Here is a 125069-nt window from a genome sequence, read left to right as displayed (position 1 = left end):
CCTGCTCCTCCTCTTCCTCCTCAGGATATTCAGTAATGTCTGCAGCTGTGCTGAGCATAAAGCTCTTCTGGAATAAAAACATTTCTCCTACTGATTTAAGTAGTGCTGTAAAAATAAAAAAAACAGACCCACAAACATGCAGATTCTGTCCTTCATCTTCTACCTATCATTATGGCCTCATCTGTTATCTCTCTGAGGACAAAATAATTTCTAAGTCATATTTTTCTCTCCACTTCTTACTTGTAAACCATCCTCTCAACTTTTTAGGAGCTGGAAATGCCATGTCTATATTTACATCAACTGGATGATATATGTGAACACATGACCCTTATTACAGCAGCTTGCTACAGTGGAATTCATTGCAATACTACTGATGCTCATGCTCCTCATAAATCACAGAAAAGCAACAGTATTAATACTCCTTTGTCTTAGAAGTCATCATATTTAGGAGCTATTTGAATTAAATATTTTTTTGTTATAATCAAATAGAATGTGCCAACAAAATGTCGCCAGTTCTAGCACAGAAGAAAGTAACTGATCATAGAAAGCAATGCGGGGAAGTGTCCTCTGATCAATTATCAGATGTCCCAGAAGAATTAATTGTAATTCCATGCCCTTCCCACATTAGGGCTTCTGCCTCCTGTACATCATTCTCTTTCCTTACCCCTCCAAGACCATAAGCCTGGAACTGCGTCAGCCCTTCCCACAAGAGCAAAAGTTTTCTGTGATTCTTCCTAATTTTTCTTCGCAATTCATTTAACAAGACTTCCAGCACTCTCACTTAACTTTCAATTAAACTCCTTCTAGGGTAGAGTTGACAAAGAGGTACACATATCAGTGAATATCTAACAGACCAACACTAATCTAAATGCATGTTCTCTTGTTTTCTTTCAACTTGTTTTCACTCTTGCTCAGCTCAGTTTGTTTCTACAACTTCTGCTGGGACTCTCCAGCTGCTCTTAAAGCCGAGTTCCCACAGGGATCCAGATCACTGCAAACATAACTTAGTTTTGATATGACAATTACATGATATTTTGAGGATACTGATAGGTTAGAAACAGGGATCAACAAAGGGACTGAAAAGAAATGAGGCCTCTGTCAGATCAGACCCAGATTAACACAATTATTTTCACATGATTTTCTGGGATTGGACTGGCTTACATTTTCCATGCGATCCCCGGTGGATATGAACACATCCCAAAACCACCATCACAAATGTGACCGACTGATGAACTGCCAAAAAAGCCAAGGCCTGAAAAGGCATAAGAATACAGCTGAGTCATGGGCATCAACATAAGGAATCCATTAATCCTGAAATAAAGACAGGAATAATTGTACTGTAACTACAACAATCTCAATATATAAGCAAAGCAGGGTTTGTAGTGAAAGGCTTCTCTTTTTTTTTCCTTAAAAAAACCCGCAATCAACTAATGAAGTTAGGAAATACAGGTAAGATTCTGGATACACCTGACAAAATTTAATTAAGAGTTTATTTTGCCTGAAACTCTTGCCAAATGAAATGACTGGTCAGTTGGTACCTAACTGAAGCAACGAAGTATCAGACAAAAAATAATGTTCTCTCTTTCCAGCTAGATTAGCTAACCACAACATTAGGTTCCACGTGTTGCTCTGAGATTAAGAAAAATAGTGGTGGAGCTGTATCTCTTTATTTACTCATCAGGAATGTAATGAGTCCTGTTTGCCTAAATGCACTAGAAATAAAAACAGGGAAATGGAACATTTTGTACTTTCCCTTTTGGTTTTTTTTTTTTTTGCAGCTCCAAGTCCTTCTCTGAAAACAAAGGGAAGACCAGCAGAACCTGGTGATGACACAAACCCCATGTCACCGTTGCCTGATCACACACTGAAGCGCCAACACAGACATTAATACCATTTCAGTACAGCTGTGACACCACAATTTAAAGGTGCCTGTTAATCCACTTGTGGAATTATCCCAGACAGTGTACATGGAGGTGAGAATTACCTGCAAAAGGAGGCTTAATAATGTATACGGTATGAAAAAAGAGATTTTTACTGGCACTTCTGAAAATCCTGTTTCACCCTTCAGCATAAATGACATCACTAAAACTCTGACACCGAGCCTCTCGCAATACTAGAAATCAACCCAAACTCATTTCCTATCTGAGTACCTTAATCTCCAAGAAAGAAAACCTATTGTGTCTTGAACCAGCCTTTCAAAATTATGTTCCCCCCAAAAAACTCCCTATTTCATCTTCAACTGGTCTTTCAAAGTATGTTCTTCTAAATTAACATTTAATTATGTATAAAAAAGTGCTGTAAGGAAAAGCCATACACAGATTTTCAAATTTTTTTTTCTGCACAGGTAAGAGAGCAAATTTATGACAACCCCAGTTTTCATGTATGACAAAAGTAAGTGAAACCCACAGAGGCTGGTAAAAATCCAGCATATTTTGTCAGATGCTGCTAGGTAAAATTACTTTGACCAGAAGGAAAGGAAACATGGTGCAGTATCCATTTCTATTCGAAGCTTGTATAACTAATGCTAAAGAAACTTTAACAACCATCTAACAGTCATTCAATTATAACAAACGCTCCAAATGAAAATAATTGCAACTGAATTCCAGTAACTGCAGTTTGGGAACTCATCACTTACACTTTGCAACCCCACATCACCTCTGACGTTCCAAAACCTTAATTCATAAGAGAAATGAAACAATACAACTTTACCAAAATATCCATAACACATAATAAATGTAGCAGCAAATCACGGCTACCCATATTTTCAAGTTGTGTACGTACCTAATTGTCTTCGCATGACTTAATTGAGTACTGGCATGTTAAGAGAACCATGATAAAAATGTTGAGCTTCTGTTATTTTTTATTTACTACTTTATACTTTATAAATATATATATACACACACACACACATATATTTTTCACCTCAGGTAGCTAGGCAATATTAACTGGGACTTACAGCTGTACTGGCTGTGAAATGATGGAAGTGTCAACAAATCTCCTCCATATCATGGATATCAAAGTAAGGATATACCCAATAATGTAGTCTTAAATGTTTCGCTCGATCAAATTATAAATTGTTGAAGTTATGGGGATCTCAGTACTTTTCTATAAAACCGATCTCATCATGTTGACTCTAACCCTAAAAACTTCTTCTCTAGGTTTTAAATATCTGCAGACAGGTACCTTTTTTTCCTAAAACCACAGAGTTTCTTTATCAAGCTTATAGTCGGCTCCACTAAAGACAGCACTGAAGCTCTCGCTATGAGACACGTAATATATATTTCATTCTGTATATTACCTTGAATAAACTCCACGAAATCTCAGAGCCTCAAGTTGCCTTTTCCACAAAGTAGAGAGTTCTCATAGCAGAGAACCTTGAATACCGCATCAACACAATGTCAGCGCTCCCACTTCACACTTGTCTAAATAACTCTAGAAACTTTTACGAAAATTATATGTGCTCCTAGAGCAACGAAAAAGCATTATTTTATTGACTGGAATAATTTAATGAAGTGTGGCTGTGATAAGAAACAATTACTAGCCTCTACAATGCAGAAAGATTGAATGAAACTGCCTCTATTGTGATAATACAGAAATCAGAAAGAAATTCTAGCATAAAAATACTAAAGTTGCAAAATAATTGGACCAAGTGAGGAAAACATTCAAGCACATGTCTAAACCTGCTCCTTTTCAGATGTTGTACATTATTTTCCTTAAGAGACTCAAACTCTTGCTTAAGCGCTATCCTCAATTGGGATCAATGCATATTATACCATATTTATTCTTTTGGGATAACAGAATTACTTTGGGATTCAAGTAATATTGTAAGACAAAAGTATCAAAGTTCCCTGGCCTTTAGGATAGTTTCTGAATAAAAGATCCCCCCTGAACTCTGAGCGTCAGGACCACTACAAGTTTCAAAGGAAACCTCCTTTAGCTCTGAGAAGGAGTTGCAAATAACCATTTCCAGTACTCTGAATCTGGAACCAAAAACCACAAATACCATTAAAACAATTTCTCTCATTCATTTTGATGTTTTACATATATTTAATCAATTTGAGATTCGACTAAATTCTTTGATTTCTAGCCAATCCCTTGGCAAAATTCCCACTTGGTACTATCTATTCGGTGCAGAACTGGCAAATTACTTACAACTGCACAAATTAGATCTCAAAACTTCTTGGAGGAGATACACCATCGGTAGCAGATAATACTGCACAATTTTAAACTACTGTCACCTAAGCTACATTTGACAAGAAAGAAAATATACTCAGCATTTGCCTAGAATTATTTTTTTATTGCTATGCAATAATATCTAATGCCTTCCAGATGCATTCAGGACAATTTGTTCACTTCCCTCGGTAATCAAAATGTGTTTTGACTAGTAAGTCCCTATTTAGTTTTTTCTGTAATCTTTTTTCTTAATGGGAGTATTTTCCAGATGTTGCATTCGTCTAGTCATCTGGGAGCTCTTCCAGCTCATGTGGAAAGTTTGCTGTCATGAGCTGTCATTGGCAGTTCTGGTTAACCAGCTGTCTAATTAGTTAACCCCAGCGTAGTTACAAAGCAATATATAAGGCATCTGAAACATCGCGGAGAGCAGACATACTCCTCGTTAGGTAAGTGTAATACCTACCTCTACTCTGAGCATTTCGATCCAAGTGCTCTTCTTCCAAAGGAAAATGATGACCTGGAACAGAAAAACCAGGCAAATTTTCCTTTTGAAAGATTTACTTTTATCCTACATTCCCATTTGACATATTTACAACACTAATATTTCAATGATAGATTTCCGGTTACAAAATTAAGTTGCTTAATAACTAATGTTTTGACAGTATTTCTTTTTACTTTACATTTGTATTTATCAGTAGAATAACCTTAGAAACTGTTGCACTGAAGTGCATCCATGTTAAAAAGCAGAAGACTGTCTGTAGCTTTCAAATAACAGAATTCTGAAAAATACTGCTTCCTTATTTGTTGATAATTTTCCTGGTATTACTACAAAATTTAACAGACTAATAACCAAGACAGAGTTTATGGCATAATTCTAAATTAGCAATTTGTCCTTGAATAATTTCAGATTATTTTTATGTTATTAAACAAGTATTACGTATAAAGATATGCTCTGCATTTTTTAAAAATTATGAACTGATTAATTCAATTGCATGCAGTGATGTGAGATTATTTCTTTTTAGGGATGATGTCGTACCTGAAAGTAATGACCATACGGAACATACTCTGCCTGTCCCTGGTGATCCTTTCACTGTCCTTGGTTCAAGAAGTGTCTTCCGAAGGTACTGTAACACACAAAGTAGAAGGGAGGGTGTCTAGGATATCTGACAAACACTAAGAATGCTTCAAACGCATTTCCATAAAAATACTCAGTTCTAGCACTTTGTGCTTATTCAGACAGGCATTTATTTTCATAAATATATTCTGGTACAGCATGGCCCTCTTTTTTTGAGGAATAACATAAATATGAGTATCACACAAAATGCATATGAACCTAACTTCTTTTTCTGTAAGCATGTTCTACAAGATCCTGTTTCCCAGGGACTGACACATTTAGCCCAAGTGATTTGCAGTACGGTTCAAGGAAGAATCCAAAATTACAATATCCACCTAATTAGGTTAGAAACACTTAAATACAGTAGGCTCAGTGAAAGGAACGTCTATACCGTACTAAGTGCTTTGCCTTTATTAAAGGCACTGTTATTACTACCACCGAGGCAAATTTTGGCAATCATTCATCTAATAGTACAGATTTTTACGTAGTCTCAAACCTCTGTAATTCATTTCTAACTGAAGTTGCACCGTTATGAAGAAGCAAAAGAACTTGCAAGTCCTGTACTGTCACACTTCTCAAGTAGCTATCAAGTTGTTAGAGCGACAACATTACTTGCTGGTAGAAAATAATGTATTACTACTTGATAGTATAAGACATGGAATTTGCATATTTGAACAGCTCACCAGGGCCCAGCAGATGCAATTTGCCCGGCAACTAGAACCAGTTAGGTATTTTCCTTAGAAGTAACTTCATAACTTACAAGTCATAAACTTAAATAAATGAATGAGAAGGCATTACTTTGTGGACTTTTCTATATTTTCTTCCCATAAGGGAAGAAGGGTGCAATACATTGGGCACATAGCCATAGACAAGATGCCTAGCTTCTATTTTCAGCTCCTCTACTAAGAGCCCATTAACTCAAGTCAGTTGAATCCTCCATTAATTCTTTAGTCCCACTTCATTATTTGCAAAGAAGTGGTAACAAACATTATATTGAAATGCTGAAAATCACAATGTATGTAATTATTTGTTATCCCATAGTCTTCCTTCATACACACACACATATGAAGTGTGTGCTGTTAGAAATTGTCTTTGGTGTTGTGTTATATGTTATTTCTTGTTATTTTCTTGTTGGTCCTCAGTGTTTCAGCTGATTATCTTAACTGTGTTTTAGCTTGCTGATTGTTCAGCTTCTTTGTTTGTATCCAGGGGCGCTTCACTTGTGGTCCTGCATGTTTCATTTCCAGAAGAAGCTGTTAGCATGTTACGTTAGTTAAGGATTTTGTGTAGGAAGGGGAGTTGTTCCAGGGCAAATATCTGATCTGGCAGCAGAAGGTAACAAACCGCTGCCAACTCAAATGCGTGCAGGTTTAAAGCAGAGCTCCTGCTGTCATGCTTAACACCTGTATCCTGCACCATTTATTATGATCTAGCATTTTCCAACACTACAGCAGTCTAGCGGTAAAGCCATTGTGGGATAAGCTTTTATGTTACTCTGCTAATAAGTAATTTCCTAATAACAAACAGAAAGTACCTTACAGAAGATCGCAGGACTAGATCCCAACTGTTCCTAGCCTCAGAGTTGATACCAAATTCTTCTTTGACCTCGGGGAAGAAAATAATGTAGAGGGCAGGCAGATTTTGAAAACTGCCAATAAAAATGGCTCTGGGGGCCTGTATTTATTATGACAGCGCTCACCAGTTTGCAAGCTAAATTGGTTTTATTTGGTTACTATGTAGAACATTACAAAACGTAAAATGAGTCTGTCAGGTAGTGCAGGTGCTCACCTATCATCATACACAGGCTGAATTAAGTCTGCAAAACAATATCGTGCCTGGCTGATATACTGCTTATGATAAATCTGCATGGGCTAGTTTGGATGCCAGAGCTGGTGAGGTCGTATTACTGAACCAGTCCTCAGGGTTCATTAATCTCCAGGAGGAACAGGATAAATTAGTCTCCAACCTGAGTACGCTGCTGCAAACCATTCAGGAGGGGCTGCACCAGGTCCACAGGTTCTGCAATACCAAACGAACAAATAGCATTCTGTAGGAAAAACAAAATAATAATAAATCTCACCACTTTGCCATTCAGCGTTTCCTTACGCACCATTCGGGTTTGGCCACGTTTACACCAGTGTTGTGTGATTTTTAGATTTATCAAGCTGTACAGGGAGATGTGGGGAAGGGTATTCTAGAGAGCGTGACTGCCAGTGTGATTTTAACTGCCAACACTACATGGAGTGCTGCCCTGACTTCAGGAAAGTCTGCACGGTGGGTAAGTTCCCAAACAAACCCACCCAGTTCCTCTCGCCAAAACTTCCCTTCCCGTTCGCTCCAGCTCCCTCCCACACCAGCGTCTCTCCTCTGAACGCTTAAATGTCTCGTTTAGTTCACTGCGTCCTTGTTCTCCTCTCATACGTGTGTTGTTCTCCCCCTCAAAAACTCAGTGATAACCTCTTGCAATTCAGAGAAAATTGTGTATCCAAAGGTTATCACCGAGAAAAGGATTTTGCTTTTCAGAAGAGCAGGGCAAGAGGGGGGAAACAGTTTGCCTACTGCTTCTTTTCTTCTCCTTAGTGCATTTGTGCTGTATCTGTTTGTCTCTTATACAGAAAAAAAATCAGTAAAAGTAAATCCAGGGTTTTCCAGGAAGAAATTCTGGGACGTTCCAACTCAAATTTAAGAAGTGTGGAGGATGTAGGGTCTAATCCAAAGTCAGAGGGTTAACAGAAATTAACTCTGGATCAGAACCACGTCCAGACTTTGATGGAAAAGATGGTTGGATGAGTATTATTTTATACGCAAAACTATATAGTGTAAATAAATATAGGCATTGCAAACTGGTTTACTGAGAGTTAAATACATCTTTTCTTATGAATCACTCAAGTCAAAAATATCAGTGATTTAGGTAACTGCAGTTTCTTACACTACACTGTAGTTCTAGAAAGATTACAGGTGTAAAACGAGCCTTCTTAGACCCAGCAACAGGGGCCGAGTGTTGCTCAAAACAGACACAGCACTCCCTAAAACTCTAATTCTGCCGCTCTGACACACACAGGATACACTCACCCTCCAGTCCGCCCCATCCTGAGCTTGATTTGCAAGAGTACATCAACATTTTTCATAACTGAAAGAACATACTGAGGCTTTTTAATTACATAGGCTATTTATTTATTGTGGGCTAGATTCTAAAGTTATTCTGGCATCTATGTAACATCTTAAGGAAGAGTTTAAGGCTAGAGGAAGTTTTCCCTGTTCTACCCTAAATCACTGAATTTGAGCAAGCACAGCAGACACCATCCTTAAAGGACGCAAGCTGTCTAGGGACTGTTACTCACTGCATCATTAATTTTGACAAAATTAGAAAAACGACAGACATTGTTCATCAATAAAGACTGCTCTAACGTTATAAAATAAAACCAATTCTCACTCATGCCCGTGGGATGAAGCCACTGGCATCAGCAGAGTCGCTCCACAACTACACTGGTCAAAAGGTGTTCAGAACCTGCCAATACAGTAATCCTAATTTTGCTAGATAGTGATTTAACTGTAAAATATGATTTTATGGCCCATGTGCCACAAAGACAATAACTTCAGTAGAGACTTATCTACAGAAAAGATACAGGACAAGAATAACAGATTATATGGTAAATTCTGGAAATACAAAGTGATAGTTAATTGTTAACTCAATTGTGTGAGATGATAAGAATCCTCAAAAAATATCAATTTCAGGTCTAACGTCATCATTTCAATTTAACAGTCAACCAAGTACCTATTAAAGGTACTACTGAAGGTTAATAGATATTATATTGCAATGTAATGTAAATGTTTAGGGTCAAATTTTGTCCTTGAAAAATACAGCAACCATGTTTTGCTGAAATCTGTAATAGTTGTGCACACACTTTCCAAAACAACATGGTCATTATTTAATATGAAACAGAAGTACTATAGTGACTGAAGCTATCAGAAGTTAACCAATAATGAATTATTAAAAGCATGTGGTTACTAATCATGTCAAAACATGATATACACTCCTTTAGTACTAATAATTTAAGAACTGTGTTAAATAGACTGGGATAACATTTCAAAAATAGTCACTTTGTGTAACTTCGTTAACTCATTCATGCAATTAAGTTTAGTATTTGCCCAGAGACACCAGGTACACTTGGCCATGACCTCTTCAGGAAGTTATTTTTCAGAAATGTTTTTGCAGACACACCACTCTTGATGCAACGTGGCACCCTGATGAACACCTTTTTGAAAACCCAAGCCAGAATTTCACTATTACACTATTCTGAGGATAATTGCTATTTGATTAGGGAAATGGAAACCTTCTATGATGGGACCTAGCTAAAGTGAACTCGAAGGGCACGCTACAAGTTCTAAATTCTCTCAATATACTGCAATTGCAAACTGCAATTGCAAACTGCAGTTGTGGTCGTATGGCCCGATCCAAAACTCCCAATTACGCAAACAAGGTCTGGATCAAAGCAGAACAACCACCTGATGTTATGGAAGTGACTTCACTGTAGAAAGGTCCCAGCATTAAATGAGAGCTCGCCAAAAATACTAACTCTGTTTTTCTGCCTTATGCAGCACTCTCCTGCAGAGGACGTTGCTTTGAAGCCTTTGAAAGAGGAAGAGAATGCGACTGCGACGTAGAATGTGAAAGATACGGCAAATGTTGCCCAGATTACGCAAAACACTGTAAAGAGGGTAAGAGATTTCTTTATCGCTATATTTTTCCTAGATGTATTCAAATAGAGATGCTTTGCATCATCATGAAACATTAACAGTGCAGGCTTCTTAGGACACCAGAAGTTAGCTACTGGACAAAAACCAAACCAAACCACACACACACACAAAACAAACACACACACAAAACCAACTAACAAAACCTAATTTCAAAAATAAACTGGCCATTTTCTCAAGCATGAACACTTCACAGATAAATAAAGGTAGATATACTCGAAGCCATCACCAAGACACAAATTCTGAGGGTAAAATTTTATTTTGCACTATCCTCTTTTAGCATTAGCCATACGCTATTTTACTGTCAGAACCATCACCCAGAATAATACCTATAAGATCAGGTTTTTCATGTGCATTTATTTCCACTCGTGCTATTTAAATTACACCAATATTAGAATTCAAGGACAGAATGTTGGGGGTAATGAATGACACATTGCGCTAATAAGTCCAGTTCATCTACAAAAAGGTAGTAATAAAAGAAGGTCCAACTCCCTTAAATTCACCTGCAACCCACTCGAAAGTGGAGAATACCTGCTCCCAGCACTGGGATAGCACTGCTTGAACCTCCAAAACCATTTGCTCTGGGTTACTGCAATCATTGGCAGCATATAGAAAGATCTCCTAGATCCTTGCCCCCTCAAACCCAAAATCAGCCTATCTCACACAGAAACCCATCCTCTGGGGCAAGAGGGAGGAACCAGAGGATCTGCCTGGTTAGGAGCAGTTACACATCCACACTGCAGCAAGAGGTATTTTAAGAAAATGCACATTTAACGTTTAGGCTGCAAATTCAGTTCAGGGAAGGATCTTTCTGACCCACAGTCACTGTGGTTTATTGTGTCCTTCACTGCAGAACTTGATGGGTTTTTGTTAATTGAGCACTGAAGGAACAGTTTCACCTTCGTGTAGGTTTAACAACACTAGCAATTGAATACTAGTCTAGGAAACACCAACAGAATATGTTTAATTCCATCACGTCCTTAAACTTTCTGCTACTTACGGGCCTAAATTCATTTCTGTGAGAGCACTTGGCAAATATGGCTTGGCATCGGGATGCTGCATTCACAGACCAGACAACCTCCAAGGCAGCCTGTTTTCAAAGTGCGCAGTTTAACAAACAAGACAAGCTTTGGATTATCACTTGGTTCACATTACCAACCGCTCCCGCTCCCCAGGCACTGGTATAGCAGCTTGGTTTGGCTACTCAATTGCATAGTGATTCATACTGCCGTCGATTCTGCATTGAGCATTTTTTAACTAGATGTCTAGAAGAAGATAAATGTCTTGGAAGCGTCTAGAGGTTAATTTGCTGCCTTTGAGGTTGCTTTACACCTCCCACTTTATGCTGAGTTTAACATACAAGAATGCTCACAAAAGATGGTTAGCTGTTTCACTTTTTCTTCAGTTCAAATGCAATGAAAAGTTAACCAACTGCTGAAAATCTTAAAGTTTCTTCTAGTATTTTAGTTACTTAGCTTTGCTATTATTTTTTCGTAAAAACAAACAAACAAATGCAAAATGAAACAAAACCCACTTGAGTATTTTTGCTATGTGTAGGTAACTGAGAAACCTGTCAAACCTTTCGGAACAATGCAATAACTTAAGGCCATGCAGCGAACTTTCATTTTGCTGTTTCTGCATCTTCTGAACACTTACAGCAGCACCAAGTTCACAACGTGTGTCTCTCCTATCCTCCAGAAGCCCTTATATCCCCAGAATACTCACACAGAGTTAAGGACTGGTCAAACGCTTCCCCCTGCCACTACTGACTCCTCTGAAAGCTGGTTCAGGTCCCAAAGTGGTTTTTCTTCAATAATTACAATTTCTCTTCCTTTCTCAACAAAACCCTCAGGATATAGTCCACCACTCCACGTTATTTGCCTTGAGTGCCAGCTTGCTATGAAAGCAAATCCTTCAATACCACAGTCATCCTCTTACAGAAAAATACCACTCCTTGTGTGAAAGGCTGGTTACACGTACCTATGGCAGTTGCCAGCTCCTTCAGGTGGATCAAAAAGATCCTGCAGGTACCCTGAGCTCTGTCACGCTTTTTTCACAACTAACAAGATCCTTCTACAAGGCTACGTCAGTGGGAAGAGAGGGACTCACTTACGGTTGTACAATTTGACCCAACAAATTGACCCAAGTAAAAAATACATAATCTGGCTCTTACCAGATAGAAGTGAAATCCCATGCAAACTTCAGAGTTGGAAAATGTGAACACAAACCTCCGGTTTCTCCCAAAACTCAATCTACTAGAAGTTAGCTTAACACATTGTGTTGTTTCTTTGGTCCATGCCTGTTTTATAGCTTCCGTCTCTTCCAAGGAAACAGCAGCTTTTAAGACGTCTTTCTGAAATGCTCACTTATGTGCAGAGTTATCAGATGTCTGAAGAACGATAAGGTAACTAAATCTTCAGGGGATTATCAAAGTAAATGCTTGGCTAGCTTGGTAGCTCTCAGAGATCCACTCTAGTAAATTAGCCCCAAGATATCTGTAGTCAAAAACAAACTGCCAAAAAAACCCGCAAACAAACAAAAAACACACAGACAAATTTTCAGAATGTAGAGCTCCAGTCAGAATTCATCTTTTTCCCACCTCAAAATTCACATTAGCAAAGAACGCCTCACCTCAAACTTGCAGGAAAAACATTTCTCACATCTGTGATGAAAACGCTTAGAGATCCAATGAGGTTTTTCTTTATCTTTTTTCCCCTGAAAATGCTTTAAAGAATCCTACAGATAGGAAGAACCTTAGATTTGTATGGAAGATGGTCACTGACATTTTCTAACCACTTTCTTCTTATGCAGTTCACACCAAGCACCTATAACATTAACAGATTATTTTATTTCTTTTAGCACATGCAAAAAAGCCATCACCTACAACTCCTCCGCCAACACCAAAAAGGCCACCCAAAAACGAGGAGAAGCAGCCAGAGGAAGTCACGCAGCCCCATGAAGTGATGGAAGGTAGGAAAGCACAGGGACAAGACAGGATGGGTGTTACCTGAAGGAACATTAAAGACCATTTTCCTGCTCTGGAAATAGCAAGTTGATGCGAGACATTACCAAGCTTGGAACCGCTCGGTTTATAAACTAATTACCTCACCTAGACCTCAGGACACCAAGAGTTCACTTCACACAGACGTTGAAGTGTGGTGATGTCTCCTGCATCTCTATTGGATTTGATCACACGTCTTCCAAAAATAAGTTACAGGCCACGGTCAGTTTTGGAGCAAGTCCAGGGCTGGAACAGGAAGGGTATTGTGTTTTGGGACAGTGATGAATTGGCAGGACCAGGACAGCAAAGTCTCCTAGCAGGTTTCTCTAGCTTTAATCAAGCCAGGCCTCATGCAGCTTCAAAAAACACAGATAATTTATTTTTTCTAAATGGAAAATACGTTGCTTTCCTGTGTTCTTTGATATTCTGTTCCAGCATTTTACGTGATAACTTGGGTGGTCAGTTTGAACAAGTTTACAAGTATGAAATGAGACTAGAAGTAAATTTTGGCCAATATTTTATACTTTACATTTTTTATTTTTTCTTTAAAATTTGGAGTACTTACCTGTCTTCTGTGGCAACTTTCTATTACAAAAATCAATATAGTAGGTCAAATGAAATAAAATTAAGGAAATTCAAATAACCATTAACAGGATCCCACTTGGCTTACGGTATTTTGGACACACAGGGTGGGAGGAAAACCTGTTCTGGTACGTTCTGTTCATACTGCACCATTTCTACAACACATTTACCCGGGGATTATTTCTCACGCTGCAGTATTAGAAATTCTTCCTGTCTGCTGGGAAAGACACTGCATCAGAGCTGTGACCGCCAGCAACAGCTCGGATCTTTTTAGATTTTTATATTTCTTCAAAAGCTGAACAACATGGCCCCAAATCACATGATGCTGCACTTGGTTTGTTCAGATTTTCAAGAAATAAATGCCAACTCAGTTGTAATGGTAGGCAGCAACACAGCAGGAGTAATAGAAATAAACCCTCTGTGAAAGAAGAGCTAAACGGTAAAACACCAGAGATAACACTCAGTGAGAGATTAAAATGCAGAAAGACTTACTGTTATTTTTTTCTGAATAAAGCTATACTAACGATTGTCCTTCAGTCAGTGTAACTACATATACAAGTAAAGAAAGTCTTAAAGCTGTAAATCACAAAGAGGAAAAACACCCAAGATATAAAGGAACAGTAGGAGATGCAGTCAGGTGTCTGTACTCTGAAAGTTTGATTTCCTTCTATTTCCCTAACTCCACTTTAAAGCCAAATAAGGGCAATTTTACACAGAAAGTTCTTAGAGCAAAGGCTATAAAAAACAACTATTGCTACTCAAAAGATAAGCAACTATTTCTAACTAGTATAATAAACCAATATGCAACAGGTGCCTGCACTGCAATTCCAATATCTTAATTTAACATCTATGTATTCTCATAGATACCGACAGTGAACTGGAAAACACAGTGACCAGTCCTGCTCCAACGACAAAACAACCTGATACAACCACAACAATGGAACCAACTACACCAAGTCCCAAACCCAGTCTACTACCTACTACAAGTACAACCACAGAAGAAACAACTACCACAGAGACCACTACAGCTCAGAAAGAGACCCCTGGGACAACAGAGGCACCAACCACCACGGCAGAGTCTCCCACCACCCCCAAACCTGAAGAGACAACCCCAGAGGCACCAACCACCAAGGCAGAGTCTCCCACCACCCCCAAACCAGAAGAGACAACCCCAGAGGCACCAACCACCAAGGCAGAGTCTCCCACCACCCCCAAACCAGAAGAGACAACCCCAGAGGCACCAACGACCGTGGCAGAGTCTCCCACCACCCCCAAACCTGAAGACACAACCCCAGAGGCACCAACGACCGTGGCTGAGTCTCCCACCACCCCTAAACCTGATGAGACGACTCCTGAACCTACGGAGGCACCAACAACCAAAGCCGAGTCTCCCACCACCCCCAAACCTGAAGACACAACCCCTGCAGCTACAGAGGCACCAATGACTGAAGAAGACTACCCAACCACTGATAAGGTTGAAGATATGACCCCTGAGGCCACAGAGGAACTAATGACTGAAGCAGATCCTCCTACCACTGCCAAAGCAGAAGACACAACCCCTGAAGTGACAGAGGCACCAACAACCCACACAGACGCTCCTACCACCCCTAAACCTGAAGACATAACCCCAGCAGCCACAGAGGCACCAACAACCAAAGCTGACTCTCCTACCACCCCCAAACCAGAAGACACAACCCCTGAATCCACAGAGGCACCAATGACCGAGGCAGACGCTCCCAACACACCAAAACTTGAAGAGACAACCCCTGAAGCAACAGAGGAACCAACGACCACAGCCGCCTCTCCCACCACCCCCAAACCTGAAGACACAACCCCAGAGGAACCGACAACCAAAGCTGAGTCTCCCACCACCCCCAAACCTGAAGAGACAACCCCAGAGGAACCAACAACTACAGCTGCCTCTCCCAGCACCCCCAAACCTGAAGACACAACCCCTGCAGCCACAGAAGCACCAATGACTGAAGAAGACTACCCAACCATTGACAAGGTTGAAAATATGACCCCTGAGGCCACAGAGGAACCAATGACCGAGGCAGACGCTCCCAACACACCAAAACTTGAAGACACAACCCCTGAAGCAACAGAGGAACCAACGACCACAGCTGCCTCTCCCACCACCCCCAAGCCTGAAGAGACAACCCCAGAGGAACCGACAACCAAAGCTGAGTCTCCCACCACCCCCAAACCCGATGAGACAACTCCTGAAGCTACAGAGGCACCAACAACCAAAGCTGAGTCTCCCACCACCCCCAAACCTGAAGACACAACCCCAGAGGCACCAACGACCAAGGCAGAGTCTCCCACCACCCCCAAACCCGAAGACACAACCCCGGAGGCACCAACGACCAAGGCAGAGTCTCCCACCACCCCCAAACCCGAAGACACAACCCCGGAGGCACCAACGACCAAGGCAGAGTCTCCCACCACCCCCAAACCCGAAGACACAACCCCAGAGGCACCAACAACCACGGCAGAGTCTCCCACCACCCCCAAACCCGAAGACACAACCCCAGAGGAACTAATGACTAAGGCAGAGTCTCCCACCACCCCCAAACCTGAAGACACAACCCCAGAGGCACCAACGACTAAGGCAGAGTCTCCCACCACCCCTAAACCCGATGAGACAACTCCTGAAGCTACAGAGGCACCAACAACCAAAGCTGACTCTCCGACCACCCCCAAACCTGAAGACACAACCCCAGAAGCACCAACAACCAAAGCTGAGTCTCCCACCACCCCCAAACCTGAGGACACAACCCCAGAAGCACCAACAACCAAGGCAGAGTCTCCCACCACCCCCAAACCCGAAGAGACAACCCCAGAGGCACCAACGACCATGGCAGAGTCTCCCACCACCCCCAAACCCGAAGACACAACCCCAGAGGCACCAACAACCAAAGCTGACTCTCTGACCGCCCCCAAACCTGAAGACACAACCCCAGAGGCACGAACAACCGTGGCAGAGTCTCCCACCACCCCTAAACCTGAAGACACAACCCCAGAAGCACCAACAACCAAAGCTGAGTCTCCCACCACCCCCAAACCTGATGAGACAACCCCAGAGGCACCAACAACCAAGGCAGAGTCTCCCACCACCCCCAAACCTGATGAGACAACCCCAGAGGCACCAACAACCAAGGCAGAGTCTCCCACCACCCCCAAACCTCAAGACACAACCCCAGAGGCATCAACGACCAAGGCAGAGTCTCCCACCACCCCTAAGGTCAAGGTTACCAGCCCTGCAGCTGCCACCATAGCCATACAGAAAACTTCACCTACCAAAGCGACAACTACTGCCCCTGCATCAGTCACGACTGCTAAAAAAGCCACCACCACTCCAACGAGTGAGGCAGTCACGACAACTAGCAAGGAAACACCCACACCTGGACCAGACAGCACAGTTTCTGAAACAACAACGGAGAAGAAAATCCCAACTCCTGCACCCAAAGTAGCAACCAGCACAACTGCAAAGGCTAAGAGCGTTACTACTCCTGCAACCAAAGCGCCAGCAACTAAAACAGAAACAACCACGGTGAACAAAGAGATAACAACACCCAAGAAAGACAAAACTACTGTGCTTAAAGACATTATAACAAGCAGGATAGACACAACTACTGTAACGATGGTGGTAACAGCTAAACCAGATGATAATCCAAACACAACTCCGACCGCCAAGACCACAGCAGCTGAATCAGAAGCAACAACCATGGACAAAAAGACTGCAGCAACTCCCATGCCCGAGCCCACCGTATTGAGCACAACTGCCAAAACAGATGCAACTCCTAAACCCGGAGAGGTCGTGACAACAACTAAAAAGGGCACAACTATGGGAACTAAGCAGCCAGTAACAGCAGCAGCTGCAGGGAGCACAGGCACTACTAATGTTGGAAAGACAACAGCTGGTAAAAACGAGGTAACAATCAAAGAAACCAGCATCACACCCGAAAAAGAAATGCAAGATGCCACTGAAAAGTCGCCTAGTATTGAGAAGGGAGAGGAAACTACACCTACTAAAGAGACCGCTACAAGAGAGAAAAAAGACACAATAGAAGAAATGTTTATTGTTTCTAAAGGGACGTCCAAGCCAGCTATACATTTCCAGGAGGTTACTGACACCAGAGATGAGGCTCGTCCAGCAGAACCCGAAACCTTGCCAGCGGAAGAGGAGCCTGAGACGAACAAGAAGCCTTCAATACAAACTGCGGACTTGCCAGTTTTCACTGGAGAAACACAAGGTAATTGCATCCCAGCAGGTACAAAAGAACCAATAACTCCACCAGAGCTTAACCTGCCGTTTCGCGGTCACACGCAAAAATATCACACGAGACAGACAAGAAGCCTTTTCCTTGTATTCTCTTTCCTCTGTGCTTTTTGCCGCAACATTTTTTCATATGCTGGGTTTATTTTTTGGGTTTTTTTGTTTATTTGTTTTTTAATCAGATATTGCCTCCTGGTTCTTGGGCATTTTATTCAATTATATATTGACAGATATCTAGACCAAAAAAAAAAAAAAAAAAGGAAAATACTTGGATTTTTGTCCAAAACAGATTCAACATTTCTTTGTATTTAACAGAAAGTAAATATAATTTTTTTTAAGAAGGGGGAGGGCAAACCCATTAGAGAAGGTCCGAAAAACACCAAGTAAACATCCCGGAGCATTAAGAAATTAAATGAAGGACACAGCATATGATGCATTTATAGGTCTTTTTCTGAATCACGGGTACTACGGTAAACGATAAACAAAGATATCCATACCTGGTCAGGTAAATGGCTGGTCTTGCACTCCTGGGACCAAAACACGAGAGCCAAAGATCACAGAATCACAGAATGTTAGGGATTGGGAGGGACCTCAAAAGATCATCTAGTCCAATCCCCCTGCCAGAGCAGGGGGATGTCTTTTAAAGGAGTAATTAAAGCTTTCTCGTGAGAAGCGCCGGGCAGCGCACCTGAAGGACAGGCCCGTGTGGCGGCCCCGGCGCTCCTGAGGTAACGCGCGCTCTGCCCGGTGTGTTCCGCAGCCATGAGGGACGAGAAGGACCTGTGCAGCGGGAAGCCGGCGGACGGCATGGTGGCCCTGCCCAACGGCACCCTGGCCGTCTTCCGAGGTAAGGCAGCCTCCCCCCCGGCCGCCGCCGCAACCCCCCGAGGCCGCGCGAAGCCCCGGCCTCGCCTCAGCGCTGCCCGCGGGGCGCGAACCGCCTTCCCGCCTCAGCTGAGGGCAGGAGCGCGGGCGGCCCCTCGCCCCCAGCGCCATCCCCGCCGCTCCCCCGGCCTCTCACCGCCGCTCCTCCCGCACAACAGGTCACTACTACTGGCTGCTGAACGGCCGGAGCCCGCCGACCACCAACCCGCGGCGGATCCGCGACGGCTGGGGCATCCCGTCCCCCATCGACGCCGTGTTCTCCAGGTGCAACTGCGACGGCAAGACCTTCTTCATCAAGGTGGGCGGCCCTCTCTCCCGCCCAAAAAGGGACAGGTGGTGAAACGCAGCCCCGCACAAAAGGAGCCTCGTGTTGCACATTTTATAGAAAAAAAAAAAAAGGAATTTTTCAACGGCGTGCTGGGTTTAAAATTCTGTGGGTGAAGTTGTGTCTCTTCCCCAGACGTCTGCCTTGGGGTGGCGCTTTTGGGAAAAACCTCAATTCTGTAGTTTTTTCTCCTGATAGGAGACAAAGCATTGACAGAATAACTGGTAATTGAGTAATATTTACATATGAGCCACACTTAGAAAACCCAGCTCTTTGAAATATGAATGTTTTATCATGTCTTCCCCTTGCACAAACATGGCCTGAATTTGTTCTTAAATACCTTTATTTCCCTTCCTGAAAGAAGATGATAACGAAATGCACCCTCCTCATTAAAAACATTATACAGTTATTTCCCAATTTAATAATTCAGTCCTGTATTTCCAGCAGCTTTTTCTATCAGTGGAAATTTAAGAGATTTCAAAAGCAAACTGCTTTGTTCAGTAACCACTGCTAGCAGTTCATTTCCAAGATAACTCTATCCCTACTCCAAAATACCTACTGCAAATATTTTATGAAGTTGTAGTATTTATTTTTCCTGGTTTTAATGGATGCAGGAGTGGTGCCAGTCAGTTTTACAATGTAGTTATCAAAATGCTAGTGTTGCCTTTATTTTTAACGTCTATGTTGAAGCTTAATTACCAAGAATGAATTTCTTCTAAAGCTCATTTTTTCCTTAAATCACCAGGGTCCACTTTACTGGCGTTTCACCAACGGTGTTATGGACAAAGGGTATCCCAAACCTCTTGCCAACGGCTTTGCAGGGCTAAGCGGGAAAATCGTAGCAACCCTCCCCGTGGCAAGATACCAGAACAGACCGGAATCTGTTTATTTTATCAAAAAAGGTATGTCTCGTATTTTGGAAGTTCACAAATGATCAAAAGGCAAATTGCCTTAGGAATAAAACACCATTTCTCTCTTGCCTGAAAAACTAATTTCTTTCAAAACCAGAAACATAAGTGGTGTCAGAATGTGCAAATGGTGAAAAAGCAGCCTGAAGCTTTAAAATTTTGTATTGGCACTTACGGATCTTGAAGTGCATTTTAAAATAGACAGGACCACAAGGGACAGAATCCAGCGTTACAGCGGACAAACATTAAAATAACTTTTATCTGATGCTAAAACTCTTTTACTCTCACGTAAAGAAGGAAAGGCTTTAACCTTACTAGTTCGTAACTATGTACGGCAATCTCCCAATCTCTTATTTCGTATTTTAAATTAATGCAATTTCCTTATCTTGCTACACTAACTGTGATGACCCTGCACAGGAGGTGTCACTACATCTAGAAGCAAATGTTGGATTTAGACAGCAAGGCTTTTTTAATCTCAAAATATAGGAACAGATATAAAAAGCTGAAGGCTGCCAGAGCTGTAGCAAAATGATGCTACTGATTTTCTGCATGTCATAGGGGGGTAGTGACGACATTTTTATATCTGATCTACCTGGTGTTTTTTGTTTTGGTTTGGTTTTGGGTGTGTGGTTGTTTTGAAACACAGAGTAAGTTTGTTTGTGTGGGTTTGTGTTTGCTTGTTTTTAACCAAATGAAACAAATGTCTCTTTTAGATGGCAACATGCAACAGTACGTGTACAAACAGGAGCCAGCCAAGAAGTGCCAGCGAAGGGCGCGGGTTACCATACGATACCCAGCTTTCGTCCCAAGGCTCATCATAAGGAGGCGCTTCCAACGCGCAGTGAGAACTCCAACCGTTATTCGGACTGTCAGAATCAACCCGTATCCAGCTGGTAACTTCCGTTTATTAAGTTTCTTTTATACAACCGTTTTAATCTTAGTAGCTTCTGAAACACAACATTGTTCCATATTTTTTAAACATAGTACTTTTAAATTTTTTAATCCAGTTGATGGCGCTTGCTGTTGATAATACAAGCAGCAAATAACAGCTCATGGCAGACACACTGCGACACCTCCTAACTTCAGTGTTCTTTTGCTTGCAGGAGTTTTGCGTAAGGAAATCAAAGTGACTGCCTACTGGAGAGGGCTCCCCAAAGTAATTCATTCAACAATAGCACTACCCAACTACAATAAGCCAGACGGCTACGATTATTATGCCTTCTCCTACAGTAAGTGACAGCTAATGCAAGGTTCTAGAGACCTCAAAAGCTCAGGGGATGGGGAAGAAAGACACCCACGGATCTCTCAGCTTTCCGAAGCGTGGGGTTCTCGCTTGTGGTTCTGCAAGACTAATTTTAAGCATTACTAAAAAGTCCTGAGAATCAAAAAACATTGCCTGCAATGGAGAGATGTTTCTATTAAAAAAAATTAAGTTACAGGACAACTAGCAGCAACAAGGTACAATGATTCAAACTAGCCAGTTGCGGAATGCGTTGCCATGAGAGTTCAGGCTTATAAAGTGACACAAAACCTGACACTTAAATGCAGAATTATATTAATGATAGATTGAAATCCTTGGACCACTAACACATCGATAGTTTTTTCACCGGGTTCCATGGAACGATGTTTCTGACAAAACAAAAAAAGGGAGGGACGTGAGCCACTTTGCTGCACAGGAAAAAGTAATCTATGATTCCAGATTAGGTAGGTCCTTTCCCTCTAGCCAGGATCACGTAAAAGCATTCCTCAGAATTTTCTGGATTATTCAGAAAAAAACAAAAAGCTCTAGGAACTAGATGTATCCAAATACAGGATACTAAAGTAAGTCTCTGCCAGTGTGACCTAGTTCCTGACCTTAGCACAGGCCAATTCACACTTGGGGACCAGAGTTCCCACTTTTGTAGCCAGTTCAGGATTGTTTGTTTGATTTCCAGACTCTTAAGACTATTTCTGTGTTCTAGCAGTAGAAGAGTATTCTTCCCTACTCCCTGTTCTTGGAACATATTTAATTATTAGCAGTACTGTAAAACCTAGCTAAACATGGAAAAGGACACTTAAAGTCAAGGACAAAAATTCATTGTTCTATCCTCTCAACTCCATACATGTACATGGAATTTGAAGTCTGTTATTCATGCCTAAATGAAACTAAAAGGAAGGCTTTAACTTCAAGATTCTTTCCATGTACTAGATGTAGCTTCTGGAATTTAATTCTGACCTGTCTTCATTTCAGATCGGTACTACAGTTTGGATGTTGGCAGAAGAATAGCAAGACCCGTTACCGCTCTCACAGGAAAGACTGTAACCAAAGACTGGTACAACTGTCCTAGCAAGTGATGCGCAGCAGAGGACTTTGAAAAAAGATGCCATTTGAATGTTGACATTTTGTCTAATTTTATTAATAAAGACATCGAAATGTGTGCACACAACTCTAAGTATAAAACGCTGCTTTAAGCTCTGGCTTCATGACACTAAAGCAACCACAGGCAAACTGGCACTTTTGTATACACAGCTGTAATTACTTTACAGATCATTAATTAATGTTGCCTCTGTTCAGGCCTCCTCTGCCTCCCATTGCATGAGTTACACCTGTGTTGGGAAGAAAAAAAACAAAAAACAAACAACAACAAATGCATTAATATAAATCCTTTTCCCCTTTTAACCAACCATTGGTACATGTGATACTTCATTTTTCTGTTGGGAATTGCTCCTTTCTGGTAACATTTGAGCTGCCCTCCCTCCCCTTTTGTTATTAAACAAACAGTGATAAGACTACAAAGAACATTGATCCCAGGTCTGCCTCCTCACTTTTTTTTTTCTTTGTAATACCAGACACCTGTATTTCAGTGGTAGTACCAAGTCTTGTACAATGCTAAAATAATGCCAATACAATTCATCTAAGGATTTTTCTTAATTCAAAAATTGCAAACAATAGTTTATTGTTGTGGTTTAACTCCATATCAAATTCCAAAAATCTGTAATACTTCCATAAACTTTTTTTTTTTAAATTGACATAAGACATGGTGATGTAATATCTAGAAACTTTAATGTACCAAATGGGAAACTGATACATACTGTTAAAAACCAAAGATTTCTAAACGTGTGTCCTACCATTATTTTTTAAAATCTTCTTTTAAAACTTTACAAAATTCAAGATCTACGGCCATTTACTTTCTGTCCACTGCTAAGAACCAAGTGCCACATAAGAAGAAAGTTTGCCTAAACAACGCTCAGACTAACACACTAAACCGTAACTACAGAGCTCTTAGGGTAGCACATTGGAAGTTAGGGCAGGGACGCTGTATTACTCAATGTCTTAACAAGCAAACGTAGCCATATAAAGTAGTACTTCATATATGGGACCCACAGGAAGAAAAAGTACTAAAAACTTGTTTGAAAAAGGCCGAATTTGAGGAACCATGAACACTTACCCCTCTGCCTGTTGAACTGGCGACCCCGAACACCAGTTCTCAACGTCGGTGGCTGAAGTCGGACACGGCGAAACGGCTTCGGCTGATTGCTGCTTGTGTCTGAAGAAGTGGAAATGCAGGAAAGAACGTCTGTGTCCAGTACCGTTTCTCAATGTTTACATGATTTGATATGCATTGTGCTCTCAAATTTACTTCAAAATTATGAAAGTGCATCCTTATTTCATTGACATCTTCTCTGACGTAAATAAAAGCCTTAAAACAAGTCGGTTTGGGACTTCTTTCATCACTCACATTAGCTGGTAAATTGGTAACTCAACTGTGATTTACCTACTGTTTGAATGAAAAAATATTTTAAAATCTGACATCAAACATAACAGTGGATAGAATCACCGAAGTATTAGGTTGGTGCAAAAGTAATTGCGGTATTTGCATTGTTGAAATTTGCCGTTTGGTATTGGAATACATTAATAAAGAAGTGTGGTTATGTTATGCATCATTTTAATGCGCTTTTCAATCTATCAATAACTTTTGCCCCTCTAAGCATTATTCTTACTATAGCCTACTCTAGTTACTGCAGTCCAGGTAGAAATTCTTTGCCATTAAGAATGTTGGCATCAAAATGTGATGTTGCTCTAAGAGTTCTGTCTTATTTTGTATATCTTGGCTATCAGCAGTGCATGATGCTGGTCCAAAAGTATGAAATAATTGCTTCCAGCAATTAACTCCTACCTGCAGATGAACTAGAAGGAGGATCTTGACTAGTCGAAGGAAGATCTGACTCATCAGATGCCTGAACAGATTCTTCTTCTTGCTGGCTATCAATTTCTAGGCCCGCTTCTGAAGTAATTCTGCAAGAGGAGGAGGAAAAACATCTAAATATATTTGCATCGTTTCAAAAAGCTGAGGGAAAAAAGCATCACCTTGAAGCAGACAGATTCCCGTGCAAATGTCTTTCCCCAGAAATTTTCCCTGGTTTTATTCTGTTTTCTTGTGCTCCCCCTGCCTAAATCATGAGAGATTTATCTGGCTTGTAAAAAAATAGCAATGTAATTTCCTTGATGTGCAGTCCACTCCGGATGCACATTGAACACACTAATTGTCTTTCAGAGAAGGCCACAGAAGCTATTTAATAGCAATAACTAAACAAACCTAACATGATGGTGGTGTGTATGTTTAGACAGGGGAAGAATGAAACGGATGGACCACAGTAATTGGTTATGCCTAAAGACCACTCCTGGGTGCAACACCTACATTATTCAGACTGTGTCTTCAAAAGACAAAAAAGAAAAAGCATTATAGGGCTGGAAAAAATAAATTAAACATTCAATTTAGTTTAAATGTAGCTCACTTTTTGGTACACTTTTTATTTACCTTGATTAGTATATAAAAACTGTTAGAAGATGATAATTAAAAGTAAAACTGTTCCCTGCTAACAACTGACTTGCTCTCCCACCAAGCTAAAAGCCTGGTCCCAACTATGGATTGCTCTGCGAATCACTTAGTTCCTCTATAGATACACTTCTCATTCACTAAAGATTAGATATTTTGTAAGAAACAAATATGCGACCGTAACATCAGAATCTCCATCCTACGCTCTAACTACTCGCAGGCAGACTTGCAGTCCAAGCTGGTGCTGCATCAGGAAAACCGTGTGGTGTATTTAACTTGCAGCGGGAACATTTCGTTTTCTTATGCCCAAACCTCCCGCAATCAGTAGATTAAAGCGTAGGTAAATCATGAACTACACATCTTTTGTTGTTATGTACCCAATAAAAGTCAAAAGCAAAATACAGTATGAAATGATAACACGTCTCCTTTTAGATTTGTAATGTATTTGATCATAATAAAAATATAGCAATTAATATTAAAAATTGCACTTGCAAAGTAGAAGACAATATCATTGTCTACGAAATTCTTAAAAACTGCTTATTCCTTCCCTTGTGCTCCATCTTTTGTACTTTCACTGCCCGAACTGAATGACTTCATTGCAGATGCTTTGTAGCAAGGAGTGATTTTCTCTACTAACAAACAGGAATGCTTTAGCCTTTATTCTACAAACGCTAGTCCTTCCAAGTGGGGCCTTTACCATCAGTGTTTGACTACTACAGAGCCCTCTGCATCCTGAAAAAATAAAGAAATAATGATTTCTGGTGAATTTTTAGCTATGCTAAATCAGAAGAAGAAATGCTTTGGGTTTAGAAGAAAAGGTCAGATTGTACTACCTCCCAAAATTACTAAATCCTCTTCGTCTTTCCTACCAGAACAGGTTACACTTGAAAATGAATCACAGGCACGCTCAGATGAAAACGAATCATTAAAACTATCATGACGCCAAGTCTTAGTGAACCAAACGAGTCACGGTTTACCCTTCGGACTCTGCCTCTGCAAAAACTTCGTCCCCATCGTCGCCCGCTCCAGGCTCCGTGGTGGTGGACAGGCTGCCGGTTGATGTGGTCACCATGGGGACAGACTGAGAAGCGTGCTCTGATGCATCGGCTGATGCGCTCTCGGTAAAAACTGTCACTGTACATGAAAGGTAGTTTAATAAACATCGAGTTAGTTTGAATTTCCTGCAGAAAACCTTTGGAAATCTCAAGCACGTCGGGGAAAGGGCTACTGAATACTCCCGACGTAGCGATAAGTGCTATAACAATAATTTAACTATTTTCTGGAAAAGTCAAGGTTTCCAGCCTTTACTTCAGCCTGAAAATTTCTTGGCACTTACCTGGTGCTGCTACTTGTAACGGTGTTGTGGGAACGCTGCGACCACCCGATTCTTCCTCATGGGCGAGGAATAGTGGGGTTTCATACATTCCTAAACCTGCAACGCAAAGTTTTAGTGACAAATAAAATAGCCAGCTAAAAACCAGATTAACTGTCTTCTCTCTGTATGCTTGATGAAGTCCAGTGATTTGTACTTAAATATGGAGACAGTTATTTTAAGTTGTTTTGACTTACTGCCAGAACTAATTACAATTTACTGAAAGGTAAAACCTTGACGAAAATATATTTGTTTTACTTTCATCCTTTTCTTATGCCCTTGTTTTGCTGTGAACTTTCTTCTTTTCTTGTGAGCATACCCATTCTGTGCTGACGGGGATACAGGGGAAAATGACTGATTTAAGATAACAACAAAACCAATATAGACCAACTGCCTGGCCATCTCTTAGCAAGTAAGGATACGTCTCGAAGATTTCTTTGTATTTGCTGTTATCCTCTGTTATTTTACTACAGGAAAGCTACGATCGCAGTAAAATTAAAGTTGAAATCCATTCCTTCAATATTTAATTTCTCCTTAAATAAAGTTTCTTGTGTCCAGCAGGCAATTCGTGCTGCATAAAATTTCTGTTTCTCTGGTTCACAAGCCTGTTGTTTCTACCCAGAGAAGGTTTCCACTTTAAAAATCATATTACAAACAGAAGTGCAGCAGCTTGGAGGAAACACCCTTTTCCTTTCTGTTAGTCTCTCTCTGCTGACAATTATTTACGAGTCGCAGGTTTCCACACTTCAACAAGTACCCGAAGTAGAACTGCATTTTATTGACTGCATTATTCGTTTTTCACTCTCGCAACCATGGAAAAGAAAGCAGAGAACTGGTTTACCTCCTTGCGATGCAAGCTGACCGAGATCAGAGTGACTTGAGCTGGTTTGTGGCATATCTTCAGGGGGTCCAAATCTGAATCTAGGAACTCCAGCTACCTGGGGGGAACTATCAAAATAAAAATGTAAGGAATTCTGCAATTTTTCTGGTGATCTGGGGAGGTGTGAGGGAGCCAGAAAGACAGCTGACCAAAACAAGAGAATAAATTATGCATGAGACAAAATGAATTAACACTAACCATAAAATCAGCCAAACTACTGCTAATTAAATACCAGTTAGTTTCTCAAACTGATCTGGACTGCATCTGAAGTCAGTAAAACAATCCTGAAGACAATATTCTTTACTTAGTCATCCTACAAATTCTCACAATTTTAAGTGGATTGCTGAACCACTCCAAATCAAAGAGGTAATTTTTCCTATTTTATTGGTAATACTAGGGGGCAGGGAGTGGGGGGCAAAGAACAGGAAAGGAAATTAAATAGAAGAACCTATTTTTCTTGCTTAATCTCTTCTTAAGTCAGTACATTACAATACATTGGAGATTATTTGCCTCCTGATTTGCTGACGAGTTTCAGGACACACAGTTCAAATAACCATTACTTTTTCGTAGATACAGTCATCTATCGTAACACTTAGCACATTTTAGCATGTCACTCCAATCACAAGTTCATTTAATTTGAATTTATTTTCATTCCACTGCAAAATGGAAAGAAATAGATGTCTTGTTCTTTTCTTTACATCTACTTACTGAATGGCTTCTGCAAACCCATCTGTACGATGTGGAACTACAAGAGTCGGTGTGCTTGGAACTGTTCTGTCCTCATCATCGAAGAAGTGCTGCTGCTGGAAAAAAAGAGGCTGATATGAGAGCCTACAGTGTTATTTCCAGTTTCTAGCAAGCTAACTTAAAGGCTGGTTTGCTTTTTTCCACATTGTCCAGCAAAACAAAGATTTAGCCCTAACAAAACTCTTGTCTAGTTTCAGACATTTAAATCCGAGCTTGTTTCATAGACTGCCCTTACGGGTGATGAAAAACACCAAATCAAACCAAAACAAAACCCACATATTTGCAGTTCACCCATCTTTCAAAGGATTTTTAGACATCTACTCCACGAGACCATCCTACCATCTAAGCGTGACATCGTCCTGTTGACTACAAAGCAATCTTAGGGTGACGCGTTCATAAACAGATCCGAATCATCTGTCTTTATCTGGATGGCTGTAATGTACTGAGCATACGGGATTTTTCACAGTGTGAATCAAATCGTCTGTTCCCTATAGATTTGTGTCCTTTGTTCCTGCATTGCCTGCAAAGCCAGAAACCTCAGCTCCCTCTTCCCTCGCCCTCCACGAGGCATTCTCTTCAGCTCCCTGTCTTTCTCCCAGACCTTTCAAACCTTTCTCTCCAAAGTGCCCATAAGGTCCCTGCCACGTGCCCAGTTACTGTCTGGGCAAAAAGCAGCAGGTACTGAGGCCAGTTCCAATGAGAAGTTGAGTGGGAGGTACACGCGAGCCAAGCAGAATCAAAAATCCTGAGCTGATACCTTTGATCTCAGAAAAGATACTTTCTCTTTAGTCAGTCTCTCTCTCCTCCCTCACTGAAAATTCGTTCTGAAAAACAGAGCTGAAGTTGAATAAAGGGTTCAAAACTAGCTCAAAGAGAAAGATAGAAAGCATAAATGAACCTTGCTCCTTAAGGATGAGGTTGGAAACATTTAATTCATTTTTCCAGTAATGTATCCACTTCGAAAGACTGATTCTAAAAACAAGTAATTAAAACCACCCTGAACAAAATGAAATTCAATCTCTTTTGAAGAGGTTTAGCTTCCTGGGACTCTTCTAATCTTTGCCTTTCATTAATACAGAAATTAACAGGACTAAGACATTATCCGCAAGGCTACAGAAACCCCAAAAACCAAGGCTACAGAAACCCCAAAAAACAAAACAGACCCCAAGAGTTATGAATGTTCCCTCAATGCAGGTTTTTAGCAGCAGACGTTCACGTCCTTACCATCCCACCTATACCAGGAGTCAGCTGAAGTCCACGTCCCACTGACTGTCTCCGAGTCATCTGGATTCTCTTTACAATAAAGAAAAAAAGCAGCAGTGTGAATGCTTTCCTGGAATTCTAATAACATACAATTGTTCAATCAGAACGAAAGGTAGTGGCTGAATAAGTGTAACTACGACATGTCAGTGTACAACACTGCTCAGTACATCATCGTAACTTCTTAAAGAACAGACTGTGGCTGCTCCACACCTCGTGTCTGCTGCCTGGTCTAAACATGAAAGAGAATCATGTAGGTTTAAATTTCGGGTAAGTGACATTACTATTTTACTCAACTTTCTCCCAAGGACAGACAACTTGACCACTGAAATATTGTGGTCCCAAGCCTCAGAAACAATTAATGGTAAGGCATAAATTTCAGTCAGGATATTTTTGCAAAATTCCAAGTGTGATGTTTAGTTCACAAAATCTATAGGTCTATGTTAAAGCGTAATCACGGGTCAGGCACTGATTGTGAAAGGTTTAGGTTAGAAAACGAGCAGTAACATTCCTGTGCCCAGTCTACACTGGGGCAGGGACCAACAAAAACCCCTGCAAATCTGTCCAAGTTACAATCTGTTCAAGAACAGCTTTTATAATGGAAACATCCACAGTCACTGACTGAAACAACACTGGTATAAGAACTTCAAGATACAAATCCATCACGAGCGCTTGACTGTTGTCAATGTTCCCTGTCCAGCCATAATCTGCGAGATGAGACAGCTTAAGTCCGTTTGCTCAGATACCACTTTTAGAATCATTCTGGTTGGAAGAGACCCTCAAGATCATCAAGTCTAACCATTTCAGGATGCTAAATAGACGTCATCTATTTTTACAATACGCAGACTACTTAGGTTTTTACTTAGAAGAAATCACACGGTAATTTTTTTAAAGTTTCAGAAGTTCTCAACTGCTAGAGATAGTTTATACCTGCACTGGGGGACCCAGTTCTTGAGGAGGAGCATGAATGGTGAGTCGTGGGGGCAGGGGATGCGGGGGTCTGCGTGGTGACTGGGGGGGCCGCGGGGCCTGTCTCTCCGAGGCGGACGATGGCTGCTGTTCTCTTGGGCTTTCGTGAGGAAAGGTGGACTCCGCAGCGCTTGTACTCCCTTCTCCTAAAACATACAGAAGTGTGTGCTCCCCAAAGTGAGCTGAAAACAGGAAGGCAAGTCTTCAAATTCTGCTTCCATGTTAACACAGATGTTTCTACCCTTGCAAGAGTGGTGACAGCTGAGTGGTGTTCTTTAAAAGCACTTAAAGGAGCACTTGCGCCAGCTCCATCAACACCAGCACTGAAAAAAAACCCACTGATTGTTTAAGTGCTGATTTAGAAAGAGGAGATTAATCTATTGAGCCATCAACAGCAGTTTCCACAGCAACCAGAGCTTCCATGGTTTTAAAAGGAATGTAGAATATATCCAGAAAAAAAAAAAATTCAAACCAATCTACGTTTCAGGTTAAAATCACCTTCAGCATTTTGCCTTATATTCTTACTTTTAAGTGCATATTTTAACACAGGCAAAACAGCTTCTACATTTTCCCCTCTTACAGACACAGACTTCGAAGAAACATGGAATAACCATACCGCTGTTTTGGGAATCCGCTGCCCTCTGGTTGCTTTCGCCTCCTCCCATGCTTTCCTCAGTTTCTGTTCCAGGATCTGTGCCATCAGCACCCTAAAAAAACCCCATAGAGACATAATACAATTAGCACTGAACAACTGATATCCTGTAAAGAGATCACAAAAGCAGGAAAAAATATTCAGGTAATAGGCAAAGCCAAAGACATCAAAATCTTAAAATATTTCTGTAAATATCTACAAAATCATGTAAATGCATACAACTGTATGAAATTTCAGAAGTTTTGCATACCTGTACATACACAAACGTGAACAATGTAGCCATGATTGCTTAATAATAACAATGAAATATCCAGCTATTGAAGAAACGGCCTTACTAGCTTTGCAACTACACTATTTGTTGCTTGCCCCTGTACTTTGCATTTTCATTCTACCTTCTTAAACATTCAAAGTTGAGTCCTCTTGTGAAAACACAGGAATTACTGTCACCTACTTGCAGCCTCAGTTTTCTGGGATGAATTCATACTAAGATTTTCCCTTTCAAGTACTGCAGTCTGTCCAGACACATTACAACACTGATTTATTTCAAGAAATTTAACAGGCTATAAAAAAAGGTAGAAATATCACCTCAGCATCATCTGCTTCATATCCATCATTGCCATCAGCGCTACCAGTTCCTTCATTACTGTCATCGCCTTCGTCTCCCATCCCTGTGTCTTCATCATCATCCTCGTCGTCTTCTTCCTCATCCTCATAGTCCTAAAACCATCAAAAAACCAGCAGGTGATGGGCTCGGCCGTGTCCTGCAGCGGGGGCACTGCTGGGACAGCTGGAACAGGCTGTGTCCACACACTGGAAGTCCAAACTACAAAAATCCAGATTATTTATACAGTTAAAAAAAAAAAAAATTAGTCCTACACAGCGAGCTTTACATTGGACCAAAGATAAAATCATAAATGAAGTAATTCATAAATAAAGTAATTCCATGCTATACGTACTTCCTGCTCGCCTTCATTTTCTTCGTCATCATCATCTTCGTCATCACTGTCAATCACGATGACATCATCTCTCTTGGACTGACCATCCTGAGATGATGAAGTATTTTGTTGATCTGACTGGAGAGGTCCAAGATCTATCGGGATAGACTGAGAAGTTTCTTCACTGTCTTCCATGGGAGTGTACTCTCCCTGGGTAACACCCTGGAAAAGAGAAAGGTGAATTTCCAGAGGAACCAAAATCAAACGCGGCATGTACAATTTTAAACTGTTCATCAAGAAAGCGTACGTCATATTTCTGAGATCTCTTAGATCTCAACTTCAGACAAATGGAGGCCTTGCTCTACACCACAAATATTTTATCCTTCCCTACCAAATCTGATTTGGGATAGAATCATAGAACGTCCTGAGCTGGAAGGGATGCACAAGGACGACCGAGTTCAACTCCAATAGGTGCCATCACTAGGGATACTGAATCACATAGGATGCATTTGAATGCACATCCGTGAAAATCCGCTCTCTGAATGTTTAGCCGTCTACTTTGGACAACCAAGGAGCTATCATCAACACCTGCAACCATCTCTCCTCTACACAGGAACCCTGAGTTGCTGCTTTAGAGTTTATTTAGCCTGGAGAAACAGCAACACAATGCACATGATCGCCAGTCACAAAGTGAGCAAACAATTCTCCTTCCATTCCGCACGTACATATAGTCAAAACATGCAAACCAAATCTGACAAGTATGACTAGAAGTGTCCAGAAAAAAACCAAATGCATAAGAGAGAGTCCCCTACAATCTCTTAAAAAAAAAAAAAAAAAAAAAATCAAGACTCCACCACATCCCTTTTGTAGCATTCAAGACTTTTGGTTTAGGTACGATAACTAGGTTAGTATTTTCTGAACAACATGTTATTTTAAAGTTGCACATGGTTGTCTAGCAGCAGAATTCAAATTATCACATTGAGTACTAGAGCTGTTTAATTAAAGAAGGTTTAAAGATACCTGTGGAATAGAAAGCACACAGCTGGGATTTAATGAGGAGATAAATGTTTGTCATGCCTTTTAAACATGATGGATAAGAGGGGAAAAATGACCGACTAAGGACTCAGTACCCGCCACTGCCTAAAGAAAATAGATTCCACAGCTCAACACGAGGTTTTGCCAAATTACAGTTATATTCGGCTTCCCTAACACAGCTACAATGGGCATTTTACAGAACCAGAACAAAACCAACTTATTTTCTTTGTTTATCACATCGTGACCCATCTAACACTAAGCTTGCTCGAGGATTTGTCAAATCCTTCTGTAAAACAAAGGCCAGAAAACAAAGAGAAGCACTCCAAAGGAGTAAATGAAGAACTGAAAACTCAAATTCCATTTTAAGATTGTGACTTATTTAACCTCTCCATCTCAGTTTCACTACATAAAACTGGGGTTAAGGACACTAGGATTTCTAAAACACCACATCAAATTGAAATTCAAAATTGCAAAGCTTCATTAACATCCCGAATTTTACTTACATAGCTATGTGTAGAGTGCCATAAAAATCGAATATGTATCCTTGAACACAGCAAGTCTGAACTTAAAATGGTTATAAGTGATTTCCACTTGAAAAGTGCCAGATATGATTTGATATTTCATTTCTAAAAATATTGAGAGTGAAATAAAGAGACAGCTATTTCTGCTGAAAAAATTTTTTCTTTTCAAACACGCTTACTTCTCCAATTGAGTCTTGTGAGTCTTGATTGTATGTTTGAGCTTCTACCTCACCATCAGTGCTCTCTTCTGCTGTCACTTCCTCCTGAAAGAACATTTATTTTTCTTGTTTAGCACACATCATTAGCCCTAAAATTAAGATGTTTGAGATTTTTTTAACTTCTTTTTTTAATTATCTTTTCCCACAAAGATGACAGGCATCATTTTGTTCCCCTTCCGCTATTATTCCTTGGCTCTGCTTTTATCTGGCACCCCAGATTTCTCTGTCTTGGAGAAATACAGTTTCCCCATTCCAGTCCACTGCACCTCAGTGCTCTAAATCTTTTCAGGACCAAAAAAGAACCCCCAAGGTTTCCCATTCCACCTGCATCCTCTCAGCTAATTAAGGGATAACATTCTTACACCATCTTGCCCTTTTATGCTGCGCAATATCCCCCTCGTACAGAGTTAACAGACAGATTAGTTAGTAGCATTTTACGTTGTCACAAACCTCAGGTCCAACTCTCTGTACGCTTCTCAGTTTCTTCGGAAGAGGCACATCCACCGTTTCCTCTGAAATTTGGTCCGAGTTTTCCACAGTGTTATCTTCCTCTTCCTCTCGTGGACGTTTAGACAGTGAAGAACTTGGGGTAGCTGAAACTTAAAAGAGCCTTTCTGTTATTTTCAAATGTACAAACCAGAAAATCAGAAGGTTTGGTATTTTATTCCAGAATATCACCTCTTTTTCTGCATTGGATGATAACAAGTAGTATCAGAATGACTCACTTTGTGCTGTTTCCTAGGCCATGGAACCATCAGCCCCTTTGGTTACAAGTCTTACACTCTTGGACCTATATTCATGACCTGACCGAACCCAAATGTAATTAAAATTTAAAATTAAATTAAAATATCTTTTCAGCATTTTTGATTCTGACAAGTTCACCTACAAGTTAAACAGAGTATCAGCTAGAAAACAAAAAAACGCATTTTAGAAAAGTGTATTTTGGGGAATAAATGTTCTACACTATGCAGGACAAACAGATGTGCAACAGTGTATCACACTAAGTAGCTTTCGTGTTCATCTCTGTATTTTGTATTCCGGCTTAAGTAGCTTACTCATGACTCCTAAAATGAACCTTGCTCCAACAGTACCATGGAAACAGAGGCAGCAAGGTTTAATGTATTAAACCCCAACGCTGCTCTGAATGAATAACACGAGTTTGTATTTTCTGCTTCCAGGAATGCAGTAACTATTTCTGAAGGTTTGAGAAAGGAGCCTAACCTCAGAAGTTTGTAAAACTTGCAATAAACTGAGGTGGGAGAAAAAAAAGGGTAAATTCTTTTGCTGGAGTTAGGCTTGGCTTGAGAAGGGTTCAAATGGAGCTACTTAAAAGGAACTATTTGAAAAGGCAGGCCTATAAAATAAAACCAACCTGTGCCAAAGACGGCTGTTGAAGTGGAGGGCCTCTCTATCTGCGAGCTCTGTACAACCTCCACGATGGCAGGGGACGGCTCCTGCGCAGCGGGCTCGATCTGAGGGTGGCTTTGCTGGGTGGGCTGCACAAACGCCGTTGCTTGAGTCTGCTGCTGAACAGTCAGGATGGGCTGAGACAGAGACGTCTGAACGTTGGGGCTGGTGGAACGCACCGACCCACTGGTGCTCCCGAAGACTGGAACGTGCTCCACAGGTCCCTCTGACTGCATGGCTGAAAGGCAAACGGGAGCACATTCAACTGTCGTCATGCTAATTACTACAGTTCACATTCTCCATTTCAGAATGTCCTAAATAAGCAGATTCAGTGTTCTGCAGATAGAGTTAACATTGCTTACAATCTTCAGTTGAGGAATCATAAACTTTGATGCAACAGAAGCAGTCATAAAAGCGCAATACTGAAAGCAATGCAGAGACGATAAAATGATTTGAGGTACTTTCAAACCAATAATTACTGAGATTTCAAGGCATAGCTTTGATGATTTCATTCCAATGAGGACAGGCTGAGAGAATTGGGAGTGTTCAGCCTGGAGAAGAGAAGCTCTGGGGAGACCTGAGTGTGGCCTTTCTGGACTTAAAAGGGGCTGATAAGATAGATGGGGACAGACTTATGAGCAGCGCCTGTTGTGACAGGACAAGGGGTGATGGTTTTAAACTAAAGGAGGGAGATTCAGGCCGGACATGAGGAAGGAATTGTTGGCCCTGAGGGTGGTGAGAGCCTGGCCCAGGTTGGCCAGAGAGGCGGTGGATGAACCATCCCTGGAGACATCCCAGGCCAGGCTGGACGGGGCTCTGAGCAACCTGAGCTGCTGCAGATGTCCCTGCTCATGGCAGGGGGGGTACTGGGGGAGCTTTAAGGGCCCTTCCAACCCAAACCATTCTATGATTACTTGTAGATCCTTATATGGTACTAAAATGCTCACCTTCCTGAGTCTCCACCTGTGTTGTGGGCATAACTGTGGCTGTCGGAGTAGTGGTAGGATTAGTGACAGTAGCAGGGGTCACCATTGGGCGGATACTGGCTCTTGGAGTAGATTTATTCCCAGCTATCGCAGCAGCAGTCACTTTGCTTGGAGTTGACACAACAGGAGTTGGTTTAATATTTGCCGTTGGTGGATCTGAAGTGCTAGCACTGAAAAACAGGATCTTGGTTTCACCATGGTAGCGCAGAAAGCAGGTTTTAAAAATACCAAATGTAAATAGCACAGCCAGAAACAGTCATTTTTAAAGGTTTAAAATTTAAAAGCCTGACAGAGGCATAATGGATTGTCTTCCAAATTTTTTTTTATATTTAAAAAAGGAAAAAGACAGACCCACTATGCTATCAGTAGCATTTTGTCCCGCTTAGAGATTTGGCAGGTTTCCTCAAAGGTAATCAACTAGAAATCTGTAAGCAGATCAAAAGGAGCAGCATGTAGCCCACACTATTAGCTGTGCTGGGTCTTTATTACAGTGAGTAAATACATCTTACATTAAAACTAACTGACTAATTCAATACAGAGCGACATCATCTTTTGGTTGAGACAACCATCAGCCAAAATTTCAGGAATATTTTTGAAAGCCTTCCTTTCAAAAGGATGCTAGCATAAAAACTGAAAGGGAGTTTGTCACCTGAACTCAGTAATACAGTAATATTTCCCATTTTAGAGCTTAGTCATTTGACTATTTTATCTGTTGTTAGAGTTACCTTCTATTTAGCCCATTTCTCATGTTTGAGATTCTTGCATAAGGAATATTCCCCCCCCAAAACCAAAAAGGTTACAGGTAACAATCAAAACCATACAACTGAACAGCAACTAAAAAGAAGACAAAACCAAAAAACACCAGTCACATAAACTCTGCAAAAACCCCAAACCCTTCAACTCACATTCCTCTTTCACCTGAAGCTGGAGTAGACTTGAGAGATATTTGCCTCTGCTGTTCTGGGACCTATGAAATAAGAAACAGAAGTATCGTGCCATGTAAATACAAAAAAGAGCAAATAATTTGGTAAAATACTTCAGCAGACAGATCTCTTTGCTAGTTGTTGTTTGGTTTTTGTTTTTGTTTTTTTTAACAGATTTGCTACCATATCTAGTCGGACTCCGGGAATACTGCAAATTCTCAAAAAAAAAAAAAAAAAAATCATACCAGCAACAGCAAGTATGTAAACCAATTCAGTAATTTCTCAGGTATTTTCTGAAGCTACGGAGAGAATAGCAGCTAAAACCCATTATACTGAATGCATAGATAAAAATATAAAAGTAGACAGCAGAGCGCAAAGAGCTCATGGGGTAACTTGCACTGAATGATCTGTGTGCTTCTTAGCACTGGGAATTCTGGCTATGGCAGAAAATAAGTTTAAAATTAAGCTCTGAGTCCTGCCTAAAGCTAACTATATTTTCAAAACGAAGGGAGTAGCAATTTGTTGGGCTCATTGAGATATATATATATATATTTTATTTTATTTTTTTTAAAGCGTAGGAGTCCTATGACAAGAATTTCCATCTGCTATTTAGGATGTTTAGAGAAAAGAGCTTCACGTAAAGCAGTCCTGAGCATTAAGTACTGTATACACAAAACCAAACCAAGCTAGAGAAGGGTACTGACAGCTGTTCTCGGTCAGCCATGAGACACGCAAGCCCTTTCTTTCCTCTCACACAGCTGGCTAAAAGGATTTTGTACCTTGTTGGTAGACTCCGGTGGCTCATCCCGCTGTTCGTGGTGTCGCTCCTGCTGCTCTCTAAGCTCTCTTTCCAGACGGCAGATTCGACCTTCGTACTGGGATTTCAGTGCACTCATCCGCACCTCCAGTTCAGTCTTCTGCTCTTCTAATGAGCTGCTCTTTTGCTTCCACTCTTCATTTTCTTTTGTTAGCTGTTCTTTCGTACCTAATTGAAAAGGAAAGAATTCAGTCTCGCCACTGTAAAGCTGCCTGCTAAGTCCCTGCATGCTGTTTTAATAGGTTAATGATGTATTTTGACATCTTAAAAACGTTAAACTAGCAAAGGAGCTCTCAGAGGTAATTTTAACTTTCACCTGCCATTTTTCTATTTAAAAAAATAAATTAAAAATATAAAAATACATAATAAAGATATATAAAGAAAAAACTAAAGAAGTAGTCGCAAAAGAAACAAGATGTTTTCATCAAGGTCTGGTACCATCATTCATCTCAACATCAATTAAAAGTAGAGGAGGGAGTTATGTTTTGCACTTGTACACTTAGGGAAGGCAAGACAGAAGGGGAAAATTACCTGTGTCATCTCTAATCAACAGAAGGATAAAAAATGGGAGTTATCACGTTGGCTGGCTAAAACGGAGTAAAACTTTTTTTACCTCCAGTGCACAGCTAGTCATATACTTCATCTCCTGAAGGAATTAAAATTTAAGTTTTAGAACAATTCCTGTAACATCTAATCTAGAAAAGAAGTTTAAGTAAAATATAAAGTAGGCCGTGTTTTCCCAAGCATCCTATCTAAATGCTTTTACACAGAAATAATAAAAAAGCCAAACAGAAGACACATTAAGGCCAGAAATAAAGTAATATAATACCAGCTAACTGGGCAATTTTCTGCTTAGCCGCAAGCAAGGTCTTCCTCGTTTTCTCCTCCTTCTCAGTGATCTGTTGCCTGAGCTGTTCTTCCTGTGTAGTTTTCTCTTGCAGATCTTGATGAAAACGAGAAAGTTCTGATTGTAGTTGTGTGATCTGCTCCTGAAGATTTCTAACTTCGGTTTCCTTTTCTGATATAGTCTGGAAAAGAGAGATTGCAACTGTTGGCCACAACCAGCTACTTTAAACAAGCCCCAAGGACCCAGTATTAGCTGGCCACTTTATTAATATTATAAGTCTTTTAATTAACAATAGGGGAGACCAGTCCTCTCCAAACGCAAGTTGAGAGAAGAGCATTCTCTTTCCCACTTTATTCCAAGAAACGATGTGACACACTAGGCACAGGATTTAAACAAGGTTTAAGGTCCCTCTTTCCCAACAAGGTAGAGGCACAAATAGGTCATTTCACATATTTCTGTGCATACACATGCACGCACGCAGAAAAACACCCTCCCATTCCTCACAGTTACGTATTTAAGTACTCTGAAACTGTTCAGTGTTCTTACCGCGTTCATTCTGTTCTTACCTTTTGTAAACTTTCAACCTGAGCCTCCAAAGCCTTTGTCTTCACTTCAGCTTGACCAAGAGTGTCTTTCAGCTCTTGTACTTCCTGGGCAGAAACTTGTTGTTCTTCTTGTTCTACAAGAGGCTGAGTTGATGCTTCCGCAACCATCTGAAAGATGTCAAGTGGTATCAGGCTAAAGGGTTCCATCTGATGAGATCAGCGTTACTTTCACAAGTTGCTTTTGCATGCAAACCGATGGTTTAAAAAGTTCAGGAATTCTAATCTTAAGTTTTGTTAAGAATACTGCAAAATCTTAAGTGATATGCAGCTCATGTTTTCAGCTAACAGTAGAATAAACGATGTCATTTTCTGCTTTTCTCTTCACAGATAAGTATTCATAGATTATTATACTAAAGGAATGTGAAGATCATTAGCTAGATTATGCATTATTCTAGTTGAAAACACACTTCTAAAATAGAATTTCTTTGCAAACAAAGAAAAAGTGTATCTACCTTATCATGTTGTGCTTTCAGCTCCTCATATTGAGTCTTGTACCTGCGCCCAATTTTCTTGACCTGTGTTATAGTTTTCACTTTTTCTTGTATGTCAGCCACTTTAGCATCCAGTTCTTTCTGCAAAGTATCCTTTTCCGTTCTTATTTTAGTTACTTCATCCTTCAGGCTCTGAACAAGATTCTGGCTTGTAGTCAAGGATGCATTAGTTCTAAATAACAGAGAGATTAGGGGAAAATGCAAATGAGATGTTTGAAATAGTCAATATGTTTCGATATTGCTCATTGATGTAATAGCACAGGCATTATCTGTAGTGAATTATGTTTTCTAGGATTTTACAATACAAATGAGTATTTGTAGAATAAAAATCATTCTACAATGCATTAGTTTAGAAGAAGTTCAGCTAAAAGACAGCTTCCAAAACAACTCTCACTTCGTTTTACCTGCTTATTATCACACTACAGCAAGGATACCAAAAGTTTCATAGTTACATGGAGATAGTTAAGAAATTACACTTTCAGATGCATCTGTATTTAAAATATTTTGCTTTGCACAAAACTTTTGAATAATTGACTTATGCCACACCTGGCTATTTCTGCTTTAAGCCTGCCCGTTTCTTCACTCATTTGTTGTATGCGCTTGGTGTTTGCTTCCCTCTCCGCAAGCAGCTTCCGATACTCTTCGAGATCAGTATCCTTCTGTTGGCTCAATAAATGCTGAAAGGTTGAGAAAATAGTGTGCATTTTCATAGGATGATTATACAACTATATCCAGATAAATCTCTTTGAATTAGGGCTACTGCTTTTGCATTTTGATTTGGAACGCCTATGAATTAGAACAGCCTGTTTTGAAGCTGCATAAACAATGCTTTAAAATTAAAATACATTTCTTAGCTTGTTGTTGTTTTTAAGAAAATTTAGAACTTTTTTTTTGGTCTTTGTTTTGGGTTTTTTGTTTGTTTGGGGCTTTTCTGTGGGTTTTGTGTTTGAGTTTTGTTGTTGTTTGGATTTTTTGTTGGTTTGTGTTTGGTTTTTTGTTTTTCCACAACATCTTCGAAAACACGCATTCCTCACCTGAGTCCGGGCTTTCCAGCGTTTAACATCTTCTTCCAACAGCTTTTTCTCCGCCTGCAACATCCCACTTTTCTCACTCAGTTCAGCATTAGACTCTTGCAGAGGTAGGATGTCTGCCTCAAGCTTGCGTACCTGGCAAAACACAACCGGGAACTAAACTCTCTGGATCTTATGAGACCGAAGGAAATGGAATACAGTAGGTCATGAAAAGTAAGAACAGTAAGAGGGACAGAGAGAGCAAAACCAACAACCCTCAAGAAGTCATGATGTATTATTAGGTTCTTTTCCAACTCTCTGCCTTTCAGTGGCGAGCTGGGGGCAGGGAGAAGGAAGAGAGGATCAAGCGCAGGGGATGATCCTCCAGAGAAACAAAAAATACAGGCACAACTTCACAATCTCAGATTCTCACTTTGTACTTTGGTACAGGAAACAGATTATTAGTTACGTATTAGAAGCTAAGCAACACTGCAATGGATCCCATGAAAATAACTGGTGTGTAGAAATGGGAGGAGGCAGTATTGCCCTTTTAAACTCCTAATAAAGCTGTGGCCTGCTTTATAGGTATACCTGTGCCATTTTTCATTTACCTGCTCATAATATCCTTGTTACTGAACTTTAAAATGTTGTAGGTGGACCAATGTCTTCTATAATTCTAAATTGAAAGTTTCCTCATTTGTGTATAACGTAAAGGAATAAGCACAGTCTAAATCACGTATTTATTGTAATTAGCAATGGTATATCCAGACAATAACTCATCAGTTTGAATATCTGAAAAAATTACGTGAGCCTCAGTACCAACCTTTGCTTGAATTTGTTGTAGCTCTTGTTCGAGTCTCTCCTTCTCTTCTCTTAGCATCTTGTTGGTTTCTATCAGTACGTTCATGGTCTCAGTTTTTTTCATTAATTCTTCGTGCTGCGCAATGGTTTTTGCTGTTACCTTTTCAAAAGATTTAACACAGTCATTTGTTTTGCTTGCACATGCGTATATACTTATCTGGATCTGGCATAACACCCCTTGCAAACCTATCATGCATTCACTATCTCACATGTACATTCGAAGCAAGTAAATATCATTTAAGAAACGGGGAATAAAAAAAAAAAAGAGAGAGAGAAATTATCTTTATTTTCCCTACTTATGTGATTTTAGAATTGCCACACTGCTTCATAGGACTCAGAACAATATCCTCTGTTTGGCTAAACAGTAACCAGTTTAAAATCTCCCAGTTCTTCCGAAACTTGATTTTTGGGCACAGGCAGCAAAGACAGAGTAGAACCTAGAGAACAGGCCTCTCTCACTCAAATCATAAGCGATAATATCCAACCGTACCTGCACTTTCTCCCTCTCAGCATTGAGACTGTCCTGCAGTTCCTGGAGTTCCCTCTCCAGGTGCTCAACTCTCTGCCGGTACCGCAAACTCTCCACCTGGGCCACTTCAAATCTAGTTTCTGCAATCTCCTTTTCTCGACGTATAAATCTGCAGCGAGACAATGAACAATACATCTTGTCCACGGAAATGCAAGACAAAGCTTTTTAAGTTGAAGCACCTTATATCTGAAGGTCTAGTGAGTATACAAATTGGTTCAGAAAGATCAAAAAGAGACTCCTAGATAAGAATTATTGAAAGTCTACACAAACTCTTAAGAATCACAATGAGAAATAAATCACCTCTATGAAATTTCCTTGCCAATCACATTTGCTAAAATCTGATTTAGCTTCCTGTGTTAACTGACTCACAGCTTTTTTCCTAGGGGTAGAAAGAAATCTCCAATAGTTTCTGATGTAGCACGACCACCTCCTACCTAGCAAAAAAACACCTACATTTTATACATCACCCTTTAAAGTAATACAGAACTATTTAATTTGCAACTAATTTATAACCACTAGGAGAAGGAGCCCAGAGTTAAGTTTACCTAAGAATTTCCAAGATTTGCTCCTGGGATTTGCCCTCCTCGTTGAGAGAAACATTCACTGCAGTGGGCACGGCTTCTTTCATCGAAGTCACCATCTTGTCACTCAGGCTTTCCAGCTGTTCATGTAATAATCGATTTTGTTTTTCCAAATCTTCACAGCGGGATGCAAGTTTGGAAGCTTCATCCTACAATGAAATTGTTCAACGGCTGTGAATTCTGTGTCAGAATTGCCACTAACTGAAAAAAACCCACTGAAACCATAAAACAAATCATACCTTGATCATTCTCTCTCTTTCTTCCCACGAGGCTTTGCACTCTAATAATTCAGACTCGGCTTTCTGAGCGGCATCCTCCAGCTGCTGCCTCACCGCTGCGTTCTTGGCAACTTGCTCTTTAATAGCCTGTAATGCTTCAACATCAGCAGCATGAAGCATTAGCTCCCGTTCGTATTTATTTTGCGCTTCAGAAGCCATCTTTGCCTGCAGAAAAACATAAAAAATAGATTCTGTTCCCTTTAATGTTATACGTTTGATATGTACAAATTGATTCTCAAATTCTAGGCAAAGTCAGAGACCACTAATCAAAAACCACTGGCCAATACCTGTGTCATTCTCATGTACAAAAAAAAAAATGGACAAGCTTACAACAGTTCCCTTAAGGAAATTTTTATCTTTACGAAAAATTAGAATTTTATATCATTTTCCCTGAGCAGCTAGCAGGAGGATATACTCTCTATATAGTTACTCTACGAGTAAACCTCTTGGTGTAGATTCTGCACTGATAACAGGCAGGTGTCTAAGAACATTCCCTGGTTACTTCTACACGTGAATGAGCAAAGATATTTACTGCATGAGGTCAAAAAGCTACAGACTAGGGTCAGTATTTGCTGGAAAAGATGGAAATGCCTGTCAACTAAATTTTGAGTTGGATTAAACAGCAGCTAAAAGTTTTTCAACATTCTTTATATCAAATCAGTGTTGCTAGAATTCTCACCTGCAGAAAAGTAGACTCCCATTTAAAAAAAACCCACGTTGGTAACAAGATAATCTTTTCATGTGCTGCTAAATATAATATTTCCCCCAGTTTTAAAAGATGGCAATTATGTTTTGGATTAGAAAGATATTTTCCCCACTGTCTTGTTGTGAGAGTTCAGGTTTCTTTTTCACTCCCCATCAGGAGATTGAGGTAGTAAATCATTAAAAACAGTTAATTACATACCTCAATCAATTTTTTTTTTTCCATATGAGACAGACTTTAGAAACTGCATCTTCTGTTTTCTTAAACATGACACAAACTGTGCGTGCAGCACAGCTTTGTATGCAAAGTCAGTTTAATTGATATTACCACAATGTTTGATTGGGTAGAACAATGAAGCATTGAATAAGCAGCTGTTCAATAAAGTGCTTTTAAAGCACTTTTCTTGCCTCCACAAGTCTCTAATTAGCAGCATTATCTTTAACAGAAGTTTTGTGTTCAATTGAAAACCAATTAATAAGTAACATTACATTTACCACCTCTGGCTAAAATAGACAAATACCACAAACACACCTGTTCCTGGCAGTCACGTCTGGCTTGCTGTTCATTATTTAGAGCGGTGCTGGCTCTCTGCAGAGCTTCCTGAACTTCTGATTGCATGGTGGACAGACTCTTCTTCAGTTCTGATAGCTACAGTGATGGGGGAAATAACGAAAATAAAAGAAAACAAAATCAAAAACTAAGGCTAAATCACAAAGTATTTTACAGAGTATTGAACACAGCAAGGCTTTGAATAATGTAGAACTGAAGTATGGTTATTTTTTAATTTTTTAAATACTAATTTTAATCTAAACAGAAATACTTTCAAGATTTCTTCTTCTTAATATACGAAGCTCCTTCCTGGTAAAAATAGACGACTGCTCTTTCAGAGTTGGGCCTGCAGTAATTCTAGTTGCAGTCATCTTGTTTCTTTCAAACCCAGTTAAGAGCCCCAGTATAAACCAGACAAATAAGGGCTCAGACCACCCTATTTTAAAAGACGTGCATGCTACAAATTTGGGTTTGGCCCATGTTCCAAAAAGGGTTTTCTGAGACCTTTCTCAAAGGCTTTTATCCATGTTTTTCTGCAAACAGTGCTCAAAGTTCAGGAAGATACTGACAGCTTTAAATACACAATCACCTTAAGAAAGTCACAACGCACTAATCTTGTTTGGAAACCTCTCACAAATTTAGTTAGCCTTCTGTACATCCTAAAAGATTTAGGTTTTGGATACTACCAAACAAACTGAAGTTTAGGGGATTATGTAAAAGCACATTCTTGTGGACTCTCTGCAAGGGAGTTTAAGGGAGCGGATGTTCAGTGCATACCTGCTGTTCCATATTCTCCACAGCTTTACGCTTCTCCTCTTGCAGTTCTTGCTTTTCTTTCTCTGACTCCATCAACTTCTTTTCTAGCTGGGCTTGATACTCTGAAGACTCCTTCAGACGAGCTTCAACTGTTGCACGAACTTCCTCTGTCACCTTCATTAAAATCCATCACAAGAGATCAATTTGCTTTCCTTTAAATACGGTATTCTGATGTGAAAGCAGTATTTTTTTAAACAATTTAAAGCCAGAATAGGTGTTGTCAGCATCTCATTTAGAACATCACTGAAAATTTGGAGAAGCACAAATAGCACTGACATTTTTTTCTTTTTTTTTCCCCCCTTCAAAGCTGCAATACCTCAAAAGGTACACCTAAGAAAAGTTTTACGTGACTGCACTCAAATGTGCAGTAGCCATTTATTGCACACCAGAACATGCAATATTGTGAAAGCTGATGAAGTCACGGTGAAGTTTTTACAGTAACAGAACACATGCAGAGAACTTGGATACTAGACAAACAGCATCTACTGATGCTGTGACTTCAGTAGAAAATGAGAATTCTGTTTTCCCAGTCTAACTGATTTCGATATGCTGAATTGTCTGGAAGAACAGGCTTCATTTCTCATTAATGTGGTGGAGTGTGTGACAGATGAGAAGGTCGTTCTTAAGCTTTTCCCATGAACCCCACAAACAGAATGTTCTTTTGCATCGCTGAAGACCTCACTGATGCAGAAGGTGTGAATTTAACTGCTTTTGATTAAGGGCTAATTCGTATTTTTAACCATTGATCACAGGGTTATAAGTAAGAGTTTTTACAAGTCAATTCCCCTCTTTTAAAAGAAGACAGTGGCAGAATACAGCATAGAGTCAAATTTACAATTCCACATTTTAAAAATATGCTGCAAAAAGGTTTAATATTTCCATGATTAAAAGTGGTTTTTATTGAAACCGTCTTAAACTTAAATGAGGTCTTACAACATTATATTCTAAGGCCTTCTAAACTAACTCGAGGTTTTTTGTAATTCCCTCCCATAATCCTACAGACTGTACTGTATACAAAAAGTCTCACCATCTTTCGTTTTGTTGCTGGTTTTGCTCTACTAAACAATGATAACTACTTACTTGTTTTTCCTTATTAAGGGATTCCTCTAGACTCAGAACCATGGCCCTGTACTGTTCCACATTACTAGAACTAGTCTTGAGTCTCTCTCTCAGGTCGTTAACTTGTTCATCAGCTTGTCTTAGTCGACTTACAAGATCATCCACATCTTCATTTGTATTAGGCTGACCTATAATATTAGAACGCATTCATCAACCAATGAAGTTTAATTCAGTTTTTTTAAACCGCTGTTCTGTTGAAAACTGACGTATTTTTAGGATAGTAACATGGAAAACAAAATCACCCTCACAAAGCTTCCCTAAATAAAATTGTCAGCCCTAACCAAAACAGTGGCTTACGATAAACATTGTTGACTCAGAAAAAAAAAGGCTACTTAAAAATAAGTGACCTAATAGACTTAAGTTCTTTCAAATACAACCAAAAAATGGATCCCATTGACAAAGACTGCTCATACATTAATTTTATTTTAACAAATCATCCTGGCTATCATTTGTTTGAATATGTGAAGAGGTTTATTATTTAGTGTATTGTCCTCCTAATTCTAAATTATTATGAATGTTACCATTCTGCAGACAGCAATGTTTAACATAAAGAGAAATTCAATATAGACAGATATCTTACCCTTCCCTGGAGCCCTCACTGATGACTGAGACGCAAGCTGAGCCTCCGTGTTGTTAAGCTGCTGTTTCAACATCGTAGTTTCTTTCTGGGCATTCTTTAAAAGTTCCTTTGTGTTAATGTGACGGTTCGTCTCAGTCTCAAGTTGCCTCTTAAGATCCAGGATATGAACCTGAAAACACAAGGTTCTTAAACTTGTAATTATTCACAAATGGCACAAAGACCAGGCATGTTTATAAATTTCACATATGAAAAACCACAGACTGCAAGCGGGCAGAAACCATGCAACTGTGGCTTTATCATCACTAAACCAAGTTTAGTATATTTATAATTATACTCACCTCTTGATTTTTGGTAAGGGAATGTCTTTGTTCCACCTCATTTTCTAGTTTCTTCTTCAGCTGAGATATCTCACGCTCTAGCTTTTCAATCTGATTAGTGAGTCTTTGTTTTGTTTCTGTCTCGGACCTCTCCAGTATTCCCTGATAAAAGAGCGTAATGCACTATGCTTACAATATACTTTAAAGAATTTTCTTCTTAATTACTGCAGCACTTTATACAAAGTTGTCACAACACTTCTCCCATCCACAAAAGAACTACTGCAGGGAGCAAGCAATAAAAGGTAGATACAGGAAACTATGAAAAGTAGCACTTAGAATGTGTGACTTAAGTTTTGAACGATTTTTTAATAATAGTGATACAATAAGTATTATTAGAACAAAATCTATTATCCATGCAATCTAATTCCAGGGATTTAAAAAAAAAAAAAAAAACAAAACAAAAAACAAACAGAAGATCTACTACAGAAATAGAATTCAGTCACATGATAAAATGCGCAATCGTAAGTATTCATACTCTAAGAGACGATATACCTTATAATAGAAGACATAAAAGCAAATATACCTTAAAACAACTGGAAAATAAACTACCAAGGCAGGCACTGGCAAATTTTGCTATCATAAAAATTAACATACAGATTTTTTCCTTTTACTCTGTTTCATGAGTTTCGTTGCCATTTCATTGCGAAAACCCTTCTTATCAACTCAAAACTCTCAGGACTTTCCCAGGTAAATAACAGAGTATCATAATTTACGACAGGAATAACAAACTTGCTTCAGCAAGTTGAGTATTTTATGTTCAGCGTCAATTTGTAGCAAAAAAAATAATCCACCTTAAGATCCAATCCCATTACTGTTTCATTCCATTTCAATGGGTATTTATTGAAAACTCTGAAAGACAGATCAAACTCGAACGTAAGAATAACACCACATACCTGAATAGTTCGCAAATTAGTAAGCAGCAAGTTCTGTCCTCTTTGCTCAACTAACAAAGACTCACGTTGCTGAGTCAAACGCACATCTGACATCTTCAAAATATCTTTTTCTTTTTTTAAGTTTTCTGCTCTCACCTTTAAAACAGCAAATAACAACAAAAGCTTCGTTATCAATCCCAAATCTGCCCATTAATATTATTTTTATGATCGGTTAATATGAATTTCAAAAAAGAGCTTTTAAGATTATAGATTGCAAATTAAAATGTATGCAAATTAAGTCACGAACAGTAAGAACATAATTGTTTGACAAATCACATTCTGTTTTCTCTCTAAACTGAAACACCTTTGGAACATTGTTCCATCTTCACTCAGTGCTTGAGATATTTTGTGGAATGTTGCAAAGGTACGCACCAAATGTATACGCACACGAGCTTTTACAAATTTAATAGTGATGTGCTGAAAAAGCCACACATTCAAGTTCCGACAGCTTTCAAAATAATCCTAAGAAACACTTGAGCTAATGCGGAATATCAAGCAGTATAATACGCTGAATCACTAACCTCTGCCACTGCCAGTTTTTCATTAGCTCCCCTCAGGTCTTGAGTCATAGTGTTAATTATCTGCTCTTGCTTCTGAGTCGTTGCTGTGAGTTTCTGGGTTCTTTCATGCAGAGATGTTATTTCTCGCCGATAGCCTTCAACATTATCCTGCAGCATTTCATAACTTCACAAGGAACAAAGCAAAGGATATGTTTGCCACATTAAATTGTTTAATTGCAAGAGGTGTATGTACACAGCTATATGTTTCCTGTTCTTGTGCGTCAGTTTTCACATATGTGGCTCGCTCAGCTACAAGGTATATTGTTGATTCCACCATCACTATTTCCTTTGTGTTCTTTAATAGAATAGATAATATCAATGTTTAACTGGCAACTCTTCCTGAGCAAATGAGATTCTCCTGACAGAGAACACATCCATTAGGCAATGAAATTAAATAGCTGATTTACCGTTTGGAGGCAAACTCCAGCTGTGTGGATATCTTCGCGTTTTGTGACCTCAAGTCTGTGACTTGCTCCTGAAGCTTTTCGTTTTGTTCATTCAGCAACTTGTCATTCTCTGCCTTTTCTTTTTTATAGTTCTCGAACACTTCCTGCAACTACATCCAAGAACACACATTACAGTGCTTACAAAAGTAAAAAGAAATAACGAGAGCTTTCTACAGTGCTTATTGAAAAACATACCTGCTTAAGCGCAGCCTTAGCCTCCACAGCCTCCACTGACTCGGCCATTGACACCGGAGCAGGAGTTGACATGGCTTGAGGTAAACTTGGGCGCTTTGGAGTAGACAGAAGAGAAATCTCCTCTGGTGGTAATGTACCTGAAGCTAAAAAGTGATACAAGGATTTTAAATGCAACCCATGAATGAATGCTTGCCAAAGCAAATCATATAACCACACTGAAACATGGCTAAAACCAATACGGTATTGCTGGGAAAGTCTTGGGCTTTCCTGAGCAACTCATTTTTTATACCTACAATATGCTACCAGAACACAAAGTCACCACTACATGTCAGTCATTATGTAGCAAATTATTACACTGTAAAAATAAAATCATGTGTCTAAATCCAAATTCATGGGTTTTCCAGTAAGGGTAAAAACTGAATAGCAGGTTAAGAGAACTTACTAGTACCATTACAGCGCCATTACTGAAAACTCGTCACAAAGGACAATTTTGTATTTTTTCAGTGGTGCAGAAATGTGAAGCTCACCTTGCAAAGGGATGATGGCTCCTGTGGTCTGTGCCAACAAGATGCGGAACATATCACGCTGACGAACTATAGACTCAACAAGCTGCAGCTGATGATGACGCGACTCACGCAGTTTTTCCAGCTCGTTGTGAGCTTCCTCGAGTTGACTCTGAAGCTCAGAAATTCTGAAACCGCCAACAGTTGTTTTCAGTAAGAAACAGCAAGGCAAACCAAGATGACACAACCCAGTAGCATGAGCAGAGAATCAGGCTGAGAACTTTTAATACAGAATTACTTATCTGTGGGCTTTACAGCTAGTAAATTAGATATGCACACATTCAATTTTTTGTTCCACTAACAGGAATGAAAACTTATCTTTCTTTTTTAAACAAACAGCTCTGTTTTGTGAAATTGCATTCACTAAAATTTATTTTTACTTTGGATTTTGATGACAGGGCCTATTGCAAGATGTATAGCTATAAAACCATTTAAATCTAACCCTGAAGACAATGTTGCTTAATAACAATTCACCTTCATGAATTACGTAGCTGCTCAGGAGCACACACACACAAATGCATATATATGCACACAATTACTACCAATCAGAAGCAAAAAAACCTGAAAAGTGTTTGAATAAATCCCTGTTACTACTTAGTAGAAACAGTTTACTAGAAGGAACAGATCGCTCACTTAGATGATGTTGTTTCTTGCTCCTCTTTTTCTCTAGCCTCTCCCAGCTCCCGAAGAGCCACCAAGAGACGCTGATTCTGCTGCTGAAGTTCTTCGATATTTCTGTAAGAGACCAGGTGTTGAGATATCACCTCAGAAGAGCTACTGATGTCAGCGGAGCTCACTTCTTCATCACGAATCACATGGTTGCCCCTGGCTTCTTCCAGTTCCATTAAAAGCACACGAATCTGAAAGAGAACATTCTAGTGTAAGACTTGCAAACAGACTCAAAATTTTGCTCTGAAAAACAGTATAATAGAAATAAAGTCCTTGGAAATTAAGTATTTTTCCCTACAATATACAAACTACTATAATCAATACATCCTTGTAGGATAATTACATTACAGAAAAAACCAGTTCGACAAAAGGAAACGACATCAATGTCACAAGTAGATAGTCCATGTTCAGTTCTGCAAACAGATCACAGGACACTTAGAACAAAGAAGTTACGACTTTTCCTTGCCAGATGTTAAACAATATTACCCTAAAGCAGCATCACTTCTTTCAGCTAAACTTATTCCAATTTTATAAGCAGAAATGTAAATACCATGTTGTCTTGAGGAGAAGCTTTTAACATCACTAAGGCTCTTATGAGAACTAAAGTCTACATGACTGTCGCTGAACACAGCTTCCAAATGAACTTCAGAAATACAGCACCATACTAATAAATAAATTGCAAATAGCACATTTAACCATAGCAACGTTTGTTCTACCTGCTGTGAAAGATCTTTTACTTGTATTTCCAGCCTTTGGTTCTCTCTCTCAAGCAGAGAGGCGTGTTTATTGGCTTTATCGGCATCCTCCTGCAATCGCTGGATCTCCTGCAAGCACACAAACATTAACAAGCATGGCAATTCAGCCACATTTCTTTCCAGACAATGTCATGCAGAGACATGTCTTGTGAATCAAGCTGCATTTTTCTACTTTAAAATTACACTCCAAAGGTTAAACTCCACATATTTACGAATCAAAACCCATGCTCTTTCATGCTTTGTTAGTGTATGTATTAAAATTAATGGGAAGTGAGCATCTTTGTTTACAAAGCATTTTTCTCTCTCAAAGATTAAGTCACCACATTTAAGCCTTCACTATAAAAAATTCTGAAAAAATGTTTTGTCTGTAAAATGATTTGTACTGTCCAATAAATCACAAGCTAGAAAGTTCAACAGGTATTTTCCCAGAAGAAAAATTGACTAAAAGATCAATTTTATACATTTACCAACATCCATTAGCATTAAGGAATTAAAAATCCATTTTTTCCATAATTTTACATGCTCTTTTATACTGACCTTCATAGCTTGTTCAAGCTTTGCAGACAGACTAGCAACAGCTTTTTGGGAACGCTCAAATTCTTCACGCTGACGTTTCAAAATCGGCGCTTTGGCTTCTACTTCCTGCACTATTTCGTCCAAATATTTATTGATTCTCTTATTCTCCAGCTTTTCCAAAAGCAACTGATCTTGAGTTTCTACATATGCATTGTACAGCTGCAACAAAATATTTTTGGGGTTTTTTTTTGTTTTTGATACAGCTGGACAGACCTCTTAAAAAAGAACCACTGGTAATTACACAATTCATAACTTATGGCAGTATAATTTCATACAACTCTAAACTAGTTGATTCAGAGAAACAAGTTGGACTTTCTAAACAATGTGTTTTTAGGACTCATACCAAGACAAAGCAGTTATCCCTACTAATTTTAATATTGCAAACTTTCATAGAGCAACTGTGTGCAATAAAATAATTCTATGTAAAAGGGACAAACCTTAAGCAAGCTTAAGACAACAGGAACATCAAAATTAGTGTCACAAAAGAAAGCAGGAAGCACAGAAATAATTTAATGGCTGGACAGAATGACCAATCACAAACAAAATGAAAATAAAAAATGCATAAATAGAAGTGTAAAAAAACCACCCTAGAATATGTATGACATATGATTAATTTTTTCTGCAAGTATAGGCCAAATGCAAAGCAAAAGAGACGAAAAAATTATGTAAATAAGCAAAAAAAAGCTCCTGCCAAAAACACATACAGAAAATAAGTTTAGCTGTACAAAAAAAAAAAAAATTAGAAAAATATCTTAAAGCCCATACAAATGTTTTGATCTACTAAAGTAAAACTGTAAAGTACATTTGAAAAAAAATCTCAATAACTCAGCTAGCAACGTCTCCCTCAAATGCATTAAAAGATTTCATCGACTCCAGTCAGGCGTTATACCAAATCCCAAACTGTGAATGAAGTCTGCACCCTTATATTATTAGCGTTATCTCTGTTGGTATTTCGAGAACCTTGAAATGGAAGAGTTAAGAGAACTTACCTCAGTGAGCTTCATCCCAGGCTTGACGACTTTGGCTACGGCCGCCGCGGTGGGGGACATGGCTGCCAGCTCCTCCTCGGACAGGATGGCTCCTGCAGACATAATCCCACCAACCACCATTAAAAGCTGCAATAATTCCCATCATAAATATTCTTTATTAACATTAAGAATGTCTACATACACCTTTATGCTTTATAATACACATACAAGTGCAAGTGACTGGTATTATACACAATATTCCCTCTCATACATTATCAACGTCTCCGACCAAGATAATCTGAAATGCTGAAAAGCTTTTGCTATTAAACTCTTAAAAGCTACATCATTTCTGAACATAAGTTTTGTTCTAGGTATTTCAACTGCTTACATCAGATTTCTTAGCAAACTGCTGGAGGTTTGCAGTGGCAGAGCACTGTTTACGTTCTTTAAATTAACATAGAGGCATAGCAAATATACCTCAGACACAGCAAATATACTTCATGCCCCTCTGTTCCTTCCTACTCTGCTCTCTCTTTCCATCAGAAATTACTTATGTGTAGTAAACAAACTATTATTTTCCAAAAAAAAAGATATAACTAGAACCGTGAATACTGAGCAAGATTTAATGTTGAGTAGAAATTTAAGGACAGAGGTTTGTTTTCTGCTGCCCTTTTTTCTTTTAAGAGGAAAACAAGAACAGTTTATCCTCTCCACTCCCCTCTCCAGAAAACCACTAAAAACATGATGATTTAGCCTCAAGGAAATGTTTCCTCTCCCCTTTCTTTGAAAAAAATAAGTCAGATTAACAAAAAAACTTCAAAAATCATTTTCACAGAAATGTATTTTCTGGTGGAGGAAAAATATATTTTCATATATATACACACATGAAAAAGCTTCTACAATTCGTTATTAGAAATGATCAAAGATGAATTAAGATTAAAGCACTTCCTACAAAAATTCAGCATAGTATTTTCACACAAGATGATAGAAAGCCTGAGACTGTCTGTATTTGAGTTCCCAGTGTTATCCCTACCTTTGCGCTTTGTAGCAGACAGTAAATCATTGGCATTCTCCAGCTCCTTCTCCAGTTTACTGATCTTCTCTCTCAGTTCTTTTTCCATTCCAGCTTTTGCCTCTTCCACCTCAGCCAAATGCTCCTGGGTTGCTTTATTAGCTGAAATTCAATCAGATAAGCAGTTTGCTGTGTTGTGGTTTTCTTTATTTTTATTTCAAAAGGTCAAAATTTGCACATGCACCTTAAATTTCATTTTAGCTTTATACACTCTGCAGCTCATGCAGGTAGGAAGACAGAAGCATGAACTGCTGCCTATCAACTTGACTAAGAAAAGGGCTAAAATATGACATGTTTATCAGTGAAAAGGAATCTAAAACAAGAAACTAAAATGAAGACATATCTTGCAGAATTAGATCCTCGCATCAAAATCCAAAGTAAAGTTCCAGGTATATTTGAAAACAGTTCCCTCCCACACGCCCTCCGAGTACATTCAACTAGTCAGGTAAAATTTTTTCTTACAAAACAACCATCCCCAAAAGCCTAACAAAGCTCCTTTCGTAAATGTTTAATACGTATTTTTCAGTGCACCCAGGTAGTTCTGTTCCAGTCACCGTTTCTCACTCCCGACTCACCTTCGCCCGCTTCCTTCAGCAGCTTGTGCAGCTCCTCCACTGCTCCCGTCAGCTCGTTGCTCTTTGCCTCCGAGTCATCAGCAGCACTCTAAAGAAAAGCATTTTATTTCACCTTTTAGTGCGCAGCAATAAGGACTATATTTTTATACAGAGCTCAAACTGACCCCAAGTTATGAACACTTCGTTTTTTGAGTAAAATGCTAAAAGAGTCACCTAAACTGGACAATTCTCTCTTCTCTGGGATTAAGTCTCATTTTGATGCAAACTGCCCATCCGAGAGTAAGAAGTGTCAGACATCGACTCGATATGACAAATCCAAGTAAAATGTAGCTGCTTTATAGCTGGTGCTGGCTTTGTTCCTTCTCTTCACTAAAGAAAATCTGGAGGAATTTTGAGTACTCAATTGTGATCATTCTGAAAAATTCAGTATTTTTAGGGAATCTTACATAAACGATTTAGGTTTATTTGGTTTCAGTTAGCGATCTCTCAAGTGCAAGGCTGTACAACACTTCAGCAATTCTGCAAGTCCATTAGAGATAACGGAAATGAAGTTGAGTCCACTTCTGCTGATCAGCAAAATCTCAGAATAGGCTCCCACGGGAGGGCGTTCAATTTTGATACTTTTACTATCGAGTCAGACAAATATATCAGCAGTTACAAGTACGTCAAGCAGAAGACAAACTTTTAAGCCCCTTCAAATCAATGATTCTATGATAAAAGCATAAGTGAATAGGGATTTTAAAATAATAATTAAAAAAACAATCAAACCAAAACCAAATTAAAAGGTAAATGGTAATGCATTATGCTCCAGAAAAATTGTTGACTTGGTGCTCAATGAAGGGACATCTGTTCACATCTAATCAAAGTATTAATGCAGAACACACAATTAAGCAGGGTAGAAGGATCGCATGGGTATCTATGCGAGAAAACTCATGAAACGGAACTCATAACCCGTGAATCTAGCGTGCGTAAACTAAACAGCAATCACTTGTCCTCGTTAGCTGACTTTGTCTTAGTCAATAAGCTATGGGATATTTTTCGTTCTTTGAGCTAACAAAAAAATTACTTGTTTAGATGGTGCTTATTTGACACAACAAGTGACATTCAGCTGTGCCTTGATCAGATCACTAACACTTGCAGTGTTATTTGAAACAAATTTCTACTAACCAATCTCAGAAAAATCTCTTGCACAGTCATATTTTCCATAGAAACCTTCACCTCCCAATACGACATTGTAAGACATAACTATATTCACACAACTTGAAGCCTCAAAACAGTGCACATAAAAAAAAAAATCACTATTTTACGCTATTTTAACTCCAGTTTTGCTTAATCTACAAAATGATCCAAGCAATATAAGGTTGCAAATGCTGCCTAAGACAGCAAAGAAAACAATGTTTTGGATGTTTCGCAAGGTTTTGCAATGGAAGTTAGTCTGGCACACATCAATATTTTGTGGGGGAAAAAAAAAACCAACAACATAACTGGCCTGCACTACATTTAATGCTAAGATTCAGCCCAAGTAATACTAATATACACTTGGAATCAATAAACTCACCTTATACAAATTGGATAATTTTATGTGGGCATTCAGTTCATTGTGGAATCTTTCCTCCATACTAGCTTGCTGTTCCTTTGCCTAGTAAATTAAAGAAGAGACAGGGTGGGGGAGCATTCCATTGTTTCTATTTCACACATTTAGTCTTTCATTTTGTAGAAGCAAATGTAATGCAATTTCACAAAGACTTCAAGCCTTCTCACCTCCTTCAGTTTATTCAAAAGGTCTTCCACATGCTTCTGAAGATTTTCATTTGACTGTTTCAAGCTGTTTACCTGTTCCTCCATTCTGGAAACCTGTTTAAAGAATAAATGAGACCACCACATATAAAATCTGCCTTTTCAGTCCAGTTTACTTTGGAAAACACCCATCTCGTTTTTGGGGGGTTTTTTTGTTTGGTTGGGGTTTTTTTGTTTGGTTGGTTTTTTGTTTTGGTTTTGTTTGTTTGTGGGGTTTTTTGTTACTTTAAACAATGCCTGTAAGTTCTAGAAAGAGCATAAATGGTTGTTCCTGTGCATTTAACTAAATGAAAAAGCAAGAGTCCCCTAATTGCTCCAATTACGCATAACCAAATAAACCCCCAAGCTGCAGTGGAGCCAAGTGCCTCAGAAAACCTGACCAGTTGTCACAGGTGTTGAAGAAGCTGCTCAGGTACCCAAACAGATGCTCAATAAAGCTGAGTGCGTTCAAAATATGGCCACTGATCCTGCCATGTATTTTGTTGCAGGAAAACAAAAATATCACCATCCCACTCTGCAAAGAATGTTAAGTCAGGTCCTTCTGCCCCTTCCTCTTATTAAGAACTGTATTCCCATACATTTTAATAGCATTATACAGCTTCTTATCAGTGACTCTAAAATTTCTAGTTTTTATTTAAATATTTGACTTTTCTATTCTAAATAATGTTAACTACATATCCTTTAGGAAACACAAGTTAAAAGAAAGAACATCTCCTTATTAATTGCAAAACATACTTTTTCAAACGCAGTTATTAAGGCACTCTGGTTTGTTTAATACGGTTAATCAGGAGGTATAGTTTACAAGAAATAGCAAAAGCACTCAGTAATTACACTACCTCCTCCTTCTTGTTCTCCAGGTTACATTTAAGCTCCAAGATTTCATTGCCTTTCTCCCTGGCAGTGTGCAGAAGTTCATCTGTTTTGGCTTTCAACTCGGCATTCAGCCACGTGTTTTGATTCTGTAGAAGTTCTTTTTCTTGCTCCAACCTCTTCTCACGGTACTAAAAAAGAAAATTGTGCAGTGTAATTGTACTGGTTCCAAAGAAAATAAAAAAGCTAATCAAAGGACAATGATTAGAGTAGGAATTGTAAAAATGTACTCTAATTTGTTAAATAGCACCAAATGACAGGCTGTGTTCCTTATTGTGCTGGTAACTTACCAGTCTCAAACTACAAGAACCTCTTGAAACTTGAGTTAGTTTCCTCAAAGTTTACATTAGGTGGGAACATTAACTACATTAATATCTAGTTAAAATAAATAAATTAAGGTATCAAAGTTTTCCTCCCCTTCTTTCTCCTTTCCTCTCTTCCAGCTCTTTATGGAGTTTATTCTGCCCAGAGAAATGGTGCAGGTTCAGAAATAATTATTTTTCTCCTTTCTACCTGCCTTCATGGACCTGGAGTCCTTCCTAGTGGGCAGAGGCAGCCACCAATGAGGCTTGGACACGCTTGCTCAACATGATGTCCCCTTGCCTTCTATAAATGTATGTCTTAGTTTCAGCCACAACCACCAATTCCGTAATAATTTGTTATAAATGACAGGGGTAGAGTTGACCTACTTTCAAAGTCACTAATGACAAAACTATTGTTATGTCACACACAAACAACTACTAATTAGAACATTAATACATACTATGCATATAAAATACTGCTCACCTTCATGGAAACATCTGATGTCTGAAGTTCATCCAGCTGCAACTGAAGTTTCACCTTTTCCGTGTTTGCTTCTGTAAGCTTTTCATTTAAGCGTTTAACATCCTCTGGAGGAGGGAAATCAGCATTAAAAAAGGCTAATTGTACACCAGGTTTAATTCCTCAGTTTAACTACGTTGTAAAGAATGAGAACAGGCAAGATATCATGTATGTAATTGTATATTGTGCAATAAGATACATGTATAATGTATGCTTTTGTATCTACAAAACCAAGCATCAAACCGCTGTGTTCTTCTGCAAGTAGCCTGTAATTTCCTGCCTTGTTTCCTCTTCTCTAAATACTGTTTCCTGCAAATCCACTACTTGGTGCTGCCTATACAAGCTGGATACTCCATACCCGTTCGAATGTTCAAGTGTGCCTTTTATTTAGCAATATCAAGTGAAGTATTTTGTTATTAAGTTCGCGGTTATACCGTTTAAGTGTTCAACTTCTTGAGATCGCCTTTCGCTTGTTCGAACCAAATCTCTCTTTTCAGCTTCCAGTTCTTCTTTTTCTCTACTTAACTGGCTCTGGAAAAAATTGCACAGGTAAATGAAAGAGGTAACAGTAACGAAGGAATTAACATATGCAAAAAATCAATAACAAAATCAAATAAGAGTCAATAGTCTTGGATCATTTCCAGGCTATAGTCCTGCCTCTGCCTTCTAAGGTGTCAGGGCGACCACTTCAGTCAGACCCAGGGAAGCCCCTCAGGGGAAATCATCAGATCCGTCTTCTCATTGTGAACAAATCCATCCAGTAATAATGTCTTCACTTCCTGCTCCAAAATTAGGGTTCTGCTGGATCAGTCAGCTGAAGTGACTCATCCACGTGAGCCTAAGGCAAGGAAAACTGTGCTGGAGTCTGGGAAAAGATGGGGGAAAAACCACAGCTCTTCTTTACACCTTTGTCCAATTGTGGAGGTTCAGCTTTAAAGTCACTTCACAACAGGTTTCAGCTAGAATGAAACAACCTACCCAAACCTAAATAAAGTATCTGCTCTGGCGTATGTTCACCTGTAATTCAGTTTGCTGCAATGTCAGGATTGAATGAAAAAACTCACACAATTTTCCTGCACAGTAAATATGTCCATCAGTACATATTTGTACTGATACTTCATACAGTTCAGCTTGGAAATTTATTGCTGCAATGAGACAGGTCAACCAAAGTCTTTCAACTTATCCTGAAGTTCTCTCAGTACCTGGATGGCCGCATTACGGTCCTGGGCAGCTTCAAGTTCTTTATTTTTCTCATTCAGTGACTTCAACTGTTCATCTGTTGGAGAAGAAATAGTAGTGAGGGATCCCCACTATAACCTAACGACAGAATTCACCCTCCAAATGTGAAAGCAAAACATCTCTCCACTTGCAGAAACAACAAGTGTAATTGATAGATAGATTTTCAACCCCTGTTTAAAACTTAAAGCATTTCAGCATAACATTGGACTAAAGAACGTATATCCTGGCCAATCTTGTGAATGTGCAGTTATACTTACGAAGTTTTTTAAGCTCCTCGCGGAGAGTTTGACATTCTTGTGTCTCATTTACAAGTCTCTCCTGACTTTGAGCAAGCCGCTTTTCTACTTCGAAGTACTGTTGTTCTGCAAAATAACAATGTTCTCTCAATTTCACTTAATAAACATTTCTTATTTCTCACCTTTATCAAGGATCCTTATAAATGGACATCTTTATTAACAGTATTCACAAAAAAAACCCCCACAACTAAAAATAATGAGACCACAGTAGTATTTAAAGAAAAAAGTCTTTCTGAATGCAAAAAGATGCATTTCCACATTGAATTGACATTGTTTAAAATACTTTGTTCACATGGAAAGTGATATGGTTCCAGGAGGGACCCATAAATTGACAGGGTAATTAACTTTAATAGTTCTTTAATGTTTTTGATGTAGTCAGGGAATGTTGTATCAGCACAATTATGCAGTGTGGTCTCATCAACTTAACACTTCTTTGGCCTGCAGCGTATTTCTATACACATAACATAAAATATACATAACTCTAGGTATCAACTTGATTTAGAAAAATTTTAATGAATGCTTATTCAAGTGAACTCTTGTGCACTATGCTGCATATCCCATAGCACCGAAAAACATAATTAGATCTAAATCTTGGTCATCAGAGATAGTAACTGTGTCATAGAGCTTCACTGTAAAACACTTGGTAAAAGCAAAATTAATCTCACTCTCAGGCATAATGGACTTCTAAGGAAGTATTGAGGGATTTTTATTTATCTTAAGCTTCCAATCACATCTTACAACGCCAAATAGCGCTGCCTCTCCAGCCACACATGAGCAGAAGGGACCTAAACCTGCTAAAATCTGTGGGTTACCTCAACTTACACGACACTTTATGAACTCACTTTAGCAAGATTTCTATTGTGAAAGAGACAAAAAAGTTGAAGGAAAAGTGGCAGTAAAACTTACACTGGAAGTATGTCACCTAACCCATAAATTAACTGATATTTACAACTCTGCCCAGTGCCTACGTGCATCTGCACTCTTCTCCCATTTCTACCCCAGTTCGCTACCAGTATTATTTTTCTGTGATCGAGTGACAAACGAATATAAAAACGTTGATTCTATCAAGCGCGTTTTACAGAAAGGTTACAGTCTTCAATATGGACCAGAAGAAGCATAAACCTGAGGCTACTTGAGAGCTGGGTAAACGAATCACTATTTCTCTTCCACGACAAGGATCAAAGCAGACCGAAAGCATATCAGTGCTTGTTAAAAACCGGGCGAAAAGTTGTTCTTTAAGCCCGTTTGGAATGCAGTTTTAACCCCGAACGGTCGTTTGCAAACGAAAAATGAAGAAAGAAATGAAAGTTTTAAAATGAGACTTCTTTTACGAAGGGAAAGTGAGAGGAAATCCCTGTCGGGTCTCAGCTGCAGGGCCCCCCCCGGCCAAAGGCCCCTCCCCAGGCGGAGGACACACAAACAACCCCCCTCACAGCCCCCAGGTCGGCCCCAAAACCTTTCCGAGGACACGCAGGCCCCGCCGGGCCCAGCACCGCCTCCCTCAGCGCCCCGCGGCGGGCCCACCGCCCCGCGCTCACCGCTGTCCACCTTGAAGCGCTCATGCCTGGCTCGGAGCCCGTCGATCTCGGTCTGCTGGTCGGCCAGGAAGCGCTCCAGCTTGCCCTGCACCGGCTTGGGCAGCTTGGCGAGCTCGGCCCGCTCCAGCACCTGCTGCAGCACGGCCGCCATCTTGGGCAGCCTCACCCCGCCCCCCCCCCGCGCCGGCGACTCGCCACACGGCGCATGCGCCGGGCGGGCCGGGCCCCGCGGCATCACGGGAAGTGTAGTTTGCAATGAGGAACTCTGCCCTCCCCTCAAGCATTTCCGTTTCCGGTAAGGCGATTCTATCCGCCATGTTGAGTGAGGCGAGAGTGGCTGGTTGGAGGGATGGAGCCGCTGAAATGCACACAGGAGTCCCGAAGGCTTCCTCTCGAAGCTCGCCGCGATCCGCTCTCCCTTCCAAGCCATCCTGCGCGCCCGGAAGATGCAAGAAGAGGCGTTACCCCTTCCGCCACTCAAAGCATGGCGGCTCTGGCGCCGAGCTTTTCCATCAGCGCGCACTTTTCCCGCGCTCGGGGCCGGGTCGGCGCGCGTCATCGCGCTGCGCCGGGCCGCGAGCGGCGCGGGGTGGTGACGTCGCCGTTGGCCGGCTGAGCGCGGGGCTGAGGTGGCGGTGCCGCGTTCGGGACCCGGCGGCGGCCGCGGCCTCAGGCGAGTGCGGGGAGCGCTGCGGGGAACGGGCGGGAGCGGAGGAGCTGTCGGTGCTGTCGGTGCTGAGCGGGGTGCGGGACACCCGTCCTTCTCCCGCCGTCCTCCTCGCCGCGGCTCCGCCAGCCCCGGCCGGCACACACCCCTGCGGGGGCTCCAAATGCGCGTTCCCTCCTCACCGTGTGCTCTTTGCCTGCGGCGCTGCCAGAGTTAATTCCTGTGCAAGTCCTCGTTTTCCACAGAGGTCTGCGTGGATCTCTATGTCCGTGGCAGGCCCTGGGCCCACACGGCAGCTGGTGGGCGCTGTGAAGGCCCTTGGGATAGTCCACGCATGCCGTGCTCCCAATGCCTGAGGAACCGGAATGAAAACCGGGCACGGCATGTTTAAGTACAAGTCTCCCCAAGAGGAATGTGAATGCAAAGATGCGCCCTTTACATACTGGCCTCTGATGGAACATGATGCAGCAAGAAATTGTTGCTTGGAGAGATGTTTTTCCTGGCGTTTGCGTGCGTGACTTGCCATATTTCAGTGGCAGGTATTTAAAATAGTTTTCTTTCTAATAAGGGTCACATGCTCCATCCTCTAGTATGGAAAGTTACATTTTTCATTTAAAAGAACAGACTTGCAGATCATAAAGCAACTAACCTTTGAAAGATAAAGTATTAATCTCTCAAGATCTTTCTTTCAGGTAACCAGTGTAGTATATAGACTTTCCTTGACTTTATACGTTATTTCTTTTGTAGGTTGAAACTGCAATACTTAGTCTTAAACCTGCAGCAATGGGTAGAACGTACTTGGTTGAGGAAGCTATTGGGCAGTATCTTTCAGACCTCACCACAAAATTAAAGCCGTATGTCACTGGCCTGTTAATAGGGCAGGTAAGTGTGAAATGTTTTAAGTCTAATTTATTGCTTCACGATAACATGGGAAAACCTCCTTGGCCTTAATCATCTTAAATCGTTCTGTGGAAGACAGGACACACAGAAAATAAAATCCTAAAGATAAAAGTGATCACTAAACGAGACTTTAAGGCAAAGGCAAATTCATGAGGGAATTATTTTTGTAACAGGTTACTACAGAGCTTAACGATACCTACTGTAAAGCAGACCTTACAGTTGCTGTGTTACACAGTATATTCTCAGATGCCAACTTCGTGGTATATTTGCTTATGTTGATGCTTTTGAAAGTGTTCCCCGCAAAGAGACTACGTGATCCGGGCTGTTCGAACACCTCCAAAGGAAGAGCAGGAGGATAACGTCAGTCCCGCAAAGCTGGCGTCCCTTGATGAAGAGTGGATAACGACACACGCCAGTCAGGTACCGCAGGGCAAGTTAATGGAGGCAATGGGACAAACAGAAAGGAAATAAGACTTACAAAATCTCATCACTTGTTTAATCTGAAGCATTTTTCTCAAAGTAAAAGAACCTTCCTAGCCACGGTAGGCACAGATGTTTTAAACCAAGATATCTCCGTTGGTTTCAAAGTTTTACGATGACTTCATAGGACTGAAGTGAGAAAATTTGCAAGGTCCTGTGTTCCTACATTTCAGAGGGACCTATAAGTGAAAAACAGTCTTAATTATTTCACTTCTGCTCTTAATGCGTACTTGTCTCATTAGAAATTTTTGATATATCAAGTTATGTCGTTGCTAGATCTCTGACTCCTATTAATACATGTTCATTTCTATTTTTAAGGTTTCTAGAATGCTTCCTGGGGGCTTATTCGTTCTTGGTGTGTTTATTATTGCAACTCCAGAACTGTCAAAAGATAGTCAAAATGCTCTGCGCAAGGTAAGTGTCCTTCTTGGTGGAAAAAACAGGAATATCTTTAGGTGTGTAGCTGAGTAATTTTCTGTTATTGTCTTCAGTATATATGGTTGTTTTCTTGCTTTATTTCTAAAAGCACAAATGTGCTGCTCTGATGTATGATTTTGAGCCTGAAACCTCTGAAAATCACTGTCCTGTGGGACTATACCACAGCTTGTATTTGCTAACTTTCTGTTCCTTGTGGTATTTGTTACTGCAACGGCAAATCTTGCTGGATTTACTGGAAGTGGACATTCTAGCTTAAGGAAACATTGTCAAAGGTTATATTAAGCTAAATCCTTGTGGCACAGTTGTTAGTAGTGTTAGCATGTCAGGTTTTTTTGTCTGAGTTGTTCGGAGTAGAGATGTTTACAATAGTGAAATATCTGTAGTTCTGATTCCTTTAAAATGAATATATTATATAGAACTAGGAGTATTTACCTTGGGCGTGTGGGGTTATGTTTAAAAACTGCATAGAACATGCTACAGTCCAATAGACTTAAAATACATTTTTGTTACTGTATTGGGGCATCTAGTGCCACATTTAGTTTCTGTTCTGTAGATGTAAGTTTATTTTATCATTTTTGTAAGGTAAGCATGATCAGCAATTTAAACATGAGTAGGTTTTGAAGTGTAAGGTCCAAGATTCAATTTTTACAGTGCAGTGTAACCACATCTCAGTTGTGATTACTGCGTCTAGTAGCCAACAAAAAAGGTGAGCTGTGTCCAGGTGATAAGTCATTCCTGAATTAAAATTCGTTTTTGTTTTTGAATTAGTAGCTATTTTGCACAGGTGTCCTTCTGGATCCTCAACTGATGGGCATAGAGTTGTAATATTTCTGTAGGGAGAAAAGCATATGGGTTGAATATGTGAATGTGTGTTGCTTGGTTAAGTTTAAAAAGGAATCTGAATTAGGATTTCACAAGCCGCTTTCGCTTTGGAGTAGTTGCCTACAAATCTTTGTTGAATATTCTTTTAACATTTTGGTGATGTGGAAGGTGTATTCCCTGTTTATGCTTAACTATGAAATCGCTCGGACTTAGAACTTTAGTGCAAGACTGTTTTCCAGAAATTAAAATGCATTCTTTTTGTGGAAAAATCCATAATACTTTTTTCATCCTTAGCTAATCTTCTCAGTGGAGAAGTCCTTGACGAAAAGAAGGCTCTGGAAACCCTCTGAGGAGGAGGTCTCGGACAGAGCAGCTCTTCAAATTTGTTCAGCTACTAAAAAGTATCCTTTATGATCAAGGTTTATTGATTGAGAGCATGTTTTCTGTAGTTATTTCTGAATAAATGATAAATTATGGGGGGAAAGTTGTTTGAGTTCAGTTAGGCATAGATCAGTTAAGTCAAAATGGAGGAGTTTTCTGATTAGAGTATTGACCCTCTTATCCTTGCAAAATTTTCATCATTTGTTTTCTGTTAGGTTCGTGTGTGGCGGCATCAAATGATGCCTTCCCCAGTCAGTTTTGATTTGCATAAATTGATGAAAAACATCTAAAATACCATATAGCTTCTTGAGCTTGCTGTTACCGTTGATACTGATATGGAGGTGAAGAAGTAGCAGGCGTGTGGGACCGGTACTAGTGTTGCAGGAGAATGCCGGGTCTGTCGATAATGAAATAACACACAGAGAAGAAAGCAAGGCTTTGCCTCAGAGAGGTGAGAGAGAGGATAAACCGCAAATCGGTGCATTGGTAGTTCTCCCTGTCAATACCTATTGATCTTAGTATATTTGGAAGAGCTGGGACAGCATCGCTATGATAGTTGGAGTTTACAGGCAAATGTTTTTCTACTTTTTTACACTAATGAAAGGTGAGAACTTTCTTCAGAGCATAAATTAGCTCAACAAAGAAGTAAAGGACAAAGTTAATTGCAAATTGCTCTTCTTTGTTTTTGTTTGTTTGTTTGTTTGCTTTTCACTGGATCTTTTCTTTAAGTAGCAAAGAGTAGTTTGCCGAACCTATGATGTACAAGACCCAAAGGTGAGCTCGTCATCCTGTGTGTCGTATACAGCTTTTAATGCTTAACAAGCAATGTTAAAAAAAAAAAACCCTCTATGCAGTGTTTTGTTTTATATTTATATTTTATATTTATGCTTTCTTGCTTCTTTCTGTTCTCAGAGTTCAGCCAAACCAGCAGATTGGAAATACCAGAGCGCTCTGTCTGCATCCTGGTTGACTTTGGGCTGCACAGTAAACGTCAATATTCACATTCCACTTCTTGCCACTTCACCCAACCACGACTTGGAGAAGAACACCAAGGTAACTCGCTGGCTGTGCCAGTGGCGCAGGGGGTCCCCACACCCCTCCTTCTGCTCTGAATTAAATGACAGAGAAAGATTTTAATAATGTGAGTCGAGGAGTAGGACTAATCAGCAGAGAGTGCTTGGCAGTTATTCCTCTTTTAAATGCCATTTGAAGTTACTATGAAACATTCATAGTATAAAAAGTGGAGATAGATTTTTCTTCTGCTGTGTTTAGTGTCAGCAGTTTCCTTTGCTCAAAACTATTTTTGCAATTGTCGTGGTTATTCCAACCAAAGTCTCTTCTGCTTCACCTAGTGAAATGTTACATCCAATTAGGATGGGGTAAAGGGTGCTTTTGATATTAATTGACTTTTAAAAATCAAATCCCTAGGGTAGCACTTAAATATTTTGAAATACTTGTATCCTAATGGATATATTCTGAACATGTTTGCTGTAAGATTTAGCTTCAGAAAAAACATATAAACAGATTTTTCAGAGACTTTAAAACTCTCTCAGAGTAGCCGTTGAAACAGGAAATAATTTTCAGCATGATACTGTCTGACTCTTAGCGAAATTCTCTTTCCTCTTTCTTATGAGATTTTTGTGTTTTCACTTTTTTTTTTAAAGAACGGATTAAATAGATGGTCCAAACAAATCGAAGACAGTGTTTTTCTGATCAACGGGCAAGTTAAAGATGATGATACAGAGCTACTGGAAGGGCAGGTGAGTGCCAAACAAGAAGGAATTGAACTCTAATAGATGTGTGGTGAGAACCTTCGGTGTGATAACGCCGGAGACGTCTTCTGTACAGCGTTTATTGATCTAATGGGCCCGTTTAGGTAACTAATACGCAGGGCTGCTCGTGTTCCCATCCGCATTGCTGCAAGTTGCCTCTTCTTCCTCCGGCAATGCAAACACAATAATTATATGGGAAGTCTGACTAAAAATTTTTCTATGCACTGTCTTGTCATTAAAGAACATGAGTAAGGTGTGAATGTAGGTGATGAGATTTTTAAGACCTACATGTGTCTATATTTTTAACAAAGGGTGGAAACACATTGTTTGGCTGATGCATCCATCTCGCCTTTTAGTTTTGTAATTATATTCTCACGGCTGTTTTCTATGGGCCATTTTCTCTCTTAAAAGCTATAAACTAGGGCACATTTTACACTGTAGTGAGGAGACGTTGAATCAGGGAGATTTTTTTCCTGTTTCATGACACACAATTTTTTCCTCCCCTCAGAAAAAGTCAAAAGGAAATATTCAATCCAGCACTCAGTTTTCTGATGTCAAAGTTCTGACACAGCTGGTAAGTATCTAGTGGTTTGTAAAGTATAACCTCTCTGTTATCTTATAAAATATAATGAAAAATAAAAAAACATTCTGAATTATTGTCTAGAAATCCAGCTTACTTTGTCCTAAGACTTTTTATTCCCTCACGGATTCTGACTGTGAAATTGTGGCCAGATCTACATATTCTGTGTCTTTGGAAATTCTCGTGCTGTGATAACCGCATTGTCTCAGAATTGCATAGTACAGCTGCAAGGAAAATTTTAAAAACTGGTTGTAGAAATGAAATCCCACAAACTAATTCATTTGGTAGGAGGATACCTGTGCGTACCTGCATACACTGATTTCAAGGTGACTTTGCATTGTTGGGAAGTTCAGAGTCACCCCCATGCTTCAGCTTGCCACAGCTAGCTGTGGACATGCACTCGAACGCTTTGTCAGCAGCTCAGTCGCTCGTTTTGGATTCAGGTCCAGACCCTGTGAGCTAAATCCTAATCTGGAGCTGCTGGGTCTGTGTCAGGAGTTTCCTCTCTACCAGAGGTTATACTGGCTTGAGCCCTGAAGTAGGTGCCCCAGTCAAGGTCCTAAAGTCCAGATGTGTCCAGATGTTGTGTCGTTGGCTTCTTGCGTAGCACAGGCCACCTCATTTTGTCAGGTAGTTCCTGGTTTCTCTAAAGTTACATTCAGCAAAACTTAGAAATGCATAAAATGCCATTTTAAAGACTTGATGAGTATCTCAGCTTTTGTCGTTACATTAGTCCAATGGTTAATTGCCTCAGAGAAAGGAAAGCTTTTTATTTTGGTAGTAGTTTATGCAGTTCTTGTGGAAGTTAAGCCGCCTCGTGTTTCCAGGTGGTGTCTTAGAGTCCTTCACACAACAGACTCATTGTTTGGGTAATTATGGTGAGTATTTCTAGGCAACAGTTTAATACAGTTCTAAATGTCGCCGCATTTATAATTTAGTTCTGACTGATGGGATGAATCTCAGGATATGGTAGGTTATGCTGGCTGCATAGTAAACATACAAACTTTGTTTAAAAAAAAAATCTTAAAAGGATTTCTAGACTGCAAGACTAATATTAGCCACAAGCCACTTGCCTGGAAAGTTTTAGAAGTCTTACACACACAAATATTTAAATCACAAGAAATGAAATGTCCGCAAAAGTAAATACATTTTCCGTAATGGAAAGAAATTTTCAGTCTTAACTAACAAACCTGAAAAAAAAAAAAACAGAGTTATAAATCATGAGAGAAAACAGGTTCTAAGTAAACATTTTAAGATATGCTATCAATTTCCTAGTTCTGTTTTTTGTTACTCATGCTGCAAGTGCCTTGGTAACAAGATAAAACCGAAACCTGTTTATTTTTCAGTCCCAGGGTTCAAGTCGTAGATCAACAGCTACGGTCCAGGTCTGTGGTGGTTCCATAAATCTCAAAGGTGCTGTGAAATGCAGAGCCTACGTCCATAACAACAAGCCAAAAGTTAAAGAAGCCATTCAGGTAGTGAAAAGGTCGTTAGTTCATCACAAACATTTTTCTGAAATACATGAAATTTGTCAAACTGTTTTTTCTTTGCCCCAGTCTAAACTGGGGTCAAAATAAATGTTCATGCCCTTGAACACGGGGATTGTTTTAGAAACAAACTGTGCGCGTGTGTGGTGGATTCAGTTCCTTTTTCACTTCTAGAAGGTATGTCTCCTGTTGCTAAAGCTGTTCTCTGGTGAATCTTTGCACAAATTGTCGAAGTGATTAGCTTCGGAGAATTTTCTTAAGAAAAGGTTACAGGCTATATTTTTGTATGTGTAGAGGGAAAATACAGATTTAGTTGTTCAGTGGTTTTTCTTTCCCCTTATTGAGTTAATGCCTTGTGATTATTTTTTTTGACAGCTTCTAAACTTTACTATTAAGAACAGTTCTAACAATACTAACATTTTCCTCAGCTTTTCATTTTTGTTGGTTTTGATTTTAATTCTTTTACAGTTAGTTTCTCTTTACTGGATTTTTTAACTTTATCTTCAGAGTTTTTACTTTGTGGGAAAAACTATTTCAACGTGGGTTAAACCTCTGAGGGACTTCTTTTGTTGTTTCTTTCTAGTCAAAAGCTTTGCAAATGACTTTTCCATTACTGATGGTTTTGCTTTGTCCTTGCAGGCTTTGAAGAGAGACATAATAAACACATTGAGTGATCGGTGTGAAATACTGTTTGAAGATCTGATTATAAATGAAGGATCTCACCAAAAAAGTAGGAATTAAAATAAATAAATAGATAACAGCTTACATTTGGAGTGAATTTTGGTTCTTGTAGAAGATTCTGCTAGTGTAGGGAAGTTAGAGGAGAATAAAAAGCAAATGACACAATTTCTGTTTGGCAGCCTTGAGTTTCTCTTAAAATCCAGAGAATTTTTGTCAAGTCCAGATATGTGCTTTGGCATCGCAGCTTTCATACCAAATTTGTATTCAGTTCTCCTGACCACAAAATGCAATTTCAGCTTCTTTCTCACTGATCAGAAATCTTGCCATTTTTAAAACTACTGTAGTTGAAACTCCTGTCACTAATCTAACTCTAACCTGCACGTTTAATTTTTTTTAAATCACCGTATGATGTATCTCTGAAGTTAGTTCAGTAGTTCATCTCAATTAAATATGGCATTGTGTGTGGTGATTATGATGTGAAGTATCCTGATTTTTTTTTTTTTTTTGACTGACTATACAAATATATCATTTGTGTTGTCTCTGCTCCAAGAGTTATTTCTCTTCATCAAATACTGTTTTACATGTTTTGTCTCTTTTAAAGAAGTACGTCTTATTTCAGCACGGTGAATAACTGTGGGATTGCATTAGCTTGACTTCAACAGAGCACTGTGTAGTGGCCAGAACACCATGCAAATTGATCTAATGAAAATAAAACTTCTTATCGTGATTATAGTAAAACCTAAGGGGGTACATGATGAGAACAAATCTTCCAGCTCATACTGGGTGATTATTTAAACTTTTTTGAGTTGGTGCAATAGTATCAAGTTATCTACATGTTGTTGTGTTGTTTGGAGTTTTTTAAACCAATCGAAATATCAGTTTGAAGATCTTAGATAAAGGAAAGCCTTTTAAAAGGTACTCTATTTGGTAGTGATTTTAGAAAAAATAGAAAAGAAATGGAAATGGGTGGATTCATGTTCAGAATTACCATTTGCTTCAGGAGAATGTGGTTCGTTTTGGTGTCAGCCAACTTTATCCAACCTGCACGATTTAAACTTTTCAATCACATGCAGTTTTCAGTTTCCTCTTTAGGTGGCACCCGTACTTTGTGGCTTTACGGCATAAAGTGGCCAAGTGTTTGCAATCCTCTGCGGTGTTGAAATCGTGCACTGTTCTGTGTACGCTCTTATCTGCAGTCTCTCCCGGTGTTTTTTGCTAGTCATTCTGAACAAGAAAAAAGGGCTGTTTAGCGTTTTATGGGCTGTTTTGGAGGTCTCTTGGGTATTGCTGGAGAGACTATTGTAAGAATATAAATCAGTATAATAGTAGCCAAAACTTGCATAAAACAGTAACAACTAAACCTGAAAACCAAGATTTTTACGTGGAAACCTTGAGCAGTTCCTTTGCAATAGCTTTATCTTATTATTAAAGAATCTTACCGTAACTGGCAAGGCTTTTCTTTGGATGATGATTTTTCCCCCTTTTCCTTTAGATTTTATGAGGCAATATCACGTCTTACCTCAAAGACTGTTTGTCCCCGTGGCTGGATCCAGCGTGATGCTCAGTGATTATAAGTTTGGTGATGAGGCCGCTGGAGAAATTCAGGAACGTTTTGTTGAGCTGTTGGATCAAGCCGTGCAGGCTGAAGATATCCATGTCGCAGAGGAGATGAGCGCAGGTAAATACAGGCTCTGAGAGCCACGGGTCACAAAAGTGGTGACCGATGGCACAGGCCACTTTTATCCAGATATGGATATGCTTCAAGTTGGCTTCCTTCATATCAAGCTCTAAGGGTTTATATCAATCTAATTACAGTTTAAATATATTCATGAAAAGTGGTGCAGGTTCTTGGCGGGTTTGTATTTGACTTGTAACAGATTTTTTTTCTCTTCTCTCAAATATTTTGCTCTTTCTGTGCAAGTGTGGTTGCAGCTCGTGAGCTACAGTTCAGTTGAACAAAGTTTACATACATTACTCTGCACATGAATTAAGGATGACCCTATATCGGTGAATAAACTGTAAAAAAACCAGAAAGCTTTATATTCGGATTACTTTTTCAGTAGTTCAACTTCACTGTTTTAAGAGCTGAGTAGTTCTGACACTGCTTATTCTAAGTCAAAATCAGAAGTTGACAGCTGTACTCAAATCTACAATTTTTTCACTGAATATTAAAAAACACGTATATAGTCTAATGCATCTTTCAGGAAGTTTTCATACTAGAACCTGAGTCTTTCAAAAATACCGAGTACCTTTCCTTGTTCGGAGTGCTTTAATTTACGTATCAAATGCAGTGCCCAAGCCTGAAGCTTTGTGATTCACTTGGAAAGAAAACTGTGAGTGCTTTTATTTTCTACTGAATGTCTTAGAAGTTTATGATCTGATTATAAGACTGTTATGTTCCCTTTAATACAGATACTTTGCTGTAATGTAGTTACTGACTTTCTCAATATTTTTGGTTTAAATTGTTTCCTTTTGTGTCTTTTATTTTTTTCCCCGTGTGGCTTTGATTTCAATGTAGGGGTCAAATCTGTAGTTGAAATTCATCTAATAATGCTTCCTATGATCTTACAGAAGAGATTTCTTCCCTTTTGTCTTCCATCAATGTGAATATGAGCTACAGGTTACAGTTTTATAATTTAAAATTTAAAAAAAAAAATTCTCAGATAAGAGAGACTTTTTCATGTTGGTATTTTGGGACAAAAAAATGGAAAACGTAGCCATGAGTTTGGTGCGTAGGGTGAACTGTGACTACTGATATTCTGCTTGACCTACTTGTTTACTTGGAGGGTTTTTTGGGTTTCTTCATTTCAGAGGTAACCACAAATTCTTAAATCTTTCTAAATTATTTAGTTTTCCTGGGTTTTAACTAAACCTGTTAGCGGTGAATCTGACTCGTTATCTCGAAGTAACAGATGTACACAGCTCAAGACCATCACGAAAAACAGGAAAGCAAATAAAAATCTCTCTTGCGTTATAAGCGTAATTTTAGTAGTCTTTAAGCTAATTATTGCTTATTCCCATGAACCCCATAAAGTTTGTCTGTATAATGGGTTCTGTTCATAGCGATGGTGGTAATAACGCTATCAGCACAATGCTGTTCAATTCTGGGAATTATCGTTACCATATTAATAACTCGTGGCTTATTAAAATCTTAAGTTCTTTATACACTTTCATTAATGCCAGGGAGGCAGTTTTAGAAATTAGACCTGTTAACTGTGTAAGAAAAGTATTCTGCATTGTGAGAAAAAGCATTGATTTTGCAATTTGATTTTTATTGGTACTTTGGTGTGAAGTGTCTAAGCGCTGCTGTAACCGTGGTTTTGTGACACAATGAGAGTTTGAGGTCTCCCCTGTGTAAAAGCTTTTTCAACGCTTTGTTCCAATTTGGGTAGCATTTGTTGTTTCTCAAAGCTTAGCGCTATCTCTATTAATAATAGTCAGTATTCAGTAGTGGTATAAAAATTTGTTTGTAGTGAATTTTGTTCGTATCAAAATTCCTGTGGTCTTAGGCACCAGCCTTGAATTGACTGGGAATGCCCATCATAGTGAAGCTGCTGATAAAAAGGGTTGTTTACAATTCAAGAACATGAGCAGGCTTTTCAAATAATCTCTTTTTTGTTTTTCCTGTTGCTTTTTCAAATATGCAGTTGAGAAGAAGATTATCTAATCAGTATAACCAAAAGATTTATTTTTAAGGAGCTTTTAGTTAAAACATATGAAATAAAGGTGTTTTGGGAAGGTCAGGTTTATGTGCTTACTTAGTATAGCCCCTGCTGCCACCTCCTACGGTTTTACTCTCCTGATTCTTTGTACAACTCTCCAGCGAGTTCTATCAGGTCATGCTTTAAAATCGTTACATGGAAAATAGAAAGTAAAAACTGCGCTATTTATGATTGAAAGATATAAGGAGCTCTGACGCTGCACTTTCAAGGTATTAGTGCTTTAATCAAGCAATTGAAAGCTCTGCATTTATGATTGGCTTTGCTAAATCCCTGCTCCTCCTCGGTGCAGGGGGTGGCGTGTTAAATACCCTGAGTAGATAAACTTAAATAGGACCTCAGGAGTGGTAATCGCTTCCCCATCTTTGTTAGCAAATGGAAGAATTAATGAATTAAGGATTCGTATAATTGGTACTAGAAAGCCTCTGCTTTTGAAAACTCTCTATGTGATTTATACCGCAGCCGCTTCAAATGCAAGTCTTCCTTAATGACAGAAATGCCTTTGGTACCTAAGTAGCTCAAGAGTGTTTCTTTTTTCTTTTTTCCTCTGTTTTGTTTTTTCCCTTCCAGAGCAAGCAAGCATTGCTGCCTTCATGTGCAGCTTCAAAAGCCACCTCTAGAAAAGTGCAGCGGTTCTTATGAAGGCGCCAAGAAACACAAAGTTAGAGGGCACAAACTATCCTACCTGCTCATGAAAACTAAAGCAGAAAGACACCTGCTGTGTCTAGACTTCAAAGGTGACCCAAGAAATGGGGTCAGCTTCTCTAAAATAGATATGTTATTTTAGGGAGTTGAAAGCTCTGTTAAGTAGTTTGAAGAGAATGTGGTGCTCTTACTGTGCTAGTTAATGTACTTACTTGGAAAGCTGTCTTGCAACAATTAATAATTCATTTATTCCAGTTGAAGATTTCTGTTCATATTTTAGACAGATGAGGATGTGTTTTCCTTCGCATAGAAAAAATAATGATGAAACTGCGGTCTCATTGAAGACCAGTGGGCTTCAGGAATATGTGATCGTTTCTCTTCGAAAATAGCACCCCTTGCATTGAAATGTTGTGCCCTTATTTTTATTTTTATATGCAGATTGCAGAGAGATCTCAAAGCGGTGTTTACGCTTAATGGATGCGTATGTGTGCATGTGCATATCTATAGGTCTTGCTATCCTGTTAAGGTTCATACTGAGCAGTTATTAATTGCTCTGCCATAGTACATCCTGTACAAAGTCAGTGGGTTCAGGGATAAAAATGGCTAAAGACAGGTCCTAAATGTCCAGTTAGAGTGCTTTTGTGTAGCAATATCTTGTGCAAGTTTGACTGGAGAAGATTTTAAAAACAAGCACGCACATGACTCCTGTGACAGAAACAACCTTTACAATCACCCATCTAGATTATACATTTCCCCCATAGCTAATGCTATGATAGAGAAAGTACTTTTCCATGAATCAGTTTCGTATGAATCACACAACGGATGTGCCGTATTACTCAGCTATATAATTTGTAATTTATACGTGATTGGCAACCCCCCTCTGGAGATGGGAGATGTGTTTTTATTTAGATCAGTATTCCATGTACTGCTAAAACTTGATAGCTGATACTGCTGTGGGGTTTTCTTCTTCATCTTCTGAACAAGAAGAATCTGTTAGTCTTTATTTCTCATCTCACCATGCCCGTTCTGTTCTTTCCGAAGACATCCAGATCTCACTGCCACAGTGTGCTTTCTCTTACTGTTTGCTGGTCCAGAAGATACTCTGGACTGGAAACAGAGTCAAGCGCTCTCCCATCCTGGCCGCACAGTCTAAGGATTTAATAATCGTTCCGAAGGGGCACGTGTCCTCTGTGTCTGCTCTGAAAATGTATTTTGAAGGAATTTCTGTGCTTTGAAATAAAGCATTTATGGCTGTTAGGTAGGGAAATGATGCTGGGCTCACTCTTTTAGTGGCAATGGATTTGTGTGTAACCTGAACTCCAGACAAGTGGCTTTAAAGGGAAAACTTTGATCTTGGAAGGTGGTTAATGGTTCGTTTTGGTGATTCCCTCTCAGAGCACTCAAATTCTCCTCAAGTTCCATAAAGGTGGTTGGATATGTTATTCTGGAAGGAGGGTGTGGAAAATGAGCTTTGGAAGAGGAACTCATTCACAAGTGTATTTTTTCGCTTTGTTTTTACCCTTCCAGCCATATGGAATAGATTGGTGCTATACTGTTGCTACTGTACTATTTCTACTATGATAAACTGTATTTTTTCTACCATAAACTTCTTATAAAGTCAAGGTTAAGTTCTTGGCCTTTTGCATTAATTCAACTGTAAAACACAACCGTTAGCTTTTCACCTAGTATTTACTTCTTCGCTTGATTTCCATGCAGTTGATATTTGTCCCATTGTTGACAACACGGATGACACACAACAGAAACAAGTGACAAAAGCAACGTTGCTGTTGAAACTTCAACAAAATATGGGTACGTTACTTCCCTGGTTTTGTTATGGCAGTCCAGAAACTTTAATGGACCCTTTCAGTACTGTTAGATTCCACAGAATTATTAATAAGATGGTGAGATTAATGCAATGTTTTACTGAAATGAGTCCTCATTTCAGTGTTGTAGGGGCAGGGTGTTTCTGGGGAAGGAAGAACCACAACCCGCTGTGGGAACAAAACCAGTATTTGCATTCATTCTGCTTACAAGTGCATGCAAAAGGCTCATGTAGCTTTACTGCTTTTTTGGAGACTCACCGCTTTTATAATTCTGTACTTGAAAAATAACACGATTGCATGGCTTTGTCAAGTAGGCACCCATAAATTGGCTGGTGACTCAGGAATCTCCTCCCAAAGCTGACAAATACACGTGGGCTTGGGTGCTAATTGTCGGCCTCAATAATTCAGGGAACACCAGCCACAGAACTCTTCTTTCAGCTACAGCTTCTCCATGATATTCTGCATCCAGCTCTCGTATATCTGTCTGTGCTTTGCACAGCTCACTTTGCTGTGAGCTTTGACTGTCTCTTCATATTAAAATAGTTATATTTTATTCAACAAAGCAGTAACTTTGGTTTTCTATTAATTCTTAGAAGTAGAACATGGTAACTGGCAGATTAGAGTACTGGCAGTAAATATGTGTTTGCTGAGGATGTAAAAATGTTTTCACTTGAATCATCACTGAGGTGTTTGGGGTTTTTTTATGTCGTCTTAACTGCATCAGTAACAAACATGTAAATCAATAGAAAAATGGCTGTTATGCTACAAAAAGACTTACGGAGTAGATGTGGTGCCACACAGAAAAGAAAAAACTTAAAAGCTTAATTTTTTTTTTTTTTCATAGTCTGATTCCTAGAACTAAGCAGTAGTGCAGAGTCAGTGCATTATTTCATAGGCCAGGACATGGCCAAGGCACTGCAGAAGTGTGCAGTCACCTGGATTTCTGGAAGGGTCCTGCTCTGATAAGAAATGCCACGTGGAGCTTTTAGAATTTCGTTGTTTGACTCCACAGCTTTAAATTTATGCTTAGCAGTGGTAGATGGTTGTTGAGGTGGCTCTTACTGTTTCTTCTGCTTGTCGTTCACCTCGTCCCTGCCCTCCACACCCTGGCTGCTGCTAATTGCGCCCGTGCCACTCACCCAGTGAATTGCCTTTGTTATTTTAGGTGTGGTCATCGCCGCTGCTGTTGCAGTCTTGGCATCGATCTTCTCTTTCAATTACTTCAGTGATTGAACTCAAGCAGCCGGAGCTTCATGGAAGTATTGGCCAGTTATGAGACAGAATCATCTGGGTTTAATATCTTAGTAATTAAGAACTGTTGCCTAAATGTCACCAGTTAGATGTGCAATATAAATTGTAATGATAGGTTCAGGTACCTTGTTCCAGCATGCACTTAATGTATCAAGTAGAATCATGCAGTTACAATATCATGTATTGTAGAAACTGAATCAAGTTTACAAGAAAATAACCCTGTCACTCTGTATAAATGAATTATAGTATTATTTTCTAGAAAGATCCCTTAAACAAATGTAGAACCTTCATTGTCTTCCAACTTGCTGTTTTAATGCAAAAGGCTGCTACTGGTATTTTTCAGGCTATTGATAAGACTGGCATAGTCACCTGGTAAGAGAATTCTTGCTTTAAGGATTCCTTTGCTAAGAGAAATCTCATCTCAGTCAAGTTAATTGGGGAAAAATTAGATTTATTGAAGGCAACATTTCACCATATGCATTGGTTTAGGTAATGTTGGTTAACTAGCACAGTAGGTATACAAATAGTCTTTAGTAGTTCAAAGACTAGACCAATCCAGCATATAAATACCTTAGTTCAAGACCTGGAGAATTCAGAAATCAATAAAATACGTAGAAATTTTGAGATGTGTGTATGCTGCTGTTAACTCAGAGGCCTTCTCGGTCCAGCTCTGACTCCTGTCATCATTCTCTTGGAATATTAACTACGTCAGCAACAGCTACATCTATGCAGTCCTTGTGGATTATCTTGTAGATCAATGCCAGCTGTCAAAACTGGTTGCTAATCAGGATTTTTAGACTATAAACAGATAACTTTCCCCTTAGGGCTCAACAAAGACCGATAAGGCATGATAGAGCCCAACAGGGCCCGACAGAGCCTGACAGGCCTTGAGAAAGGCTGACAAGGCGTGATACAGCCTGACACAGCCTGACAAAACCCAAGAGGGCCTGACAGAGCATGACAAAGCCTGACAATCGCTGACAGGGCCCAACAGAACCCACCAGAGCCTGACAGGGCCCAACAGAGCCCAACAAAGCCTGACAGAGCTCGGCAAAACCCAGCAGAGCCCGACAGAGCCTGATAGGGCCCAACAGAGCCTGAGAGAGCTCGATAAAGCCCAACAGGGCTCAACAAGTCCTGATAGAGCCCAAAAAACCCCAGCAGTGCCTGACAGAGCGCGACAACGCCCAAGAGCACCTGACAGAGCCCAACAAAGCCCGACAGGGACTGACCAAACCCGACAGAGTCCAACAAATCCTGACAGAGACCGATAGGACTCGACAAAGCCCGACAGAGGCCGACAGGGTTTGACAAAGACTGGCAAGACATGATAGAGCCCAACAAAGCCTGACAAAGCCCGACGCGGCCTGGTGGAAGGCGACAGAGCATGACATGGCCCCACAGGGCCTGACAGAGCCCAGCAAAGTTCAACAGAGCCCGACAAGGCACGACAGTCGCTGACAGGGCCCAACAGAGCCCAACAGGTCTCAACAGAACCCAACAGGGCCCAACAAAGCCTGACAGAGCCCAACAGAGCTTGACAGGATTCAACAAAGACTGACAAGGCATGATGGAGCCTGACAAAGCCTGACAGAGCCCAACAGGCCCAGACAAAGCCCAGCAGGGCCTGACACAGCCCAAGGAAGTTTGACAGGGCCCAAGAGAGCCCAATAAATCCTGACAGAGCCCAACAAAGCCCCACAGGGCTCGACAAAGACCGACAAAGAGCCATCAGAGCCAGACAGAGCGTGACAGAGCCCAACAAGGCCTGATAGGGACCAACAGAATCCAACAGAGCCTGACAGAGCCTGACAAAGCCCTGCAGGGACCGAAAAAGCCTGACAGAGCCCGAGAGAGCTCAATAGAGCCTGACAGGCCTCGACAAAGACTGACAAGGCATGATGGAGCCTGACAGAACCCGACAAGGCACGAGAAGGTCCGACAAAGCCTGACAGTCGCTGACAGGGCCTGACAGAGCCTGGCAACGCCCGACAATGCCCAACAGGTCTCAACAGAAGCCAAGAGGGCCTGACAGAGCCCGATAGGACTCAACAAAGCCCGACAGAGCCTGACAGGGCTCAGCAAAGATTGATGAGGCGTGTTAGAGCCCGACAAAGCCTGACAGGGACCGTCAAGGCCCGATAAAGCCTGACAGAGCCCGACAAGGCTCAGCGAAGCCTTACAAGGTCTGAAAGAGCCCTACAGAGCCTGAAAGGGCCCAACAGAGCCCGTCAGAGTCCAAAAGAACCCGAGAAAACTCGACAGGGCCCAACAGCGCTTTCTCCTGGGTACATTAGGCAATAATGTTACTGTTTGCTTGCCATGAGGAGAGTGGAAGGAGGGAGGAATTCTGATAAGTTTAATAGGGATAATTTGTATATGAAATGTGATGTTTACTTGGATCTGAACTACAACAGAATTCCTTATTATAGGGCATTTTAGTTCCACTGCAGATTTCTTTTTTGTATAAAGGCACTAGAATATTAAGAACGAATATAAGCACTTCAGCTCTAAAGCATAATCGAGGTTGTACTAGCATACTTTTAATAAAAGGCAACTATGAGAAAGATGTCTTAAATACTATTGCCTCATCTGTGTAGTCTGTTTGGAAAAAAGATGTGCTTTTAGTATGGTACCTGTATTTTGGAGCACAATGTTGATCTCCTGAGTCAGAATTGCTCGAGCAGGGCGGCCCAGAGGGCAGGGGGTGTTGGAACAGAGGCTCTGCTTCCAGGGGAGTCCTTCAGCTGCCGTGTGTGCCCTCGATGCACGTTATCCTGGGCAAATGTGTGGAATCCATGGGTGTTCTGTAATGTGCTTCCAAATACGGTTGGTTTAAAAATTGCTCTTCTAAAGTCTCTATTAGAAGGTGGAGCAAGGGAGTAATGAGAAGAAAGAAGTTTGTCTTTTTGTCTCTTTTTGTCTCTTTTTGTCTCTTTTTGTCTCTTTTTGTCTCTTTTTGTCTCTTTTTGTCTCTTTTTGTCTCTTTTTGTCTCTATCTTCTTTTTTTTTTCCGGAGGTGATGAATGCTTTTGGAAGTAAAACGCAAATTGGTTATTCTGTAGTTGCCTGTTACTCAAAACTCAGCCATAGAAGTGAAGTATAACATTTGAGATGCTAAATACCTCACACCAGAGAGTAAAGTTGTCATGAAACGCTCTTCCAATACATCTTATTTAGCACCAGTGGTGTAAAAAGTAGAGCTTGTTTGGAGGTTTTATTCCATGGATTCATTAGCAAAGAACTCTGTTTTTCTTCGTCTCCAGCAAACTCATTTAGTGTTTAGCAAATTATCTTTTTCTTTATGGTGTTTCTGCAGAATGTCAAATTAATCCATAACTATCAAGGGTCTGTGGAGTCTAATTCTCCAGTTTGAGGTTGGAAGAAGGCAAAGAAAGAAGTTGCTTTGGGTGAGGTTTCTGCTGTAATACAGGATGCTGCATTTAACTATTTGTGCAATAAGAAAATAATTTAACCCCGTCAAAGAAAAAATGAGTAATATGACTTGTATCTACAGATTGAGCCTTCCAGTCATCCGCCCATGAGGAAACAGTGGATGTAGAACGAAGCAGGTTCTTGCTTGTCTAAGAATTACAGAACTAACCAAGAGGGGATTTCATTGTCGTCTTCCTTCCCATCCTGGTTCTACTCTTGGCCATTGATAACGTAAGGAAATGAGTTAAGAAAAACAAAAAGGTGTGTGTAAGAAAAAAGTCTATTTCTTGACTGCTGCTTAATGTTTGCTCAGGTTTCATGCAGGTATATCATTTTCCTGCCTGTGTAATCTTCTGAAGCTTTCAGTTTGTGAAAACTCCATCATGCCTGAAATGGAGCTTTGTTAACTCGTATCCATGACTGCAAATAGATTTTTATTTTAATATGTAAGGGCCTACAGGAACAGTTGGGACTTCCACATCTGAAAATCTGGCTCTTCAGAGTGTAGTTCTAAAATTGATCTTACGGAGTAATTTCACAGAAACCTTATTTTCTGCGCTATGTAGTTCTAAAACGTAGTTTTAAAACGCCTCAGTGATCTTGTACAATGAGATTTATAATTCCTCACGCCTGAGGGGCAGCGTTCGGCATGCCAGGCACGGACACGCATCTCCTAGAGCTTCTCTTCTCAGTTTGATCAGCAGTGACACCACTGATAATTAGTTTCCTCTCCCATTTTTGTCTGCGCCAGAATATTTGAGGACACTCAGGGTCTCTGAGTCCAAAGGAAGAGTAACCGTAGCTGAGGGCAGCTGGAAGGCTGCTCCCATCTGCTTAGTAACACATTTATTATTTTATTTATATACTTTTTGGTTATTTGAGCATCTTCACGATGCTTGAGTCAAGTCTTGCTTTTTGCGTTTAAGGGCGTTTTTTTTCTCTGCGGAAATATGAATGACTGCTGCAATCAGAGCTTTATTTGCAACTCCATTAGTCATGAGCTTCTGTTGAGGCTCGACATCACACGTGTGTTTGCTTTTTCTTTGGTTTTTTTTTTTTTTTAATTACAGGTTGAAGGAAATCCTGCTTAAACATGTTTAATCTGCCAAATCGGAGTGTCAGCTTATTTCTTACAACTAGCTATAAATGTAGTTTCCGTGGTGGTTATTGTTTGTTAGGATTTATTTGCTTGCAGCCTGGTTTCTTAGAGAAGTGATGCTTATGTGATCGAGCTGCTGATGTGCAACCTAATAACTTTTGAACCGAGTTTGAGCAAGAGGGAAAGTTCTCGAGGATGTCAAAATTCCCACCAGTTATGTGGTGATTTTCTGATGTGTAGAGGAATGGAAATTTTTCATGCCTCTTGTTTAAAACATAAATAACATAAAGAAAATCCAAGACAAATATTGTCCCGCTACTCAAGGAGCTGGTTATTTTTGTGCAAGAATTCATTATATTCTCCATAACCTGTTTTAAGGTCATGACATTTTCATAGTGTTAGGTATATCTGCAAATGGCAGCTTTCCAAAGAGTTAACTACTGATGCAAATGAAATGATATGATTAAGGTGATTTTACGTGAAGGGTACATATTATGCTTGTGTAAGGGCAAAAAGAACTGCTCGGGGGGAAAAGCTTTATTCCTTCTGGAATTATGTCACAGAAACTTATGACACTCTTGCATTCAGAAACGTACAGCCTAACGCTTTGGGAAAATGCTATTTGAACTCTTAGTGGAATAAAAGAATTAATTGTTTTACAAGTTGAAAAAGATTGTGCACTGTTAAGAGGAGGAACCTCATTCGTATTGCCCGGTGTGCTGTCACAGAGGTAAACCGAAACTCATCCAAACAAAGGATTTGCCCAAACGTACTTAATTTCACAGCAAAACCGAAACCAAGCGACAGAAACCGCTGAGAATCAGAGGGGTAACCCAAAACCAGGCAATGTTTCTGGTCACCTTTAAGCCTCTACACGTTCGTTGTACCGGTTGGGGTATTACTGCTGCAGGTTAACACACAGAATGATGATCCAAAGCCCAAACACACAAAGTAGGAAACTCTCTCAGGGGCACCCAGGAGAAATAATCACTTACTTGAGGGGGTGAGGTCTCTCTCAAGGATATATCAGGACAAATAATCCCTCACTGGGGGCAGGTGAGGGCTCAGACCCGCAAAGTCTCCTCAGATGCTGTCCATGTCTAAGGGAAGAGGTTCCAATCACTCACCTGCTGCTCTGAGAGAGCAACTCAAAGGTGGCTGTGACTGGGGTCACCTCACGGGGGGACGTGGTGTTGAGAACGCCATCGAAGGGTAGATGTCATGGTCAGGACCCCATCAAAGGGTGGACATGGTGGTGGGGACCCCATCGAAGGGTAGATGTCATGGTCAGGACCCCATCAAAGGGTGGACATGGTGGTGGGAACCCATCAAAGGGTAGATGTCATGGTCAGGACCCCATCAAAGGGGGGACATGGTGGTGGGAACCCATCAAAGGGTAGATGTCATGGTCAGGACCCCATCAAAGGGGGGACATGGTGGTGGGGACCCCATCAAAGGGTAGATGTCATGGTCAGGACCCCATCAAAGAGTGGACATGGTGGTGGGGACCCCATCGAAGAGTAGATGTCATGGTCAGGACCCCATCAAAGGGGGGACATGGTGGGAACCCCATCGAAGGGTAGATGTCATGGTCAGGACCCCATCAAAGGGGGGACATGGTGGTGGGAACCCCATCGAAGGGTAGATGTCATGGTCAGGACCCCATCAAAGGGGGGACATGGTGGGAACCCCATCGAAGGGTAGATGTCATGGTCAGGACCCCATCAAAGGGGGGACATGGTGGGAACCCCATCGAAGGGTAGATGTCATGGTCAGGACCCCATCAAAGGGGGGACATGGTGGGAACCCCATCGAAGGGTAGATGTCATGGTCAGGACCCCATCAAAGAGTGGACATGGTGGTGGGGACCCCATCGAAGGGTGGACATGGCAGCTGCCACAGCGGGGTGTGAGGGGCGTGAATGAGGCTGCCACGTTGGAAGCCCTGGTCTGTATCAGGGCGGGTGCACCCACCACACGTACATGGAGGTGAAGTTTCCAGTGCTCTGTCAGAATATTAATCCACAGCAAAACAATCTGAAAAGTAGAAATTCAGGAGCATTTTGAGAGTCCCTAAAATTGGACAAAGAAAATAGATGTATGTTTTTTGACCATTTTTTAAAACAAGGCATAAGTTGTGCTTAAATCCTTGTATTTGAAAGGGCATCTCATGGCTCCTTCAGTTTTGCAGGGTTATATTTCCCAAGTCCTTTTGAGTTGTTTTGTTGTGCAGGTCTGTTGGAAAATAATGTAACTTCAAGCTACCCCTGTGAATTTTCCATGTGTGAAAAGTGAAGGGAAAAAAAAAAGTATTTAAAAGCATAAGAGTCTATTTTTAATGTGTGGGCTATGTGACAGCAGCAATGGCTCTTGGTGCTGGCTGCTCAGTTCTGAACTCTCACCGATCCACGTGCAGTTTCGCGGGGTGACGGTTCCGTGCTGGGACGCTGACCCGACGCCGGGCTGAAATCTCTCACCAAAGCGAGCAAAACACGAAACTATCAAATCAAAAACCGGTGAGTCGTATCAGTACTGAAAATGATTAACATTTTGATAATCTCAAATATTATCAGCAAAATTGTGTGCGGTTAAGATATAGCTGTTGCTGTAGTCAGAGTAAGATACAGATATTTCTATCCTCAGAGTAAAAATTAACTTTCAGCTTTGCCAGCGTGCAAAAGAAATCATTGAAATGTTTCTAATGTATTTTTCTGGTATCAGAACTGGAGGATGTGGATTTTTTTACACCTACAGAGCGAGAGAGAGGAGGTTTTAGAGTGAGTTTACCCTGTGTCATCTTCTCAAACAGATTGTTAAATCGTGCTTCCCAGCAGCATCCCTTTAGCAGAACTTAACACTTTGAGTTCAGTAAATGTCTAATGAGTGCTTACTAATATTCCACATGTTTGTAAGGTTATAAACTACCAATGTACTTCGCACTTCTGATGGCAGGTTTTGAGAGCTGTCAAGCTTTATTCAGAGAAATTACATAAGCACAATATACTTCCTCAGTAACTCCCAGATATTTTAAAAATCGCTGTTCAAAATATGGAGCAACAATGAACCGAAATTAGCTGATAATGTGTCTGTGTTAGCCGTTTGGATGACAAACTTACCAAAGCGCTGAGCTAACTTCTGTATTTTCATGAATATTCAAAGTTAAATGCAGAAGCATAGAATAATGTCCTAGATACCTAAGCCACTTAGGAATGCAAGGACATCGAGCTGTTTGTTTGTCCGTAAAAGTGCCAGATGAAATCTTGTTCGTACTGAACTCAGTAGAAGTGAATCTGCGGAGCCAGGACTGGCTGTAACTCTGGAGCGTGGAGATGGCTTTTTGTGTATGCAGAGGGATGGATCCGTCCTGTTCCTGTTGAAATTAAGCTTTTCTTGTGCTTAACGGAGACACGCACTGGCCCTCATTTATTAATTTTTATTTTATCTTGCTTTCTTAGACATCACCAGTACTGTCTCCTGTTCTTCCTCTTACTTGCAGCTGGCATAGCAATAATTATGTACAGGACTGCCAGTCGTATGTTTTAAATAAAATTCACATACTAACAGTTAAGCAATGCTTACATACGTGTATCTTACAAATAAGTTAGCAAAGGCGGCCTTCTCTAAACGAGGTGGGTGTTACTGAGATTGATTTACAACACACTGAAGAGGGAAGGGAGACAGTGAGGACTACGGCTCTCTATTCAACATCTTGCTCATCCGCGTTGCCATTATCCAGCGCTGGAAGCTCCCGTTCGGGTAGCAGCCCGTACTCGTTTAGGAAAGACTCCACATCCCCAGCAAAGAACTCCTCATTGAATTGTTCAGAAACGCTGATGAAATTGCTCAGGAGCTCCCCACCCTTGTAGACGAGGAGAGTGGGCAGCACGTCGTTGGAGAAGCGGTCTCCGGCCCCCGTGTCGGAGGCCTTGATCTTGCAGAACTTGACGGTGGCGTACTCGGCCGCCAGGCAGGTCAAGCTGTTGTTGAGAGCGTCGCAGCCCTTGATGCCGTCTTCGTAAATGTGGACGATGACAGTGGTGGTTTTATGTTCTTTCTCGATGGCTTCCAGGAACTGTTCCCCGTTCTGCAGCTCACACAGATAACCGTATTTTGGCCCAAAACTCAGCCTCTGGTGCATATCCTGCATGCAGCGTTTGCGGTATTTTTGTAGGCAACTTTCATCTTCTTGCTCATCATGAATTAATTCATACTCCTGCATGCTCATCTGTGAATATCAAGAGAATGTTGTATTAATAAGTGGTAATGTGTTGGTGCTGAGGCAGGAAGAGACTAAATTGTTGTCTAAAGAACATGGCGTGGAAAGCACGGCCAGAAGAGCCGTCACTTCCCACAGTGACACTGGAGGGTCTCTTTGGGAGACGGGTGAAGATCCCGTCTCAACACTTGCTTGTCAACTTGATGGTCTTAAAGACAGTTGCCACATTTGGCAAAAACTTCCAGATCTTCCAGAGTTGGTCGGAATTCTGCCAGGGACTGTAGTGGGGTCAAAGCTTAATTCCTGTGTTTTTGGGTGTTTTGGGTCCCCCACTTTCAGAACTGGTAAGTGGTAATGAGCGATGTTCATGCTCAGAGCTCTATCCTGACTAGTAGGTTTTTAAACACGTTTAAATTTTTCCATTGCCTTAACCAAGGATAGAGCGTTGAGGCAGGGAAGGGAGGAAGAAAGGTCAAACTATGTTGTGTGTTACGTTGTTGTAAAATACACTGCTTATTTTAGTGAAGTTAGACTTTGCCTGAGAGAGGGCTGGGTAGATGGTCGGACGTACATTTGTTCTGCCTGTATTGTGTGAGCTCTGCTAAGTTGCAAAGAAATTGAGTCTGGCAAATGCAGGATTTTCTAGCTTACAACCAGTATGTTTTACATAGAATCAAAATTAATTTATTTTACTTTCTTCTCTTACCTTACGGCAGAATCTCTCCCTGGTGTCTTTATCCTCTTTACTGAAAGATCTGTGTGGTGAAGACATTTGTCTAAGAATTTCTTTCTTGCTCAAGGATAAGGAGTCTCTATCTTCACTTTCTAATTTGAACTTCCTCCAGTCATTGATCACACCTTTGGGCCCTAAAAGAGATGAAGTGAGATGAGAAACTGGCTGCAACAACAAGTTGTCTTAAGAAGGTTCTGCTCTTTGCCGCTTTGGAACCAATGTGTTACTTTAGCCTCCAAAAGAAAGAAATCATTTTTTTTCTAACCTGGGTTACTTTGATGGTCTAGTTCCTGTCAGGATCCAGTAGAAAGATTTTGGGGACCTACATGAGTAGTTAACGAGGATGGAGATACCAAAACCTGTCAAAACTGACATGTTGGCCAAAGCTGGTGTTTCGTAGAAGTATATTTGCATTTCCCTATAGACAGTGTATTTGAATACATAACATGTGTAAGGACTTATATTAAAACTAAGAATACAGGACACTTGAGATTTTTTTTTTAACCCATACCTGTTCCACTGGAACAGTAACCTGTAAGGCTAATGCTACAATAATTCTGATTGCAATGCAGAAAAAAAAAATCATCAAATTCCGGTGGTGTTTTTCAAAATGAAACATTTTAATCTGCATTTTAAGATTATAAATCAAAACCAAGGAATATTTTAGTGTTTTCAGGGGTGAAATCTATTCCTATGGAAAATTTAGGAAAGGCTAAGTAAGCAGTTCTCCCTCCCATGAGAGAGATGCGGTGTTGCCAGTTGCCAAGACTCTGTTTTGTATCAAATTTTGACATCTGGAAGTGGTGGCTAAAGGCACCGCACCCCTCGGTAGGAAAGGGAAGGCGACCTGATCTTTTGCAAACAAGATTCCAAAGCAAGAATTAGCCTGAACCTCTTGGCGTAACAATAACTGTACAATAGCCTGATTTCTACAACTATTTGGAAGCCTAGGTGTTGATGTAGTGCCCTACATTTGGCTCCCTAAAAAAAAATGTATGTATATAATAATGTTAGCCAACAGCAGCGAGGCTGGTCGGGAAAGAACCCCAGGAGGATTTATTACAAGAGCTACGTTTATTATAGCCCAAAGCAAACGAAGCCCTCGGAGCAGTGGGAGGGAATGATTGCCGTGTCGTTACCTGTTGGTGGGGTGGGACGAAGCGGTGCCCGTCTGTAGAGCTGAATGCAATGTCAATACTCATAAAAATCACGGTGATTGAGTGCTGGATTAAAAAGAGTTGTGATTCTGAGCAAGGATGCTTTTAAGGCTTTTAAATGCTATGCTGTGTTTGCCAAAAGGATTTATAAGTTCACTTTTAGCACTGAATGTTCCTTCTATAAGAAGGAAAAAATAATTCAACCTTTATAGTGAAAGTTTATAACCTAATTCTAGCGTGCGAGTGTGGTTTTTGTTGCTGTTTTGTTTTCTTCTCTTTTCCCCAGGAGAAAGGCCATTGTTCATGACTGAAGCGATAAACCAACAAGAGCGCCTTGGGCCACTGCTGTTGGTGGCTTCTTCAGGTGTTTTCTGCATTTGCCATTTGCTTCAGGTATAAGGAGGTTGGCACAAAGGTCAGTTTGGTGTCACCCGCCCTTCCATGAGGGGTGTCACTCCAAAATCCATTCTCGTTGGCTTTGGAGTCGATGTTTCTGTGCAAGTGGGTTGGCAAACCAATTGGATCAACTCGAATTCTGAGCTTCCCCAGTGAACAGGGACAGTTTAGCTTATTTTTAGGAAAAAAAAAAAAAAGAAAAAAGCAGTTAGTTTCCTTGCCTGTGTGTGTTGCCTGTCCTTCAAAATCTTCTTCGAAGCTGGTGTTGGCATTTTCTTCCATTTTGGTGGCTGGAGTAGGAGATGCTGCAAGTTCAAAAAGGAGAATGGTTAATAACAGGATAGAAAAGGGATAAACTTAGAGCAGGTACAGCATGGTGTGTAATTTCCTGCAGCCGTTGGCTATCACTGGAGATCGAGATACACATGATAATTGTAGAGCATCTCATCATCTCATCAAAAGCAAATAGGATATGTGTCAGTCGTTTTAAAAAGACTTCTGGCCAGATTCTTACAGAAACTGCCTGGGTGAGGGTTTCTTCATTATACTGTTCCTTCTCAGTCACTGGAGAATACTGGGAACATGGTGTGAAATAGTGGTTGTAAAACTTGTCTGCATTGGGAATGTGTGCTGAGTATTTTCTTCTTTTTTTCCTTTTTTATTTCCTTTTAATCCCCTTTGGAATCAGGAACCTATTAATGCCCCAAGTCCTTTAAGTATTTATTTGTAAGGGTTGGCTGAACTGCTCATTTTTCGTACAGAAGACAGAGCCAAGTATTTGAACCTGTTGGGCAAGAGACCTCTGAACACCCTGGAGATAAACTGCTTGTACTGGTTGGGCCATGTTTGCTACAAAACAGGAAAAATTATGGGGGTTGTAAATCAAAATCCTTTTCTCGTTCCACCCGGTCTATAAATAAGACAACCCAAGGAGCCGGATGGCAGTGACAGGGCACTGCGATACAGCAGCACTCAAGCAAGAGCCTGTATCTTTCATGGGCTTTTTTGAGGGATGAAGAGGAACGACTGTTCTTTAGGGGAAGAAGTTTCCTTGTGTATTCCCATGGATGAGCCCAGCTGGGTGGTGCCAGAGCATCCCAGAGCAGCAGGGTTTGGGCAGAGCTTCGAGGAGGAAAAAAGTACCAATTCTTCACACGCATTTTTATGACACTGCTGATAGACATCTACATAGCCCCCTGCATCAGCTCTGCCACCGCACGGTACTGAGTCTTTTCTCATGTTGCACAAGTTTCCTTTTTAGTTGAAACCGGTAATTCTAATGTGATAAAGTGTGTCTGTCCACAGGAGTCTTAAGGCATGATTTGAGTGCTCCCGTTTAGTCCGGAGCAGTTTTAGCTGTTCAGGTGCTAAGGTAAGCTCTATTGGACTTCACAGGAAATGCTGAGAGGTTATCGTGCCATGAATGCCGTGTTTCAGAGCTGCTGGTGGGTTAGACTGGAGCGATGTTAATATTGCAGCGCACATGCGCAAGAGGAAATGCATCTTCATCTTCACATACCAGCATCGAGGAACAAAGCGGAGTAACGGCTGAGCAAGACACAAGGAATCAGATTCTGGTGTGTATTGGGACTAAAGCTAATCAGTAAATCTGAGAAGAAATTATTCCATACATGTACTTGTGGCAATTAATCAAAACCTGTGGGAAGCGTTGCAAATAAGTTTGGAAGAAAAGCAGATATTGAGTTATACTTTATTAGCCTAAACTCTTTCTGTAGATAGATTGTTGTCAGTGCATAGATCCAAACTACTGGACCGATTGCCATTAAATCAGTTCTGAAATAGAAATATGAAGCTAATCCCTTCTCCCATAGGCAAAACTAAAAATCTTTGCCATGTCAGGGCTGGACGGCTGTGTGGATATGCCGGGTCAAAGCCGCCTAAGTCAGGCCTGTGGCTTACATGGACATCTACAAAAAACTCTTCCGTCTGCTGATGCTGAGGTTTTCCTTTGTTCCATGAGGAAAGAGAGGGTTTGATGGTTTGATTCTCTGTGTGCTTTGCTATTTAATAGCTTGTAGCCCTGAAAGGTGCTAAAAATACGGGATATGAAACTTAAGCAGTCTGTCGCAGGCTCGAACCAGAAAACTGAGCACGGTTTTGGTGAAACATCAGAGGTGGGAACCGATCGCTTAACAAATGAAAGGTCTCTGTAAAGTTTATGTTACTGATCTGTTGTACCTAATAAATCTGCAGAGATTAGGTGAATCATAGCAGCACGGAAAGCTGCGGTTCACCATTCCGCAGCGTGGCATGAGCCGACGATCCTGACGATGCGCAGGCTGGTAAGCTGGCCGTGGACCTGGGAGCGGAGAACTCCTCAACCTTAATCCTGGCTCTGCGACTGAGTCAGGCTGTGAGCCCGGAGCAAGTTATACAAACTGTTCTTCCCGCTCAGCGGAGTTATAAATATTTATTGTGCTTATCTTGGTGCTGTGAGAATTAGGCCATCCAAGCCAGGTGTTTCCCAACCTGAGGACGGGGGCATATGGACGTGTAACAGCAAGGTGATCCGTGGGACGCTCAGTTCTAGGATGAGCTGGCTCTCCTTTCCAGAAGTTCAGTGGAAAAAGGTGCAAGTTACTGTGCTTAGCGTGTGGGCAATCACCAGGGTGGCAAACTCTTCCACATCCGTGTGAAGGGTTTAGATGAGGTGTTTTTGTTGCTGGTGGGTTTTTTGGGGGGTGATGTGCTTTTATACGCTGGGCATGCAGCATTTTCCCAAGAAAAAAGGAGGTTCTTGGTATTTGGAGAAGTGTGGGTGCTACCAGCTCTGGAGCACATTGTGCAAGTACCTCCGTGAGGAGATGTCCATGCGTAGTGCTGGGACAGGAAAGCAAATAGGCCAACAGAGTAGGTGGTAATGACCCCTCACAAGATGTCTCAGATCCAAAGTTGTCACCTCCCTGGCTTTACAGATGGGCTGAAATCTGGTGTGCCCAGCGGTGGGGACGGCTAGAGCCGTCCTCTGCAGGAGACAGGAGCCACAGGCCGCAGCACCCAGCTGGAGGTGGGTCCTACTTAGGATTAGTTTAACATCTTCGTAAGCGATGTGGATGGTGGGGTCGAGTGTACCCCGATGAAGTCTGCCAATGGCACCGCACTGAGTGGGGAAGAGTGGGCTGACGTGAACCTTATGAAGTTCAACAAGGACAAGTGCAAGGTCTTGCACCTGGGAAAACGTAATCCAGAGTGCAGCACGGGCTGGGTTGTACCCAGCTGGGGAGCAGCAATGTGGGGAGGAACCTGGGGGTACGAGGGGATAACGAGCTCCTTCTGAGTGATCGGTGGCTGCTGCTGCGGCAAAGAAGGACAACAGGACGCTGGGCTGCATCACCAAGGGCATCACCAGCAGAGACAAAGTCATCATCCCGCTCTGCTCAGTGCTGGCCAGGCCACACCTGGAATCCTGTGCTCACTTTTGGTCCCAGCCGTGGACAGGCTGGAGAGGGACCAGAGAAGGGCCACAAAGATGATCCAGGGACTGGGCGGCCGCCGTGGGAGGAAAGGCTGAGAGACCCGGGCTGGTTGAGCCTGGAGAAAAGGAAGACAAGGGGCAATGGGTACAAGTTGCTCCTGGGGAGATTCCGATTGGACACAAAATAAATTTTTCCCGGTGAGAACGATCAGCCATTGGAATCATCTCCCCAAAGAAGCGGTGGGTTCCGCAACATTGGACACTTTAAGATTCAGGTGTGCTGGGCCAGCTTGTCTAGACCAGGCTTGTGCAAAGAAAGATTGGTCCAGATGATCCTTGTGCTCCCTACCAACCTGGGGTTCCATGATTCAATGATAATTAGTGTTGGCTGACAGTGCTGTCTTTTAGAAGTTGGTTAAGGGCAGCTGTTAATACAACCTCGTTAAGCCGGAGCCAGCCCGAGAGCACCGTGGAGCGCAGAGGTCAGAGGCAGCACTTAGCAGGATGGTGTCCAGCGATGGTAACATGCTAATAAATGTCATCACAAAAGCCACGTGTGTCCCTTAGTTCTAAGGAAGTACCCGACAGACCTTCCGGGACACCAGCTGCATTGCTGCTGGTGGCAAGTTTTCCTTTTGCATAATTTTAGCAGCACGTGATGTGTCAGATGAACTGCAATCTCTGTGGGGCAAAAATTTGCTGATTTAGAAGATATATTGCATTTTCATCACCTTTTGTCATTGCTTTTGACAACTGAAAGTGTGTCCCAACATTTTTATTTGAAATGTGCTAATGGGGAGAAAAAGTTTTCCTTATCAGGTCTGGAGATCATCAATGCCATTTAATTTCTACGAGCTTTGGGTCTGTTTTAGCTCAAGAAGAGCGATTCCTATTACTGATGCTCATCCTTCTGTTGTCATTAGACCAGACGGGCCAGGGTAGAGATGGCCATGTAATAAAGCGTTTTCTTTTTATGCGATATGAAGTAATGCTTTCTACTTAGTAACAAGTATTTTGTGCCTTTAGCCTTCACAAAGTGTTCTGTGTACCCAAAACGACCTTTTTTTTAAAAACTGTTTTATCCATACTGAATTTCGGAGGTAGCTCAGGAAGGAAACACTGTACCTGTGTGTTTGTAGTGAAGACTTATTTTGTCTTCGTAATATATTGCAGCTGTAAATACAAAAATAGTGTCTTCTGGTGGTAAATTATAGTTACAGAAGAGAGGGAAATTACAAAAAGAAAAAAATCTCTAAACAAACGGTAAAAGGCAAGATGCATTCTGTAAAGGACAAAGCCAATAAATAAAACTTGCTCGTTTTGCTACTGGTCCAATAAGTAAACATGCGAAATATTTTTCTCAAAATAGAAACATGCTCTAGGCCCAAATTTGCTGCTTTGCATACATGCAAATCCCACCGAAAATGCAGTTCTGTGTGTGCTAATCCTCAGCGACTGCTGGGACATTGCCTGGGAGCTGGGGAGGTTGAACGGTTGAACGTGGATTTGCATGATTTGCATGGTTGGGACGCGTGTGCTTCAGACCCGGCCACGATCTCCTTCGTAGCTACTACACAAAACGTGCTGCTCCAACAGACTGTTCACTTTTCGTGGCATGTTCTGTACGTCGTGTAGGTCGTGCCGTCAGTCAAAATGCATGTTTGCTGAATGAGAGACTGGGCAGGGGGTCGGAGCACATCAGCGTCACAGGAGCAAAGTGCTTTTCAGCTGGTCCCTTTAATTAAAAAATAAAAGGGGGGCAAACAAAGCACAAGAGCGCTATATATCCTGGATCATGCCTGCATTTAGACTTGCAAGAGGCCTTGGCATCATTATATCAGCAATGTCAGCGGTCAGAATTTCAGAGCCAAGAGCCACGAGCACCTTTAGAGATCTGCTCCTGACAACGGCCGTCAGGCACCAAACCAGAGAAGTGCTGCTCGAAACCACCCAGTACCCACAGCTGCCTTTGCGGCCAGAAACCATCGGGTCCCTCATGTCAAGGTGGGTAAATACAGATGGAAGAGCCAGACTTCAGAGCCGCCAACCTCTGCCTTGACCACCCGCGCCGGCCTGATGTTACCAGATGTGCCCAAACAGGCTTATATGGATAAATGGACATTTCCTGGGCTTACCTAAAGGAAAAACATGGTGTAACATGTAGTGATGAGGTCACCATATTTGGGGAAAATACATTATTTCAAAACACCGGAACTTTGCTTAAAGAAGAGATCATACAATGGGAAGAAAATCTAACCCAGGATGGGCTGATGTAGGAAGGTCACTGAGACTGCCGGGGGTTACGGGATCGGATTATTCGCTCCATCCGCTTTAGGAGGGTTACGTTGTTCTTTGTTCATGAGATAGAAACACTTTAATTAGATGCAGTTCAGAGTTTAATTTCTCCTTCAGGCTTTCCCGATTAGGAAATTCCCTATGTGACTGCCCCAGGCTTCAGCACTGTGTTAGGTTAAAAAGCATAGGATTAAAAAAAAAAAAAAAATCCCTTACGGATTGCACACTTATTTCTGGATTTCACTCTGAAATGGGCAATTAGCTCAACATCTTTCACATCAATCAGATTCACTTCTACTGCAGTACCACTATGTTTTGTATGGAAAGGCAGAACGCAGGTATTTTCAAACAGGACTTGTTTTATTATTTCAGAAGAAATGTTAGTTGACACTAATGATGTCGAATTTCAATTATCATTAACCAAATTTTCTAATTTGAAAAAGCTTAATTTTGTATATTAAATGGTGAATGTCTTTTGAAACTCAGGATTTGAATTTGTGGATTGTGGATGTGCACATTGGAGCAGTTACATAGTTGCTATTACTTTTAAAATTCTATCAGGAAACCTATTATTCATTTATATTATTTAAAAAAAAAAACCCTTGGCTATATCCATGGGGGTGGCAGAGGGGGGTGGCTGATGGTAAGAACAAGTCTATTTGAATCCAAAGCAGAACAGCCAGGTTTCCAAACGCAGCTATTTAAGGACACGAACCTCAATCCGTGTTTAACCTCAATGCCCGGCCAGATTTGCCAGATGGACTGAGCATCTCACCACGGAACTCTGAAAGTCAGGACGGAGTTTTCAGTTGATGTCTAAGTACATATTTAATTTCCAAACTCTACATAAACATCTGTATGCCTGCTAGAATTGACATATCCTTCAGAGTTTGGTTGCAGTTTATTGCTGTAATTAGCAAAGGCATGAAGAATGGCAGAAGCCTAGGGGAGAGATTTTATGTATTTTTTTTCCCAAGCTCAGCAGATGTTTGGCAGTTCGTATAATCTCTATATTTGTCAAAAATCACATATGCCAGAGCTGTAACTCCAGCATTGACTGGAGACAGACATTTGGAGACGTTGATGGGCAGCGTTTTCTGGAAAAGGGAAGAAATTTAAATTTGTTGTGAGGTTAATTAAAGATTTAGAAGTTGTAGTACCCTGTAGGGACTTTGAACAGACACCTACTCCTCCTTTCCATCAAAAAAAAAAAAAAAAAGGTGCCTGGAGGGGAGGGTTGGGAGGAACGAAACCTTGGGAAGCTGGGAGAACATGCACGGTCTGTTTTGGGGCAGGGCTTGACTGCAAATGCCTCCTAAGGCTCTGGATATGCAAAAAATTGCCCACAGAAAACACTTAGCAAAATAGGTCTGGCTCAGAAACGACAAAATTTAATTTTGTTGGGGGTTGTGGTTTTTTTTTTTTTTTTCTTAGCTCGGTTGCAGTTTTTTTTCAAATGTGTATTTGCAACTCTAGAAGTAAATGAGCAGGAATTCTTGCTTTTGCTTTCTTCATATCTACGCTTTGTTATCTGCAAAAGGCAGGCTTGACCTAGCCACCAGGCTCCCTATGAATGCAGGCTCCACCTAAGCTGTCTTTCTCTCAAATTTGAGAGAATTAAGCAATTAAAAAAAAAAAAAAAGTTGTCCATGATAGCTTTCAAATTAATGGATTCTTCATTCCTGGCTTTCTCTGAGCAATAACAAGCATCCTCTGAGATGTATGAAGAATTTTTTTGCCGCTTTCCCGCCATTTGAAAAGTTATGTCGTCTTCCAATCCCATTGTTTGAAGAATTGTGTTATGTTCCAGTTCGGTCGCTGCAACACTGAATTAGTGCCTTTCTGTGCAGCTGGACCTGCTCGCGCCTCGGACAGAGCGCAGCAGCTGGTGCTTTGGGCAAGCTGGGCCAGTAGCTCCTGACAGGGTGTATTTATTAACTTCTTGGGACTTTAATTAGATTTACATGTGTCTTGCGGAGCTGATTCAAGAGTAAAGTCAGAGCAGACCAAGCAAGACTTACCCATACGCTAACACAACAGCTACATCTGCACGTACTGGCTGCAAACTTGTCTCCCTTTACAGAGCAGAGGGTGAAACTTGCTAGTTGGGGGGATTAATTCCCATATTTATCTGAAATGAGAAGATCCCCGTGTAAAAGTGGTAAAAAGGCAGCATGGATGCTGTCAGGAGGATGCTGGCAATCTTGAGTCGGGTTAGTATATCCAAAATAGAATAAACCAAAATTCCTCTGTTGAACTGTAAAGCTGTGGACAGCTGGACATGTTACAACAGAATGTTGGGGGTTTTTTTCATTTGACCATTTACCAAAAAAATACAGTAACTGTTTATAAAGTAATTAATCAAATGGTGCACGTCCAAGTCCCATTCAGCCAGCTGCAGCTTTACAGTACGCAGGGCTGCCTGGTGCCTCTGCTTGTAATACGAGAAAGAACGTGGTCTCTGCTGTATATGATCCTGACATCCCCGTGGAACTACAACTGCACGAAGTAAAAGCGATAGTAGGAGTGTATTCCCTATGTTACCGTCATTCATCAGAAGCCGAAAGCCCACGCGGACAATATTGTGCGGCCACAGAGAGCCCTGCAAAGCTGTAACTCCCGCAGCGGGTACGTCAGGGCCGTGGCGTCACCATTGACCCCTTTCCTCTAGAGATGCCCTTGGTGTCATTCCAGAGGCTTCATGTTTCCCTTTGGATCCTGCGAGAGACTCTTAATTATAAAAGGTGAAGGCTCACCAGCTAAATTGCAAACAGCTTTACGTGTGGCTTGTCAAATGGCATAAAATTGGAATGTTTTTGCTTCCTTTGCAGACCAGAACTGAGCAGGCCGGGGTTGCGGTTATGCAGCAACTAAGGCATTTACACGAGTTTCCCTGAATGTGTAAATAGATGTTGCAATTTGTAGAAAATTGCCAATGGCTGAAAACACGTGCTTTTCCTATCCCGTTCCAGAACACGGCTTAGATAAACAGCACAGCAAATCCTTTCCCTGTGACTTGCTTTTATTTATGTAGAAACTGGAACACAAATTCTGGGCCGGTTTTCCTGTGCAGCGTTAGTTGTTTCTAAGACTCCTTCACAGAGATTGCCATGGCTCTATCCTGAAATTAATTCCAAATATTCCCCCGTGGTCAGGCTACAGTTGTAGCACCCCGTAAGAAGCCAGCCTGGCTGCAGCCATCTAACAGTGATATTGTCTTGAAGGTTTCTAACATTCATCTGAGCAGAAGAAAAGAGCATCAGCAGAAAAGGGCTTGTTATAACAAGCAGCATGAGGTACCAGGGAGCTTGTTTGCTCAGCGGGGAAAAAGAAGGGAAAGGGGAAAAGGAGAATGAAGGGAACAAAATGATCTTGTAGGGAAAGAGCTTACTGTAAATGCCTTTGATTCACTTAATCTGCTTCGTACGTGCGCACCAATACAGCGCTCGAACACCGATCTGCCTCCTAGGGACAGAATTTGGAGCAAAGGCCGAGGGAAGCATTAGTGTCACCTGCGTGATGTGACAATGCCATGTAAACCCCAAGAAATAACAGCACCACAGGTTCTGCGGTCCTAGGTACGGGCAAAGGTCTCTGAATTCCTTTGAGTCTGCAGTGCTAATCTCAAGGGTAAATGGAAAATATGCTCAACGGCGCAGGTTTCTAGTGAATAAAATAGGAAACGGGTGGTACGTGTCTGAACACAATGTTCCTCGTGTTGTAGGAAGCTGCTGCGGGATTTAGGTACCTTCTGCAAAGCGTCGGGCAGCCCCATCTCGTTGCTGTCGTGGCTGACGTGATAAGATAAGCCAGGTCCTGACCTCCCGTGTTCGCAGCAGCTGGCCACGGGATCAGGAAGAGTAAGAACAAGAGAGACTGAAGATGTTCCGATGGTGGGTTTTCTCCTCCGTCCGGATTTATTTACGCAGCAGAGCAGAACATTTGGTTAAACCTGAGCCGCCGCACGGACCTGACTGCAGCTGCAGAACTGGCTGCAGCAGCCGTGGAAGGGGATGGAGCAGCAGCCACGAGCACTGTGCCGGTTTTAGAAAAGCAGAGGAATTCTGTGAGCGTTAGAAGTAATTAAATCTGATTTTTCCAGGATTTTTTTTTCTAATGATTTTGGCGAGTGTGTGTGGCTTCAGCTCTTAAAGGGGGCCTATTTGTGAATTCTTCAGTGTTAAAAAAATAGATGTGAATGCATGTGAGAGCACTCGCTGTCCCTTTGGGAGAATTACACTCAGATACAAAACCAGAGAACATCATAAATCAGAGGAAAAACATGCTATTTCAGATGAGCATGATGTCACTTATTTGGATTTACATGATAAATGACTGTTACAGCATTAACTGTCCCAACTGAACAGTTGAAATGTGAATCAGTTTGTAAGAGCCTCATATATTGATGTGTTCCAACAAGCTCTGCGAAGAAAATCAAATTGTAATTCACTTAACTGTTTAACAGTCAATAAACACCAGGTTGGTCTGTATGACAGCAAGTCTATATTAATGCCTGTATTATAAAATTGTAGGAGAGTCTTGGATGATGCATCAATATTCATACTAAACAGGAGAGTATCATAAAATTCTAAAGCTCTAAAATGGCTGTTAGTGTATTTTAAATAAATAGACATTTTCTAAAATGATTTTTAAAGTCATCTAAGCAAGCTCTGAATAAATACATTCCACTGTTTTATTTACCATAGGTTGTGGATTCCTGACAACTTGGTTCAGTGGCCTGAAACCCTTTTTGGATGAACTACAGAACTCAACCAGCATGGAGAATGGAAACAAAAACTGGGAGAGATGGTCTCCTGAGAAGCAAAGAGCACCTGGAAGCGGCTGCAGCGTGGGCACCTGGAAGTCCCCAGGGTCTATATTTCGACCTCAGACAGGCAACGGCCAGCGTGTTTCCTCATCTGATGTAGGCTTCTCCTAACTCTTCCTGAGGGTCTACTTAATTCTGTTTGGCTTAAGACTTAGCGAGGTTATCTTTAGCTAGGCTGTATTTTCAGTATTTATTTTATTATTTATTATTTTTACTGCTTTAAGGATAGAGAACGTGTGGTTGTCTTTAGGTACCGCTGGAGGCAGCTATTTTAATAGGGTTCCAGCAATTGTGAAGAATAGGACTCAGCACCCCAATTATTTTATTTGATACTTTGTGTAAAAATGACAAGACTTAAATATTACATGCTTTCATCTCAAATTAAGATCAAATATGCAAGGCTATTCTCCTTAAGATATTGCGTAAGTGGAATAATTTAAGAATATTTTAATTATGTTGTCATGTTATCAGTGACATACTACTGCAGATAGAAACAAATTTATTTTCAAGATGCCATTTGAATTTATTACTTTAATGTTTTCAAAACAAAGATACTGCCTTTGTGGACGTTCTCATCAACACTGAAACAATTAAAGAAAAAACATCAGGGAGTTTTTGTTAAGAAGGACTTTGGCAAGATGTTTTCACCTGGCTCCATGCAAGACGAAGAACCGAATCTGCCCCCCAGCCTGGCTGAGTTTCGGCTGAAATCACTGCTGGAGGTACAGCTTACAGATCACTTATTGGGTAACGAGTGGCAATTTGGAAATTTCTTGGAGGGGCTTTGACCATGGGAGTTCCGTAATGCAGCGGGTACTTTGCTCAGAGCAGCTGGGATGGCGCACTAAAGCCCAGCTTAGCTTACTCTGCAGGAATCATTCTTCCTACAGGGTTGCGATCCCTTCCTCTGATTGAACGCAGTGAGAAAAAATCACTGCGATTTCTTGCATTTTCCTTTTTTCTATTATCTGTGGCTGTTAGAGTGGAAAGGGTTCTGGGTCATCAAACACAATGTCTTGTTTTGGCAGGCAAATATATGGAGCTATTTTTCAGGCTTACCATACTTTCCTGTACTACTTGTTGCCCCAATCTTGCATGTCTGTCCACATTGAAAATGCCAATGAAAAATTGAAATGTTTCATTTCAGCTCTAAAAAAAAATTAATACAAGAGGCAAGATGAATTCACAAAATCTTTCACTTGAAATAGTTGGAAGGGATTTTTTTGTTTTGCTTGGATTTTTATCCTTTTAACCAGAAAGTGTTATTCCCCTAATTTTGGCCAACCCTTCTCGTACCCAATATTGGGCAGACCCTGCTTTTCTCCTTAATTTTATGTTCTTCTACTCATAGTTCTTTGATATCTTCCTTCCAGCAAGCAGCAGGATAGGAATTGCTCTGTACAGGGAGACTGATTGGGGAAATTCCTCTACAGCTTTCACTTGAACTCTGCAGGCATTGAATGTTAAAGGCAAGAACTGTGGTGTATGCTCATTGCAATATAATGGAGTTTTACAGCATTTTCCGGCTTACATTTAAATCAGTGAGAAACATTTCACTGTATTGGGACTCAGGCTAAATCCTCGTGCTCATTCAAGGAATTCAGAGGTAAGGTTATAATTCAATCTAACTCTGGTTATCCGTATGCTTTAAAATGAAGATTATTACCTGGTTTAAGATAGGATAGCACTGAAAGCTGGTTACTGGCCTCTCCAGCTGCACTCCCTGCATTCTTTTGCCATATTAAACATACCAAATCATGGAGGCAACTTGATTTTTCTTTCCTCTCCTTGCTCACCGATGTCTAACCAGAGAGCTGTACAGGCTCTGGAGGGTTTTCTGTCCGCAGTGGTTTGTGCAATATGGGTTGTTATTCTGCTTTTATACCGCTAGACATCTGAAAGTGGTCTAAGAAGACAATAGGTCTAAAAGACAGGGTGGGAATTTAAGGGTGATGTAAATTTTTCATAAATCCTTGTTTCTCCTGCATTTAAAACTACTCTGGAGTTGCACAGCTTTTGCATACAGTGAGAACTGCAGCCTCCTGTAACTGCAGTTAGTTGCACAACTAAGCTGACTAATCCCGGTAATCCAGCCTAGTGCAATAATTATTGAAAGTTATTTCCCCACTGAGGTGGGGCTACTGTTTGTATCAGCCAGGCCTTTTTTCCCTTTTTTTCTGAACTGCTGCTCTCTTTGATTTTTTTTCCTTTTTTTTTTTTTTTTTTTTTTTTTTAAGGGCTGGAAAGGGGTATGAATGTTTTTTAATAATGTAATTCACTCAGGAAAAAACTTTGCAGCTGAGATGAGGATATGAACAGACGACGTCAGGAGTATTTTGAAGATGTAAAATACCTGTAGGGTTTTTGTACTTTGTACATTAGGAATAAGAGAAGCCTGTGATGACTTTAAGATCCATTGCTGCTAGTGATGAATTCCCTTTATCACTGAAAACTAGTAGTTGCATATGCTGGCTTACAATGATCATCTTTAGTTATGCAATTTTCTCTCAATTTGTATTATTTTGATTACTATCTTTCATTCCCTAATGCATTTCCCCATGATTTTAGCTGTGCTGTAATTAGAATTGCTGGGATTAGACATTAATATTTATAACAGAGATCAGCTTAAAGTCCCCTATCCCCTTCTGAAATAGGATGAAGTATTCACGTATAATTCTCACAATCTGGTATATATATATATACCAGCTGCCGAAGAGTAACTTTATGTTCGAACCGTTATCTTCCTGTCAAAAACATTTCAAGTACTTGCAGGAAACTTGTAAAGCCATTGATTGTAGATATCATATAGTTTGTGTTAGCAAGTTGGAAGCAAGAATCCCAAACGTAATTTTGCCCTGGGGTTTCTTGACCGCTTGGACCTGTACAATTCACAACATGCTTATGTTCTGGGGATCTCAGCCGTAGAAAGCAATCTCTCAGTATCAAAAAACGGGGGAATAGTGAGCTATTATATACACTAAGTTTTCTTCGCTTGCTCATTATGGTTATTTTTGAAGGATTGGCATATATATATATACATATATATATAAAATATCTATATCTATATCTGTCTCTCTATATATGTATATAAAGATGGCTGTTCTTATGCCCACTACCAAATCCAAATCTGATTACAAATAACTCAGACTTGCCACCGAGAATAGCAAAATACTGGCAGGTAAGTGAAGCAGCCTCTGCATCTCCACCAAACCGTGGACTCGATGATTTGTTCCACCGCTGTTGGTGGCAGATTGCCCTCGGAGCGGGTGGGCTCGCCAGCTAGACGGGGACATTTCCTTCACCTTTTCGTGTAACGCACCATTTACACCTTTAGTTACATACTTGCAACCTGCCTAAAATTAATGCTGTCACACCAGCTGCATAGTGAAATTTCTTGTCCTGTACATTTATTATTCTTCAACACCAATATTTATACTTACCACGACATTCTTTTGCAAGAAAACAATTCTGAGTCTGAAATTAGATAGGATTTATTCTAAAGGTAGGATTTAGAGTTTCTTGGAGGCTCTGAAAACAAAGGACCCAGACATGAAGATTTTCTGGGCCTTATCCCAGACGTTTGAGCCCTTCACTCACCCTTCACCGATGTGCAGAACTCCAGCCCAGCATGGGCAAAAGAAATGGTGTGTTTATATTCTCTTGCAGATTCTTATATAGAGATAGGTTACAAAGGAGCAGAAATCCCATTTTGAATTAAATCAATGACATAATCAAATAAAGAGAGAGAGGATACCATGCAAAGAATCTAAAAGCTCTGTTAAATTAGACACAGGTGTCACTTCTGAGAGCCTGGGCAGACGCCGTCAGCAGCTCAGGGGTCAGATTTCTAATAGATTTCCTCTTCCCCAAAATGACTCCATCTGGAGTGAAGCACCACTTACTGTCCATGCTAGAGCAAAACCTGTTATTATTTAAAGAATGAATAATGACGGCTCTTGTAGCTTGTTATTCTCGGCTTAATCAAAACTGCCTGCCAAGTTCGTAACTGGAAATCTGGCGTTAGTTTTTATCTCAACAGCTACATGTCAGCCTGATGCCAAAGGTGAGGTTCTACTGAGAGACCGTATCAGTTAAGTTTATCTATTAGGATGTTTAATACACTGCTAATAAATTTTAGCAGCTGTGGCCGTCTTCAAAACACCGTATTTCATTCGCCTACTGAAGTAAAACTTGAAAGGCAATCGACATACAAATCACTCTACCTGAGAGGCTCAGTTGCTCAGCTCCACTTTTTCCAAGCGCTGCCAAGTGTCCTTGGTGGTGTCCAGGAGAGGAGCTGGATTACAAGTGACCACAGATAGACCCGGTCTCAGATTTACATCTCGGTGTAATGATGACCCTTGCAGAAATAGCCCTGGACAGGTAATAGGATTATGATAAGGGAATTAGAAAATTCTGTTCATTAGTTTGAGCCAATGGAGTTGCAGGCTGGATAGAGGTTTAAAGGATTTAGTGCATAGATATAATTGGGAAGGGAGAAAAACAAGTGAGGCTGAACAAGAGATACAGATGGCACCTTGGTATTGCAGAGCAAGGTGTATTAAAAATGCTGAAGATATACAGATGGATATAAGCATGCTATAAGAACCTGTTACTGCATGCAGGAAAGCTACTCTCACAGCCCTGATGGCCTTTTAAATATTTCTGAATTGTGATAGGACTCCTGTTTATAAAAAAGATAAAACTATTTATGGAAATTATGTTAATATTTAAATAAATTACCTAGTCATACGTAGCTATTCATTAATTTAAAAAATGAAATACTACACAGTGCAAATGAGAAAAGGGAAAGAGAGAATTTTATTAATATTTCTTTTGGATTTCTTCGTCTCTACTTGGACCCTGAATTAGCTGGTGGGTTTATCCCACTGTAAGTTTCATAATATCTGCTGGGATAAAGCTAATCCAAAAAATTAATGTGAACTGCATTCCTTTTATAGTCCGTGGTTCAGTCCACCATCAGCTTCCAGCTCATTCGAAGTGCTTATGTAGCAGTAACGGAGGTAGTTTAGATAGTTTATTCTCATACCAAAACGAGCAAATTTGACCCAGTTAAAAAAAACCCCAAACATTATATAGCAGGAGAAAATGCTACATGAGCCTTATTGTCCGGAGCGTATAGTGAGTGATACTTGCAGGGGACCAGGAGCTTTTGGAACCCTGGCTCTGAGGGGGCTGCTGGAGTGGCTCTCTGGTAAGTTGGGTTAACCGAGGTTTTGTGTGATTTGTGACTAATTTTAGTGATAAAACAATGACCAGTCAACCACCAGTCCTGCTTTTGTCCACCCAGCAGCGACCCTTGAGAAAACTTAAAGCCCAGAACTGGCCAGTCCTGGGCACCCGCTCTACCCGACCCTGCCGGAGGAGCCTCCAGCCTCACATAATCAATTATTCAACTTGTTAACACCGTAGCAGCTCTTTAAGGATCAGTTGCAAATTCTTGAAAAATGGGGTCGCTGTTTCCTTAGAAATAAGATCGTAGATGAGGATAAGAGAAATCAGTTTTTCCCTCTATGGATAAACTCAATTTCACTTTAAATGTTGGTTTATCCTCAGAAATAACAGTGTAAACGTGTTGGGGATCTGCCAAAAGTCTTCACTGAATTTCTTGCGATGAAAGACAAACCTATGGATTATTGCAGGTTTTTTCTTTATCTCGAAATTGAAGTTGCCGATGGCTGAGACAGCGGCTGTGTATCTGGCATAGGTGCCAAGTGGAGAACATGGGAACGTCCCAGGAGGAAATGCTGGGACCTGGGTGTGATGGGACATCATCATGGTAACAGCCCTCCAACCATTGCGCCCCAATTAAAAAAAAAAAAAAAAAAAAAATCACAATTTTGAGAAGCCAAAATGATAATATTTCCTTTTAAAATCAGACGTTCCACTTCAATGACATTTCTCCCCTCAACTTCTGGTACTTAGGTAGTTTATACACGTGTGTTTGTTTGCCTGTTTTTGTTTCCTGCTTGGCTGTATCTCTATCTGCTGGGCCAGCCCTGGGGTGTTTCCTACCTGCCATGCACCAGCTGTCAGAGACTTTAGGTGCTTCATTTATTTCCCTTCCTTATGCAATATTTAAATGTCTTTCATGAGACAGTTGCTAATTTTTAACGGAAGATCCCATTGAATTGGGAAGCTCACTTAGCTCTGTTCTAAAGAGCAAAAGCAAGACATCTCATACCCGATGAAAACATATAATAGCACTGTTTCCAGACAGCGGCATGTGGGCAGAATTCAATGTAGCCATGAGGTGGCTGGCGGGCTTTCCTGAGGCCTAGCGGGAGGACGCGTATGGGAAAGCGGGCAAGCAAAGCTGTGGCAGCCACACACCCCCACGAGCTCCGGAGCTGCCAACAGGGCAGCCGGTGGCTCTTTATCACCTTTTGTCCCCCTGTCCCGTCCCCACGGCCTCCCCGGCCCGGCCCGCTCTGCGGCCTCGGCGGCTCCTCACGGGCCTGCCCGCGCTCTAACGTGGCGGCCGCGCTGGAGCCGCCGCGGAGCAGCGGGGCTGTGGGCAGAGCCGCCTGAGATCGGGACCGGCTGAGGAGACTTCCCGGGACCGAGCCCTCCCCCGCTCCCCGGTGAGTGATTTTCTTCTGTTTCGATCCGCGAGCGAGCCCTTGGACCCCCCGGGCAAGCGGTTATTTCTGCTGGGTGCCCTGGAGGGAGAGAAGCTTCTCTGAGGGAGCGCGTGTGCTGGGGATCCTCGTTGTTCCTGTGTGGCAATAACACCCTCAACTGGTATCCAAACCGGTGTTTTATAATGTTGCTACAGTGCTAAATAATTTTGGATAACCCTGTTTTCAGTTGATTTTCTTCGCTAAACGCTTTTGGCTGGAATAAAGTCTGTTTGGAGCTGGTTGCTTCCCTACCTTGACTTTTGGGGCACCTCCGTGACAAGGGGATTTCAAAATATAAACTTGTCAAATTCCAGTTCTTTGAAGATGGTGGGTTGCCTTCGGTTTGAGACTGCTTTGTGTTTGGGTGTGATGTTTAATATCGTCGTTTCTAAATGCTCGACCTTCTACTTTTATTTGTTTCATCCATTTTTACAGCTTCACATTGTGGCCATTAATTTCCTCCTCTGTCACAGCGTTACTTCAGTGCAAGGCCTGGATATGACTGAACTCCATCACCCTCTGGCTTTTATCTACTGCAAGTCACAGGAACATAAAAGAGATTTAAAAATTCCCAGTATGCCTTTTACTAGTAGCCTCTTAAATTAGCATGGCCAAGAAGCTTTGTGAGGCCTAAAAATGCTATTTTGGGACAGTTTATGGTCCTGTACAGCAGGTAAATTTTCTTACTTTTTTTTTTTTCTCTTATTTTTCTTTCCCTCCTTACCTTTTTTCTGAGATATCACTTCTTCAGTTTTAGGTTAAAATATGCCCTTAATACATTTAATTTAAAATTACTTATTCTCTGCCAGCAAGCTGTAGTGTATGTGCCATGATTTCAGGAAAAAGCATCTGTAATTGATTACTAGTGTTATTTCATTATACTTTTATATCTAATGATGAAGAATTTGTACTTGCAAGAATATTTATAAAATTACACTTGTTCATTATTGGCTTAAAAAGCCCTTTGTTGCAAAAAGGTGGATTAAGTCTTGACATGGAAACTGATCCTAAACCAATTAGGAAAACTCCATTTGTTTGCATCTTTGTCATTAACTTAAGGAAGATTAAAAGAAAGAGCAGGAAGGTGAGCAATGTGTTTTCCGTATCCCGTTCATCACGGAGCTGTTGTGTCTTACCCTGTTGAAGCTCTGAGGCACAGAAAACTTAAAATTTTGGCATATTTTTGTTTTTACTGAAAAGTTCAGAACAGCCCCCTGCGACCAGGCGATAGTACTGAAGGTGCTGGTGCCCAGACCTCTCTGTCCTCACACTGCTGGGGTGAGACTTGTCCTGTTTTCCCACTGCCATGCGCTGCTGTTTCATATTTTAGCATTTTGTGTCATAGTCTGTGTCTCTGTTTTTTCTCCCGGTGCAGCCCAGGTCCCCGCCACACACACACAGATGGTTCAGTGCCTGCTGGCAGCCTCCGAAGTTCATAACTGCATCCAGAGAAAGGATCCTTGTCCTTATCCATATCCTACCTCAGTGTAATGCCTTTGTCTTACAGAGTGGTGCACAAAGCTTTTTGAACTTTTTTTTCTTTTTTTTTTTTTTTTGCAAACACGTTTGGCCTTTCTTTGGTAAATCTATTTTGCACCATTACATGTTGCCCATAGAGGTCGGTGTTTGCCTTCGAACAGGAGGAGCCGTATGCCTGGAGCACTGTGATAACTCACACAACACACAGCTGGCTTCCTTATCTGCTTCTACCCATTTCCTTGGGTTAATAACGTTAAATTGATCTGAGGTTCTAAAGATGCGACTGAGAAGGAAAGCCTTAGTATGTATTTGGGTACATCATTAGGTTTTGCTATCTTTAACATTTTAAAAGATCGAACACTGTATTTCGAAAAGCTCAGCAACTTGACATTTCGTAAAATATTTGCATATCTAAAAGAGAAATACAGAGGACCACTCAGAGAGAGAACCGTGTCTGTATTTAGCATCTTACATATATTTTATGCAGTCATTTCCTGCCTTGTAGAACAAACCCCTCCATCTTTATCCTGAGACCTATCTGCTGTTATTTGCCAATGGTAGCAGCAGTTGTGGCTCTATGAGAGTAATTACATGAACTAGTTGACCGAGATTATGGAATATACTTTGGGAAATCACATCTGTAGAGTAGTTTTGAAGGAGTTCTGGGTGAGGAAAGTATAAAAGCAGTCACTCAAAAACCCATGGCTGCAGGTTGTATTTTGTAAGGACTGTCTTCTCAAGTGTTCTTTAAATAAACTGCAACCAGCGTTACCTAAACACCTTTAAAAAATAGTACTTTGGATTAGTTTCTGTATGCTTTCATGTGGGAAGTGAGGTAGGAATCATGTGTATTGCACCACTCTTAGTTATCTTCTCCAGTGTATTTGTAAGCTACCCTTAGGCTGTGTGCATTGCACTTTGCTTAACTGTCTACATGCTTTTTAAGCAGAGATGTTAAATTAATTTACAGGTTGGGTAAAAATCCTAGGTTGTCATACAGAGACATGGAAATTTAGTTTACTAAAATAAGCTTTCCTTAGCTTCCTCAGGTGTGACGGTTGGAAATGGTTTTGGGTGTCTGCCTGGCTGCAAAGTAGTCTGAATTCTTGTATTTCACGCCTGTTGATAACAGAAAAACTACCGTTAATAGTTCTGTGTGTTCCTTTAAGTTGGCCTAATCCCTCTTTGAAGAGTGACCATTTTTCTACAAAAATCAAAACAATTACTTTAATTTGATAGTACTTAGTACTCCATTCATTGTGAGGTTTAAATGAACGATTGATTATTAATGAAGTATTTGCAGAAAGCATGGTGCAGCTAGTGCTTTTGGAAACATATTGGTGGAAATGTTCAGCTGAAAGTGCTGGTACATCTGATATTGTTTTTCCCTCCTTAAAAAGTGTTTTCCCTCCTTAGGTGTCTTGGCCATGGGGTGAGGGCTTCTCATAGTGTTGAAATACTCTGTTCACAGCCAAGCATGTGTGTCCTAACTTCTTTTTTTTTAAATGAAGTGCCTAGGACAATATGATGCACGACTCAATTTACATCTAGGCAAACGAAGATCGCTTCTTTTCAGATTTTCTTCTTTCAGACGTATAGCCAGGAGGGAGCACTCTTACCTAAGGCACGGTAATTCTCCCCTCACCCCTGATTTCCCCCTGCCTTGCTGTAGGTAGGCAGCAAATTCTTTCACCAGAACAATGGGGAAAGGGTGAGGCTGGGAACGGTTCAGCGATGCGCTTACAGGCTCTGCACTAATTTGTTGCCACGTAATAAGGCTTTTCTGTCTCTTCGGTTACTGGTGGTAGCCTTTGCTTGCTAAGATTGATCAGCAGTTTAGAGTCAGATGAAGCAATTCTCTATTGTCTTCTTGTACGGATATAATATAGTGATTTATGTCCCTCATATTGCCACTCCTCAATGTGATCATCAAGTGGTTTGTGTTGGAAGGGACCTTAAAGATCGTCTAGTTCCAGACTCCCTGCTGTGGACAGGGACATGTTCCACTAGACCAGGGTGCTCAGAGCCCTGTCCAGCCTGGCCTTGAACCCTTCCAGGGATGGGGCATCCACAGCTGTTCTGGGTGACCTGTTCCAGTGCCTGACCACCCCCACAGCTAAGAATTTCTTCCTAATATCTAATCTAAATATACCCTGTTTCAGCTTAAAACAACTACCCTTTGTCCTTTCACTACAGGCCCTGGTAAAAATCTCTCTCCATCTTTCTTCCAAGCTTATTGAAAGGCGGCCATAAGGTCTCCCCAGAGCCTTCTCCAGGCTGAACAACCCCAACTCTTTCTTTATGGGAGAGGTGTTCCAGCCCTCTGATCATTTTCCTGGTCTCCTCCAGACCAGCTGTAACAGGCCCATGTCCTTGTGTTGGGGACCCCAAAGCTGGACACAGCACTGCAGGGGGGTCTCTCCAGAGCGGAGCAGAGGGGCAGAATCCCCTCCCTCCACCTGCTGCCCACGCTGCTGGGGATGCAGCCCAGGATATGATTAGCCTCCCGGCTGCAAGCGCACATTGCTGGCTTATGGCCAATTTGCCACCCCATCAGTACCCCCAGTCCTTCTCCGCAGGGCTGTTCTCAATCCCTTCACCCCCTGGCCTGGATTGACGTTGGGGGTTGCTGTGACCCAGGTGCAGGACCTTGCACTTGGCCTGTTGAACCTCATAAGGTTCGCACGGGCCACTCCTCAAGCCTGTCCAGGTCCCTTTGGATGGATCCCGTCCCTCAGGCATCTCGCCTGCACCACTTGGCTTGGTGGCATCCGCAAACCTGCTGAGGGTGCACTCAATCCCACTGTCCTTGTTGTCAATTAAGATATTAAATAGTATTGATCCCAGGATGGACCCTCGAGGGACATGTTACTGGTTTGCATTTGGACACTGAGACATTGACTACAGCTCTTTGGATGTTGCCATACGGCCAATTCTTTATCCATTAAATAGTCCATCCATCAAACCCTTATCTTTCCAGTCTAGAGACCAGGATGTTGTATGGGGCTGTGTCAAAGGCCTTGCAGAAGTCAAGATAGGTCACATCAGTTCCTTTTCTACCAACACAGTCAGTCTATTGTAAAAGACCATCAGATTAGTCATGATTTGCCCTTGATGAAGCCATGCTGGCTTTCGCTGATCACCTCCCTGCCTTCCATATGCCTTGATGTAGCTTTTGGGAGGATCTGTTCCACGATCTTACTGGGTACAGAGGTGAGGCTGGCTGGTAGTTCCCACAGTTCTCCTTTTTACCCTCTTTAAAACTAGACATGATGTTTCTCTTTTCCCAGCTACTGGGGGCTTTGCCTGACTGCCATGACCTTTCAAATATGATGGTGAGTGGCTTGGCAACTACATCAGGAACCTGGGATGGATCTAATTGGGTCCCATGGACTTGAGTTTGTTCAGGTTCCTCAGATGGTCTCAAACCTGATCAATATGGTATCATTAAGGATGTTGTCAACTTGAGTCTCACTGCATTTGCCGTGGGCTAGGTGTAAAGGATGCATTCCAGAAATCTGTTGTGAACGTGTCATTTTCCTTCCCAGGGATTAACCAGTTCTCCACGTATGGTTCAGTGAAGGCTTTAAAAGCAAATAGGAAGCTTTCCCCTAACAGAATCCAGACAACACAGGTGGTCTCATGTCACTACTGAGTCATCACGTAGACAGTCGTGAAGATGACAGCCAGCTGCAGGTGGTGAGTGTATGTCTGAGTACAGGATGTCACCGTTCCTGGTGCCAGGCTGCCTGGCTCCTCTTGGATGGTGTCCTCTAGGATCAGGGTATGTGTGGGTCTTGTGCTAAAGAGCCACACTGGCTGTACCTTAAGTCCCTCACTGAGCAATGTCACTGAGACCCCAGGAAAGGTCTTTCAAACCTCTCTCCTATTTGCCTGTTTTGAAGAAAACCCGAGCAAACCGTTCCTACCAGCGAGAGGAGTGTAGTGCTTTCTGGTCTCTTTAAGCTCCTTCTCAGATTTCTCTTCAATGGCCAGCTGCTCCTCCAAAGTTTATTTAAAGTCGAACGTCATAGATAGCAGTGAAACTATAATTGCCTGTGGTAATATTGTGGGTTTTTTGCGGTTTATCAAGGGCATCTTTTTGCCAGATCTTTGGAGAATATACCATGGGAATGTCAGACTGCTTGTGCTGGCTCTCTGTGTGCAGGGGCTGGCTGGGACGTCTGTGTACAAGGGCTACAGTTATAACATGGAGAGAGCAAGTTATTGTAAAACCAGGGGGAAGGAAAAAAAACCACACATGAAAAACCAGAAGTGATTGGGGAAGACACAAAAAGTAGGTGGGCAGTTATTCATATAATACTGGACGTCATAAAGTGATGCAGATCTAAGCCTGCCTGATGAATTTCAAGCAAAATGGAGAAATAAACTGGCAATACACAGAGGTATTTAATCAGCATATAATCACAGAATGATATTTGGAAGGAACCCTTTGTTGGTCATCAGGTCCAGTCCCCTGCGTCATGGAGGAATTTAACCACACTAAGCTGCTCCTTCTCAGATGGAGGCCAAGTGGTCATTATGTCCAGTGAAGATGATTCTTGGCAGCTTGCTGCACTGTCCATGTCTTAGAAGCAAAAGAACCGCAGTGTATTGTTGTTAAACTCTGGGAAATGACAGTAAAAAATGGCATAATTTAGGCTCCATGGTTACTGCTTCTCAGTAACTTCCACTGAAGTATTTTCAGTGGATAAGTGAACTTGTAATTTTGTTTCCTGAGCAGGAGTCCTGGAAAATGTCCTCTGGGAGTTGAAATTCTGGCTGGGTTGTGCTTTTTCTGTCTTAGCTTTTTGCTAAAGAATCTCTGCGTCAGATGCATATGTTGTTTTTATATATATGTGCATATGTATAAAATCTGTATATGTTCATGTTCCACACACATTAGAGACATAGCAGAGTGTGAGTTCTTGAGTTGTTTCTGATTCCTTGGCGAAACTGAAAAATTACAGTAAATGTTTAATTCATTGAAAATTATTTTTCTAATCAGTATTTGTCCTTTTGGTGCAGCGAGTTATCTGAACAGGCTGTGCCTTATTCTTGTGCATGCCTACATAAAATTTTGCAAAGAGTTTTTGCACTTTTAGGTCTCTTGTGCACACTTTACTTCAGGTATTTGAGATTCAAATTTGTGTGTGTGCCTGTGGTTGAGTAAGCAAATCTGAGTTCCTCTTTGATTGGGTGAGTGTAACTTCCCTGTTGGGAAGACACAGCACAGGGCACGTTCGGTGGCTGGTGCCAGCAAACTTCTGGCAACCGGGAGCAACGTGATGCTGGTACAACTCTGTTTCTATGCAAAGAAACAGAAAAAAGACACACAAAGCTTTGCAACCACGTATGCTCCATGAGGATCTGCTGGGAAGGACACACAGAATAAGCATGTTCGAGTTAATAATTTTTCTTAGTTGAAGTAACCATACCCCTCTTCTGGATTTTTAAAGCTCTTATGGCAAATACCAGGCATTTTTCTGTGTGCTTGGGTTCTCTGCTTCTGAACGACGAAATTAGTGCAGATTGAGTCAATATTAAAGATCAATACTGGCCCTAAATCATACTTTCCAGATGATCTTTTTCTGTATCTTTCAAGATAATACTGATCTGTTGGTCTATCACATTCAACAGAAGCAAGCGTTTCTAGTATTTTTCCCCCACACTATGGTCAAAACAAGCCTGAGATCATAAAGACCTTAAAAATGAAAGCTAAGATGGTGAAGAGGTAGGACATAGGGTGATGGAATCGTTAAGATCTATATATGTGAAGCATGATGTGCTGCTTATGAGACATATTTAAAAAGATATGTTCGGTAGTCACTGATTCTAACTTAGTCTGGGTTACACCAGCTCCTAATCTGATCCAGTGTTGCCCGTTGCTAAGGTTGTTTCTGAACCCTTGACTGGTGACAGCCATCCTGCTAAAAAGTGATTTGTGACACCAGCAAATCAGACTTCAGTCTTCTATTGTGCAAATACTTTCCTACATGAATTGTGAGAAAACAACAGAAAATATATAAAATCTATTAAAAATGTAACGGAAAGATGTACTAAACAGGAGAATTTTTTTTTTTCTGCGTAAAAGCTGAGGTAGGAGAGAGGATTTTCACAGGTATGTTATTGAACCCAAGCAATGTTTTAAAATAAGGATTTCTATGTCTGACATTGGCTTGCACTTTTTCATTTCGTGCTAAACTGAATTTGAATCTTCCAGCTTGAAGCTGCAAGTGGATTAGTGCAGTATTGTGGTTTTATGGGGCACCTACAGCTCTCTCAGCTGCAATCGCACGAGAGGCTCAACTACCACGAGGACTGCGCAAGTCATTTATTGTAATCTTGGTAACGTGTTCATGATAACCTTCTCCTTGCATCAATAAGCCTTATCTTGTTTTGCTTAAGTAACATTTTCCTCGTTGCAAAAGGAAATTTTCTTTTCCTTGGTTATCATCTCTGGCTTAAGCCAGAAGTGTAAGCTCTTCTGTAGGTGTTGAGGTCAATGGTACCAGATTCTCCCGCAGGACTGAGTTTAAGAGCAATCATTGCTGAAGATGTGGCAGTACAAAGACATTCTGGGGTAAGATTATTTACTAACTTTGCTTTCTAAGGATAAAGGACAGATCAGTAGGTTCCATGGTGCAAACTTAAGCTTCAAGCATATTTCCTTCATTGACATTCCATTCTCCCTTCCTGTAGCACATCGGTGTCCATATTCTTGAATATTTCTTTTACTGGCCCGTTTTCATGGGTATGCCACATTTATTATTTTTTTATAATAGCAAAAACTATAGGGCAAAATTCATGTTAGAAGACAATTCAGGGAATTTAGTCATGAAATGCTGGAGCACAAAAAGTTGTTCCGATTAGAATGAGAAGTTGGCCCAACACTCAGATGTGCTGGATGTTATCTGGTGTAAATGTATTGGTTTTAATCTAACAGAAAAGGAGGCAAGATGTAATTAAGCTTTGCTTTGGGAATTCAAAGTGCGTGGTTCTTATTAGAGAACACAATCATGGAACAAGAGGTAGCACTAAGATTTTAATCAGCCCAAGCAATCTCAGTACAGTCTTTGGCTTCGCTCAGGTACTGCTAAATTAATGGGCTAATTGACTTCATTTGACTCACTGGGATGTTGGATTCACAAACTTAAAAATATATGAATGGGCTATAAATAGTCCCCTGGCCTTTTCTGATTCCTTTGGGTATTTATATTACCTCATTTGACTTTCGAAAGAGTTCCTTTGTTGAACCTGCCAGTCATTGCCTGAGGAAGAGGATTCTTGCCCAGTCTGGCATGGTGTTAATGGCACTAAGCCCAGCAGCATTATAATCTGGCAGATTCCAAATTTTAAGGGAAAGAGATTGTTTTCTCTGTGTCCCAGGGCTTTCATTTTCTCTGTTATTTGAACTAATGCATCTCTTAAATCATACTCGTGTTGGCTCCCATTCTTGCCTGATTTATGTGATGTTAACATGCCTGTGCTGAAGGCTCTTTCCTTTTTCCATATGTCTCTAAGGGTTTGGTTTGGATCTTTTCTATATCAGCACTGCAGCCTAATCAAAATCATGTCTTAAAATACTGCGGTTCTAAAACAAGATTCTGTAAAATAACATGATACTAGCTACTTGATTTTCACTGGCTGTGGAGGGTGAGCATCTCTCACAAAGTTTTATGTCCTGGCCGGTGGAAACGGTGGGAGCGGCACATTCCGCCCCTCAGAAATCCTCCTCTGAGCCACTGCAGCAGGCTGAGTTCAGCTGCGGAATGTGTCAAGACATCTGATTTCGATGAATGGTTAGAGAATGGTTTGAAGTAAATTTCTGAACGTATCCTTGGCTACCTAACTTATTTAAAAATCTAAGGTCATGCATATCAAGGGCATTTTATAGATTTTTATAAATGGACCTGTCAATATCCGACAGTGGTCCTTCTAACACAGCTTCCTGAAGATGCTGTAGAAATGCATACTGGAATCAGTCCTGGCACTATTTCTGCCATTATCAATTGCATTACAATGCATCGGGGGAAATGTTGAGAAATATTGCTGTGGTCATTATAATTTTATCAATAATGATTGCTTGGCTAATCACCCTGAGTATTTCAACCTGTTTCTCTTCCACAAAAAAAAAAGATGCTCACTATCCAGCTGGAAGGAAAGTGCCTGGAGGGCTTTACTTTTCATATGTACTTAAATACTTTTTACTTTTATTTCTGTGGATCCAGTCATGCCTGGTTGGATCAGATCTCCAGGCCTTTTGCCCAAAAAGATTAAAACAAAAATAAACAAGACAGAAGGACAGACATGGTCAAGACTCTCATTTAGCTTGGAGTGGGATCCCCAGGTGTCCTGGCCTTGTCTATTTTGGTAACAGTTCATCTGACACTGGGTTGCTCAGGAAAAGTTGGACCACCGCCTCCCTCAAGATTTTGATATTAGGAGGAATTGCCTTTTTATATTTCTATGCTGTGTGTGATCTACGTAGCTGTTGTGAGTTGTTTATAATACAAGAACCTGACGCCTATGACACAAGTGATAGGAATTTGCTTGTCAGATGGCCGTCTGGTTAGGCCATACCAAAGAATAGAAGATGTGTGTGTAATATTGGTGCTGAGTGGCCATCGAAATCCACTGATCTCACCACCAAACTTCCTGAGCCTCCTTTGAGAAGTCCCATTATACGTAGTTGAACAGATGAATTAAATGTTCGTCATCAGCCGCTAGATGAGAGAAGAACATGCTTTATGCTTCACATCATCCATCTCTTATACTAAATAGTGATCCATGATGTACAGCTGACCTCCAGAGTATCCTGACTAAATACATTCAGAGAAATCTCACCAAGGTACACATGTGTATTTTTTGTCCGTGAAGGAGAAGTTGAATATGTAAAACATTGTACGACCATGCTGGGGTGCTCTGAATGGAAGAATCAGGGAGGTGGGGGTTTAATGCCGCACTGTTTCTTTATTGCACTTCTAACAGGAACAAGAGGCACGTGTCAAGTCCGATTTTGGCTATTTTCACAGTTCCGCTCAAGGCACCACCAAAGAACGTGTCGGCTGAACAGGTCTCGGCTTCACCTTGGCCTGGGTGTGCTGAGAGCCTGCAAGTGATTGACTGAAGGAGCTGCATGGAGAGAGAACTCTGTAAAATTTTCATTTCTGTGAAACAGTGATCATTTTTTTCTCAAGACAAATGTCAATGAAATGATGCTGCTGAGGTGTAGTCCCTACAAGTAATGGGACTTCCAGGCAGCAAGTGAAAGGCAGCTAATGAGGAAATCCTGTGCAGATGATGCAAGTCCCTCAGGATGAAAGGGAAATGAAGGCTTAAGGTGAAATGAATGTATCTTGTTCTTTCCAGATGTAACAAAGAATCACAGTTTCACAAGCAATTCAGACTAGATTAAATGCTTTAAAAAGACGTGATATTCCCCCTCCCTTCTCTTTCCGTCTTTGCAACAGGTAGAGCTGCAAGGGAGCACCTGCTGCTCGCAACGATCTCCAGCAGCCCCTGGGGACATTGGTAACCGACTGAAATCTTTGCAGGATGGGGTGATTTATGTTACATGATGGAAAAGGCACATCTGGCCAGGGCTTACGGGACTGCGAAGATGCCTTAAAGCTTCTTCTATGTTACCCCCTCCAAGTTAAATACATCCCCCAGCTGTTACTGAAGATTGCGGTCATTATCTTTTCCTGTGTTTTTTCTGTCTTTAGAATTTGTTGTGTAGTTTCGTAAAAAATAGTTGAAGCAGGGGCTTATTGAAAGGAGTCCTGCTCTCATTTTTACTGACCTTCTCCTAACCTCACTGGTACGGTTTGAGAATATTTTCCAAACTGATAGATAAAACTCTATCTAGTAATGGAAAAAACTCATTACCATGTTCCGTGGTTTCAGTCTGAACTCCTTCCAGCCCTGTATTTTGGCTTCTCGCTACTGCAGCAAGAAAACAAATAGATGAAGTAGAACTGGCTGTCTTCTCCAGTTTCAAGGCTTTTTCTGTATACACTTGCGTGTTTCAACAGGTTGTTCCAATATAAATATTTAAAGAAAAAGGACGGAAACCCCAAACTGGAGTGGAGAGCAGTTTCCAGAGCTGCTTTAGAGAATGCCTGTGTCAGGACAGCTCTTGACTGCGAAGGAGGAGGCTACAGCATGTTATCGAAAGATAGAAGATAATTGCTAGGCAAAAATCACAAACCGGTCTGGCACTCGCATCTGCCGTCCCGATATCCAGACGGTAGGAAAACAGGCTTGGTGTCAGACCGTGTGGGGTGATGGCGGAGGGGTGGGAGGAAACCCGCCAAACCGCACGCCTTCCTCCCCGCTCCTCAAAATGTCAAACGCCAGAACGCTTTTTCCTTGCCTTTCCGTACCGCATGCATACAGCTGTGCAAAAATGCGAGTACCTTGGAGCACGTCGCGGTACAGTCATGCCTGCGTGGCTCGTCTGCCCGGCCGTGATGCTGCCGTTAGTAACGGGGAGCGTGGGGACGCCGAGGGGACGGCCACGTCTGCAGCATCTTCCCCCGGGCAGCCGTCCTACCTCGGCCTCTCCACGGATTGAAAATTGCCTGAACTATTATAAACTCTGCGGGGAAAAGTTACTTTCCAGATAAGAAAATTAGAAACAGTCCTATAATTCTTCTGTGTGAACACTGGAGCAGGTATTGCTAGCGATCAATAAAGGGTGTTGATGGAACTTTATGCTTGCAGCAGAGAAAGAAAACTTAGTTGCTCGCTTGTGAAGCCTCAGCACGGTGGTTTAGGAATCGAGCGCAAGGAAAAAATAGCGATTTGTGTTTTTGTTTCTCTTCTTACTGACCTGCTATGACTTCAGTCTCTGAAATAAAAGAGACACTTGTGCTCTGAAAACATTTTCTTTTTGAAGAAAAAGGTGCTTTAATCTCCTAGGTTAGCTGAGTGCATGTAAAATTGAGTGTCTTCAGAAAATTCCATGCAACCATCCTAGCTATGAACCCAGTCTTGCATGCCGGATGGATTCTCGAAGAAACATTATGAACATGTAATTTTTTAAAATAGGGACATTTAATTCTATTTTTTTCCCCCTGTTCTGGTAGGCTAATTGTGAACTTCTGAAACGAAACACCACATTCTTTTTTCCTACTGGAAAACCCCTGATCCAATCCATGTTTGCTGTGTTAGTTGCTCAAATCTATACACTGTGTGGATTTTACACATCTTGTTTCCATAGAGTTGGGCAGAAGAGAGGTGTGATTCAGCAAGGTAACTGAAACTTAAAAGAGCAGCTTTTTTTGAGTCAGAAGAGCATCTTCAGTTGCTTTTTGTCAAAAAGAAAACATTAAAAAGTTATTTTGGCTTAACTCAGTGCTACATGAAGTTGTCCGATTTAATTTTGAAATCGCCGATGCTTTTGGATAACCTTTTCATTTTAATTTTAACCAATTTAAAAAAATCTTAAAGATTTTGCTGTGTTTGAAGTGAAAAAAAATGCCCAAATTGCTTTGAACTTTCTAACTCTTTCCCCTGCCAAGTGAAAACAATTGACAAAACCAAAATTTTGGGTGTTTTTAAATCCTCGCCTCACCCTGAAGTTATTTTCTATTTTGCTTCTCGGGGGAAACTGAGGAGGGTGGGACTCATGTTGCTGTGTGTGCAGTCTAAGAACGTTTTTGGGTTTTTTTTGGCCCAACCCTGTTCCATATTGTCTTTGTTGTAGCTGGGTCTGACATTTGATGTCTGAGGGACACACGTTGCTGGGTGTTGTGTGCCCAGACCTGCTGGTGGCCGAACTGTGGAAGCCACATCTCCTGCACTCCGAGACTGAGTTACAGGTCCAATTCAGCCCAAAATAGACAGAATTTTGGCGAGATCAGTGAAATTATGCAGATTTGTAGGATACATGACTATAGTCCATAGACTCAGACGCTGTCTCATAAGTAAACTAATTAATGACGCTCGTCAGACTGCGCTACCACCAATTACGAACTTATTTACGTGGAGCCAGTGATTGATTGCAGTTACCTTGGATGTTTTGGCAAGAGGGATGTTTGCAAGAGCTGGCTGCCGACTGTTGTTTTATGACATCACGTAGTAAAGGTGTGATCTGTGTTTTCATGTCATGATACGAAACAAGCAGCTTCTGTTCCACGAGTAGGTCCTTTAGAAGATGTGGGTTCAAAATGGTATAAGCAAAGCGTGTTTAGGATGATTGCTTGGTTTTGACAAAAGCGATTCTCTAAGTTCTTCCCAACTACAAAATCATTGGTATTAGTAGGTGTAGGTACCATTAGTTAGTACCAAGAGCACATCACTTCCCTGCATCTTGCTGGCCAGCACAAAGTTTCTCCACATTAGATAAGTCGTTGTCTACCTGTACTCTGTTCCAGGCTTGAAGTGAAAGGATATACTGTTTTAAATGCCAAATGGGGCTTGCAAAAACTCTAGACCCTGTTATTCACTATGTTTAATTTTTCGGATCATCCTGAGGAGTAAAACATGTTGCCTAATGTCTAGGAAAAGATTCCTGCTGTTATTCTTTCTTCCTTTGTCCCCTGATTTTCTTACCAGATGCATCATTGTGGTGTCAAAGCACCTCTTCAGTGATGAAGATCTGGAACCTGGTGGATGTGTCACCCTCATTTGCTGATGCAAATGCTAGTTTGGGTTCTCCTCACTTGCTGCAGTGATCTTCACAGTGTGTCCTTTAGCATGGTATGAGTGCACGTAGCTGCTTAGTGAAAAAATGAATCACAACCTATTGTAGTATTTTTTTTACTCACTCTGGTTTTTCTCCAGGTTACTGATTCACTCAAGCAGAACAAATTTCCATGGTAAAATTTAAGGTGTCAAAATATCCACTCCTGAAAACTCAATGTGTGATTATCTTGGCTGCTATAGTTTCCTTTTTCAAATATTTTGACTGGAAACAGTGGTGGTGGGTCAAAAACTGGTGACTAATTTTCAGAGAATGGGGACTTATTTTAATTCTTGGAATTAGTAGGGTGATATGTAAAGTATCTCTCCAAATTTTCAAAAGGGTCTAGTGTGAGCAAGCTGGGTGGTGACCGGTGACAAGTTTTAGAGAGGTTAGCTTTGAGGTCATTCATTTCAGAGATGGAAGAGGACATAACGAGCACATGGACTTTAGTAGTAATTAATAAAAGAGATTGAGTTCATGTGCTCATTAGTGTTTATGTATGGACCACTCGTTTCAACTTGTTTGTCTTATTGTGGCAGAGCGGATAATTTATTCCTTGTTCACCAGTAGTTCTAGTAAATGTTTTATTCTTATTCATTTTGCTTTATAAATGACCTGGCAAGTGAAGTTATTAAAAAAACATTCTAAAGATGTGGTAAAAGAAGGGTAACTGGTGAGGAGGCAGGGGAAAATCTCTTAAGAAATATTTGGTGCAACTCATTTCAATTTGTGTGTATCTTGACATTTTCATGTTCAGGTTTCTGACTGCCCAGAGGTGTTTTGCAGTTCCAAGTCCCAGTCTTCTTGGTAACTGGGCAACCTCTGATGATCCCAGTTGTGTCTCCTGTGGCCTAATCCCTTTCTGGCTTTTGCAATGTGTGCATTAATGGCTAACAAAGGTCTCTTGGGACTTGCAGGTCTAACCTGTCTTAGCTTTAAGCATAGCTGGGTGAGCTACATCTTAATAAAACTTGAGTTACTAATAAAATTAAAGTCATTTATTCTGTTTGATTTCAGACCTCCTGCTTTGGGCGGCAGGGTGTTTGCAGTCAAGACAGGCTGAACAAAGTCCATCAGTCACAATTGTGATCAAGAATATTATAGACATAATGCAGGTGCTTCTGTTCTTCTTTTGACACTGTGTTCCTAACCTGAAGCCCAACCTCAATCACAGTTTACAGTAACACCTTCAGCAAATGAAATCTTAAACTCAAGGTGCCAGGTTCCCTTTTGTTACCTACTGCCTGTTCTGTATTAATGTTAATGGTTGGACTCGATTATCTCTTCCAGCCAAGATGATTCTATGTCTGAAACGAAATAAAATGGTAATTCTTTGCTGCTGTGGTGTCTGTACCTGGTACAGAAAACATTAAGCAAGAGTAGCTGTAACCTTCTTCTAGCTTCCAGCTTTCAGTTCTGAGCCTGAGAGATGCCCAAATGACACAAACTGCAAGTTTGCCTTGGTATCGGTCCCTGGGTGAATGTCCTGTTGGTGTATTGCTGCCTTGTTCTGCACGCGGGGCAAGGGACACCGATAATGCAGTGGCATCTTCAGGGACATTCTATAGGTATAAAGCTCTGCATCATACAAAGCTTTCTGCATCGTATTGCCCCCCGATGTATGACCCGAGGTGAGTAAGGCAACGGGGCAGCGTTTTGGAGGCGATTTCCAGCCCATGCCTGGAAATCCCTGCGGTGCAGTCCTGATCCAACGGGTCCTTCTCACACAAGAAGCATGAATTTAATCACTCCTTGTTTCACAAATTACATCTCCGGTTCTAAGGAATTTGGAGCTATGGGCTGAATTTTCTGAAAAGTCTGCCAAAGGGCTGTTTGTTATTATGAAAAAAAGATGAAGAGAGAACTTTTTCTCCTAATAATTGCAGTCTGCATCACGTTTCATTTCTTGGAATTCTTCTGCTCTCCACTTGACTTTGCACAAGAGAACTAGTAAAATAGCCTTCATGCTGCTTTTAAGATTGGTCCTCAGTCTAAGCTTGAGCCAGTTTAACAGATTTCGTTTTAATTGTTCTTAAAATTCTAACACAACTTTAGTAACTGTGGGTGGGTTTTATAGGTGTCTGTACAGACGCCTTGAACGACACCTGTAAAAAGGAGGATTCCTGTTCTGACTAGCCTGTTGCAGTTGAATAGTAACAAAGAGAAATAATCCAAGATTGTAGGAATTTGCACTAATTGCTTGCAAAAGCTTATTTGATTTTGAACACTCGTTCTCATCGTAATCCTTGTATAAAGACAGAGTATGCCCTGCCAAACCATGCTCTGGTAGGTTTTTTTCTTTTCCTCACCCTGTGATTGAATCGTTCCATAATTGCAACTTTGTGAATCTGAAAGTGAATTGAGAAGAAGTAGAAAGAGAGGGAATGTGGCAGGAGACATGAATAAAGCAGTGTGATGAATTCAGTGTTCATCTGCCTGTGCAAATTAGAAGGATTTCTGCTCTAATCCCTTCCCTGGAATACAGCAAATCCCATTTCAGTACGAGACCAAATGACTGCAATTACGTTTTTCAGTGAGGAAAGGTTGCAGAGTGTATTTATGCTACTCTGTCTCTAAACCTGTTTCCCCAGATGTTTATTTTAATATCTTTAATATCTTACTATAGATATTTAACATCGTAGTCACAAATGTTTGGTTTTTTTCAGGTGTTAAACAGCTGCACTCCACAATTGCTGTTACTCTGGCTGCTGCTCTTTGTGTAGGTGGTTTTTTTAGTAAATATTAAGGACGCGTCTACCTGGTGGGTTCTTAAGATTTGGCGACAAGATACCAGCTTGCCCGAGCAGAAATCTGCTCCTGTCATAACCCATATACATTTAATCTTGTCTCAGTTTCCTGACTTAAAATGAACCTTGCTCTTTCTGTATTTCTGCAGCTGTTGCTCCCTGACTCTTTTCCTTCCTTATGGCCCATGTATATATGGTAAAGACCTCACAGCCCCGAAGCAGCTGCTGCTGAGGCCAACTTGAGCATCTTTGTCTGGAAACACCACCGAGAAAACAAGTTTGAGCAGTATTCCTATTTGTTTTGATAATTCCCTGATAAAATGGCAGAGGGAAATTATTAACGTGCTCCCTAAAGATATGCAGAAATGGATTTTGAAAGAAGTCTAGAGAGAAATGCGATGATTTTCTTCTCAAAACTCTGGCCCAGAGCTGTCCCTGGGCATCACTGAGAGCAGCAGTTTCACTGCAGCTGCTTTTATTCCTCCTTTGATTTCAGTGTGTGTCTGAATGCTAAATGTCACTCACATTTGTAACGCATAGAGAACTGGCATCAAATTTTGATTCACCAGCTGCCCATCTATTTGTGGTTGTCTTAAATTATAGAACATTTTTAACAGGTTTTTTTTTTTTTTTTTACGTGTGTTTCTACCAGTGCTATATGATGTCTACACAGGGTAGCAGTAACATCTTGAGTAGATAGCAAGTAAAACCTTCAAAATTGCTTCTTTTTAGCACATTTCTTGTCTGTTTCATTGAAACTGACGGGAATTTGTTGGAAGTACTTGAATGCTGGGCAATTATTAGTGGCTTCACTAATAGACCGAGATGGGAATTCTTTAATAAAAGAAATTACGAATCTACTTCCTTTACCAATAAAAAATATCTTATATATAAATATATAAGAATTATATATAATAAGAAATAATAATAATAATTATATTGTTATAATAAGAATTATGCCTAACATAATTCTTAATACATTATTAAAAATTATGATTTTCTAGCCATAATTCTTCATAAACCAAAATCTCTTTTCTATGCTCTGTAAAGTTCTAAAAGAAGTTTTCTTCTTCATGCCTTGTTCCCAGGAAGGGTCAAGTCTGTACAGCACAACCCAAAGCTGCTATGGAAGGAGAGGAAAATGTGGAAAATACTTTGCGTATGTCTATAAGATTTGGCTCTGAGGTTTTGTGCCTCAAACACAGGCATAACGATAATTGCTGAGTACATATATTCTGTTTTTATACCTAACCATGTGTGAATTTTGTGTTAAAATGGATTTTAAATATCTTTATTTCCTTGTAAGAAATTTATTTTATGTAGTTTGTATTTCTTTAATTTGCTTGATTTTGGGGTAGCATCTTTCACACAAAGTTGCAGTCTTGGAATATCAGCCTTAACTCCATTTCAACTTAATTTTTTGTCTGATGTGAGAAGTTTTATATTTTATGATTTTTCTCTTTCTCTGCAGAGCTAAATTTCTGTTGTGCATTTATTTCTAGTATTTGCTGCTGGAAACAAATTCTGCTTTGTTAACAATATATTGGCTCCAAATTGGTTGGAAATCTCTTAATAAAAAGGAAAAGAAAAATAAAGTATTTATTGGAAAAGGCTGTAATTTTTAGAAGAATTCCAAGAAAAATAGAATAATAAACTGAACAGGCAGTTGTGTAATTGCCACACATAAAAGAAATGGAATAGGAAAAAAAATAAACTTTTCAGAAGTATGAAAAAAATGAGACTCTTTAAAACAAAATATTTGTTAGTTCTCCACTAATAAACCCATTCTCATTAGCTTATAGATTTGGAAATGGTTGGAAGAGCTAAGTGCAAACAGAAGAGGTAAAAGATACGGTGCTAAAGATTGCACAGTGGTATCCTTGTGCTAACTCAATGTCTAAAAATGATGATATTAACAAATTGCTTGGCTGCATGAATTCCAAGGGTTTAATTACAAGTCTGTTTTCCGTTGGCTCCTTGCCTGTGAGCAGAAGGGGGTTGGAGCAGAGGAATTCTGTGCGCTCAATAAAAATCTGGAGCTGTTTATATTTCAGAGGCAATACTTGCCCCAAAGGTTTTTCAGTTTGCTATTTTTAGTTGCTTGCAGTTCATTTCAGGAGACAGACATTACAATACAAAAGCAGTATTAATAGAAATATTCCTTCATTTCTTAATTAAAGTGTGCTTTGACCTAGCACCAATTATAACAATTTCATGAGGTTTTTTTTCTCATGAAACAGAAGTAATTGTAATAGAAGAAGATTAAATCTTGGGCAGGTCGTTTTGCAAAGGAGAAGTTACTTTCGGCAGTTTCCCCTGAAGAACTTTTTAAGTTCCACTGGGATGAACTTCTGTTTTGAAAACGCAAAAGAGAAGTTGTTTGATAGGGATGAAACCAGCTCAGGTTGCTCGGAGCCCCGTCCAGCCTGGCCTGGGATGCCTCTGGGGATGGGGCATCCACCACCTCTGGATGAAGCCTGGATTTAATTTATTCTACCAAGCATTCCTGCAGCCACAGCTTCCTTTTCGCTTCTTTAGGTGGTATAAGAGCTTAGCAATCGCTAGACTATCAGTTTATAATGTACCTGATTTTGTTAGAACTCCGAATCATTCTGAAAATTCATGTGGTCAACGTCATTGCTGGGTACTGGCCATCACAGCTGAGGTGCAGTTGAGATACTTTTTTCTGTACTAATGAATACAAAATGCAGCTTTAATCAAAAAAAAAATCCATAAAAAAATCTTCATCAGATAGCTCTTTTAAAAACAGCCGGTGGTAACTAGTCCGTGACTGCATCAGTCTGTGTGTCTCTCTTGCTTTCCAGGGACCAGTTGTCCTGCTGTTTTCCAAAGAAAGGCCGGGGAAATGTCCTGCTGGTTTTCTGCGGAGCTTGGTTTTGTTCACATCCGCTACTCCATCCTTGGGTGAACTACTTGACTTCTTGAGGGTAAAGATATTTATTTCTCAGAAGTTTTCCAAAGCTTAATGCAAGTACAATGAGGTCACTGAACAGGATGGGCTGCTGAAGTGCTTGGATCGTTGACTGTGCCATCAGTATGGTGCCATTGGACTTGTACAATTTCTGCCTTGTTGTCTTAACTCATTTGTTTTGTCACTTTTGGACTCTGGGAAAATTCTGAAATACCTCTTATTATCCTGTTCCCTGTTTTCCACCTTTACAAAATAGGAATAAAATATTGGCTTATGAGAAACTTTGAATTTGCAATTGTCAAAGATGCTGAGGCACACCTTTTCCAAAAGGGTTCTTTTTTTATAGATTCATTAAAGTTTGTTTCATCTGAAAACAAAAAAATCCAAGTAAACAACACTTGAAGCTAACCCAGTGTTCCATTTAACTTCTTACAAATAGCTCAAATGAATCTGCTTCCTGATTTCACCAGGTGAAGACCCAAAAAGTCTATATTTTTCCCTAATTTCCTCCAGGAACCACTTGTGCTCAGCATGGTTGTTACCTTTTCCTTGC

The 125069-nt window shown here is 40.7% G+C and overlaps 4 protein-coding genes across 6 annotated transcripts; 2 read left to right on the top strand and 2 right to left on the bottom strand.

The window, feature by feature from the left end:
- Positions 1-4581: 4581 nt before the first annotated feature.
- Positions 4582-23455, top strand: PRG4 (proteoglycan 4). Its single transcript, XM_065649159.1, has 11 exons — positions 4582-4619; positions 5196-5294; positions 9887-10006; positions 12902-13012; positions 14489-17881; positions 18665-18751; positions 18948-19087; positions 19860-20016; positions 20736-20915; positions 21126-21251; positions 22253-23455. Exons 2-11 carry the CDS (start codon positions 5198-5200, stop codon positions 22354-22356), a joined length of 4515 nt encoding a protein of 1504 aa, XP_065505231.1. The 5' UTR covers positions 4582-4619; positions 5196-5197; the 3' UTR covers positions 22357-23455.
- On the bottom strand, positions 20915-60941 carry TPR (translocated promoter region, nuclear basket protein). Of its 2 annotated transcripts, none has more exons than XM_065649157.1 (51): positions 60781-60941; positions 59204-59308; positions 58910-58983; positions 58142-58238; positions 57672-57775; positions 56852-57016; positions 55980-56072; positions 55777-55857; positions 54219-54306; positions 53605-53745; positions 52593-52684; positions 51565-51762; positions 50989-51096; positions 50237-50463; positions 49568-49731; positions 49041-49183; positions 48807-48955; positions 48361-48523; positions 47801-47935; positions 46869-47009; positions 46531-46699; positions 45912-46078; positions 44793-44945; positions 43998-44114; positions 42725-42928; positions 42450-42634; positions 41866-42013; positions 41338-41475; positions 40539-40670; positions 40051-40181; positions 39466-39676; positions 38975-39121; positions 38391-38589; positions 37524-37729; positions 36727-36788; positions 35783-35991; positions 34801-35073; positions 33879-34027; positions 33390-33473; positions 31676-31876; positions 31305-31436; positions 30684-30774; positions 30029-30213; positions 29063-29131; positions 27800-27894; positions 27053-27159; positions 26176-26271; positions 25817-25973; positions 24180-24298; positions 23451-23549; positions 20915-22608 (listed from the first exon to the last, which is right to left on the bottom strand). In XM_065649157.1, the coding sequence occupies exons 1-51, from the start codon at positions 60929-60931 to the stop codon at positions 22553-22555; spliced, it is 7110 nt and encodes a 2369-aa protein (XP_065505229.1). In that variant the 5' UTR covers positions 60932-60941; the 3' UTR covers positions 20915-22552. The 2 variants fall into 2 exon arrangements, with proteins under 2 accessions (XP_065505229.1, XP_065505230.1); XM_065649158.1 differs by having other exon boundaries at positions 27800-27891.
- Positions 60942-61377: 436 nt separating this feature from the next.
- Positions 61378-78993, top strand: ODR4 (odr-4 GPCR localization factor homolog). 2 transcript variants are annotated; one of them, XM_065648983.1, is made up of 14 exons: positions 61378-61453; positions 62195-62329; positions 62639-62767; positions 63146-63241; positions 64382-64488; positions 65206-65242; positions 65381-65521; positions 66133-66228; positions 66749-66814; positions 68167-68295; positions 68947-69037; positions 70481-70666; positions 75069-75161; positions 76341-78993. In XM_065648983.1, the coding sequence occupies exons 2-14, from the start codon at positions 62231-62233 to the stop codon at positions 76406-76408; spliced, it is 1338 nt and encodes a 445-aa protein (XP_065505055.1). In that variant the 5' UTR covers positions 61378-61453; positions 62195-62230; the 3' UTR covers positions 76409-78993. The 2 variants fall into 2 exon arrangements, with proteins under 2 accessions (XP_065505055.1, XP_065505056.1); XM_065648984.1 differs by lacking the exon at positions 61378-61453 and adding an exon at positions 61870-61986.
- A 5663-nt stretch (positions 78994-84656) lies between these two features.
- PDC (phosducin) lies at positions 84657-87758 on the bottom strand. Its single transcript, XM_065649119.1, has 3 exons — positions 87683-87758; positions 85882-86042; positions 84657-85184 (listed from the first exon to the last, which is right to left on the bottom strand). Exons 1-3 carry the CDS (start codon positions 87741-87743, stop codon positions 84657-84659), a joined length of 750 nt encoding a protein of 249 aa, XP_065505191.1. The 5' UTR covers positions 87744-87758.
- Positions 87759-125069: the final 37311 nt, after the last annotated feature.

The sequence above is a fragment of the Caloenas nicobarica genome, chromosome 20, assembly GCF_036013445.1.
Source record: "Caloenas nicobarica isolate bCalNic1 chromosome 20, bCalNic1.hap1, whole genome shotgun sequence".
Classification (NCBI taxonomy): Eukaryota; Metazoa; Chordata; class Aves; order Columbiformes; family Columbidae; genus Caloenas; species Caloenas nicobarica.
The sequence above is the reverse complement of the archived record's forward strand: the minus strand, read 5'-3'. Positions and strand labels throughout refer to the sequence as shown.

What these genes read in the sequence shown, in the direction of transcription:
- PDC (XM_065649119.1), bottom strand. Translation starts at nt 87,743, where the DNA reads ATGGAAGAAAATGCCAACACCAGCTTCGAAGAAGATTTTGAAGGACAG. An exon ending in AGGACAGGCAACACACACAG is followed by an intron (nt 86,043 to 87,682) that starts GCAAGGAAACTA and finishes CATCTCTTTTAG; the next exon opens with GGCCCAAAGGTGTGATCAAT. An exon ending in GGGAGAGATTCTGCCGTAAG is followed by an intron (nt 85,185 to 85,881) that starts GTAAGAGAAGAA and finishes TGATATTCACAG; the next exon opens with ATGAGCATGCAGGAGTATGA.
- ODR4 (XM_065648983.1), top strand. Translation starts at nt 62,231, where the DNA reads ATGGGTAGAACGTACTTGGTTGAGGAAGCTATTGGGCAGTATCTTTCA. An exon ending in TCAAAGTTCTGACACAGCTG is followed by an intron (nt 66,815 to 68,166) that starts GTAAGTATCTAG and finishes TTTATTTTTCAG; the next exon opens with TCCCAGGGTTCAAGTCGTAG. An exon ending in TGAAGGATCTCACCAAAAAA is followed by an intron (nt 69,038 to 70,480) that starts GTAGGAATTAAA and finishes CTTTTCCTTTAG; the next exon opens with ATTTTATGAGGCAATATCAC.
- TPR (XM_065649157.1), bottom strand. Translation starts at nt 60,931, where the DNA reads ATGGCGGCCGTGCTGCAGCAGGTGCTGGAGCGGGCCGAGCTCGCCAAG. An exon ending in TACAGAGAGTTGGACCTGAG is followed by an intron (nt 33,474 to 33,878) that starts GTTTGTGACAAC and finishes ATGTTCTTTCAG; the next exon opens with GAGGAAGTGACAGCAGAAGA. An exon ending in TCCTTCTAGTTCATCTGCAG is followed by an intron (nt 23,550 to 24,179) that starts GTAGGAGTTAAT and finishes CCACTTCTTCAG; the next exon opens with ACACAAGCAGCAATCAGCCG.
- PRG4 (XM_065649159.1), top strand. Translation starts at nt 5,198, where the DNA reads ATGATGTCGTACCTGAAAGTAATGACCATACGGAACATACTCTGCCTG. An exon ending in GCCCCATGAAGTGATGGAAG is followed by an intron (nt 13,013 to 14,488) that starts GTAGGAAAGCAC and finishes GTATTCTCATAG; the next exon opens with ATACCGACAGTGAACTGGAA. An exon ending in TGTTTATTTTATCAAAAAAG is followed by an intron (nt 20,017 to 20,735) that starts GTATGTCTCGTA and finishes TGTCTCTTTTAG; the next exon opens with ATGGCAACATGCAACAGTAC.